At 58.0% G+C, this 134,060-nt stretch overlaps 1 protein-coding gene and 1 long non-coding RNA gene across 15 annotated transcripts; one reads left to right on the top strand and one right to left on the bottom strand.

Moving 5' to 3' along the window:
• Window positions 1-19,651: 19,651 nt before the first annotated feature.
• On the bottom strand, window positions 19,652-100,543 carry IKZF1 (IKAROS family zinc finger 1). Of its 14 annotated transcripts, XM_036247628.1 has the most exons (10): window positions 96,143-96,245; window positions 86,983-87,036; window positions 80,762-80,899; window positions 79,402-79,521; window positions 48,073-48,132; window positions 42,638-42,898; window positions 37,406-37,573; window positions 33,419-33,544; window positions 28,821-28,955; window positions 19,652-20,370 (listed from the first exon to the last, which is right to left on the bottom strand). In XM_036247628.1, the coding sequence occupies exons 2-10, from the start codon at window positions 87,020-87,022 to the stop codon at window positions 19,667-19,669; spliced, it is 1,752 nt and encodes a 583-aa protein (XP_036103521.1). In that variant the 5' UTR covers window positions 87,023-87,036; window positions 96,143-96,245; the 3' UTR covers window positions 19,652-19,666. The 14 variants fall into 14 exon arrangements, with proteins under 14 accessions (XP_036103521.1, XP_036103525.1, XP_036103524.1 ...); XM_036247632.1 differs by lacking the exons at window positions 80,762-80,899; window positions 96,143-96,245 and adding an exon at window positions 100,524-100,543; XM_036247631.1 differs by lacking the exons at window positions 80,762-80,899; window positions 96,143-96,245 and adding an exon at window positions 99,667-99,710.
• Window positions 100,544-102,133: 1,590 nt separating this feature from the next.
• LOC118620362 lies at window positions 102,134-104,454 on the top strand. The gene is made up of 3 exons (XR_004957396.1): window positions 102,134-102,492; window positions 102,703-102,777; window positions 104,351-104,454. It is a non-coding gene; the product is annotated as an uncharacterized LOC118620362 (long non-coding RNA).
• The last annotated feature ends 29,606 nt before the right edge of the window (window positions 104,455-134,060 follow it).

The raw sequence follows: 134,060 nt of genomic DNA, 5'->3' as shown, positions 1-134,060 counted from the left end.
CCGGCCAGGGCAGTCTTAACACCTACCTTTCATGCCTGTCACCTTTGGGCAGGGAGCCAGGAGCGTCACGGTGTAAAATTAAACACTAGACATTAAAACACCAGGGAGAAGGTGATCATATTGCTAGTTCACAGTCAGGATTTGGAGAGACGACCATTGCCACGCCCTGGTGGGGCATGTGGTAGGTCCAGCCTTCCTGGAAGGCAGTTCGAGCCTATCTACCAGAAATGTTCCACTTCTGGATGTCAGTATTAGATACATTTACTGAGACATTTAGTAGTGAGAAAACACATAATCTAGCTGTCTGTGATGGGAGAAGTGTTCAGTCTGTTCACAGGCCTTGAGGAACGGTTTAAAAAGGCACGTGCGTGAGGGACGTACACCAATGGGGAGAGCCCAGGCCTGCTCAGTGACAGGGCTGGCGGCACAGTAGCCAGGTCGGGTGGGAGGAGAGGCCCCTGGGCCCCCGGCCGCAGCCTCGCTGCCCGCGCAGCCGGAGGTGGGAGCCTGGGAGCTCGCACCTCTGACCTGACACACAGTATCGGCGTTTTGACTGTTTACGGCACTGATGCACTCTTCGTAATTTAAAAAAAAAATTTTATTAAAAAATCAATTTTTTATTTTCTAGAGAGAAACATCAACGTGAGAGTGAAACACTGATCGGCTGCCTCCTGCACGCTCCTTACCAGGGATTGAGCCTGCATCCTGCATGTGCCCTGACCAGGAATTGAACCAGGACCTCTCGGCCCATGATACTCTCAATCCGCTGAGCCACACCAGCCGGGCATCCTTTTGTAATTTTTAAGGACTCGGTGTCATCCCATGGACTGAGAGGGCCTGTTTGATTCCTGGTCAGGGCACACGCCAGGGTTGTGGGCTTGATCTCCACTGGGGGGCATGCAGGAGGCAGCCAATCGACGTTCTCATCAATATTTCTGTCTCAAAAAATGTGTAAAGAGTATATGAAAAAGAAAACATACATTGTGTATGGAAATGGGGCTGAAAAGACGATCAAACAGTAAGTAAATATATATATTTTTTAAATCCTCACCCGAGGACATTTTTCCATTTTTGTTCAGATAGAGCGGGAGGGAGGGAGAGAGAGAGAGAAACATCGATGTGAAAGGGACACATCGAGTGGCTGCCACCCACACGACCCAACCAGGGCCGGGGACAAACTGCAACCGAGGTACGTGCCCTTAGCGGGAACCAAACCCGGGTCTCTCTGGACCACAGGCCGATGCTCTAACCGCTGAGCCAAACCAGGCAGGGCCAGTAAGTAAATCTTTAAAAAATGAAGTAAACCTCTAAAAATCAGAATCCTTGGCAAATAGTCATTCATCCAACTCCGAATAGAGCAAAACTGTCAAGATTACTTTTAAAAGTAGCTGAGAGGCGCATTCAGGTTTCATCTTATTAGGAAACTGGCCAAAAACCCACTTGACACCTTGCGTGAGGGTCCCCGTGACTCCAGACGGGGTGAATCCCACTTCCCGGGGGACGGGACGTTGAACTCACATCTGAGAGAAACAGCCCGACCTCACGCACGCTGCTGACCCAGGGGCACGCCACACCCGAATGCGTGACGAGCTTCGGGAAACAATTTCACAAAATACAGAAAATTGCTGTAAAATGAGGGCACGATCGCAATGTAAGGGAAATGGTGCAGACAAATCTATTTCAGTGGATATGCTTAGTAGATGCAAAATAAATATGTCAGTATTTCATTATTTACTCCTTTCAACCAGTCTAAATTAGAGCGGAAAATGCACACGGTATCCACTCTGCAACTGTACACACAGAAATGAAAAAAAAAATTGCTTTTCACGAGCCTCTTGAGTACTTTGGAGAAACAATCCTGCTGTGATCACGCTCAGACTCGCTGACAGTTCCACCAGGACCCACTGCGCACCTGCTGTGGTCCACGCTCCCCCAGCCGTCCAGCTGCTCACCACCCAGGAGTCCACAGGTGCTCGTTCAATTAAGTGACTCTGTTGATTGATCATAAGGGTCAGTATTCTCATTTAACAGCACATAGGCTAGTGAGGTGGGCCGAGAGAGAGGCCCTGGCATCACTGCTGACCACGGGCGATGGGCGAGGAGCCCCCCACTGCCCATAGGCTGGACACCCAGCTCCAGCAGCTCGGGTCCTTGAGCAACCGTATTAAGTAATGAGCTGGGCTGCCTTCGCTGCAGCCGACGGACGCAAGAGGTAGATTACCAAGGGGAACTGGAGGTAAACTTTGATTACTTAAGACGCTTCTAAAATTCTGCCCAAGTTGAGGAATCAAGTCACAAATACCCATTCTAAGAAATGGGGAATTCACTATAGCATTTCCTTTATCGCATTAGATGTGTTAGTTTATTTAAAACAATATAGGCTTTATAATGTTCTAGAGAAAATATGACATTTTTTTTAAAAAAGCAAGGAAACCACCTTGGCCGGTTTGGCTCAGTGGTTAGAGTGTCGCCCTGAGGACCAAAGAGTCACTGGTTTGATTCTGGTCAAGGGTGTGTCCCTTGGTTGCGTTTCGGATCCCGGTTCTGGTTGGGGTTGTTCGGGGCACAACCAGTTGATGTGTCTCTCTCACATCGATGTTTCTCCCTCCCTCCCTCCCTCCCTCTCTCCCTCCCTCTCTCCCTCCCTCCCTCTCTATCTGAAGATAAATGAAAAAAAATGTCCTCAGGTGAGGATAAAAAAAAAGCAAGGAAACCAATTCCCTCTAACTTAATAAGTCATATCATCAACTTAAATGAGCTCCTCTGAGATTAGTTGAAACGAGGAAGTACCTTAAAGAGACGGAGCTGAAGTCGTGTGAGAAAAACCCACACGTACCAACGTAACTAACTGTACAAGTATGTACAGGCTCAGGGTCCAGAAATACACTGAGTCGGCTCTTCCTGGTATAAATTGCAGGCTGGGTAAAAGGTTTACAGTTGTGAATACACAAAACAGTTTATTCTTGTATTATTTCCTACTAATTATTGAATTACTTTCCATACCAACAGTGGTAAACCTACTTTGGCCCCTCTCCCGTGCCCCTGATAAAGATTCTAGGTGCTGGAATTCAGAGTCTTTGTGGCCCTGTGTCTTCTTAATGCTCACTGTGTGTGTTGTTGTTAATTTTTTTTTTTCTTTATTGATTTTAGAGAGGGAGAGAGAGAAATATTGATGAGAGAGAACATCGATTGGCCGCCTCCTGCATGCCCCCCCTGGGGATGGGCCCACAACCTGGGCATGTGCCCTGACCGGGAATCAAACCGGTGACCTCTTGGTGCAGGGTTGACACTCAGCCACTGAGCCACACAGGTCAGGGAATGCTCACTGTGTTTTATTTTCCATAAGGATAATGTTTCCTAAAGATCACAAGGAGTGAATGACAGACATGTATTTAGAAATATCAGGGTTAGGCTCATAAAACATGTTCCTTCCACTCTTCCTCTACCCTTCCCTCCTGTCTTGGTCTCTGTATTTTTCTGTATATTATTTGGGGCTCTGAGTAGTATTTACAGAAAGAAGGTGCTTTTCATGTCTTACAATTAAGAGATTGATCGTCAGGAAACGTGTCTCGGGGAGAAGCAGAGGGTGCGACTAGATATCCTTTGAGCAGAACCTCAGAAGGATGAAAAGTTCGGGGTACTCACACAGGAGGCCCCTCGATGAAACGAGGCCTCAGCCACGCGCGGGCTAGAGGAGGTGGCCCGAAACCCTGTGGGAAGACTCGTCCCGCGGCGTGAACCCGGGAAACCCACAGGAGGCCCGCGGAGTGTTTGGCTGAAACAGACCAGCGGGGACAAGTGAGGAGAATGAAAAGAAAGGCATTTGTCAGACCCCCGCCCCCGCCCCCGCCCCCAATCCTTCTGGCAGGAAGCAGGTTGAGAGAACCGCTCACCTGCAGAGCCTTTCAGGAACAAGAAAGGGTGGCACCTCGGGGGCAGAACCCAACGTTCAAAGGGCAAAGCCACCAGCCCAGGGGTCATCTTCGGCCGTGAAAGTCCAGATTCCCGGCATGTGCCTGTCAGAGCCGCCCTGGACCCGAGGCTCCCACGTGCCACCGGTGAGCCCCCTTCTGAGCGACTGCGGCCACCAGCCTGAGCCTGGCCTGCCCTGCATGTGGGCTGTGATGGGCCAGGTGCTCGCCCTTCTCGTCCGCTCGTCCGCAGGTCAAGAGGAGCCGGGCCCCCGCAACTGTGTTAATGAGCCTCCAGGGCCGTACCGGACCTGGACTCCACTTCGACGAGAGGGTTTGGGACTTCGAGTCGATGCTCGAATGGGGTGAGACATTTGGAGAGGTGACTGTATCTTACAGGGGTCAGGGTGGAACCCCTGGGGGAAAAGGGTGGACAGACTCTAGCATGGTCCCCAGCGTCCTGACTTCTGCTCTTGGGTTCCTGTCATCTGCTCGCCTCAAGTGTGACCCTGACGAATACGGCCGAAGTGGCAGCGCATCTTGTCCACGTTAGTGCATAGCTCGCTCGTCACCCGCCTTCCACCCGCTCGCTCTGACGGGAGCCAGGCGTCAAGGACACGGGAGGCCTCTGCCGACGGCAAGGAACGGGGTTCCCGCCCAGCTGCCAGCGAGGACGTGAACTCTGACAATCGCATAAAAGCTTGAGAGTGACTCGTCCCCCATTTGAGCCTTCAGGTAAGACCTCAGCCCCAGTAAACACCCTGACTGCATCTTGGGGGGCACCTGGAGCCAGAACCCAGAGACGCTGTACCGGGATCCTGACCCACAGAAACCGTGAGCTAACACGTTTCCTGTTTGAAGCTGCCAAGTTTGGGGAGAAATGGAATCGAGCAATAGATAACTAAAATGACATTTCTCACACACTGGAATGTGTTGCCCCAAACGCAAACCTGCTGTTCTGGGCGGCCTCCCGCCGCAGGCGCGTGTTCGGCCGAGAGGACTGCAGTGGGGTGCTCGGCTCCGCGGCCAGCGCCTCCCGCAGGGCCGGTACTCCGTTCCAGACTCCGGGTCCCACGCCTCAGAAACACGCCAGCTCGCCCACAGCTCCTATTTCATTTAAAAATATTCTCTGTTTAAACATTTCAGGCCCTGAGAGCGTGCAGACATTGGGATGGAGATCTTGGCCCCCTGCCCAGTTCCCCCACGACGACACTGCCCGCAGACACAAGGCGTCATCACCTGCTTCGAACAGAAAAACAGATCCGTGTGACAGACTCGTTATGGTTCCGGAAGGACTATGCGGAAAGCCTCCCCCAAACGTGTCTGAAGCCACGTGTGCCATCTGGGGGGCTGGGCTCACAGCTGGGGTCTCGGGGCTTCTCTGGAAGCACAGGGAGACGAGTGTGCACCTGACCTCCTTTGTCCCAACAGTGCGACAGCCCCCAGGCCCAGCTATGTCTTCAAGGTTTCTCTCTATGAAGCCCCCCCCCATGTAAAACTTCTCACCTCAAATAAAAGCGCGTGCTTCTTCTCCCCGTCTACTGTCAGTTCATTTCCCGGACCCAACCAACTGCACATGGAGGGTGGAGGAAGCCCGGCCGGTGTGGCTCAGTGGGTGAGCGTCGACCCTGCACCTAGAGGTCGCCGGTTCGATTCCCAGTCAGGGCACATGCCCAGGTTGTGGGCTTGATCCCCAGTGGGGGCGTGCAGGAGGCGGCCAATCGATGTTCTCTCTCATCGATGTTTCTCTCTGTCCTTCTCCATTCCTCTCTCTATAAAAATCAATAAAGAAAAAGAATAAATAAAAGAGGGTGGAGGGAAATATTTCCTCGCCTGTCCAGAAACCAGACGACACCTGGAGGCCAAGAGGGAAGGTCCGGGGGAGGGCTGGTGAGCTCCTTGGACGCCTTGCTAGGGCGAGAAGCTCAGCAGAGGTCAGGGTGGGACCCTCGGGACCTGCAATAGGGGCCCTTGTCAAGGTTAGAGAAGTCGGTGGGGTGGGGAGGCCCCTACTCTTGTTGTTAGTGAAGTGTATGCAAGAATTGGTCTTGGGGCCAAACTAGCTGAATGACGAATCTTAAGGGTATTTGAAAGTCAAAACCTCAGCAAGTAACACTGAGAAAACCTGGTTGCAAGCCTGTTCCACCCTTAACCGCTACGTCATGACCGGTGCGTTTCCCCCGCCCAGGGTCAGCCTGTCCCTGGGTCAGTGGGGCACCGAGCACTGCCCAGGTGTCAGAAATGGCTCTCCCTGGAGCGAGGTGTCCTGGGAAGGGGCGTCCTGCGCAGGCCGGTCCCTGCCGGCCTCCCTCCCGCCACTAGGTGGAGAACTTCCCCCGGCTCCCGAAGGCCCCAGGGCTGTCCTCTGTCGGGTTTTCACACCACTTAAAAGTTCCAGCTGGGATGTTAGGAAACGTTCAGTTACTTTGCTACAAAGCTCCCATGTTCAGTTCCTTCACGTATGTCTACTTCGTGTTCATCACTTAAACACATAAGAACATTTAAGCTTGACTGACTAGATTTTCAAAGCGCCCTGGCTGGACTCCTGCCGGGAGATGTCCGGTGCCGTGGGCTGTGCCTTCCTGGTCAGCTGGACACTACGCCACTGTGGGGGTGCGCGGGGAGGCAGGGCCCGCTCCCTGACAGCCGTGCGCGCTGGGAACTTCTGTTACGCCCGAGAGCCCCCGGGCCACAGCAGGAACTACCTGGAGGACAGTTCCAAGTACTTGGTTCCCGTGAGCCGCCTCTGGGCTTCCTACGTCCACAGAGGCGGCGGCCCGGCGTGTGGCCCAGGAGACCTCACTGCCACCCGGCACACGTGGACCTGGGGTCAGGGCGCCGCCCGGCTTCTCTGTGTGCCCCTGGGTGTGCCCACTCGGTGTCCTCGGCCCTGTGTTTGCGCCAAGGGCACGCGGGAGCCTGGACATCCGGCCGCTGCTGCCGGCTGCCGTGGCCACAGGCCGCGCGGGGAGGTCTCCTGTCCTCCAGTGGAGGCTTCCAGAGACAGCTGCGTCCCACCCGGCCCTGGGGGCCTGGGGAGACCACAGGCTCCGCTGAGGGAAGAACTGGGTAACGTGAGCCGGCCTTTGTCTCCCATGGGACACGCAAGGCCAGGGACGCGGACAGGGACACGGGGCGCCGGGCGAGGGCAGGGTCCCGAAATGCAAACATCCCCGGGAGCCCGGATCCTCACAGGCTGAGAATGTGTGGAAACAGCAGCCTCGCAGGGAACATTTCTCTAACTGCAGAGGAAATTGGGCAAGCGGATGATTTAGGAGAAGCAGAAGCAAGGGGCCGGCGATGGGCCGTTTTTCCCCTTTTTCTCCCGGGAGGAGGATGATCCCGCACGAACCCGCCGGCGGGCACAGCACGTTCTTCCTTATTTGCCGGCCTCCACTCCAGCTCCTGCCCTCAGGGTTTCTGCGCTGCAGGCCGCTCCCGGGAGGGGACTGGCGGTCACCTCTCGGGCCCAGGGAACTGAGTGCACCCTGGCCTTGGGGGGAAGCAGTCCCCAGCCTGCCGGGGAGAACAGGGCCTCTGGCCAATGCCCCTCCCCTGCGTCTCAGGGAAGGACCTGGCCCGCGGGAACTGGAAGTTGCCTCATTAGCATTATTTGAATATTGAAGGCAGCTCTCAGGATTCAGTCCCCAGGGCGGGCTCTGTGGGGAACAAGAGGGGGTTCATGCTTTCCTGGGGGGTTCACGTTGGAGGGGCACCGCCTTGCTCTGGGTGCCGTGCTGGCACCTCGGGGGCTGGGAGCGGACAGGCACGGGGTGTCGCCAGCACACAGCAGCTGCCATGCCCGAGGATGAGAAGGTGGCCCGTCTCCGCCGTCCAGTACGCGGCCGCCGAGCGGGGACGGGTCCGGGCAGAGGGGCGGCGTCTTCTGTTTTACTTCATTTGAATGCATCAGTGTCAACAGCCTCCCTCGTGTGGCTGCTGAATAAAACGGGGTTGTGCTGAGAGACCCTCTCTTCGGGGAGCAAGTCTGAACAGGCCGGGCGTCTCCCTGTCACAGGTGTGGGCGAGAAGGCTTCCGTGAGACCCTCGTGCCTGCCTGTGCTCAGCTCTCCTGGGTGGGCACGGCCGCTGTGCACGCGATCCGGCCGCGTCATCCGGAGTCTGAGCTGCCCCGGCCCCGAGGTGTGGTGACAGGTGGGGCCCCGCCAGCTGGGGGACCCCAGGCGAGGTCTGACTCGCTGACATTTGCACCATCTGTAAGCTGTGTGGATAAGGACGCTGTGGCCCGGGGTTGCTGTCCACGGGCCTCTTGGTTCTGTGTCTGAAGCGTGGAAAAACCCGTTGGGAGATCATGTGCCCGCGTCCTCTGGGGGAAGGCGGACCTCAGCTCCGCAGGGCAGAGCCAACTCCTGGTGCAGCAGGTGCGCGTCCAGGGCGAGGAGCCGGGCCCTGAGACACGCTCCCTTCTCCGCCACTTTTGGGAGTGAGTCTGGGGTTACAGTGTTGCAGCTCCCTGCCCCCCCGAGACCAGGGCAGAATGAAATCCCCCCTCACCAAGTCTGGTCCACAGTAGCTCTCCGTATACGAAATATTCAGATCAACAGAAAAACGGGAGGTGTTAGAATGCGAAGCGAGGGATGGCGATGATGTCGCAAATGGTCCCTGAACACCCACTGTGTGCTGTCGAGTGCTACGCCCCATGGGGTGCGTGTCGGGATGTGGGGAGGCCCTGCGGTCGGCTGCGGCTTCATGAATGTGCTTTGTGACACAGGAGGGTCACCGAGCGGAGACTTCACTTTATCCCGAGCCTGGGCATCGGTTTTGTGTGAAGCAGGGTCTGTCGGCGAAACTCTTTCTGAACCCACTTGCCCAAGAGGGTGAACCTGACACGCCGTGTCTCTCCTTTGACACCTCGGCCGAGACTTTGAGCATAATCGCCACATAGTGCCGAGGTCAGTGCACTGGGCCTGTTTGGGGTGCTATGTCCCCAGGTTTCGGATTTTCCTCCTGACTCCTCAGCACACCTCTTCACCCGTCATCAAAACCCAGGCACACAGCTTAGAAGGGGACTTTCCGATTTCTTTATCATGTCCCCCCAAACTATTCTGGGCACCTCCAGTTCCCAACATGCAATGCTGGAAGCAGGTCGCCACCACCCGCGCGAGTCGGAGGGCTCTCCCCAGGGCGCCAGACGCCAGTCCAAACCAGCGCGTCCCTGTCGGTAGGAAGACCACCTGGGCAGCCAGGCACAGGGAAGTGCTCGGAAAACAAAGGTGATTTATTAGCTTAAGTGGCATCTTTCCTTTCGCATGAAAAACAGCATTCTCGATATTAAGTTTTTCGCGTGTTGCTTTTGTTTGGTGGTACGTGGTGCTGTCCTGGGTCTGTCGGAGACACTGGGAAGTCCCCCGTCCTACCCGAGCCCCAGGCTGGCCGGTGCACAGCACCAACTGTTCTGTCCCTTCTCCCAACATTTCCCAGCAGCGTCTCCCACCGAGGAACCAGGAACATGTCTGGGACGGCATGTGCCCCCCTTTCCACGTGTGAACGCAGACACTCGGGACCAGGTGTGCCCTGACTGCCCGGCCCGAACTTCGTCCTACGTGGCACCGTTGCCTGGAGGCTGGGCTGGGGAGGGCGACAGGCCTGTGGGCTCTGCCATCGTGAGGACGAGACTCACCCCCAGCCTTAGCTCTGAACCCACCCGGCTGCGAGCCCGCCGGCAGCCACACCCCTGCCCCCCACAGCCCCCCTCGCTTGGAAAGGTGAACCCTGGAGCCCCGAACAGAGCTCATGGAGGGCCCTTCTGTGGCAAAGCCACTAACTGGGTCCCTTGGGGCCCCTAACATCCAAGTTTCACACTGAGCCTGGCCCAAAGGGGTGAGGGGGCGAGAGAGGCACAGAGTCCCTGGCACCCGGGGGCACCCAGAGCAGGGACAGGCTGGCGGTTCCGCCCACAGAGGTGCTGGGGTTGGTGCCAGCGGGGGGAGCTGATTAACGCACCCTGGCTGCTCCCTGGCCTTTCCCGTGTGGGTGCGAATGTCCCAGGTGGCAGGGGTGTGGCTTCCGCACTGGCCCGTTCTCCTTGTTGCACAGTGTCTAGGCCTTTAGGAAATGTAGCCCAGGAGTGACACTCTTTGACCTTGAAAAGGTCGCTGTGCTTCCCTGGCCTCAGTTTCACTGCCTGAAATCCATGTTCACACCCGTCTCCGCCCTTCCTCCAAAGGGCCCGAGCTGTCACCTCCGAGCCTGGCCGCTCCAGGACAGGACAGGGCTCTTTTCCCTGAATCCCTGCTGAACAGGGCCCTGGAGGGCCCTTCCGGCTCCACAGACACCCCCCCCCCCCGGTCCTGCCCAGTGGGCCCGGCCCTCCAAGGGCCCTGGAGCCAACTCGGTGGTGTGGCCGAGCTCAGCGTGGTGTCCCCGCCCGGGTCTCTGCACCTGTCCTCACGCTGGCCCTTGGCCTGCGGCGTCCTTGCCACCTCTCCTCAGCAGACAAGTCCTGTCTTCAGCTCAGTGGAGTCCTGGCCGCCGCCTGCCTGACCTGCCTCGTCCGGTCCGGAGGTCATGAAGGAGGGTGTCGCAGCTCCGGCTGTGACCCTGGGTCCCTGGCTCCTCCTCGCGGGCCTGCCGGGCTCACCGAACGCGGCTCCGTGCCCTGTGATCAGGCGCACAAGTGAGGACGGCGTGTCTCCTTGGAGAGCTGACTCCTTGGTCACCACGTGATGCCCTCTGTGCCCCCGATAAGGTCCCTGGCTCTGAACTCGGCGCCCGGAGACCCCTCCCCTGCCTTCCCGTGAGGGTACCCGCCGAGGCCACCGCCCCTGGCGTTTACTCCGTGTGCATTGGGCACTGAGTGGCTGCGTGGAGATCACACACAGTGGTCCGTCTGTGGAGCCGCCGGCCCATGTGTCCACCGTGCGTCTGGGCCATTGCTGTGGGAGGGGAGGGGTGCCCTGCATTCACGCGCCCACGCTGCTCCCGCCTGCTTGTCGCCCTGCTTCGTCCGTCCCTCCGTCCTTCCTCCCTCCCTCCCTCCCCCTCTTCCTCTCCCTCCCCCACCCCTCCCCACCCCTCCCCGCCTCTCCCCCACCCCTCCCCCACCCTCCCCCACCCCTCCCCTGCCCCCCTGCTTTAACAGTGCTCCCAGGGACAGGCTCCTTCCTGTCCCTTCCCTGTCTGCCTCAGTCTCTGGAGGTTCGGGTGATGCCCGGGGCCCAGGGGAACCTGGCTGGCAGCCTTTGCCCCCTCACAGCCCCTTTGCTCCAGGTCAGCAGCCTCCCCTGGGACGTGTCTCCGGACGGGACCCCTGAGCGGCCGAGAGGGTGCTGGGAGCCGGGGCCGAGGCCTGTGCCCGCTGCCTCTGCCTCTCCCCGGGGACACGTGTAAAGATGGGGTGGCCTTCAGGAGGAAGAGCCGTGGCTGGGGTCCAGGTCAGCATCCAGAGCAAGACAGACCTCGGGGGTCAGGCAGCTGGGGTGCAGGGTCACCTCGCCCGCCCACACCGTTGCGGCTGCAGGGCCCTGACCCGTGCCCGCTGGGAGGCGGAGCTGTTGGATGACGGGCGAGACTGCCCCCCACCCTGAGGGAGGGGTGGGCTCCCACCTCAGGAGGCCCAGGGAGACACGTTCCGGGCTCCGGCCCGGGGCATCCCAGCACCGGCCCACTGTGTGTGGCCGAGGAAGCAGGCTCAGCTGGAAGGCTCCCTTGGCCTTGGGGTCAGGACTGGACGGGCCGGACGCCACGCTGGAGTCTGTGGCCTCTGACCCCAACCCAGGTTCCCTGACCTCTCAGAGTCGCAGTGATGGGCTGGACACCCTGGGGCTCGTGGACAGGCTGATTTCATGTGTGCATCAGTGGATGTCCACAGACCACTATTTCCCCTCGGCGTGGCGAAACCACGTTCTAAAAGGAATCGGGAGGGTGACAGGGTGGGTCTGGGTGTGGGCTAGGGGCCCAGGCGGGTTCTGGGAAGGGCGGTGCCCCCAGGGAGGAGGACCTGAAACCACAGGCCCTTCCCGCTGCGGGCCCGCCCGCCCTCGGCACAGGAAGCCGGAGGGACGGTGGCCGGGAGGAGCCGTCCCAGGTGCAGGTGGCAGGCTGAGATGTCGCAGGAGGGGCACGGCCTCGCGGGCACCGCGGGCAGGCCTCCGGACAGCCTGGGCCCGCGAGCCAGCCCAGTGGCGTGGCTGGCGAGGGGCCACTGCCCAGCGACCACGTGTGCTGGGAATGAGCGGGGCGGGGACATGTCACAGCTGAGTCAGGACGGGAGACGCAGGACATCCCGGGACAGTTCCCACGCTCGCCGTCGAGGCGGCTCACAGGCATGGGAAAGGGGAAGTGAGACTGCTCGCAGCCTGGGATCCCTGCAGTGCACTCAGGGGGCAGCTCGGTACCAGATTATCCTGATTATGCAAATCTCCTCCCTGAGCGGGGCTCCCAGCCGTGCGTGCGGGCTGGGCTGGTGCATCTGCATCTGCTTCCCCTCCCGAGCCATCTGCTCCCAGGAGGAGGCCCGGGGGGCTGGTCCCCAGAACTGGGGGGGTGAGTGGCCGTTCCCCCAGGTGTCCACTGCCCCAGATGAGGGCAGCGCGGGGGGCGGAGCTCAGGGATGCTCCTGTCCTGGCCTCGCCCAGCAGTGAAACCCCAAGGGGACTTCACAGTGAGGTTTTACCTTCCTCTCTAGGAAATCGCGACCCAGAGGCTGGCATTTCTGAAGTAGCAGGTCCCAGCTGAGGTCGGGGCCCCTGGTGCAGCGAGTTCCCCATTTCTTCCCTCAAGTTCTCCCTGGGGCCCAGCCTGGCTCCACCCACCGTTGCTTCTGGCCCCCGCTGGCCCCTCCTGGATTCCCTCCCCATGGTCAGATAGTGGCTTCTCCTCAGCCCCTCCCTGTTCTCCGCCTTTCGCTTTTGGGGCCTGTTTACACCTCTCCTGCAGAGGAAGGTGTGGGGGGGGGCTGGTGCCCTCAGGCTCCTGTGTCCAGAGACGCTCCCCTCTCCTCTGCGGCCACCCACCCCTCTGTCCTCACACACCTGCCTGTACCCATCCCAACCTTCCTGCCCCGGGCCCCTCATCCTGCTGCCTCAATGAAACAACACAGAGCCCCCTCTTCAGACTCTGCTCACCCCCTTTTCTTATTAATGACCCAGGCAGGACCTGCGGCTCGGGCCAAGGCTTCAGGGGCCCTTCAGGGGCACGGATGGGTCTCACCACCTGGCACACGATCAGGCGGCAGGTCAGCGGTCCTGCGCGGCCACGGTAGCCCACACCAGAGACGGGGCTTTGGACCCGCAGAGATGTATTTCTCATGGTTCTGGAGACTGCACCTCCAGTACCGGGGTTCAGTGAGGAGTCTTGGGGCGCACATGTCTCCCCGTGCCCTCACTTGGTGGGTGGGACTAGGCAGCTCCCTGGGGTCTTTTTTACAAGGAATACCCACGAATCCCATCTGGGGGCTCCCCCTTCAAGACCTCATCCGTCCCAAACGCACCCCCCGAAGCCTCACCTGGGCAGTCAGATGTCCACGTGTGGATCTGGGGACACGCACACGCACACGCTGGCACACGCACACGCACACCCTGGCACACGCACACGCAACTCTGGCACACGCACACCCTGGCACACGCACACGCTGGCACACGCACACGCACACCCTGGCACACGCACACGCACACCCTGGCACACGCACACGCACACCCTGGCAAGCCCTTCTGTGTTTCTGCTGCTGTTCTGATGCAGAGGTGATGGGGCGAAGCAGAAACCCCCCCCCCCCGTGGAGATCCCACTAGGAGGTCCCACCTCTCTGCTCCCCCCTGGCCCAGGTGGGAGCCTGATCTCCTGCAGGACCCCTCTCTGCGCCCGCACGCCCCTCCGAGGCCCTGCCCTGTCTCTGCTCCTGTCCCGTTAGTCACGACCCCTCGGGCTCCGGCACCATGGGCTGGCTCTCGCCCTCCTGGGTCTGCTGCCTGCGGGGGTCTGGTCCCCTCGCCCTGTCTGGAAAGGGCTCAGCCTTCCCGGGGTCCCTGGGCCGAGGTGCGGCCACATCACAGCGAGGGTCCGCAAGGCCGCTGTCCCCCAGCCGGGGTCCAGGGGCACAGCCGAGCTCTGATTTCCGCTGATGCTCCTGTCTGCACCTGACTTGTTTTAAACCCAGAGGGCATGAGAGACACACGGTTAAAGTCTCCTCCTCCCCCCAAAAGGGGAGGGGTGCTGCAGAAGAGGGCAGGGCTGCGACTGTTTTGAGAGGGAACAGGACTGGGGTCAGCTGAGCCTGAACGGGGGGAGCTGGTCCTACACCTGGCGTTTGGGCTCCTCCGTGCAGCCTCCAGGCCAGTTCTCTGGAAAGTGCGTTTTAAACCCGCCCAGGCGATTCTGAGCTAGGCGAGAACCGGGGTCACGTGCATAACTGAAAACCCGGGGGTTTGGGGAGGCTGCAGTGGGTGGGGCGCTCAAGGCAGCCTCCCCCGGGAACTGGGGCTTTGGCTGGAAGGGGGCGCAGGCCGATGGGAGGGTGAGACCGGAGCCCAACTGTTGCTCTGAGAGCCCAGGAGATCTCTCCGCCCTCGGTCCTGAGGGCCGGGCCACGTGGGGACGGAGCACAGATGCTGCGTGAGCCTCCGATGCCCGAGGCCCCTGCCCTCAGGGGTGCCCGCCTGTGGTGCCCTGGGTTCTGGGGCAGAGGGCAGAGGGGTTCCTGCCCTGGCGGCCTGAGAACTTCCTGAGTCTCGGACCAGCTGCTCAGTCTTGAGTGTCCTGTCCGAGCCTTGCTCTGTGCTTGGAGGTCAGAGGTCACGCCCCAAAGCTAGGCTTCGGAAGGAGGCTGTTCCGTGGGAACCCACCTGCTCTCAGTGAGATGCCACAGCTCCCCCAGGAGCCACCAGCCTCCGGGCCGCTTCACTCAGGCGGAAAGTGTGACCCAGCCATCGACACGGGACCTTCAGCTGCCCCAGTTTCACACGGACACTGATATGGCACGATTTCCCAATGTGCAGTCACCATGCGTGCTGGTGAGAGCCCTGGGCAGCGGTTCTGGGGAACGGAACCCACGCAGGACACCTCCAGGCCGCCCCTCTGGGGACACGGGGGGTGGCGTGGCCAGGGGCTCAGGTTCTGCTCTTGGTGTGCTGGGCACAGGGCCGGGACACAGCTTCCCTGGGCTTCTCGCCCTGCTGCACCCCACCGGGTGGACCTGCCTGCCCCCTGCCCCCCCAGGTGTGCACGGGCTCTGCTCTGGTCCTCACGTCACCGCGTGAATGAGGCGCCCCTCCCGCCTGCCTCCCCAGGTGTGCACGGGCTCTGCTCTGGTCCTCATGTCACCGCGTGAATGGGGCGCTCCTCCCCCCTACCCCCCCCAGGTGTGCACGGGCTCTGCTCTGGTCCTCACGTCACCGCGTGAATGGGGCGCTCCTCCCCCCTACCCCCCCAGGTGTGCACGGGCTCTGCTCTGGTCCTCACGTCACCGCGTGAATGGGGCGCTCCTCCCCCCTACCCCCCCAGGTGTGCACGGGCTCTGCTCTGGTCCTCACGTCACCGCGTGAATGGGGCGCCCCTCCCGCCTGCCTCCCCAGGTGTGCACGGGCTCTGCTCTGGTCCTCACGTCACCGCGTGAATGGGGCGCCCCTCCCCCCTGCCCCCCCAGGTGTGCACGGGCTCTGCTCTGGTCCTCACGGCACCGTGTGAATGGGGCGCCCCTCCCCCCTGCCTCCCCAGGGCGGCCCCCCGTCTGGGAGCATTGACAGGCTGACATGCAGACCGTTTGCTGAGGACCAGAGGAAGGTGAAGACACCTGCTTTCCAGCATTGAAACGCTGTGCTAAGAATGTAGCCATTCTTGCCAGGCCGGTGTGGCTCACTGGTTGAGTGTTGACCCTGCACCAAGAGGTCGTGGGTTCGATTCCCGGTCAGGGCACACGCCCGGGTTGTAGGCCTGATCCCCAGAAGGGGGCATGCAGGAGGCAGGCCCATCGATGTTCTCACTCATCGATGTCTCCATCTCTCTCTCCCTCTCCCTTCCTCTCTCTTTAAAATTCAATAAAGAAAAAAATTAAAAAAAAAAAAAAGGAATGTTAACCATTCTTAGGACAATGTAAAATAAAAGGCAGAGGCCCCGCCAGGTGGTTCTGTAGGTTGGAGCATCCTACCATACACCAAAAGGTTGTGGGTTTGATCCCCAATCGGGGTCCGTTCAGGAGGCAACCAATCGTGTCTCTCTGTCTCCTCTCTCTCAAGTCGATGCACACACCCTCGGCAGCAGATTAAATAAAACGCAGTGGAAACCAGGAAATGACGTCTACCATCCTCCTGCCGGCTCTTGGAATCGGGTTTGACACCCGGGCCAGGAGCCGCCTCCCAGGCTCCCGGGTGAGCTCCCCGACGCTCAGCGTGAGCTGAGGCTGGGGTGACGGGTTCCAGCAGCCCCGGTACGTGCCATCCCCGCCACGCACGTGTGTTAGCTTCACGGGGACTCGAGTGACACGGGGGTCCCTGGTCCTCACTCTCCCTGTCAAACCTCACCCTCTCGAGTCCCTCTTCCCCTTAGTGGGCGCTCGGGCTGTTCCAGGGGTGTGCGGAGCCTCCGTGCACCCCCCCGACCACGGGCCGAGACGAGGTGGCTCTGTGACGGTGGAGCCGATCTGTGAACGGGCTGTCATCTCTGTGACGTGCTGTCAGGGAAGGAACTGGAGGAGGCCCGACGTCCCCCAACGCCCTGCCCTGGCCAAGGGCCGTCCCACCAGCCTCTTCGGGAACCGACGCAGTATAGTCTGCGGGCTCCTGCCCGTTTCGGGTCCTTTGGGTCGAACGTACCGTCTAGTCTTGCCCGCCTGCCCCCTTCACTGGACCTGAACCCACAACACGCCGTTTCTCCAGGAGGGATGGAGGACTCGCACCCACCGCATGTTTGCTGTCATGCACTTCTGTGGAAGAGCAGAGACAGGCCCCCTGCACTGCCCTGCCCTGCCCCAAGTGTGGGCGAGGACGCTGCGGCGTGGACACTGCCTGAGTCCCCGCCTTCGGCACCCCGGCGGAGTGCCTGCCGCTCCCGCAGTCTGCAGAGCAGGTGTCTTTCTGGCTGCCCTCTGCCCACACCCGCCTCCGACGCCCACCTGGAGGCCCCCGGCCAGCGGAGCAGACAGCAGGTGCTCGTGGGCCGGAAACGTCCCCTTTGACCCCGAGGCTGGCCTGCCTGGGCGGCGGCGGCAGGGTCTCCCCCCAGACCAGGTGCACTTCACAGGGGGGCAAACAGCACTCTTGTATTTATTTGTTCTATGACTACAGAAGAAGCATCTCAGAAAGTGTAGAAAAGGGTGCGCCATTCTTTCCAGAAATAAGTTAACATCGTCCTTAGGTCAGATTGAAATACAAGTGATCTTCCGGTTTACGGTCCTGTGACGTATCTGCAGAAGGACAGCTGATGGTGTCTGGCCGAGTCAGACAACACACGTGGGATCCTGACCACTGCCTACACCGCCTCCTGAAAGTCTGAGTTAGTACCGGGAACAGTACTGCATGTGGGTACCTGGGTAGAGGTGTTCACAGTGAGCTCCTGTTGGGACCCTGCCCATGTTAAATCAGCCTGTGTTTGGTTCATTTTGGAGTAAAAACACACGCCCTGGTTGGTGTGGCTTGGTGGCTAGAGTGTCGGCCTCTAGATCAAAGCATCTCAGGTTCAGTTGTGGTCAAGGGCACGGACCTGAGTTGCAGGTTTGATCCCCGGTCGGGGTCGTGCAGGAGGCAGCCAATCGATGTGCCTCTCTCACGTCGATGCCTCTCTCTCCCTCTCTCCCCCTCACTTCGACTCTATCTAAAAATCAATGGAAAGGTACTCTCGGGTGAGGACTGACAAAGTAAAACACACACTGAGGTGACGGAGAAGAGACACGTGGACTTCCAGCAGACTGGTCCCTGCGTTTCTGCTGGCACGGGGACAGGAAGGAGCGAGGATGACGTTTGCTTGCGGCTCGTCCACACAAACCCTTTCCATCTCCCGGCTGTTCCGGCAACCCCACAAGACTGTCAGAGTTGCTCGTCCTCAAAACGAAACAAGGGGGGAAAAAAAGCGGAAAACAACGTAACAAAACAGACTCACACCTCCAGCTCAGGCAGCTCTGTCTGAATGAACATTCTGAGATTCCAGGACGTGGCTGAGTCCACGCGGGACGTGGAACACACTCGTGTCAGGAGTGATTAGTGCCGGGGCAGCTCTTTGGTGATAAAGCAACGACAGCGCCAGTCTCAGGGGCTCTCAGGCGGGGGCTGGCCCGTGCCCTAAGGTACGAACAACAGCAGGGACCTGGCTGGGGGCAGGTGCCCGGGGAGACTCAGGAAGGTCGTAATCGCCAGGTCGACCTGCCGCCGGCAGGCCTCCTTCCCCGGTGTTTGTTTTAAGCACAGTGAGAGTATGAACCCAGGCACATGTCAGGACACGGGGGTCCTCAGCACACACACCGTCGGGCCACAGGGCAACCACAGAACAAAAGGGCGCAGGGCATGCAAAGTCCTTGCACGGGAGACCACGCTAACAGTTGTTCATACAGAGTACAGCCACCTGTCAGACAATGTAATTACCTGTGGACACATTTAGATACAATGTCTCAAAGAAAAATGGTGCTGCACTAGGACCCTGACGACGTGTGCACAGTCCCACGCGCTGTGAAGGCAGTGGGCGGGAGCAAAGAGCAGTTGCTATGTACAGTTCCGGGTTCGGCCTCATTGGAAGTCCCTGTGGGTTGGACGGGGAAACACAGGGCAGGTGGGACGGGCCAGTCTCTCCCCGGGATTGTCCGTTGGGGGAGGTGTGTCTTGCTCTGTACCTGGCGACAGCCCAGCCCTCTGTCCCTCTGCTCCACGCACCACCTGCACGGTCTCAGTGAGGACACTCGTGTTTATTCCAAAGCGCCACACCGTTCTGTATGCAAGGAACCCCTAGCTCAGGAGCCCTATCTTTGTGGGCTCCGTCCTTTGAACCCAGCTCAGATGCACAGGAGAGGGGATGTTTCTGCAGGTGGATAATTCGTTTATAAAATTTACAATAGCTCCAGAGGGACACAAATCAGGCTCCGGGCTGCTGACCAGGACATTCCTCCGGGGCCGTTCTCTTTGGAAGGCTTCCCAGACCTCCGGTGGGTTTAGAATTCATCGAGAGTTCTCTACCAGGGGTGCCCCACCCCAGGGCACACTGGGCAATGGAGCGAGGGATTTGTTGCTGACTGTGAGGACGGGGTAGTGACCAGGGAGGCTGCTACGTCTCCTGCAGTGCACCCCAGGGCACACTGGGCAATGGAGCGAGGGATTTGTTGCTGACTGTGAGGACGGGGTAGTGACCAGGGAGGCTGCTACGTCTCCTGCAGTGCACGGGAGAACCCACAGCCGAGGTCCTGCTGGGGCGGGGCCTCTCCTCCTGGGCTCCCCTGGCAGAACCCACTTCGAGAACCGAATTCACTGTCTCTGGGGTCTGGGAAAGCACACCTGGTGTGCACGTGCTGAGCTCGCACGGGGCCAGCTCAGTCCTTCCCAGGTTCGGGCCTGTCGTCACAAAATGGCACATCGTGAGGAGGGGGCCTCGCGATGAGGTGGTCTCCAGTCCCCCAGCGTGGCAGGGCCTCCGGGTCACCCTGCGTCTGACAACACAACTCTGGCTTTCAAAACGAAATTAAATTCCTAAGCAACTTAAGAAACAAAAACCAAACAACAGAACAGGAGACCCCCTGGTGGGGGAAGCACAGGGTGGCCGCCCAGTCCATGCTGCCGGTGCCGGGCGGGAGCCCGGGCGTCGTCCACCGACCCTGCGGCGGGGGCTTAGCTCATGTGGAACCGGTGCTCCCCCCGCGTGATGTGGGACGAGAACTCGTACCTGTCCTGGCTGTGGTAGCCGCACATGTTGCACTCGAAAGGGTCGCGGAAGCCGTGGCAGCCCATGTGGATGGTGTACATGACGTGGTCAAGGAAGAGCACCCGGCAGTGTTCACACTTGTACACCTTCAAGGGCTCCCCGCTCGTGCCGATCACCCGGAAGGCGTCCTGGGAGCTGTCGGAGGCGGCCCGCAGGACGTCGTAGGCCGGGTGCTCCTCCTTGATGGACAGGCCGTTGCGGGCGTGGGCGCTGATGTGGTTGGTCAGGTAGATGAGGCCGCCCCGCTGCTCCTCGGTGTTGCTCTCCGTGTCCGTGGAGTCTTGGCAGCTGTTGCTCGGGGACGCCTCCCGCTCGGACGACAAGGACTTGGCCTTGGACAGCAGCAGCAGATTCTCCACGGCGCTGTCCTGGGCGGAGTGGTTGGACCTCCCGGGGCCCTCCCCGTGGCCCTTGTGCAGCGGGTACAGCGGGCTGATGACCGGGACCCCCTCGGAGCTGCCCGGGGGCGTCTGCACCAGCGGGCGCAGGGACTCGGCCCCCAGGTAGCTGATGGCGTTGTTGATGGCCTGGTCCATCACGTGGGTCTGCATCATCTCGCTCTCCTTCTCGTAGCTGCTGTCGTAGGGCAGGTCCGATGGGCACCTGTCCCCTGTGGGAGGCAGGTGACAATCAGCGAGGCCGGTACCTCCGTGCAGGTAACCGCTGGGATCTCCACCCCGGGGGCGCCCAACCTCGGGGTGTCTGCAAACGGGGGACGTTGGCACAGCCCTGCGGTCACGCAGCACAGCGGTCGGCCCAGAGCGGGCCTTTCAAGCAATCCCGGTGGACAAATGCGTCAACGACTCAGAGAGACAAAGATGATCCCTGTCCCTTTAAAAGCACGGATTTCAATGGACTGCACCGAGGGCTGTGTCCTTTCATAATTTCGATTAGAATTAAGCACGATGACAGTTCAGCCTAACACTGAAAGGGCGTATGTTCAATACGGTGTTCTGGTGGACCGTACATTTAAAATTCATCACACATTTGTTTCATAAAAATATGCAATTATGTGACTACTCCCAATACTGTGCAATGTGTCTATTTAAAAGAATATTATGTAATGTGTTTTAAATTCGGAGCTTCAGTGTTCTGGAAGACCATTCTATCCAAACGGATGAGGGCGGTGTAACCTGTGGGGCAGAACGGTGGCATTCCCGTCGACCGCCACGGCTGAGGGCCCCGACAGGGTCCCCCCCCCCGAAACCCCACTGCTTCTGCCTCATCAGCAGCCCCGAGACCATGTGCCGCAGAGAGGTGTGTGGGAAGCCGGCCACAAGTCCAGCCCCCAGGGAGAAGGTGTGTCATTGACCCGTTCTTTCAAAAAAATGACTGAGATGCCCAGGAAGCTACTGCCGGGGCCCGGCCAGTGGGTACCCCTGCCCATGGGCACCCTCTGCCTGAGCTCACGGTCTGAGGAAGCTCGATCCCCAGGAAGCTGAGATCTGAGCCTAGCTTTGCCTTCTGGGGATTCGCTTTGGAGTGACCATCTTCATAAAGAAACAAAACACGTGTCTTTGAAGACAGACCTCCCCCATATCTGGGCTGCAAGTTCAGTGTGAAACCTCAGATGCCTCACACAGCCGCGGGCCAGGCTGCCCGTTGGCAGGGCTGTGGACGTGTTCGCACTGTGCTCCTCACTCTGTTCTTTCCTCCTGTCAACACACCTTCACTGAGCTTCTACCACGGACCGGGCGGGGCCGAGAGGGGGGCGAGAACGGTCCCCCTCAGCAGCACAGAGCACACAGGACTCCGACTTCAACCCTTGATGTCACCGCGCCCTCTGGGGAAGGCTCTCAGGGACAGCCACCCAGGACCCAGACGGAGGATGGGTCAGCCAGGCCTGGGGCTTTGGAGGCTCGGGAGATGGTGGGGCCAGAGCCCTGGGCACAGGGTGAGTGGGGCCAGCGCTGGACCGATGGGCAGGGCTAGACCCAGCGGAGGCGTTGTCCACGGGACCACTGAAGTCACCAAAGGCTCTGGAGACAGGAAGCCCTTCTCGGGGTGCCAGGGGAGGGCCGGGTGGGGGAGGGGTGAAGGAAAGGGAATGACTTCTCAGCTCCCCCAAGAGTCTGGGGTACCGCTGAGGGTGGCTGGTGGGGTGGTGGCAGAGGACGACCCCCACACCTCTCACCAAGGTCTGCCCAACCTCAGCAACAGGAGGCTAAACCATGCCATAAAGCACCCCCCCAGTTTATAGGCTTATCAACAATTCTTGTTTTAAATCTGTGACCACTGATCATGGCCCAGGAATGTGCCCCATCCCCCCCACAAAGCGTCCTTAGGGCTCATTTCTCACGTTGTCATGGATATTTCGCACATCCCGGCTTGGCTGCCATTCATTTCAACCTACCAGTGGTCAGAGCAGCACACGCCCTGGTCACGTGCCACGTGATCCTCAGATCACAGACAGAAAGCAGGCCGGTGGCCAGCGACACCGTCGCGCCGGCCAGAAGGGAGTGTCGATAGGAGAAGGGCTGGAGAGCGCAGAGGGCTGCTTCTCTCCGTCAGAGGTCGGGGGGGGGGGCTGGACAGCACAACAGAAGCCACTTTCTTCCCCCTCTTCTGTTCTGTGCTGCGATGCTGAAGGTCTTATCACACTAACCCCAAAGCAGAATTCGGCCCTTCCGGCTTGCACCCCCGTCGGCCCTACCCCCAGGCCAGAGAATGGCTTTGTCGACAAGTCTTGTAGACAGAAAAGTGCTCAGAGCCCCACCCAAAGGATGCTTTCCTGCCTAATTACCTGGGTCCTCCCCAGAGTCACGGCTCTGTGGTTTCCCGAGCAACCACTGAACTCTGTTGCTCAGCTTGGTAGCAACAACAAATGGGTGTGTGGGGGGAAACACACACAGTTCAGATGGCTGTGGCCGAGTGAGGCAGCCACAGGACTTCTCTTCCCCAATATTCCATTAAGTGATAAAAATAAAAACCCACGCAATTCAGTTTGGCAACCGGCTGAACACAGGCACATATTCTCATGAAACACCGATTTGAAAACGTCAAGGGCCAGGGAGAGGAGAGGCACGGCAAGGCGTGGCTACGCTCTCTCTTCCAAAAGCTGCAGGACCGAATCACAGCGTCCTCGGCATTTCCCCAACACTCCCGTTTGGAAGCACATTCGTGCAACAGGTGTTTTTTCCTCCCACTTCTGATAAAAAACAGTTGACATCTCGGCCAGCGAGAAGCAGGTGATGCTGGCCGAGCGAGCCCGAGGTTGGAGTGAAGTCCCCGGTGCCCTGCACCGACGGGCTCACAGCCGAAGGGCAGCATCTCCCCTGGGGGAGGGGAGCACTCCCAACCGGGTTCAGTGATGAGTTTGGGGCATTTCACCCAGTCTCAGCACGAGGGGGAGCGAGCCCGTCTCCCCGAACTCCTCCACCCCTGCCTTGGCATTCTTTCAAGAGTTAGAAAAGTCGATAGCTCTCACAGGAAAAAAAAAAAAAAGAAGTCTCAGATACGGTGGGAAGGATGTCAAAACATCACTCAGACGTTATCAGCCCGAGCAGAACCAGCGAGATGAAAAGCCACGTCTTGGTACTGAGAACATATTTTCCGCAGCGCACAGGGAGAGAGGAAATAGCACCGACCACGGAGCCATCCTGGGAGAAGCGCTGAGTTCGGAGAACAGAGGAAATGGCTCATGGTCGCTTTCTGACGTGGACGCGACGAAAGAACACGCTGCCAGAAAGCACGCGGACCTGCAGGCCGACACGGGCAAGGGAGACTGCGGCTCACAGGGGACAACGTGTCCGGCAGCGTCCCTGCGGGTCTCACACACGGAGGGGACGCAGGAAGCACTGAGCACGAACACTGACTGCAGAATCTCTGGCCAAGCGGAAAAACACCAGAGGGTGACAGCAAACGCATGAAAAGAAAGAAACAAAAGTGAAATGCTAACGGGTATGGAAGACAATGCAACACAGGACAACTGGTATCCCCGAGGACGAACCCCAGTGGATGCAACATGATAGAGAATTTCCCAGAAATAAAGAAAGAAAAGGGGGTGAGTCCCTATAAGAAAGTGGCAGGGCATTTTTATCCAGAATGCAGAACACAAAATCGCACCCTGGGGAGGGTATTTAACTCGAAGGCTAAAAAAAAACAACTCTTTGGGCATTTAGTGGGAGAGTGAAAATCTCGCCACCATCGTCCAGGCGAGATCTGGGGGCTCTCAGGGGCACACGGGGTGGCCTGGCACCACCACTCGGCCGAGCGGGTCTCCAGGCCGAAGGGCAAGGGCAGCTGCCCTCAGACACAAACCACTGTGGACAGAGAACGCCCACGACCTTCGCGTGAAAAGCCGCGTGACTCTGAAGCCCAGTCAGTGACGAGATCACGGAAATAAACAGAAAGTGACACCAGACGCCAGTACAATCGTGACTGGCAACTGTAACGGAAATATTCTAAAAATTTAAGAATTGAAGTAGCCATAAAAAGCGCAGAGTCTGAGCCTTTCTCTGTTTAGATACAGAGCTGCTGGGCCGGTGTGGCTCAGTGGCTGAGCGTCGACCCACACACCAGGAGGTCACCGGTTCTATTCCCCGGTCAGGGCACGAGCCCAGGTGCCGGCCTGATCCCCAGTGGGGGGCGTGTAGGAGGCGGCCAGTCGATGTTCTCTCTCATCGATGTTTCTCTCTCCCTATAAATCAACAAATATATATATATTTTTATCCTCACCCGAGGACGTTTTTCCATTTTTTACTCAGATAGAGCGGGAAGGAGAGAGAGGAAGAGAGAGAAACATCGATGTGAAAGGGACACATCGAGTGGCCGCCACCCACATGACCCAACCAGGGCCGGGGACAAACTGCAGCCAAGGTACATGCCCTTAGCGGGAACCGAACCCGGGTCTCTGTGGACCGCAGGCTGACGTTCTAACCGCTGAGCCAAACGGGCCAGGGCAACAACTATTTTTAAAAAAAGTAAACTTCTTAGAGAAGTTTACTAAGATGACTGTAGCGGGCAGCGGGAGCATTGGTCACTGTCGTTTTCCTTTTACGTCCCTTGTCCGTGTTCTGACATGGCTCAGTGGTCCCTCCGACCTGTCTGCTGGTCTCAGAGAATGAGGTCCGTGGTCACATACAATGTGGGGAACGCTGCCAGCGAAATAAACACTTGTTTACGCTCACCTCGAAGGTCACCTTAACATTTTTCATCACAAGTCACACACAAATGAAGTACATGCTGTTCTGAGCAACATCCGACCTGGAAAGAGGGTGTCAGCTCAGGTCTCTAAGGTGCCTTCCAGGGTGCAGAGCGGGAAGCATCAGGCCCATTTCACAGACGGGGACACTGAGTCCAGCCAGGTGCTCAAGGCCACCAGCCAGTCTCTCGGATGCCAACCCGGAGTGCTCCCAACTGCCCCCTACTGGGCCCGCGTGCATGTCGTAGCTCATTCCTGCACACTCTGAGTGCACGGAAGGATGGACTCGGATCAGGAAGCTACGGGGACCTTGGAGACCATCTCCTTTTGATTTTAGAGAACGTGTGACAACTGAGGGTGGTGACTGAGCGCCCGGCACACGGAAAGCCCTGTGTTAGAAATTAACTTCCAATCGCCAGCCCCCTGGGGCAAGACGAGCCAGGCACACAGCTGCCCGAGGCCCTTCTTTCTGGTGGTCACTGCTGGACGGACTGGAGAGTGCACAGCTTCCATGGACCCCAGATCAAAGTTCTTTTTTTAAAAAAAATTTGATTTGAGAGAGAATAAGGGACAGAGAGAGAGACAGACAGACAGACAGACATTGATGTGAGAGAGAAACATTGATCGGTTGCCTCCTGAACGCACCCTGACTGGGGATAGAACCCGAAACCTGGGCATGTGCCCTGCCTGGACATCGAACCCTCAACCTTTTGGTGTACGGGACAATGCTCCAACCAACTGAGCCACCCGCCAGGGCTCAAGGCTCTTTGTGGGTTCACCCCGTGGCTGCAGCAGGCTCATTGGGCTAGAAGTCTCCAAAACCTCAAACAGGCCCATGTTCACCCACAAAGCCCCTTGGCAGTGACCTGGAGGAGGGACTGTCTCCAGCTTCCCAAGGTCAGTGACTGTTAACAATCTCCCTGTCACCCAGCCACTGTCCCTGCTGCACGAGGAGTGAGCCCTGCATCCCCTCGCCGCCCGGGGAGACTCGACGCCCCACCAGCAGCCTCCTTGGGCTCAGAACGTCACCCCGCTCTGCTCAGGAAGTGCAAGGGCTCCCGCCTCACAGCCTGAAGGCTCACACGGGTGGGTGGCTCCCTGCTGTGTCCCCAGCCAGTGCTTTGAAAGTGCCTCTAACTTCCTTCCTCCCCAACCCTCCACCTGCGACACCGTCTATTCAAAGCGGATTGCAATGAAGCCCAGGACCTTGGCCTCTGCCTGGGGCTCCCTGTTCTGTCGTCCTGTGGGCAGCCTCTGGAGCCCAGCCCCATGGGCCGCTAGCCCCCGTCAGACCCTTCCGCTCGGCCCACACCTTTCCCGGGCTCCCGGGGGCTTCCTCGCCCACAAGTCCTTGGAGACTGAGAACAGAACTCGCGTTTTCCCAGAGCCCGGCTCGGTCACTTCTACCGGGGACACACTGCACCGGAGTCACCACGACTCAGTTTGTCACCGAGGCCCTGTGATGACCCCCGCGTGCCCCTCTCCAGCCTCCCTCCCCACCCCCTCGCAGCACCCCCCACCCCGCCCCTCAGCTCTGCACACTGCAGTCTCCACTCGCCAGGGGCCACCCCAGCCACAAAGTGCCCACGTTCTGTTCTGCCTGTGGGGTCAGGGAAGTTTCTCACCGTGGCCTCCATCTCGCGGGCAGGGCTCCCTGGGACCTCACTTTACTGCTTCTCTGCAGGACCTGAGTGACCCAGGTCATGCCTGCCCCTCCGCGGTCCCTCGTGCCCTGCCCCGCCCCCACCCCAGCATCACCACTTCTGGTTTTCATCTGTCTGCTCGAATCCCTTCCCTTCCTCCACTGTGGGCACTGGGCTCAGCCCTGCTCTGCCATGAAGGTCACTGTCAGCTTCAGAGGCTGGTACTGGTCCCCTCCCAGACATGACCTTGCTCCAGGGTCCCCTCCCAGAATGACCTTGCTCCAGGGTCCCCTCCCAGACATGACCTTGCTCCAGGGTCCCCTCCCAGAATGACCTTGCTCCAGGGTCTCCTCCCAGACATGACCTTGCTCCAGGGTCTCCTCCCAGACATGACCTTGCTCCAGGGTCCCCTCCCAGACATGACCCTCCCCCAGGACCCTCCCCCAGGATCCTCCTCCCTGGAGGTGACCCTCCCCCAGGACCCTCCTCCCTGGAGGTGACCCTCCCCCAGGACCCTCCTCCCAGGAGGTGACCCTCCCCCAGGACCCTCCTACCTGGAGGTGACCCTCCTCCCAGGAGGTGACCCTCCCCCAGGACCCTCCTCCCAGGAGGTGACCCTCCCCCAGGACCCTCCTCCCTGGAGGTGACCCTCCCCCAGGATCCTCCTCCCAGGAGGTGACCCTCCCCCAGGACCCTCCTCCCTGGAGGTGACCCTCCCCCAGGACCCTCCTCCCTGGAGGTGACCCTCCCCCAGGACCCTCCTCCCTGGAGGTGACCCTCCCCCAGGACCCTCCTCCCAGGAGGTGACCCTCCCCCAGGACCCTCCTCCCTGGAGGTGACCCTCCCCCAGGACCCTCCTCCCTGGAGGTGACCCTCCCCCAGGACCCTCCTCCCAGGAGGTGACCCTCCCCCAGGACCCTCCTCCCTGGAGGTGACCCTCCCCCAGGACCCTCCTCCCAGGAGGTGACCCTCCCCCAGGACCCTCCTCCCAGGAGGTGACCCTCTCCCAGGACCCTCCTACCTGGAGGTGACCCTCCTCCCAGGAGGTGACCCTCCCCCAGGATCCTCCTCCCTGGAGGTGACCCTCCCCCAGGACCCTCCTCCCAGGAGGTGACCCTCCCCCAGGACCCTCCTCCCTGGAGGTGACCCTCCCCCAGGACCCTCCTCCCTGGAGGTGACCCTCCCCCAGGGCCCTCCTCCCTGGAGGTGACCCTCCCCCAGGGCCCTCCTACCTGGAGGTGACCCTCCCCCAGGACCCTCCTCCCAGGAGGTGACCCTCCCCCAGGACCCTCCTCCCAGGAGGTGACCCTCCCCCAGGACCCTCCTACCTGGAGGTGACCCTCCCCCAGGGCCCTCCTACCTGGAGGTGACCCTCCCCCAGGGCCCTCCTCCCTGGAGGTGACCCTCCCCCAGGACCCTCCTTTCTGGATTTGACCCTCCCCCAGGACCCTCCTACCTGGAGGTGACCCACCCCCAGGGCCCTCATACCTGGAGGTGACCCTCCCCCAGGGTCCTGTGTCTATATTGTCCCGGTGATAATGGTGGGCCTTAATATTGATAGCTGCTCAATGTTCTCAAATGGCTGTTACTTTATGTCCATAAAACCCCGTGAGACACACAGAGACACCACAGCTGGGAGAGGTTGAACCGTGTCACCACGGTGACAGTGCTCATGTCCCCGGCCGGGTGCATCTGCCCCCACACCCGCCCCTCCTCCTTCCTGCCCTCAGCGTCAGCCTGGGGACGGCCACTGGGCCCCCGTCTGCCCTCCACCGTGGACAGGCTCCGGCAGGAGAAGCGCCTCCTCTGCATTCATCCCTCACGGCACCCACACAGGCAGAGTCACCTGTGAACCTAACGCTCGTGTCCGTGTTCCTCTCTGCTGGGCTCTCCTGGGCCAGGTGCTGGGCCCTTCCACCCACTAAGGCTTCAGAGCAGCCCACGTGCCGGGCAGTGTGAGCGGCGTGTGAACAGTGACCACGTCTAGCTCGGGCAGGAGGTGTCCGGGCGATGCCGTGACCCGTGCACACTGACCCGCCCCCCGCCCCCCGCGAGGGCCTCGACCCACAGCATCGCCTCACACACACGGGGTGGGGGGACACCTGCCCTGTTTACATGGCCCCCAACACGTTTCCCAGGTTCTGGAGAAGCGTGACGCTTGTCCACTTCTGCTTTCTGAAAAACGAGACTTTTTTCCTTCTCCTCCCTCCGCTGAGCACAGTCTAAAACACCCACACAGTCATGTTTAAGAGACAGCAAACGTTGAACTCTTACCAACAAATTTCTGAGGCATAGAGCTCTTACGTTTGGCGACGTTACTCGCTAGCCTGTCCAGCACCAAGGCTCTCTCGGTTCCCGCCTTGCACAGGTCTTCAGCCATGTCGCTGTGATTGGTCTCTTCTTTAATGACTACGGGCAAACACAGGAGAGAGGCGGTTTAGAAATACCCGCGCGGAGCTGACCCAGCTGCACCCAGCGCTGCGCTGACGTGTTGGCTCAACACCCAGAAGAGCCAGGCCCTGGGCAGAGGTGACGTCTGATCTTCCCGCAACCCTGCCAGGCAGACAGGTACCCAGTGCCACCTGCTAACGACAGCTGCCCACTGCACGCCACCCCCCAAGACCCTGAGGCCGACCAGTGGACTGTGCTTCATTGCGTCTCTTTGACCAGTCCTCTTAACTTTTCTAACACTGCCCGGTCCACTGACTCGGTCAGTCCTGACGCCAGGCTTCTGCGAGCCGGACTGTCAGAGCCGGACGTAGCTCAGGGTCCGACGCCCTCCCGGGCACGGTGAACCAAGAGGCAGAGGAAGCGGTCGAGATGCCACCTGAAATCCTGGCGGCTCGGGGAGACAGCCGGAGCTCCTGGGCCCCAAACAGGCAGCAAACAAGACCACGCGAGGCTGCAGGCAGTCGGGGACCCTCAGGGAGCTGCCGGTGGAGAGAGTCCTTCCAGCCCACTGTGTCCCTCCTATGCCGTCCCTTTCTTTCCAGGGAAGACACTTTGTGTCCCGCACACTCTCATCCACGGTCGTGTTCACAGCTGGGCTTTGGAAACATCCCTTCCGTGTCCCCGCGGTTCTCCTCCCGTGCGCGAAGCTCATAAAGCAAGCTGACCGCCCTCCAACAGACAGTCCATCCCCAGCACGGTTTCCGCAGGGTCCCTTCCAGCCCCGCTGCAGTCATCGCGGGGTCTCTGCAAAGCGTACCCTCTCTGTTGCGACCCGTCTGCCTCCAGGGACCCCGTCCGGCACCTACATCTCCCCACAGTGCTACACAGCCCTCTCCTTCCAGCTCCCTCACTGGTCCTCTCCGGGTGTGCTTTCCAATATGTGTTTCCAGATTCCCGTCAGCTTTCCAAACCCGCCTGGTGTTAAACCGCATGTGGACTGGGGAGACGCCACGTGTGGCCGCCAGCCCTCCGCCCGGCCCGCCTGCCACGTGGTCGTTCCCGCTGCGGCGGCCCGGCAGCCCTTCTTCCTCCCTCCCTCGCAGGTTCCCTGCTCGGGTTACTTCTTTCTTTAATTTTTTTTTTTTTTTTTTATCCTCACCTGAGGACATTTTTCCTTTTTTTTTTTTTTTTTTGTACAGACAGAGTGGGATGGAGAGAGAGGAAGAGAGAGAGAGGGAAACATCGACGTGAAGGGACACATCGAGTGGCTGCCACCCGCACGACCAACCAGGGCCGGGGACAAACTGCAACCGAGGTACGTGCCCTTAGCGGGAACCGAACCCGGGTCTCTCTGGACCGCAGGCTGACGCTCTAACCGCTGAGCCAAACCAGCCAGGGCTCGGGTTACTTCTGATCATTTTATGTCTTCATAAAATAACTCCACTTTGAAAAAACATGCTTCACGTTGCTCGATTCCCCTGGTATGTGTCATTTTGAACATCTGAAATGTGTGTTTCTTATTAAATGGACACATGTGGCACCCTGGCTTCTACGAGGGATTGCACATGACACCCATCAAGTTCAGTGTCACTGGCCGCACGCTGACCCGTGGCGCTAACAGGCTTCCCGAGAGCAGGGCATGGTGGCCGCAAGCAGGGCTTCCTCCCCGCGTCCTCACGGTGAGGGACAGGTCAGCCCCCGCTCCTGGGTCATGGGCCACTCTGTCCTGCGTGTGTTTCCCGCTGAGGGCTCGTGACGCAATCTGTGCACCTGAGCCTCAAGCCAACGAAGTGTGCACCGCACACACACTAGGAAATTACTCCAGATGCCCGAGATGTTTGTACTCAAAGATACTATGTTCCTAAAACTTACTCTGTTCCACATCCCATAAGCCAGCCTCTGTTTGCACCGAATCTAGAAGCAAGGCCCCAGCTAAGGGGGGCGCAGAGGGGAGAGCCTGCTTGGGCGCCCAGCTGAGCGCGGGTGGGGCTGGTCTCGGGGCGTGGGCAGGGCAGAAGAGGCGAGAAGGAGGGAGGGCACCCCCAACAGTGTGAGCGCCCCAGTTACACACGAACACTTCAGGGCTGAGCGGATTCTCGCCACAGGGTGGTCCATCCCTTGCTGACATCCCAGCTCACTGAGGTCGGCGACGGTAGGGAACTATGTGTCCGGTGGCATGTCCAAGTACGTGTGCGACACGCGTGTGCACTCAAGTGTGCGACACGCGTGTGCACTCCACGCGCTCAGGCCTGTTTCTCCTCTCCCAGCTCTTCCTATGCGGGTGGCCGGGCAGCACGGTTCACCCCCATTAAGAGATGAGCTCAGGGTCACATTGCAAAGAGGATTCGGGACTAGAGGCTGAGCCCAGGTTCTGGTGGCAGGGACGCGGCGGGTCCCCAGAGGGAGGTCTCGGGGAGCTGCACCCTCAGTCACAGCTCCTTTCTCGGGGGAGGACAGCAGACAACGTGCACGGGCCTGTTCCCTGTCCTCCCCAGTCTGTGTGCAGAGTTTTAAAGGGGAATATCCTATCACTGTCCTTAATAGGGCTTGGCACGGTGGATGATAAGTCCTTGGTAAATATTTGTCAAGTAGATAAATGGCTATTTCAACATTAATCAGCGGCACTTGGGCCTGAGATCCATTAATTTAGTTTTGTACAGATAAACGCAGGATCTGAGTGTTTACATTTTATTTAAAGGGCCACATCCCTTCCTCTCCGACCTCGAGGTCTGGCCCTCAGCGAGTAACTGATAGATCACTACTGTGGTTATTGTTTTTAAAATCTAGTCTCTTTCTTCCACCGACCGCCAACGCCTCTCCATTCTGGAAGTACACCCTGGACCCTGAAGGAAAGCCAGCGATCACCTCATGAATGTGCCATCACGCAGCGAGAGGAGTCAGGTCCGAAAGAGCGGCGGTCGGCCGGGTGGCGGCGCTGGTGCGCCCCGCCCTGGAGGAGCTGCCTCTCCACACCCAGGTGCCTTTCAGGCTCCCTGACCACCTTCCCACCTGGCCTGAGTGTCCCCGCACACACGGGCCACTGGACGCCGAGGGTGGTTCCCATCCCGAGTCCTACGTTCGCTTTGCCGCGATGGAAACAAGAGACCGTCATCGACTACAATTCAGCATTTTGAAAAGACTCTGTCCCCTGGCGGACTCCTTCCCCATGTCGGAAAGAGGGCCGAGGCTTCCGGAACTCTCAGCTGAACTCTCCCCCGTCCGGGACGGTGTGCCCGGGGGCGGTGTGTCCAGGGGCGGTGTGTGCCCGGGGGCGGTGTGTCCGGGGGCGGTGTGTCCAGGGGCGGTGTGTGCCCGGGGGCGGTGTGTGTGTGTGGGGGCGGTGTGCCCGGGGGCCGTGTGCCCGGGGGCGGTGTGACCAGGGGCAGTGTGTGTGTGTGGGGGGCGGTGTGCCCGGGGGCGGTGTGTCCAGGGGCGGTGTGTGTGTGGGGGGGCGGTGTGCCCGGGGGCCGTGTGCCCGGGGGCGGTGTGACCAGGGGCAGTGTGTGTGTGGGGGGCGGTGTGCCCGGGGGCGGTGTGTCCAGGGGCGGTGTGTCTGGGGGTGGTGTGCCCGGGGGCGGTGTGTCGGGGGGGGGGGCGGTGTGTGCCCGGGGGCGGTGTGTCCGGGGGTCGTGTGCCCAGGGGCCCTGCTACATCAGTGGTGCTCAGGGAGAGGGTACGTTCTGTGGGTCTAGTCCTAAGTTCCTCCCGTCTTAACCAGGCAGGGGTGCCTGCCACAACACTGGATCCCCGCGCAAACCCCGCCTCGGACTCGCCTCCCCCAGCTGTCCCTTTCGTGACCGAAGGCTGTGGTCAAGTGAGCTCTGAGAGGCGATGGGGTGTGGTGTGAGGCATGGCACTCAGGAGGCAGGGACCGCGCCCTCCGGGGACCTCCCGGACCTCTGGGGACTGCGCCCACTGGGGACCTCCCAGGACCAGACCTCCCTAGACCACGCCGCACTGGGGACCTCCCGGACCTCCAGGGACCGCACCCGCCGGGGACCTCCCAGGACCTCGCCCCCTGGGGACCTCCCAGGACTGGACCTCCCTAGACCACGCCTCGCTGGGGACCTCCTGGACCTCCGGGGACCGCGCCCACCGGGGACCTCAGGGCCCAATCCAGCTCGCTCTCTCTCATACCAGTGACCAAACACGGCCTGGAGGGTCTTGGGGGACACATTCCATGAAAAAAAAATTTCCACAAAACTTCAAATTCTACCTTGTTAACTAAGTGCAAAGAAGTAATCAATACTCCAGGTTACAAAAATTACCCCCCCAAAAAACCAACCCCAAAATATCAAGGGTCACCAGTATCTTAGAAATGTCCCCAGCTATCAGGTGGGCGGGGAGTCCTGCTACGTTAGTCCTGTTCAGAAGGTCAGGCTCCCCGTGCAGGGAGGAGGAGGTGCCCCCGAGCAGCTGCGGCGTCAGTGGCCCAAGGCTGGGTGGGCGGGTGGCCGCGGCGGGGCGGGCCTGGCGCTTACCTGGGTACAGCGTGCTTGGGAGGCCCATGGTCTGCAGGTAGTTGTGACAACGCTCTTTATGTTCCTCTAAAGAGCTGCGCTGCTTATAGCTTCGGCCACAATATCCACACTTGTGAGGCTTACCAACTGCAGAAAACAGAACGGGGTTTGAGACCCCCATTAAACGCCGCTGAGGGTGAGGGGCATGCGCGTAACACAGTCACACCAGAACGTCGTCGAAAGACGCCGCTCTCGAGAGCGTGCGCACCCAGGCTGGCCAGAACCGCTACCTTTCACAATGCTCAGGCTGAGGGGTGTCCCTGCTTGCCCAAGGGCCCCGGGGAGTCCCGTCCATCTTAATCCGTCCACGCTAGTGACCACCGAATCTCTCCTGCCTGAAACGCTGACGTTGGCCTTTAACTGGAAGGACCTCCGGGGGTCACAGTGCGGGCAGGTCACCTGGGCAGAGGGCGGGAGGACGTGTTGGCTGAGTACATACAGGTCCACCTCCTCAGGTAGACTCCTGTCCCGTCCACGCCGGGGCTGGGGCAGGACATGTTTCTAGGTCCTAAGACAAAGTCCATTCCAGTCTGAACGGGATAATTCGAGGTCGCTGAGAAACCTTACAGATGAGGATTTGTAATGAAACGGGCATTTCTTTTCCAAAACGCACTTTTTCGCTCGAACAGAGAAGCGGTGACCTTCTCCCGCAGAGCCGCCGGCCGGCGTGGTTTCGAGACTGCCCCGGACAACAGGACGTGCTCCTCAGGGGGCAGCTCTCCACCTGTGGGCTCAGTGTGGCGGCCGCCGGCCACCTGTGGGCTGGAGTGTCGGGACCTGTGTCAGTGAGGGCGGAGTTTTCCTTTGGGACAACAGGACGTGCTCCTCAGGGGGCAGCTCTCCACCTGTGGGCTCAGTGTGGCGGCCGCCGGCCACCTGTGGGCTGGAGTGTCGGGACCTGTGTCAGTGAGGGCGGAGTTTTCCTTTGGGTTAACTTGAATGGATTGAAATTTAAACGCCCCTGGCTGGTGGCCAGGTCTGTGCAACAAGTTCAGCTCTTCATGACTTTTACTGAGCAGCATGAAGGATATGAAACCAGGCTTCACATCACGTCCATGTTTCCAGACTTCAATACACAGCGTTGCAGGAGACGCAACGGACAGAGCATCTTCCGTCCTTATGTGAAGGACATACGTCTCCCTTCTAAGACCAGCATCATCGTCTTCCTTCGCGTAACATGAGATTTCACACACTTGAAAGTATTCTATACAAATCAATACCCTCCAAATAGGGATGGGTGGTAAGACGGTTTACCCACAGCTTGTGTTGGTGAAATCTCTTCCTTGGGTGGACAGAAGCGATGGTTTAAGGAGACTAAGACCATAACACAAAATCTGAACTCTGGCCCACTTAACAGCGGAAGAAAAGTCTTCACTGATCGTGCCGTAGCCCTAACCTCAGGGAAAGAACACTGGAATGCACGATGTTGCCGGAAACTGCACGCTTTATCGAGCGCTTTATTGAGTACTGCCTGCAGAAACTCACAGAATTCAGATAACCTCTCCATGGCCTTTCCCGAAACAGCTATCCCTCGAGCAAGTTCTTGCACAGATGGCACGGCGTCTGAGTATCTGTTTTTCTGAGTGTGTGACTGGTTTTGACGCTGGGACCGACCAAGTGCCTTCACTGCAGCCCCAGAATTGAAGGGCGCCCTGAAGCACGGCTCCTGCTCTTCAGGAAGGTCTGTCTGCCGGCCAGGAGCAGGCGAGAAGGGAGGGCCCTCCCCAGGCTGCAGGCCGGCCTCGCCCCTCCTGTGGGGGCCGCACCGGGGACCGGGGGTCTCTGGAACCTCAGGCCGCGTTGGTTGTTGGGGAAGCCGGAGGGGCCTGGGTTTCTGGCAGGATGCACGGCCGTTTCCCGAAGAGAAACGTAGCCCCATCTGAGTCTGCCGACGGGCGGGCGTGTTCGCGTCGTCCCAGTGACGTCGCTTTGCGGAACCGGAGTCATTTCTCCCGAGTGGCTGTCAGGGCCCCCGCCGGTGTCAGACTCCCTGGCAGGCCGGGGTCGAGGACGGTGTTCTCACGACAGGATCATCAACGCGCTCACGGGTGGACCCACAACAGGAGCAAACTGTCCGGAGCTGACCGCTCCAGAGACCTAGGGCAGGACCCGGCGCGCCTCGGGGACACCGCAGCCCCGCAGCCAGAGTGCTCTGAACACTGACGTCCGGACTTCGCAGCAGGAGGGGAAGAGAGCTAAGCTTGCAGGACCCGTGAACACGCAGAGGTTCTCTTGCAGATCGGCGTCATCGGGGTGAGGACGGGCCGAGGACAAGGCCCCCGGGGACGCTGTGCTTCACCCCAGCCCCGTGCCTGATTCCGTTCACCCCTGTTGGTGTCTGCCTGGCACCTCCTAAACGATGTCTGCCAGGTGTCTTTGCCCTCCATCACCCGGCGGGCACTGTGCCCAGGCCGCCCAATCCCCACATCTGAAGCCTGCACAGACCCTGCCTGTCCCTCTATTCCCCGAAACCCTCCCCTCCATGTGGACCACACAGGCCTCTCACTATTCACACGGGGACACGTTTTTAAATGCTCACTGTCATCACAGTCCTACTCTGGGGGTCCCTGTCCCCCCTGCTGCCTGTAGCAACACCCTCCCCAGCCTTCAGCACCTGCCCCATCCCGGAGGGGGGTGGCCTCGGTCTCCATGTCACCCCACTGACCTGCCTGCGCCACAGGGAAGAGAGATGCCCAGCTTTGTACGGCTCCTTTCTCACCCCATCGTCACAGGTTCACGACTGAGTGTTGGGGGAGCCTCCGGGAAGGAGGTCAGGATGGGAGGGGCGGAAGGGCTGAGCCCTTGGGCTCCAGGACCCCGTCCCCTTGTCCCTGGGTGAAACTCCGCAGGTTGCCCTCGCAGGAGGAGAACGTGTCTCCCACGTCTGCGGACACGCGCCCCTTTCGGGTCATTTACGGGACTGCACCCCGGTGGCCTTCAGAAACCCGCCATCCAGCCTGGACTCCAGCCCTCTTCTGCTGGGGTCCCTCCTGAGCCCCCGCACCGGAGGCTGACCGTCCCCTCACCTGCTCTCACCCCACCTCGGACCCGCCTGTCTCCTCCACTGCAGGAGGGGCCCTGGGGTGCTCAGTACGTGCCTGACAAAGAAACGGCCACAGCCAGAGGCCTCTGAAGCCGACACTAGCGACACCCTCACGTTTGGGAAGGAGAAGGCCTGAGCTCCTTCCCAGTGCCTGCTGGGAGGGGTCCTGAGGCAGGGGACAGGGTGGTTTGGATGCAGAGCCCCCGCAGGGCTCGGCACACCGTGCAGGCTCCACAGTGCCCTCCGACCGGTCAGGTGACCAGGCCACTGGGCCCTCAGGAGGCAGCGGGTCTGAACCCAAGTCCTGCTTCCCGGGGACTTGGAGCATCTGGCTCACTGTGACTTGGGGGGTCCTCTGACTGTCTGGGGTGACTCTGCCCAAATCTGGCAGCTGGACTCTGAACTGAAGTCGGCTCCTGCTGTGAGGGCCATACTCGGGCCCTGCGGGCGCGGGCGGCACCCACTCGGGACGGCCGCCCTGAGGCCGCACGTCACCTCTGCGCCGGTGGCGCTGACCCCTCTGCGGGACGGGACGGGGCGCCGCTCCCCGGGCAGGTGGAGGCGTGTGCTCCGGAGCTCTGGGCGGTGGCAGGTGCCCAGGGAATGCAGCTGGGCACCCTTCACGAAGACCCACTCGCCTGACCAAGGGGCCAGGGGCCTCCTTTGAGATTCTCTACCTACAGTGGGACTCTGGGCGTGAGTCCCCTCCCCCACCTCCTCGGCCTCCTAGGACATCACAGGACGGCAGGGACCCCGAGGCCACCACAGTGACCCGGGTGGCCGGTGTCCGACAGAGGGCTGCCCCCGGGACCAGACTGCCCATCAGGCAGGGCTCCCTCGCCCACACGCCACACCACGCCGGTGGCCTCCTGGTCCCTGAGCCCCAGCCCGCCCCCAGGACCTACCGGAGTGCGTCCGCAGGTGGCCCGTGAGGGCGTCCCTCCGGCGGCAAGCGTAGTTGCAGAGATGGCACTTGAAGGGCTTCTCCCCGGAGTGCAACTTGATGTGCCGGAGCAGGTTGCCCTTCTGCGTGAAGGAGGCCCCGCACTGGTTGCACTGGAAGGGCCGCTCTCCTGGGGGGAGACAGGGCGTGGTGAGCGGGGCCCAGCCCGGGGCGCAAGGGGCACCCCGTCGGAAAGTTGGTTCCCACGGGGCGGTGACTCCCGCCGGCTGCAGGTTTGATAGAACACGAGGCTTTCAGACGAGACCTGGCAGCTCCTTAACGCTTCACCGGCTGGGTCAATTTGATCTGAAAATCTAATTTTTTTCCCTAAATCAGAACGGCACATCACAATGCAAATTCAAACTCATTTGAATAAAGTGACGGCGACGGTCCGCGATGAAGGGGCACTCTTCCTGATCGGTGGTTTTGGAATAAACCAATATCCAATTTTGTGTGTTGTGGCATTTGGTGGGGTTTTTAATGTGGCTTTTTTCAAAGGGTCTTTAAGATATGTCACTGAAGCAGCAAAATAAAAGGGAAACTCATTAAAAATGCATTTCAGGATCACAAGTTCATTTCAGCGTTACATTCTTATATTTAAATGAAAGGCAGTTCATTATAACAGTTATAATAACTTCTTTTCATTTACATCTCCCGGTATTTCCCTTTCAATTTCTTCTCCATTACCTGTCCGTCCCTGCGCAGGCAGACCAGGAAGGAGACAGACGGAGGGAGCGAGGGAGACACAGGAGAAAGACCCAAGAACACGAGAAGGGACGAGGTGGAGGGAACCCCCACGTGGTCCCAAAGTCCCGCATCTGCCTGGGTCCCGGCGGCCCCTCGGACCGCACTGTCTGGCTTCCAGAGTCCCCCACCGTCCCCAGGCCCCTAGGCTGTGACGGGTGCATGTCCACCGGGCATGAGTGACGTCCCCACTACAGATGTTCTGAAGCCATTTGGTTGTTACTAGGACTTCTCTCCAGGGTGGTGCTGGGGCGTGGTGGCCAGCGACCAGCTGACTTCTATTCTGGACCCCACGGGGCGGACACGGAAGTCTGTGGCAACCAGGCCGCGGAGCGGTCACGGGCCACCGTGGCACCTGACTCACGTTCGAGGGAGACGTGGGTCGTGTCAGGTGGACACGGCAGCCCCTCAACATGACCGCTCCCTTCCCCTCAGAACTGCTGTGTGTGACCCCCGCACCTGGGCCGGGCTCCGGGAACAATGCTTTCTCGGGAAACGGGACAGGTGAACATGCAGCCTAATGCTCCCAACGGATCCGCGTGACTCGGGGAGCAAGACGCCCCGGATCCAAAGTGGTGACCGTCAGCCTCTCTGGCCCCGGGAAAGCCTACACCGGCTCAGACAGCCGAGGCCGGGTCCCGTCTCGCGAGCACCCCGGCCCCTGCTCGTGATGCAGGACGGGGCAGCGGCTCACGGTGGTGCTCAGCGCAGGCAGGGGGACCCTGATCCTAAGCGGGGTGCATTCGGATTTGCCCAGATCTGTCTGGACCGGACCCGGCCGAGCAGAGGAAGGGTCTGTGCCGAGCGGGCGGCAGGGGAGGATCCACTGGCTGAACCCGAGCCTGAGTTACGAGCCCAGGAGGGGCGCACAGGGCTGGTGGCCAGGCGGCCGCGTGGAGGCCCAGCAGAGAGGCCATTTCACTGCCCGTCACAAACTCCGCTCGCACACGTGTGGGGATGTGCGTGTTTCATGCCAAGGAGGGGACTGGTCCCTGTGTGTGAGGACACCCCAGCCCTCTGCCTGGGGGGACCCTCGGACTGGGGGTTCTGGACAGTGTGGGAGGCCTCATGCCAAGAAAATGCTCATGACAGGGAAGAGGGACATCACGGTGACACGTGTGTGTGGATGATCCAAAGCTAGAGCACCCCCACACCGCGTGAAGTGCCCAGCTGACCGGGTGCTGGGGCTCCTGAGGGCGGAAGGGCTGGAGACACGCCCAGGTGGGACCCTGCAGGTGAGCCGGTGTCTCAGTGGGGACAAAGGACAGACCTTTAAAGCCCGGTCCCTCGGGACTGTCAACGAGAGAGTCCCGGGGTGACAGCAGGTGTGGGACTAAGGCGGGTTCCCGTCACGATGCCAGCGGGCAAGGGGCTGGGGCTGGCGTCCGGCAGCAGGGCACGGGGTCTGGGAGCTTCCCACTGGCCAGTGCGCCCCTCGCCACCGCGTGGAGGGCTGGCTTCACTGCGGGAAAGTCAGGGTGACGAGGGCTTTCCTGTCCTGAACCCAACATTTAGTTTTAAATCCCCGTGACTCTCTGTAAGGACGTTTCCCCTGTTAATCACCACATCGGGCACAAGAGAACGTCTTCGCGAGGCCAGCTTCACGAAGTGTCTGCGGGTGTATTGGCAGGAGGCGAATTTAAAGACACACCTGAGCTGCGGGGGCTGAGCCGGCCTGGCCACCTCACAGTGCGAACACAGTGGACGGTTCGGGCCCGTTTTTTACGCTTTACTGTGTCGTTTGGAAGAGTGTTGCTGAGCATTTGCCTGGCCGGGTTTCCCCTGGACTGAGTCTCCCCCGGACCCTGAGAAGCTGGCAGGGGGACACGGGTCTTATACTTTCCCTTGAAAAATGGACCTGAGCCCCGGTCGGGGGCTGGGCATGATCCCCTGCGGCGAGAGGCTGCAGGTTCGATTCCCGTCAGGGCACAAGCCCAGGCTGCAGGCTCCATCCCCGGTCAGGGGCGCGCAGGGGGCAGCTGATGGGTGTTTGGCTCTTACATTGATTCTCTCTCTACAAGTCAATTAAAAAGTCTTAAAAAAAAATGCTGGTGACGCTTGACATGGTCTCTCCCTGATCATTCCCACCCTTCTCTGAAAAAAAAAAAAAAAAAAAAAAAAAGCTGCCAAACTGGGGAAGGGGAGTGTAGGTCTCCAGAAACTGTCTAGATGGGGCACCAAGGTGGTGGCCCCGGAGAGAGCCTGTGAGAGCAGCCGTCTACCAGAGCCACCGGCCCTGGTCCCTGGCTCGCTCGGGCGGGGCGGGGCGGGGCAGGGCCTGGCTTCTCGGGGACAGTAGCTGGTTTGGTTGTCCCCAGGCTCCCAGAGGAAGGGCCCTCCGAAATGTCCCTTTTACGGTCCACCCTCAACAGACACTCAGGGTTGTGCCCAGCACCTGGGCGTCCTCTTGGGCTGGACCAGACCTGCATTTTCACAGGCCCCGGCGTGACCTGCGGTCTAGGCTGGGGAAGCGTGTCTCTCCAGAGGTGCAAAAGCAGAGAACTCGGGGGGGGGGGGTTGTGCTCAGCAAAGCCTGCGTCTTCCAGCACATTCCACCCCGATCCCAGGACATGGAGCCTTCCTAGCACGTCTGGGGAGTCACACTTACAAATGTCATTCCACGTCGACCTGCGACCCTCTACATTAATGCAAGTGGAAACGCATTATGGAGACAGCCCACGAGTTCCTTGCTTTTTTGTTCGTTTGTTTTTAAGGCCAGGTGGGGAGCATAACACCGCTGCAGTTCCTGGTTCCTTGTTCTGTGCGCGAAGGGCTCAGAGGGGGAGGCGCCCGGCCCTCAGCCGCTGCCTGTGTCTGCACTCGGGGGTCCTTCGAGGGATGCAACGTTCTCCTGGCCAGGGCGGGAGCCCTTACACCTGGGCGGTTCAGTGCGCCAGGAGCTGACGTCTACAGCAGGTGTCTGTCCAGGAGAACCTGCCCTGGACAGCCAGGCTGCCCGTGACCCAGCGGGAAGGGGCTCCGTCTGGGAGGGCCGCCCCTGCGCTGGGACGTGCTCTCCGAGTGTCTGCCCCGGGGCCGCCACCTCTGCCTCCACTTGCACCTCGTCAGAGCCGCTCACACCCGGTGCGACAGGTCTGTGTCGCGATGATTTCAGTAGCAAGGGGCCCACCGGGAAAGGCCGAGTTTGCAAAATAGATGTTTGCTCCAACTTTAGAACACAGCTGTTTGCAGAACATGAATGCTTACTGAAAAATAAATACGTTCCCAGATGGACTGCAAATGGAAGTCACCACTTCGGAAACTGCCCTGATTCGAATATAAAAATGACCACGCCACCCACAGGGGCCTTTCCCGATGACCCCCGCTGTCCAGCTCGGGAACTCTCTGCGCCCCGGCGTCCCCCGGGCTTCCCACTGTCGGCTGCACTCACGAGGCTCGCTGCCGGGCACCGTGGCAACTCTGCTGTGTTGACTGTCTCTCCTGGGTGGGTCTGTCCCGCCCGCGGCCCGTGGCGGCGGCCCTGGCGTGATGGTGGCCCCCGTCACAGCCGCTGGGCCGCACGACTCGGGTGTCTGTGTTCTGTGCTCACTCAGTGACCACTACGGCTGGTGGAAGGATAGTTTTGCCCACCTTTATGGCAGGAAAACAAGGTTTCTGTTCCGTTAACAGACACGGGAGGTGCAGGCATAGGTAAGACCCACCCCATCGGTGCCGCCTGGCGAAAGCTCTCCGGTGCCATTAGTGACCACCGGGCAGCTCGGGGGGAAAACAGGTGGCTGGTCAACCCCAGGGCCTACTCCTGGGCACAGGGAGGGGGCAGAACTGAGATCCCTTCCCATCCCCCCATGTGACAAAGTTGGGGGAGCGCGGGCACGGCCGTGGGCCCCTGCACTGTCCTCTTCCCTACTCTTTTGGACACGGAACACTACACTCTCCTCTCCGGCCAAAGCCTCCTGCAGACGGGGGTCGGCTGTTCCGTTCTTGACCAGTTTTGAGGTTAAAAACTACTGACAGTCAGTCTAGTCCCAAGTGTCACCGGTGGGAGGAGGGTCTCCGTCTGAAACCTGCCCTGACCGGCTCGGAGAGTGTGTCGCTCCTGTCCCATCCCTGGCTAAAGTTCCCGGGAACCCGCCCTTCGAACTTGAATTTAAAACGTGCGCCTTTGCCTCCGACTTCTCGGGACCCCCTGGGGCGTGGCGCTCGGTGTGCTCATCTCTGTGTGGCTTTGCCGGCTGCCTAGGGCGGACCAGCGGGCATGCGCCGCCCTCCGTGGGCACCTGCGGTGGAGGCTGTCACCTTTCTGCAGTGCGTCCGTGTCTGGGTGGAACGGGCCTCTGGCACGCCGCCCGGGAGAAGGACCCGCACCCCGCACGACCCGGAGCCTCGGCGGCTGCGCCTGCCTTCCTGACCCCCTGGGCAAGCAGCTCGGACCCGCCGGCTGCACCCCGGCTCTCCAGGCCCCTCGGGGAGGAGCTCCGCCAAGCCTTACCAGTGTGGCTTCTCTTGTGGACCATGAGCACATTGGGGCCGATACAGACGATCCCACAGACATCACACTTTAGTTTGCCGTTAGGAAGTCGGATGCCTCCAGCGCCTGACAGGGCTCCGCCGCCTGGGCCACCGTGGGAGCCCTTCACGTTCTCGCCCGAGGCCCCGAGCACGCGCAAGTCCTGGGCACATGCTTCCCCATTCACCTCACAGGCACGCCCATTCTCTTCATCACTCTGAGCCTCTACTTTTACATTACCGGCTGAAAGACACAATACAGGGGCCGCTCAGTGTCATCGCAGAAAACAAAGCAAGCAACACAGCAGGGGGCTGAGGGCTCCCCACACGGGGTCGTGGCGGTGTGGGGCCCACCTGCCCGCCCCCTCCGCAGGTCCAGGGGCGGTGTCTGCGGATGCGTGGACGAGGCATTGCTGACCTCGAGCTTCACAGTGGGGCCCTCGCTCTAAGGCCACCAGATCCGCAGTGACCGCCTCGTGGCACCTCTGGAGTCACCGGAGGCCCCATCCTGCACCCCCTCCTCCAGGTGGGCCCCTCGCACCAGAAGGTGAGCAGTGAGCATGTCACCAGTGCCCCGGGGGTGGTGACCCCGTCTGGCCACATCCCTTGGTGGTGGTCCCCGAGCCCGAGAAACCTCGGTCCCTCACAAGGCTGCCGGTCGTGTTTGCTGAGTCAATAGACGTTGGGACACACTCACAAACCCTGCGGGTTTCTGACCACGGACTCCTGAAAGATTTCTGTCAGTAGCTGATCCCCCTCCCTCCCTTCTCCTGCATCACGGGGTGCACACCCTGGCGTGCACTCAAGTCGGACGCCGCTGTTGTAAACCACCAACGCCGTTCACGACACCTCAAGGCTGTTTGATTCAACGCGTCCCTCTGCCTCGGACGCCCGGAGCCCAGAGGGACACCAGCGCTCCTGCGAGGGACTGGGCTCCGTCTTCGCAAGCGCTGAGGGCTGAGGGGAGCCAGGGGCCTTCTCTGTGCCTCGGTTTCCGCATCTGTGAGCAATGGCGGCACCGGCCCAGCAGGGGCGCTGTGGCACTCTGACGGCTGAGTGGACGAGAGATCCGCTCCGCAGGGGGCCGGGCGGGTGGACGCGTGTCCCCCACAGAGCCAACACGTCCAGGGGCCCCGCCGCGCCTCAGGACTGTGAGGGCCTCACCCTGCCAGGCTCACACGTTGGCTCGCACGGTGGCACCTGACCCGCCCGGCCCCCTGTGGGTGCTACCACCCTATCTCACAGGTGGAGAAGCTCAGGCGCAGGGAGAGGTGACCCACTGGCAGCCCTGGAGGGGCCGCGGTGAGCTGGCCCATCGCCCCCTGACTGCCATCCTGCCTCGGCTTCCCCACGAGTTCTTTGGCTGGAACGGGATCCACAGTGAGAGGGTCACATAGACTTTGAGACCCCAGAAGCGAGGGGGTCGCTCTTCCCATTAGATCCGGCCTTACGCCATCTCTGTAGGTGGGCGCCGCTGGAGAGGCTCCTACGGGATTGCAGGGACCAGCCCTCAGAATGACCCAGTGACCCCCAACCTCCTGCTGAGCTCACGCAGCGGCCAGACCCGGGACCAAGTCCGACCAGCTCAGCGAACAAAGAGGCACAGCTGCTGTGTGACCCGTGTCCCTGGAACCCTGTCCTCAGGTGCATGGGGTCTACCTTTCCAGGTGGCAGTAAATTCATTCCCTAGACCCACTGCCCCCCACGTCTGCCCTGGGAATATGACCTGAAGCTCCAAGACCCTGGACTAAACCTGGAGTCATTTCCAATCATCACTTGCAGTTTTCACAGTGAGACGGGGCCTCCGGAGCCCAAGGGAGACCACAAGTGTGGGTGCTGAGACCCCAGCTGCAGCAGGCCCAGGGCACCTGGGGCTGGAAGACGGAGGCCCAGGGAGGGACAGTGGGGGGCCGTCCGGCCCACGTTCCTTCGCTGGTCCCTGCATTCGGAGGCCCCTTCAAACACCTGCTCTCGCTTTCGCAAAGGTCAGCTGGTGGCTGGTAGCACCTGCCAGAGACGCTCACTTGTCCTGGGCCATGTGGAGAGACAGGCATTTCTGCAACCCCGTGGTGGGCTCCGCGGCGTGTGTTGTTGGTGACTGTGGGGTGCAGAAGAGCAGGGGGTGATGCTTGGGTCTCTGCGCCAGGTGCACAGCCTCTGGTGGGCCGCTGCTTTGGAGCAGGTGACACCGTGAGGACAGCGTGAGGGGAAGCGGGCGTGGGCGTCACCTGCGCACCACAGAGGTCACCAGGCAGGAGACCGGTGGCCCATGAAGGAGGGACCTTCTCATGATCGGCCATGGACACTTAGCCTGAGGACTGGAACAGAAGCAGAGACGACAGGAGGCTTCACGGCGTGAGAGCTCACACACTGGGCCACGGCGGTGGCCAGGAACGGTCTCAGTAGGTCTGTTCAGAACGAGAAGAGACCCAGCCCGGGGACGAACTCGGGATCCTGTCCTGTCCCAGGTCTGTGGAAAGCCCGGACCTCTGACCAAGACCAGGATGGATGGGGGCTCCGCGGAGCCAACACCACACGCGGTTCGAACCCAGAGTCAGAAGGCAGAGGCAGGGGCGAGAGCTGGGAGCTCGCTCGCAGTCTGGGGGCAAATCCCAGGCCTCCCAAGGCCAGAGGTCGGTGAGGACTAAGGGACGGGAGGAGGGCTGCTGGGACCGGGCGCTGGTCGGTGAGAACGGCGTGGGCCCGCCGTCGGCCACGGGGCGTGTCCCGTCTGCATGCACACGAATCTCCCCAACATAGGGGGGGCGGGCATCTCTGCGAACACGTGTGGGCTGCAGCTGGCCACCCTGACCCGGGCGATTTCCGCCCCGAGGAGGGCGTCAGTGAAAACTGTCTCTCAGTGGCTGGGACCAGAATACCGGCAGCAAGCTTATCATTTCGCAAATGAGAGAAATCAGGGCATGAAACTGCCTACAGTGGCGGACACAGACCGATGTCTAACAGACACAGGGTCCCGTAAGTGACACTACACACTTAACACACAAGCTCAGGATGCTGGTGTGTTGGCCTCACTGATGTAACTGGGGGAGGCTTGGGGGCTTTACTGATGGCCAGCTCGGCTGGCATGTGACCCGGGGAAGAGAAAATCCAAGACACAGTTCTGGGGTCCCGCTCTGAGAGGGGGCGGGCCTGGGTCCCGCTCTGAGAGGGGGCGGGCCTGGGTCCCGCTCTGAGAGGGGGCGATCCTGGGTCCCGCTCTGAGAGGGGGCGGCCTGGGTCCCCCTCTGACAGGGGCGGGCCTGGGTCCCGCTCTGAGAGGGGGCGGGCCTGGGTCCCCCTCTGACAGGGGCGGGCCTGGGTCCCCCTCTGACGGGCGGGCCTGGGTCCCCCTCTGACAGGGGCGGGCCTGGGTCCCCCTCTGACAGGGGCGGGCCTGGGTCCCGCTCTGAGAGGGGGCGGCCTGGGTCCCGATCTGAGAGGGGGCGGCCTGGGTCCCGCTCTGAGAGGGGGCGGCCTGGGTCCCCCTCTGACAGGGGCGGGCCTGGGTCCCGCTCTGAGAGGGGACTGCCCTGGGTCCTGCTTTGAGAAAGGTTTATGAAAATGTTTAATCATTTTAAAGGTTAATAAAACTACTCATAACTTACACCATTTTAAATGTAGTTTTTTGTTTCTTTTCCTGTTCACAGTGCATGATTAGGAATATTTCAACCCTTACTTCATGTTTTAAGCTTTCAGATGAAATGCAGTCAGGGAGACAGACAAGAGGAAGTGTGTGAAAGGGAACAGTCACCCTCCCTCAGGTACCCGGGGACACAACTCGCACAGAGAAGGTACAGGGGATCGGACAGGTTATGTTTTTAATTAAGAGGGAAAAAAAGGTGAGGACAGTTCTCCACCACAACCACTGGGTGGCGATGTTGGCCCAGAACAGTTTGGTTGCTGTTTGGGTGGGGACATCATCCAAGTTAACAGCCACTGTGCCAAGGGGGTATTTACAATTCAGGTACATGGGGAAGGGATTGAAAGAGAGAGAGAGAGAGAGAGAGAGAGAGAGAGAGAGAGAAATACTAATATCTGTGAGTCCACCTGTTTCAGTATATAGCCAGGCAGCGCATAAAACTTACACCATCGATCTTATCAAAGCTCCAGGGTCATAGATACTACCTCTATGAGGACATTTCTTATGCAGAGATCTGCTTCAGCACCGTGACGTGCGGGAGGACACACATCCTCAGGGTGAATGGAACATGCCTGAGGTTGGACTGTCTCACCCCAAAGTGCACCTGACCTCTCAGCATTTCAACACTGCGACTGTGCATCCCCAAGTCCACCTTAGTTCTCTGTCCCAGTACCACAATGTCTCAGAGAATCATATTAGCACACGCACACATGTATACACATACATGAACATTTACACATGTACATGCACATACACCCCACAGAAATACACATCAAGCCAGTGTTTACAAGTTGAATGCAAGGAGCATCTGTGAGAGAAAGATCTCTGCACCCTTGTGACCTGGAGAGGCGGCCAGTGCTGGTGGAGAGAGACGGGGGTCTGACTCAGACTGGCACTGATAAGCCCTTTAGGGACCAAGCCGTCTCAGATCACCAGGAGGCCAGCATCTAGCTCCGCCGTCCCAGGCAGCTCCGAGGTCAGAGCCCGCAGGACAGCGTGCCCGGACGTGCAGCTCACTGTTCCCAGGGCTGACATGTCAGAGGACGGAGCAATCCAGGCTCTGAAGGTGTAAGTCCTGAGGGGACAGCCGAGCTGTCACTCTGAACAGCCAGGGTCTGTGCCTTTTTGCAAAGCACCCTCCATGCCCCAAAATGCACCTCCAAGGATGTTGCTCAAATACGATTCTCAACGCTCATTCCCCTCGATGCCTAAAAGTGAAAGACGAAATGAGCGCCTGCTCTGGGCTCTACAGCTCAGATCAGGAGTGGCCGAGGGCAGCCCGGACGCAGGGTGCTGCTCGGCCTGTGGCCCCAACTCCTCTCGGTTCTGAAATGAGCATGCCAGAGCCACAGATGCCCAGCCCGTGTCTTCCTCCTGTCCCACCAAGTTGGAAAGATGACCTTGAGAACAGGGTGGGTTCTCTAGTGGTGACAGGAAGCCTGGCCGTTTCATCATCTACTCAGTAAACAGGAGACAGCCCCATGTTCATAACGAGACCGTTAACGGCACTGCAGGTTCTGTTCACCCCCATTCGCACCCCACCACAGAGGGGCGCACCGCACGACAGTTTTCGGCATCCAGATGCCACCTGTCCTTACTGCACACGCAGTGTGGCTGACGGGATGTCTAATGAACAGAATGGTCAACATTTAATTTATCTCGTTTGGTCAAGCATGGAGAAAGGTGATCAAAACACACACTCACGATATTCACACTATGGAAACGGAGTATGAAATGAGCAAACACTTCCACTTTTGAGAAGCAAAACATATACTTACGAGAGAAAGAATTGGGAATTAGTGCATGAAAACCCCCATAGCCATCAGCCCCATACGAAGCTGCAACAGAAAAGCAGAGAGAGCGGGTTGTGATACCGGTCCAGAGAGGCAGGAAGAGTTTAAAAGAAAGCAGCACGTTAAAACAAAGAAAGGAGTCTTGTTCGAAACCACTGCTGAGCTCCAAGTGAGCTGCTGCCAACCCTCAGAGGGCGGAAGGGAGCAGAGTGGCCGGCGTCCCCAGGGGTCCGAGCGCCTGGCATGATGTGCACAGGCGTGTGGAGGGACGCCGTGTGTGATGTCTCCGGCTCCACCTTCTGCCCTTCCGAACAATGAGCGGCCGGGACTGTGCGCGCAGGCACCGTGGCCCAGCCCTGCCCGAGCCCCGCACCCACAGAAGCAGTGCGTCTGCTCCTCTTGGGCGGAGGGCACAGTGAGTTTCTTTGTTCAGCTTTTTCTCGGAAAGTGTTCACAGAAAAGTAGAAAATGTTCATGCAACACACGGAGGAGGGAAAAATGAGTGTTTTCCCTACTTCAAAATGAGCTACCAAGTTTCTGTGGGTATTTCTTATCATGAATGTGATCAGACCTTCAAGTTCTGGTCCCGTTTTATAGGTGAGAGCTTCCCAGGGTGAGCCTGTGTCTTAAGACTTAGTAGCTACCACCCATGCACACACACACACATACCCTCCTACAGAACACATACATGCACCCCACACACATGCACACACACATGCACCCCACATATGCACCCACACACATACCCCCACATACACCCCCCACATGCACACATATACACCCCCATATGCACACACACACACATCCCCATATGCACATACACATACACCCCCTACATGCACGCACACATACACATGCACACACACATACACCCCCACATGCACACACACATGCACCCCTCACGCATGCACACACACACATGCACCCCCACATGCACACATATGCATCCCACACACATGCACCCCCAAACACATGCATTCCCCACACATGCTGGGGTTGCAGGCTCGATCCCCAGTAGGGGGCGTGCAGAAGGTGGCTGATCATGTTTCATTCTCACATCAATGTTTCTCTCTCTCCCTCTCCCTTCCACTCTCTAAAATCAATTAAAAAAACCTTTAAACTGGCCAGCAGAGGGGCTCAGGGGAGCGAACTGATACAATGTATCTAAAACTTCCCACTATGAGAGACCGCAGACTGGAGGTGCTCAGGCAGTTCAAGTGTACGCTGTGAAATACGCTATTTTGTCAGAAAGCGTCCATGCCGCCCATGACCATTCAACATAAATTATGTCAAATACTTGCTGGACACGTAATGTCAACCATTTACAAGATAATTGGTTCTTTGTGTAGAATAATTCCAACTAACTTTGAAATTTTTGTCTTTAATATTTGATTCCCTAAAATTACAAAAAGTCTGAAAAACAAACATAGCTGTGGCCCTGAGGCTACCTGCTGCCCCTCGGGGGCGGGGCCTGGGGCCACCTGCTGCCCCTCGGGGGCGGGGCCTGGGGCTACCTGCTGCCCCTTGGGGGCGGGGCCTGGGCCACCTGCTGCCCCCTCAGGGGCGGGGCCTGGGGCTACCTGCTGCCCCTCGGGGGCAGGGCCTGGGGCCACCTGCTGCCCTTCAGGGTGGGGCCTGGGCCACCTGCTGCCCCTCGGGGGCGGGGCCTGGGAACTCACACACTTACCAACCCCAGAGTTCCAGAATGAAGAGCAGGTCAGGCCTCACGGACGGGTCACTGTCACAGCAGAAAGCGTGACAATGTGTCCTGTCCTGTCCTGTCCGACTCGCCTGTCTTCTGTCAGCACAGCCCCGGGAAGTCTGCACGGGGAGCTTGGCAAATGCCAGGCACATGCAGCCCTTTCCATAAACTGCCGTCATCCCCACAGGGTCCTGGGAGGCGGGACCATCGCCGCCCACCAGGCAGGAGGCCGGGCTGCAAGGCAGTTCTGGGACGTGTCCCCTGGGGGCTAGCTCGCAAACATGCCAGTCTGAGGGCCATCGAATCACCACGTTAGGACATTCCACACACGCATCCTCCCCGCAGGGGGGCCTTGGGAAGCTGCTTTCTCTCTCACCACGCTGGGAAGTCTGTAAGTTACAGGCTGCAGCACACGCGTGTGCATGTACACACACATACTCACACACATAGGGGAGTCGGGGTGCGTTTACCAGCAGTCCTCCAGGCGACCTCACGGGGTCCCAGGTGCTGGCACCGGGGGAGCAAGGAAGTGACAGGTCCATATCATCAATAGACCCCCCCCCCCCAATTGTAGGCCATTGTTTTATACAAGGTGCAGACAGTGGAAGACAAGATCTCACGTTCTAAATGTCATGAACTACATTCCTCTAATCAAGAGTAGACTGTTTCCCTGGGAGGAATTTCTGTTCCCAAACTGTCACTGACATGTTCAATGTCACGGGCGATGCTGCTGGTGCCTCAGCCCCCGAATCCGGTCAGACTGCCCGAAGGGCCCGGCCACCGCCCACTCCGAGGGTCTGCGTGGCCGTGCCCAGACGTCAGCGGCCACCCCGGAGATGTGGAAACAGCCTCAGGTTTCAGGGCAGAGACGGACGCTGGTGGTTTTTTGGCAGCAAACACATTTAGGTCTGTGTTTGAGAGAATTCAGCAAGATGCTGGCGTTTGGTTTTTACACATTTTCGTTAAGTCACATCAGCCCCCGGGGCACGGTCTGTCCGCCTGTCTCTGACTGACTTGTGTGAGCGTGGTGGGCCGTGACCTTGGTGATGCGTTTTACTGTCATCTGTCACCACGCTGGAGCAAGGGTCCCCGAGGCACAGGAGAGGACCAGGGACCCCACATGGAACTGGACACCGAGGCTCCAGTCAGAGAACTATTGTGTCCTGAACAGGTGTCCCATCCAGGTCCCCCTGAAATTCTCCCACACTGGACATTTCTGCAGTAGTTACTTGTTCTTAAATCACCCCATACGTGAGGGCTTGGGGTTCATCAGGAAGGGAAGGTGACCGGCATACCCGGACGGCTCACGCCGGGAGGTACCGTCCGCCTGGTCCCAGAAGAAGCTGAAATACAGGCGAAGTCAGGATCGGAAGCGCAGACAGAGCCCGGGGTGCCCCCGTGAATGCCACACCTAACGGGGTCACTGTTCAGCTGCCCCTCCACGACACACCCGGCTGCCCGCTGCCTCCCCGCACGAGCAGGGCCCGGGTCTGCCGCTCACGGTGCCTTCGTCAGCCCGGAGCCTGCCAGCCCAGCCCGCTGCCTGCGCCGACGGCACACGGAACATGTACAGAAGGCGGGAGCAGCCAGCCAGGGCCTCCTGGCCGGGCACGCACCTGGCCTCAGTCCCACCGAGCTGTCCTCCATTCACGTCACAAACGAGCACCCCAAAGGCACACGAGGGTCCTTCTGCAGACCCAGCCCCCCTCCCATCTCACACGTGCCAATGGCCCTCTCTTCTGGGCCCCGTGTCCCAACGCTCATGGTCTCTACTCCGCGCCTGCTCCACGCCCGATTCCTCTCATGTCTGGGGAGACGTCTCTCACTGTCCCCCAGTCACGTGGCACCCCAGGATGTCCGTGAGGCCGCCACCTCACCAGCGAGGCTTCTCAGCCTGCCTCTGCCCTGTCCAACCCCTGGCATGGGGCAGCGGGTGGCGCTCTGGGCCCTCGCTGTCAGGTCCCCCTTCCGACGGACGGTGCCCACTGTCCTGGATGATCGCCCTCAACCCTGCCTTCATGGGGCCCACTGTGCCCCACAGTTTCCACGGCTGCACTGCCGGTAATCAAAGGGTGGACCCTAGGAAGCAGGCAGGCAGACCCGCCCCCACGTCACCTCACTGGAAACACCTGCAGCCTGTGCCCACGGAGCCCCCGCCGGCGCCCTCCACCTGCGGCAGCGCAGGGCGCCCTCCCCGCGCAGGCCTGCGCTCCCTCCGGCCCCCCCGCCCTGCAGCGCCCGCTCTCAGGGCAGCTGTGGGCCTTGCTGTCCCCCTTCCAAGGTCCTTGGGGAGCGGCCCTGCTGGACTCGCTGAGCCGTGCGCCCACTCCAGGTCCAGTGAAGAGGCGCCGGGCCCTGCTCCCTTCACTGGCGAGGAGACGCGGGGCACTCAGCACAGGAGCCCCGGCTCGCAAGCCCCTCAGCCCACCCTGAAGACGGCCCGCGCCTGGCCACGGGCAGGACTCGTGTGTGCTGAATGACAAGGTGCAGCGCAGGTGGCCGAAAGCACCCGCAGGCCGGCCGCCCTGCTGCAGGGCCTGGAGGACAGCTGGGGCCAGGACACCACCATGCTTCCAGCAGGAAACCACCGGTGCCGTCGGGCCGCTGGCTGTCACACGTGAGGACAGGCCGCCCGAATCCCCTGGGGGGCTCCCCTCCCTCCGGGAGTCACCCTATGGGGCCCGAGGCTTGGACAACATTGTCGCTTCAAGAGATACGGGACAGAGGTGGCCACAGTGGACGGCATGTGTCACACCTGCGTCCGCGCACAGACCTGAATGACAGCTTGGCGCGCGGTTCGGGAAGGACCGATCGCCGTCTCCCCGCCTGGCACCACTGGGACCTGTCCCGTCTCCTGTGCAGGTTTTCCTCATGGAATATTCATGGCCCCACTGAACTATGCACGACAGCAAAGCCCCGGCGGACGGGGAGCCCTGGGTCAGCAGGGCTCCCCAAGGACATGGACCGTGGTGACGGCTCGGGCAGGGGTCACCGTACGCCGAGGGCACGCTGCTCACCACTTCCCACCCGCCCTGGGGACACAGGCCACCAGGCTTGGGGTGGAACGAACAACAGGTCGAGTAAGTTGAGGGATAGTTCCTGAATTTATGTCCTTGCTTTTCCACGGTTTTGAAGAAAAATTACTTTTCTTTGCAAAAAACAGTGTCTGCCTCGGCTAAAGAGCGCAAGAATGAGCGCAGACGGCTGCAGAGGCCACGCGCCGACTGTGCCTCCACCCTCCGCGCAGGGGAAATGGGGCAACAATGGCAGAAACAGAGGGGTGCGTTCAAGCTTTTAAGAGAGAGAAGGTCAGGGACCTTCCGGGCAGTAAGTCAGGGCAGGAGACGGCCGGACGAGGCGCGGGGTCTGTCATGAGCCAGGGAGGCTGGGGGTGCGCGCCTGGGTGTACGTGACAGTGGACTTTTATTTTTCTATCCAAGCCCCAGCCCGCTAGGGACATGTATACGGATCGCGGAGGTGAGGGAGCACGGCCGGCCCCCAGAGGGTCGCTGCGCCACCTGCCGCGCAGGCCCTGCGGACTGAGTGCCCTCCTGTGCCGCCACCGTGCCCGCCCGCAGCACTGCGGGGAGGGAGAGGGTCCCCGAAGGCCTGTGGGGCCGGCATGCTCACCCCGCCCGGGTGTCGGCGGCCGGGTCCCTGAGCAGGTGCGTGTCTCTGCGGCCCGACTGCGCACATGCTCAGATGTGTCCGCACCGAAGCGGTACAGTGCGCTGGAGCCGGTGGAGAAGGGAGCCTGGCTGAGGGAACACTGAGGACAAAGGAGACCTGAACTGGCCCCACCTTCCCAGGTGGCTGTGGGCTGTGCCCAAGGAGCACAGGCTGCTCCTGGGGAAGGTGGAGGGGCCTGAGCGGGACACCAGCCTGCGTCCTTCCTGCGGACGCCCCCGCCCCAGCCCTCTCCAGGCTGGCACACGCCTGGCCTTGGCCTGCTGACCCCGTGCCTGGCGCTGTGTCAAGCCCCAGAGATTCCAGGAGCCCGGGCCCTGCTTCAGGGAGGCCAGAGATAAAGTAATCTCCCCCGGGACACAGAGGGTGGGCCCGCTGTCCCTCCCTTCCAGAGGCTCGAGGGGCGTCCCTGCCGGAATTCCAAGCACACGGTGACTCAGCAAAGGAAGAGAAACAGTTCAGGTCACTGTCCCCGTCCCTGGACTCGCAGAGGCAGCCTCTGTCCTCAGACGGGCTCTGAGCCTCAAGGGTGGTCACGGAGTCATCGGCGGGGGCCCTGGGCAGTCAGCAGGTGGCCGGGACTCCACGGCATGTGGAGACGGAGCCTTGACTCCTGCCTTTCCCATTTTGTCCCCTCCTCCCAAAAAGCATGATTCTCGGGCAGTGGGGGTCAGGGGCAGGAAGGAGCAGAGCACACAAGACCCCTCGGTGCGTCTGTAACCGGCAGCCGCAGAGGGCAGACGGGGCTGAGGCTGGGAGCGTGCCCGTGCACTAGGGCACACGTGTGTGCATGCGTGTGCACAGTACAGACTCGAAGGCTGGGAGCTGGTCGCTCACACAGCACTGCAGACAGGCAGACACAGTCCCCAGGCTCTGAGCCTCACCGACGCTGCCATCACCCTGAGCACATCTGTGCCAGCCCAGCCTGCAGGTGGATGCCCAGGACCCAGGGCCAGCCCCCGGGCCGACCGGTCACCCTCAAGCCCAGCCCTTTCCTGACGGGATCCCTGGAATCTCCAGGGATCCTGGGGGATTCCACACCTTGTGATGAGGTTCACCCGTGGTGGGTGGAAGAAACGGGGTCCCCTCATCTTGCTCTTCAGCTGAAGGACACTCAGGGCTTCCCCGTCCCTCTCCCCCTCTCCGGTCTCATCATCGCCTCACTTTTTGCAAGAGGCTGGACCGAGGCGGAGCACACGCCGGGCGCCCCCTGGAGGCGCCAGCCTGTCACTCTGAGCACTGGCTCTCGCGCAGGGCTCCGACCACCATGGACCGTGCAGGTGGACGTCAGGAGGGAAAGTTTCTCCACGGGCCTCGGAGACACTCTGTCCCTCCCCGAGACCCTCCTCAGCTGCAATACCAGGAGAGCCTGGCCTCTCCCCCCCCAGAGCCGCGGGAGGAGGCAGCCCGGCGGGAAAGAGGGGCAGCTGTGCCTGGCGGGTGCAGGGGGCCGAGGGGAGGCTGCGAGGGCGGCCCTGCTCTGGGGTCTCAGGGTGGCCTCTGGGCTAGGGGTCAGGTTGGCGATGGCTGGAGGAGAGGAGACACAGAGAAGGTGACCCTGACGCCCCCAGACAGAAAGAGGGAAGCTGGAGCCAGCAGTGGTCTGGAAAGGGCCTCCTGAGACCTGGCTCCCCAAACAGGACACGCGCCCCACCTCCTCCCATCTGGAGCAGCCGCTGATGGAAACTCAGTCTCTGGGGGAACCGCCCCTCCGCCAGCCCCGGCCAGCCCGAAGCCCAGCTTCTGCGTCACCCACCTGTCGGCCAGCCCGAAGTCCAGCAGGCAGGCCCGGCAATGGCGACGTGGAAACCCGGTGTCCTATTGTGACTGCGTGTCCACATCCTGGCCCAGAAGGGGAGCCCGGCGAACAGTGGGATCCAGGGGTGGGGGAAAGAGGGAGCCGCCCCAGCCCCAAAACGCAGAATTGTGGAGACGTGGCGGGAAGGGAAGCAGGCGCAAGGAACTGCATGAGGAGGCTCAGACACACTCAGACACTCACACTCAGACACACTCACACTCAGGCACACTCACAGACACTCAGACACACACTCAGACACACTCACAGTAACACTCAGACACACTCACAGACACTCAGACACACTCACTGACACACACACTCAGACACACTCACTCAGACACACTCACACACTAACACTCAGACACACTCACAGACACTCAGACACACTCACACTCAGACACACTCACAGACACACACACTCACACACAGACACGCTCACAAACACTCACAGACACTCAGACACACTCACACTCAGATACACACTCAGATACACTCAGACACACTCACTGACACTCAGGCACACTCACAGACATTCAGACACACACACTCAGAAACACTCACCGACACTCAGGCACACTCACAGACACTCAGACACACAGACACTCAGACACACTCACTGACACTCAGGCACACTCACAGACACTCAGACACACTCACACTCAGACACACTGACATTCAGGCACACTCACACTGACACACACTCACAGACACGCTCACACTCACACACACAGACACTCAGACACGCTCAGGCACACTCACACAGACACTCAGACACACTCCCTCAGCCTTTCTTGCACCTGAACCCAACTCCTGAAGGGGCCTGATGGCCGAGCTCTTAGGTGCAGGAGCATGGGGACAAGTCTGCTTTGCCACCAGGCTGGCTGGGGGTGGGGAGTGTGGTCCCAGTGTCCCCGGCATGTCTGCCCGCCACAGTACCAGGGCCAGAAACTCTAAGAACTCTAGGAGGCTATTCTGTTAGTGTTCTCCCACGTTTGAAAGGCCAGACTAGAAACATGGTGACATTTCCTTGCATCATCACGAAAACTTTAACTTTAGGGCTGAGCCCAGAACGTGGCCAGTGGATCAGAAAGCGTCCGCGTCCATTCATCAGCCCTCCTCTGAGACGGGCGGGGCGGGAGAGCCTGCTGCACCTGGGGACAGTGAGGGCGAAGGGGTTCCTCCGTCCGTCCCCTACAGGCTCTGCTGGCGGAGATAAGAGCAGAGCCCGAGCACAGGCATTCCCAGGGGAGCAGTTGGGAGGCCTCAGAACGCCCTTATCTGGGATTCCCACAGGCTGCGGCAGAGGGCCCGGCCAGGAGGGCCTTCCCGCCACAGCCTCCCAGGTCTCCCGGGCCAGGCGGAAGGCCCTCCCCAGCGCCGGCTTAAAGTCAACGCTCCATTCTTCCTCCCTTCTTTTCCAGGGGACACACTGGCTACCCCAGGAAAGCTACGAGTATCTCCGGAAACCTCCCGCTGAGCGGTCTCCTCATGAAATTCTTGCAAGAATTCTTTGCAAGCTGACATGTTCCAATTTGCTCAGGGACGGGGTTGTGGGCCTGAGGACTGTCCTGTGTGTCCGCCCATCTGTCCTGCTGTCCGGCCTTCCAGACAGTGGCTGGAAGGTGCCCTGACCGCCCCTTGTATCGTTAGCCCTTTGCCACCTGCCCACCGATAGCACAGGCCCCGGAGGAGTCCAAGCTCAGTGCCCGTGAGTGAGTTTCTCTCTGGGGAAAGGAAGCCCCGGCAGGCTCCGCACGGCCCTGCGGGCCCAGGAGGGGGTCAGCTTTCCCTAGACGGACGCCTGGTGCCCAGGCTGCGTGGGAGGGAGACCCATCTTCCTCCAAGACCCCGCCCCGCCCTCCTCCGTGCCGGTGACCCCACCCACAAGCTTCCTGGGGCCCCCTTCCCTCTGACTGCATCAGTCATGTCCCCGCCCCCCAGGCGGTCTGGACACTGCAGTGCAGCAGTCCGAGCTCGCCACGTAAAACCACGAGGGGTACGTGACGTTTCTCCCGAGACAACTTCAGGTGATTCACCAGCTTCCTCGGAGCATCTGGCGCCAAGTCTCTGTGCTGCTGGGGGCGTCACACCCACCCTGTGGCCACAGGCCTGTAGCTGGGGGCACCAGCTTGCTACCTTCAAATCCGCCCCGATACTAGACCAGGAGCAGCAATGCTGGGGGCAGGGGTGGGAGGCCTGTAACGCCAAACCTCTGAGTGTTTTTCCCCTTTGGTTTCGGCAAGTTGGTTGCTCATCTCTGAATCGTGTCATTTTCTGCTGGTGGTTGTGTGTGTGTCTGAAAACACCACGTGGCAGCAGAGACTCCACCTTGGGCACCATGTGCCCTGCTGCCTGCCTCTCACCCCCTCGGGGGGTGTAGCCCAGCGCCCTGCCCCCGCCCCAATACTCATGTCTTTCTGTCCTCTGCCCCGGTGGGGAGGCCGCGGGAGGGGCCGTGCTCATCCTCGTCACCCGCACTGAGGCAGCCTTGGCTGGGGGGCACCATGCATGCCCCTCCAGCCGCCCCTCAGAGCGCTCAGAGGTGAGAGGGGAGCCCGGTTCCACCTGTGCCTGCCGCTCCTGCCCCCAGAGTTACCCTTTAGATAAAACGAACTGTCTGTTCACAGGGCCCCCTGGGCTGCTGCACAGGAACCTGGGCGGGGTCACTGACCTCTTCCAGGTGAGGGCACCTGGGTTACTATCAACTCAGGGGTGGGTGCTGGAGAGGGGTGGTTCTGTCCGCTCTGAGGTTTTCTAAATTAAATATACGGGGGCGACACTGGTTAATGAGATCATACAGGTTTCAAGTGCACAATCTCATGATCCAGCTCCTGTACACTGCACTGTGTGCCTGTCACCCAAAGTCAAATCTTCTTCTGTCACCACACATTTGACCCTCTTACCCGAAAGGCAACCAACTAAACGGGAGAAGATATTTGCAAACAACAGCTCTGACAAGGTGTTAAACATCAGAATCTATTAAAGAACTCGTACGACTCAACACCAAACAAACAATCCCATTAGAAAATGGGCAGATGGCCTGGACAGGTACCTCTCCCGAGAAGACATACACATGGCCATCTTTCACAGTCCGTCGCGCCATCGGGTGCCTTCAGAGAGCCCCCAAACTCGTGGTTGGAAATGAGACGAGGAGGAGGCCACCAACACCGCAGAAGTGAGCCCCAAGTTCAAAGGCAAGGAACGTGGCAAGGCCAGCAGACGTCCGCCGCGTGGGCAGCCAGACAGCCGGCCCGTCGGGGCGGTGCGGCCGTGGTCACAGCGACGGAAAAGGTCACCCCTTTGCCTCATTCGGAGTTGCTGAGCGTGAACACACAGCCCTGGGAGGCTACAGTCTTGCCCGCGTCTCCCGCTGGTCTCATCGCATGAACACTGCACAGACGCAGTCACGTCCCCCCCGCGGACACTGGCGGCACTAGGTCAAGGATGGGAAAGAAACTGACACTGGCCTCCAAGGCAACCGGGTGAAAGAGAAGGGGAAAAGCCTTTGAGCTCAGACGCACACACTCAGCCACGGGCGAGCCCTGTGCCCCCTGGGAGCTCCTGCCCGGCTCACACACAGCCGTGAGTTCCTTCTTACCTTAGCACCCAGCACACTCGAAGTTGCAAAGTGGAAAGGAGAGAGAGACGCAAAACACTGTCCCAGGGACGAGAGGGCTCAGTCAGGGTCACCCGGGGACAGTGGGACACCCCCCGTGTGCAGTGTGACTTTCTGAAGGGAAGTTCAGAGCCCGTCTGGTCAGGAGAACGCATGTGGACGAACTGGCTACATAGTTGCAATCGGTACACAATGGAAAAGCAGGAAAAGCAAGAGACGGAGCCCGGCTGGTTGGAGGCTGAGACAAGTTTGCGATGGAAGGATGGATGAGGCGGGGAATGGATACGGACGCGGCCTCCCTGCTCACGGGCTCCGCCGGGTGCCGAGTGGCTGCCCACTGGCGGCCCCTCTTAACTAGAGTTAAGAAACAAAGGTGAAGGTATCTTCAAGCTAATCTTGCAAGACTCCCAGGGGGTCTGGTAGGTTCTGGATCCTTATCTAGAAGGGGCCCAGATGCTACGGGGCTCACTGGGTGATTTCGCACGTAAGTGGGTCAATGAGAATACCCCTCACACGTCCATCCCTGCACAGGCGCAGATTTGACCGCAGCGACCCGCAGGGCGCACGGATCTCGGTCGGTCTCGAGTTTGCTGTCAGCTGCTTCCCGGGCCCTCTGCTGGGAACCAGCTTTGGGGGAAACGCAGAGACAGATTAAAAACAGGAAATGGGTGAATTCAGTGCCCCTTCTGGGAAATGATGAGATGAAATGTTTCAACCCGAAGGTGCAAACCGTGCGAAGCCCAATGTATCAGGGTCCCTAAGACACACGGCTTCTCTCACAACCGTGGAGTTTTTACAACGAAAGCAAGCCCGGTACTAGAATGGTTAAACCCACCGCCCTCCCCACCGTAAGACTGCGAGGCCCGGATGCTGGGGGAGGTTCCCACTACTCGACAGTAAGAGGAGCAAGTACCCCGTGGGCACTGAGACCTCGCCCAGAACCCACGGGGGTTGTCACTGGCGGATTTGTTCGGAGATGCTACACAGAGTGAACTACACAACCAGAACCTCAGTGTGAAAACACCAGCCCCGCACACCACTCGGCGCAGCTTGTGCTTGTGAAACCTGGGTTCCCACCATGTGTGCAAACCAGCGAGTGTGCAAACCGGAAGCGCACACTGTTCCCTGCTCCCTGCTGCTCAGTGGCCCGGGCGGGGCCCGGTGGCCCACGGCTAAGGCCAGCGCTGACCCAGCAGGGACAGAGCAGCACCGGCCCCTCGGCCGGCCTGGAAGTCCTTCTCACACACTCATACGAGCGGGCGTGCAAATCACACCGGAGATCTGCCTTTAGGAGCAACCGGTGCACATGAGGGGGGACAGAGCACGGACAACGATGGGGAACCTCAGAGCGCCCGTGTGTTCACATCTCAGCGACACGCGTGTGCCGGCTCAGGAGGCGGTGGCATCGGCTTCCGCTGGTGTGACACGCCGTCACCCACCCTGCCCCGCAAACCCAGCCCGAGGAGCGTCTGTCCGTCTGCAGTCCCCTGCCAACAGGTCTCTCGCCATCGGGGCCCGAAGCTGCCGGTGGCTTCAGAAACTTTACCTCTGTCACCTGTCCTGGTCACTCTCGTCCCACAAGGGCCTGAAAAATCTGCGCCACGACCACCAACGGAGGCACCACGGTGAGCAGGAGGGAGGCTGGCACTGCCCGCGTGAGGACCGGCCCCGGCACAGACGCCAGCCGTCTGCACAGGGGCCACCAGCACACAGCTGCTCGGGAGGGGACAGCGGTTCTGAGCCTGGGGGCCGCTCATGGTGCGCCAAGCCCGGGCCTGCTGAGGGCCACCCCACGCACGGCTCTGCCCAGACAGCTCAGCTACTGCAGGGTCACCTCTGTCCTTTCTCACCCGGGCTCTCGGACTGTCATACCGGATGGACCCATAGCTGACACAAGCTTTCTCCTGTCCAGAACACTGACTCAGACCGCATGGAGCCCACTGCCCCAGACTTACTTTCCACAGGTCCTACAAGACCATTTAAAGTACAGGAGTGATTGCCCAGCCGGTGTGGCTGTGGCTGAGCATCGACCCTGCACCAAGAGGTCACTGGTTCGATTCCCAGCCAGGGCACCTGCCCAGGTTGTGGGCCTGATCCCCAGTGAGGGGTGTGCAGGAGGTGGCCCATTGCCGTTCTCTCTCATCCATGTTTCTATCTCTCCCTCTTCCTTCCTCTCTCTCTAAAATCAATAAAGAAAAAATAAAATAAAATACAGGAGTTGCACCCTACTTCTGACAAGGTATGAATCAGGGTGCGACACCCACACGACCTCTTGATAAAAAGTCAACAGAACAAATGGCTCCGTCTGGGGGTCCCCTCCTGCCCACGCGCGGCTGCCTGGGGCCGTGTTTCCGGGAGACCTTCTCTGAGGTTGGACAGGGTCTTCCCGTCGGGCCCACGCGGAAACCAGGTCACCACGTGCTCCCTTGGCCAGGACTCCACCCTCCCACCTGACCCTTCTGCCGTCAATCTCTTCAAGTCCCGCCCGTTTGAGGGGGCGGAACCTACGTCGGGTCTTCGGAACAGCCCAGTTTCCTCGGCCCTGATGCGCTCCTTGCCTCCGTGTGGGTCCCGGCCCCTGGGGGAGCCCGCACCACACTCCCCTCCCTCCACAGGTGCCGCAGGAGCCGCAGGCCGGAGGCCAGACTGCACTGCTCCAGGGAGCCCCTTCCTACCAGCTCCCAAGGCCACCGAGAAGCCGCTGCCCGTCTTCCCAGCGCCACTCAGCTCATGCTCGCGGTTGGCATGGGAACAGATCATAACACAGGCCTCAGCTAAAACACGGGGACAGCGTAGAGTCCCACGGACTAAAGATTTAGAATCGGAAAAGTTGGGTTCACACTGGTTTTGTGATGGGAAGATCAGTTCATTCATCTCAATAATTTTTTTTCTCGTTACTGACTTGAGAGAGAGAGGAAGGGAGAGGGAGGGAGACAGAAGCATCGATGAGAGAGAACACCGACTGGCCGCCTTCCGGATGCCCCCGCTGGGGTTCGGGCCCACAACCCGGGCATGTGCCCTGACCGGGCATTGAACCGGCGACCTCTTGGCGCAGGGCTGACGCTCACCCACTGAGCCATCCCGGCCGGGTTTGACTCATTAATTTCACGACCACTGACGGAGCCAAGAAGGAGCCTGGTTACTCTGAGTGCTGACGGCCTGACCAGGCGGCATGACCGTGGGGAAGGGCCCGGAGCGTCCTCCCACGAGGACGACATCAGACACGCCGACTGGCCAGGACCAGCGCTGCTGCCCCACCGGCCGAGCGTAACTGCTCCCGAGCAGGGTCCCGCATCCTCCGCGCAAGGCCCGGAGCGCGCAGCGTGTCAGATGGCTGGGTGCCCGCCCCGCACCAAGTCACAACCCTCACTGAGCCCGGGGCGTGCCCACCACCTCCAGCTCTGCTGTTCGCTTTTTCCCACGTCAACCTTCAGAAACGCTGCCTGTCCGTCACGACGCCTGGCTGGCGGCCCCTCTGTTCGTCCCTGACGGAACACGGGGCCGGGCCTGCGTGTCCCGTGGCAGAGCCTCTGCGGGTACTACGGTCACGTCCGCAGTTTCGAAGCCGCCATGCTGGTTCTGACCTCGGCGCCATCGTGAGGAGGAAGCGACGCGTCACAGAGGGGTCTCGCCTCGAAGGCTCCGCCCGGTGCGGCTGCAGCGGTGTCTCCGTACGACGCCCTCTCCTTCCCCGTGCGTGAGGACTGTGCCAACAGCCACCACGAGGGCAGGAGATCCCGGTCAGCCCGCGTCATCTCCTGGCAGGACTCACGCGCCCTTCCCACGGCCTCTGGAAAGTCACGCGCGTCCCTGTCCCTCGGCTGCGGCAGCGATGGAGCCTCTCACGGACCCTGAAAGTGAACTTCTTTCCTCATTTGTGAGCCAACAATTTGGGAAGTGCAGCCCACTGATGGGAAATCACAGAGGCGTCTCTCTGGAATGGGGATCCCCTGGGAAACGCCCGGACGCATCCCAGAGAAACCTTGTGATTTTCTGTGTTCTTCCGAAATAAAGGAAGAACAGGCCGCCTCCTTCGGTTAAGGGCGAGGCCGCTCCCTGGGCACCAGGCTCCCGTTTCTGTGGGTCTGGGGAGCCGTCCTGGTCCCCACGCCCGGGAAAGCGGGAATGGAAATTCAACACTGTCCAGCCAGCATGGTGACCGCGCACCACCCCACGGACAGCCAGCCCCAGGCCCCCGCTCACCGCGCCCTCCGGGCACCGCCTGCCCCCAGCCGTGACCTTGTGACACCCCACCGGGCGTCTGCAGGGAGCCCTGGGCTCCCGGACTCAGGGGAGACACTCGACTCAGTCAGACTGCGTCCCGGCTGCCTGAGACTCGGTCCCCCCGGAAGCAGCGCATTCGGGGGGACCAGCTCTCTGCTTCGGCCCCGAAGCGCGGCGTGAGTTGTGCTCACTCCAAGGAACTTGCGAACCGGTTCGGCCCTGACCTGGGCCGGCCGCTGCGGACTCCCGAGCCGCCTGCTTCACGGCTGCCAGGCCCGAGGGCGGGCGCCCGAGTGGAGTCCTCCGCAGTCACTTCGTGATCGGAACGTTTAGAAGAAGAGAAGGCTCCATGTTCAGCGCACACCTTGCGAAGTTGCCGTGGAAATGGCGCCCCCGCGGCAGACGTCGTCCCCATCACCTGGCCTGAAACACGTCTGAACCGGCCCCAGGGGGACAGCCTGGCTGCCGGACCCTGCTCCGCGCCGACGGCAGGACCGGGCACCACATGAGAGAGACACATCTCCACGCGGCCGCAGAAGCTCCGCCTGCCTTCTCCGCAGACCGTGGCCGCAGACCCGAGGACCGCGTGAGGAGTCAGGGTGGCTCCGGCCCCGCGGCTCCCTGCCCTTCAGAACTAGAATCGTGGGTTAAGTTCAAAAGCACATAAAATGCCTTCCATGTCCACACTTTCTAAGACGACCGAGGTGGCCCAGGTGGGGTCCACCAGTCCCCGAGGCCAGGAGGAGCCGGGACAGAGGCGGGCTCACCGGAGGCTGTGGCTGGGCTTTCGCGTCCTTTGCCCTCCCTGCCGATGCCAGGGACACCCTTGGTGCTTTGGGAGGGACTGGCTCCCTGGGCAGAGCCCAGGTGGAGCGAGAACAGAGCAGAAGCCAGCGAAGTCAGGCTCACGTTCCCGCGCCGTCTTCAGGGGGACAAGGAACACCAGCAGGAGAAGGGGCTGTCGGGGGACCTGGTGCAGCTGCGCCCCGGGATGTGGGGGCTCTCACACCCGAGAGAAGGCACTGATGCAGCTCACCGCAGGGCCAGCTCCGGATGGAAGCCTGCTCTGCAATCACCCGTGTCCCTCACAGCCCAGCACAGGCTGTCCCACGAGGGCCCCGGACAGGCTGGCCCCTCGCCTGCCAAGACGGAGGCTGCGGGCTCGCGAGGGCTCAGGCGTCTGGAGGGTGTCGTGGGAGCAGGGGGGACGCACAGGGTCAGCGCCGAGCAAGCGAGCCCTGCGCTCTGTGGCCGGTGGCGGGGAGGAAGCGTCAGCACCGGAAGCTTTCAGACATTCACCCCTTCACCAGGGGACGGCCCCACCCTCGTCCGTGCGCTTACGACTCCAGTGCGTCAAGTTCATTTCAACGCAAACCAACCAGCCGATGCTCAAACCCAGGCAGAACGGCAGTGGGAAGGTAGCTTATTCTACATTTTATTTCTGTTGTCTCCCCTTTCCCATTTCTATCTCTGCTCAGCTCTCCGCCCAGAAGGTAAAGTCTCTGAGCCTCTGAATGTCATCGTCCTTGGTCACCAGGTGCTGGGGGCCCAGGACAAAGCAGGCCCTTCCCGACCACTCGTCCTCGCTCGTGACCCTCCGAATCGGCCGTGCCCCTCGCGGGGCCGTCTCCGCAGCTCATTTGCTCCCGAAGGACCCGGTTCCGCCCGCTGACCCCCAGGACCTCCGGGCCAGTGGCCTGGAGACAAGCATTTGACTCCATGTCAATAAACACCCGATTTCTCTTCAGTTTTTGAGGCTGAACAGGGTAAACGCATTGGTGGCGGATGCCTGTGAACATTCTCATAAGAAGGCGGCTCCACGTCGGGCACACTCGTGATTTCTGAGCTCCCGGTTACTGGTCCCCTGCGGGCTGAGAGAAGGCTGAGGGGTGACCTTGTCCCCCTGCGGGCTGGGAGAAGGCTGAGGGGTGACTTTGTCCCCCTGCGGGCTGGGAGAAGGCTGAGGGGTGACCTTGTCCCCCTGCGGGCTGGGAGAAGGCTGAGGGGTGACCTTGTCCCCCTGCGGGCTGGGAGAAGGCTGAGGGGTGACCTTGTCCCCTGCGGGCTGGGAGAAGGCTGAGGGTGACCTTGTCCCCCTGCGGGCTGGGAGAAGGCTGAGGGGTGACCTTGTCCCCTGCGGGCTGGGAGAAGGCTGAGGGGTGACCTTGTCCCCCTGCGGGCTGGGAGAAGGCTGAGGGGTGACCTTGTCCCCTGCGGGCTGGGAGAAGGCTGAGGGGTGACCTTGTCCCCCTGTGGGCTGGGAGAAGGCTGAGGGGTGACCTTGTCCCCTGCGGGCTGGGAGAAGGCTGAGGGGTGACCTTGTCCCCCTGTGGGCTGGGAGAAGGCTGAGGGGTGACCTTGTCCCCTGTGGGCTGGGAGAAGGCTGAGGGGTGACCTTGTCCCCTGCGGGCTGGGAGAAGGCTGAGGGGTGACCTTGTCCCCCTGCGGGCTGGGAGAAGGCTGAGGGGTGACCTTGTCCCCCTGCGGGCTGGGAGAAGGCTGAGGGGTGACCTTGTCCCCCTGCGGGCTGGGAGAAGGCTGAGGGGTGACCTTGTCCCCCTGCGGGCTGGGAGAAGGCTGAGGGGTGACCTTGTCCCCTGCGGGCTGGGAGAAGGCTGAGGGGTGACCTTGTCCCCCTGCGGGCTGGGAGAAGGCTGAGGGGTGACCTTGTCCCCCTGCGGGCTGGGAGAAGGCTGAGGGGTGACCTTGTCCCCCTGCGGGCTGGGAGAAGGCTGAGGGGTGACCTTCAGAGACTCCAGACTGCGGAGCCGATTCCAGTCATACAGCCGAGTGCAAAGTTCCCCTTGTCTTTCCCTTCCCTCGTTTCCCTTGTCTTCCCGCCTACATTTGACCTAAATGTTGAGGTGACACCATTCTTTCCTCCTCAGCGGGGTCAGGGTTGCTCCCTGGCCCTCGGTTCGGGTTATTCCTATCTGATGGTAGACGGCTGTTTCGTGACTTCCAGCTCCCTCCGGGGAAGACCTCTTGGCATCGCCAGTGTCGTGAAGACGGCAAAGCGCAGGGGCCCCTGCCAGGCTGTCGCCATCTGGCTGTACGGAGGGCGTAAGACACCTGGGCAGCCCCCGCAGCTGGCGTCCGGACGCTACCGTGCGCCTCCGAGGGTCCCCTTCTGTGCCCACAGGGCGGGAGCGCACCAGGTGTGCCCAGGTGGACCTAGGCAAACAGCCTGGGACCCCAGAACACCTCCCCTGGGTCACACAGGACGTCAAGGTAAGATGCGAACGGAGGGCAATGAGGAGAAAGCAAGAGCTTACGGATGCGGCCGGACGACCTGACCGGGGTGGACGGGACAGAAATGCACCCACGTGGGGAGCACATGGCAAGATGCTCATCATTCCCGACGCCTGAGGCTCTCTGTGCTACAACAGCTCTGCCTGGGGGGGAGGGGGCCGCATGAGCTCTGTGGGGGGGACGGCAGACCCCGAAGGCAGGGAGGCCAGAGCGGGGACGTCAGCCCAGGGCCACTCCAGCCTCTGAACAGGCTGGACTCCTGTCCCGGAGGTCTTTCTTTAGGGCGAACTTATAAGTCACCCCAGAAAACAATCCTCACTACTTGCAATGAAAACATCTCTGAACAAAATGAGCATTTCGCAGGTGAACGCAATCATGTGTTCCAAGGTCTGAGTTCCGAGTGGATTTCTGACTATTTCTGAAAGGAAACGAAACTTCGTGTCCAGTGTTCTGGACTAAGCAGCTGAGGCTCTGCAGGGATGAGCGGGACCAGCCTGCAGGAGAGAGGGAGGGAGGGAGGGAGGGAGGGAGGGAGGGACGGAGAGAGGGAGGGATGGAGGGAGGGAGGGAGGGACCGGGAGGGAGGGAGGGAGGGACGAGGAAGAGGGAGGGAGGGAGGGAGGGAGGGAGGGAGTGACCGGGAGGGAGGGAGGGAGGGACAGAGAGAGGGAGGGATGGGGAGGAGAGATGGAGGGAGGGAGGGAAGATGGGAGGGAGGGAGAGGAGGGAGGGAGGGACGAAGAGAAGGGAGGGAGGGAGGGACGGAGGGAGGAGGGGATGCACGTGCACCCCTGGGCCAATCCTGTGCAGGTGCTCAGAGGGTGCGCAGGAAGCCCCGCTGCTGCAGCATCACAGCCACGCCCCAGGGGCCCGCGTCCCTGTGCCTATGGCAGCACCTTGTCCGGTTCCATCTTTGTGCACAGAAGTAGTTCTCACCCACAGCTCCTGCCCCAGCTCATCCCTGTCCGACTCTAAGAAGCAGTGAAAGGCAAGAGCCAGTGACCTTCAGATGTGTGGGACCCGGGCGCTTTCCATCCTGGCCCCGTCCTCCTACTTCGGGTCGCCTGTCGCTCGGGGGGCAGCACCTAGGGGGTGGGCCGCCTTTCCTCCGAGCCTTCAGACGCTTTATTCCTGAGCCGGGACTAGGCTCCGTGAAACTGTGTACGAAACCCATTTTTAAAGAGAAGAAGGAAGAAACACCGGCAGCGAAAGAAAAGAGGAAGGAAAGAAGGGAGGGAGGGAGGGAGGAGAGAGGGAGACAGGAAGGTGCACAGCCGGAACCACAGGCTGCCCCTCAGGAATCAAGCCTGGCCGCCCTGTAGCACCCGCTGCCTCCTGAAACGCAGGGCCCAGACGGCCCCAGGGTCGGCGCCGGGCGGCCTCGCCCAGGACCACTCAGGCTGGCCCAGGGCTGTGGGGGGCAAACCCAGGCTCTGCCCCTCTGGCTGCTTCCCTCTCCCCCTGAGCAGTGAAAAGGGCTGTGTCCCTGGCCTGCTCACGGCCTCAGCAGCTCCCAGCGCCTTCAGGAGGGTCCGGAAGCCTCGTTCTGCACGTTTGCAAACAATGCACCATGTGCCGGAGCCGTGGTGTGAGGCTGGGTCCTCTCGGTGCTGGGCCCCTGCGTGTCCGGCTTGACGGGCTTTACGTCTGCAAAGCCGCTGCCTTCTTTCAAGCACTCAGCGGGGTCTCGAGTGTGACCCGGGAGTGCGTACGCACGGGGCGGACACTGAGACCAAACACCGTGTCTTCTGTGTTAAGTGCAGCTACGGAGCTTTGGAAACCGGCCTGTTTCACACGTTGATGTTTTGTTCATGCTCACTACCTCGCACGTGATCAAATGCCTGCAAGGCCTCGGCTCAGGCAGAGCTCCTGGAGACAGATGCAAATGATGCGCGGATGGGGCCGGACGGCAATTTTCTCTAAACAGATGTGGCCCCCAAATGGGAGAAGTCAAGCAAGTGTTCGCATTCCTTTGTGATGACAAGCGAGAAAAGGACCTCCAGACGAAGCTGACTGGAAGACGACCTCGGGGACTTGACAAATGACCAGTTCTGGGCTCCACTTCAGCGAGGGCTCCTCTAAACAGGCTCCCAGAGCACACGGAGACACCTCCGACGGCCCTGGGTGTCTTCCGAGCCAGTTCGATGGGGGTGCGCCGCGAGCAAAACACTCCCCAGTGTCCAGGACTCAGTCCGAAAACAGACTCAACCAGTCCCTGATGGCTGCTCTCGAGGGCACGTTGAAATGACGTAAGTAAAATATATTAAAATGAATCCTACCTGCACCATTTTTCTTTTTTCATGTGGCTACTTGAGAAATACCTGTGTGGTCTCATTATATTTTCATGGCACTGAGCTGCCGAGAACATTTGGCTTCTGTATTTCCCCAAAATGCCCCGGAAATGCTGGTTATTGTTCATCCATGAAGCCTGTGTCCCAAACAGGGACTGTTCAGGGCCATGTCTGCCTAGGACTGGCTGGCCAGACCCCGGCCCTCACACTGGGAGCATGTGCGTGTGTGCATGTGTGTGTGTATGCAAATGGGTGTGCCCCTGTGTGTGTGTGTGCCCATGTAGGTAAATGTGTGCCATATGCGTGCATGTGTACCCGTGTACATGGGTGTGAGCTCGCGTATATGCATATGTGCACACGCACAGAGCTGGCTGTCTTCTAGGTGAGTTTCAGGAGACTCCCCTCAGTAACAGAAAACTGCTACGGAAACAGGAAAAGCAAAGCATTGAACACACAAACCCTCACAGAAATGTTGACACCCTCAGCCACAAAGTCAAATTTAAAAGCCGGTCCTGAGACCGCACACGAGTAACAGCAGCCCTACCTCAGAACCATGAGAGAGAGCAGTGTTCAGGGTGACAGAATCTCTCTGCTTCCTTCTCGGGATCAAACCCCCCGAAACCCGTGTCCCCACTGCGCACGGACGTCACCCGACTGCCGCCGGGACTCGCCAGCCGGCGCCGCCCAGATCACAGCTCCCTGCCACCCCTCGAGGTGATGATGGGGACAGAGGCCGGCGCCGTGCTCGGTGGGCGCGGGCAGAACCGTATTGTTATTGCTGGCATGTTCCACCGGAGAGTGCAGAGAGATTGCGAAAGCAGCAGAATTCTGCCGGATGGTAATAATAATAATAATAAAAACAATCACAGGTGCCTGTAGGGCTCTCATAAAAGTCCTCTTCTCATTTGAGTGGGTTTCCGCGGTAATGTGACCGTCCTTCATCCTGAAGAGAAGGGTGGCCTTTGCCAGGTGTGCTGTGACTGCGACCAGGACCGGGGTTGAGGCTCCATCCCGGCCTGGCAGGGAAGGACACGGGATGGTCACGGCTTGTCAGGAATCGTGTTGGTGACGTCAGTGGAAACTGGCAGCTTGCGGCCACGCCCCCGGGGAGGAAGTGCCCTCCTGGCGGGCAGCGTGGCAAAGACACACCCAAGACGTGCCACCCACATGCCCCTGCAGCTGAGCTCAGTCCCGAAAGTAGGGCAGAAACGGCAGTTCAGTTGCTCCAGTTGCTGCCAGGGCCAGGTGCCTCAGGCAGGGCACGGAGAGCCCCCTCCTTCAGGAGTCACCAGCTCTGGACAGGCCCCTCGCCACCTGTGTGCTGCCGAGTCCCCACTGAGAACAGGTTCTGATGAAGTCCCCGTTCAGGTCAAAGCTTTAAAGGCTATCATGAGCTACTGGCTTCCGGGGAAAACGACTGTAACTTAGTAACACAGCAGTGGAATACAGACAAGCCTTGCATTTGAAAGTTCTTCAAACCAGAGGAACAGCAACAGGAGCAACACTGTAACAGAACCCTTCTGTAATCACTCTCCCAGCCAAAAAATCCCAAACGCTAAAGAAGTCTTCTATTTATAAATAGAGCCTGTGGGCCTTACATTTCCAGTTTGTGACATCAACAGCCAAGAGTTATTTGTTATCAATTCTTTTTTTTTTTTTTTTTTTTTTTATTATTTTTATCCTCACTCGAGGATATTTTTCCATTTTTTGTACAGATAGAGTGGGAGGGAGAGAGAGGAAGGGAGAGAGAGTGAGAAACATCGACGTGAAGGGACACATCGAGTGGCTGCCACCCGCACGACCAACCAGGGCCGGGGACAAACTGCAACCGAAGTACGTGCCCTTAGCGGGAACCGAACCCGGTCTCTCCGGACTGCAGGCTGACGCTCTAACCGCTGAGCCAAACTGGCCAGGGCTGTTATCAATTCTTGTGGGACAACCTACATTTACCCTTTACTTCCCACAGGTTCCCCAACAGGCTCCCTCTCCCAAACCCCCACCCCTGCAGTGATTCCTGCCCCACAGTAGCTGTCCACACACTGACACTAGGTTTGCCAGGGCTGTGCAGGTAAACCAGCTCTCAGAAAGCAAAACCAAAGGCCTCCTTTGTGGCACTTGCCAATTACTGTGGTGTAAATTCTTCCAACCACGGTTGCTTTGAGCTGCCAAGAGGGGAACCAGAGCCCCGAGTTTTTCTGGATCCCCAGCCCGCCCTGGCTCCAGCATGCCACCAAATTGGACACACTTTCTCAGCTCCCTCCAGGCTCCTGTTACCCCGAATCCTAACAGGCAAAGGGTTCACAGCTGGGCCAGAGCTGCGGCGATGTGTGAGCTGCAGTTCCTGCTGAGCTTATCTGGAGGGTGCAGGGCTGGCCTCCAGCATGGAGGCTGGGCTTGGGGAGCCTGTGGTCGAGTTCCTGGGGGCCTGGCTCCCCAGGGCCGTGTTTCTACCTAATGGAACTGGTTCTGTGGAAACTGCAGAGGCCTGGTTTGGCTCTGTTCTGCCCCAGTCTTTCTGCTTTTGCATAAAAGGAGGGGAAGCTTTTTTTTTTTTTTTTTTTTTCTGGGTTATATTTACACTTCCCAAATCAGAAAATGTCCTAACCAGATCGGACAGGTGGCAACTGGCAACCACAGCTTAAACATTTTTTTTTTCCATTTCTTTCTGAAACCCCGTGTAGAAGGAAAGTTAACGAAATGTCGGTTGGTTGTTGTGCACATCTACAGCGAACTCTTCTTTCAACACAGATGGAGCAGACAAGAAAGAAAACTGGGACCACTCTGCTCCCTCTGCCCACCCCGTGGGTGACAATCTGCATTTCCCTCCGCAAACTCGTTAGGTGCAAGGGGATGCAGAACGTAAAGCATCAGAATGAGAGAAAGATAAAATGAACACGACTTTCTGTTGGTAAAAATAAACAGTTTTTCAGTTGACACCTTCGGAGGCAGGAAGTCAAAACTGGAAGTCTGGTTAGAAACGCCAGGATTCGAGTTCTGACCAACTTTTTCTGTAAATTGTTTTTTTTAAATTCATATATTAGGTTTTGGAACACACTGTCTATAGTAAAAAGAACCTTAAACAATCAGCTACAAATTGCTCCCTTAATTGCAAACTCTTGTGAGTGAGACTCGCTGACCAGTGAGGGACAAAGGGGTCGAGGTTAAATGTGGGGGGGCTCAATCAGGTTCTCCCGTGGGAAATATGTGGGCCATCTGGGGGTTCATGATGACCAGGGTGAAGTGTGACATGGGTGGCTAAATATCCCACCAGGGGAGGAATAGTCTCTACCCCAAATACCACCTGTGCCCATTGAGAAACACGGAGCTAAAATAATCTGCGTGGTGAACCTTAAATCCTCCCCCCACCTGAAGTTTCCTCACTGTCCTGTAGTTCTACACCCGAGGAAGGAAGGAACCACCACTGTGTTCAGTATCCATTCACTCATTCATTCATTCACACATTCACTCACTCATTCATTCATTCACACATTCACTCACTCATTCATTCATTCACACATTCACTCACTCATTCATTCATTCACACATTCACTCACTCATTCGTTCATGCATTCACTCACTCATTCATTCATTCACGCATTCACTCACTCATTCATTCATGCATTCACTCACTCACTCATTCATTCACACATTCACTCACTCATTCATTCATTCACACATTCACTCACTCATTCATTCATGCATTCACTCACTCACTCATTCATTCACACATTCACTCACTCATTCATTCATTCACACATTCACTCACTCATTCATTCATTCACACATTCACTCACTCATTCGTTCATGCATTCACTCACTCATTCATTCATTCACACATTCACTCACTCATTCACGCATTCACTCACTCATTCATTCATTCACACATTCACTCACTCATTCATTCATTCACACATTCACTCACTCATTCATTCATTCACACATTCACTCACTCATTCATTCATTCACACATTCACTCACTCATTCATTCATTCACACATTCACTCACTCATTCATTCATGCATTCACTCACTCACTCATTCATTCACACATTCACTCACTCATTCGTTCATGCATTCACTCACTCATTCATTCATTCACGCATTCACTCACTCATTCATTCATGCATTCACTCACTCACTCATTCATTCACACATTCACTCACTCATTCATTCATTCACACATTCACTCACTCATTCATTCATGCATTCACTCACTCACTCATTCATTCACACATTCACTCACTCATTCATTCATTCACACATTCACTCACTCATTCATTCATTCACACATTCACTCACTCATTCATTCATTCACACATTCACTCACTCATTCATTCATGCATTCACTCACTCACTCATTCATTCACACATTCACTCACTCATTCATTCATTCACACATTCACTCACTCATTCGTTCATGCATTCACTCACTCATTCATTCATTCACGCATTCACTCACTCATTCATTCATTCACACATTCACTCACTCATTCATTCATTCACACATTCACTCACTCATTCATTCATGCATTCACTCACTCACTCATTCATTCACACATTCACTCACTCATTCATTCATTCACACATTCACTCACTCATTCGTTCATGCATTCACTCACTCACTCATTCATTCACGCATTTACTCACTCGTTCATTCATTCACTCACTCATTCATTCACACATTCACTCACTCATTCATTCATTCACACATTCACTCACTCATTCATTCACACATTCACTCACTCATTCGTTCACGCACTCACTCACCATCCACACACTCATTCACCATTCACTCATTCACTCACTAACTTTACTAATTCATTCTCTCCTTCACTCGCTCATTCACTCACTCATTCGCTGACTACTTCCCTCACTCACTCACTGATTCCGCTCACACGTTTCAGACACCTCTGGATGTAGGGACAGCAGTGAGCAAGTCCGGGAGGAGCCTTCCCAGGCAAGTGGTGACAGGTGCTGCTATGAGAAAGACCACAGGGTGAGGAGCAAGGGGGACACTGCTATTTCGGCCATGGGGTCAAGGACCACCTCTCTCTGGGGACTTCTCAGCGGAGACTGGAAGCAGGGAGGGAGAGGGTCATGATATAGCAGGGGACAGGGTCCAGGCTAGCACACAGCTCCTGGATGGCGGGTCCTGCCTCCCCGGACTCCAGCTGGGCTGTTCTATTTTAGTCTGTTCTCTCCACAGCTGCCCCCTCTTGGCCTCCACCCACACTGTTCTGCTCTTACAAAGACAAGCTGGACGCTCCCCCGGCTAGCCTCCAGCTGCCTCTCCCTCCCCGACTGGACGCTCCAGAGCCCAGCGCTGCCTTCCGAGACCCTCTCCAGCATTTCCTGGGCTGGCTTTGCCCCATCAACCTGCTCCCGGGAAGGTCCCTCAACTGGAGGACCCTCTCCAGCACCGCCTGCCTTCCCTTCTCCCAGTGGCTCCCCCCCGCATTTCTTTCTCGACATTTTCCTCAAATGAGACAACTCATTCTCCACCTCCCCGTGGCTTTCTCTTCTGGAACATTCCACGCGCTCCACCAGGCCCCTGGGCACACCACCCTGATGTAATTAGTGCTGGACGCGCCCTGACACTCGGGGAGGGTCGTGGCCTCGAGTGGCCCGCAGGGGCCGTGCAGGGAGGGGACACAGGCCCACTGCTTACTTTTACCAGGAAGTGAGAAGCCTGTGACATCACAGCCTGTTTTCTAAAGCTGAAGGTTCACAGGGGAGCAACCTAATTTCCTTGAACGCTGTGTCTCGTGTTTTTGGACATTCAGGAAAAGCAGAGTCTGCAACTGGAGTCACCTGGCCGCGTCACGCGGCCTCTGCCGCCTTCACCAGGCACAGCCAAGGACCGCGCGGTGCAGGATGCAAACCAGAGACGCGTTAAGTTGCGCCCGCCAACCCCCTGGCGGTCCTTCGGCCAGGAAGAGGAATGGGCGGGCGCGGAGGGGAGCAGCGGCCAACGATGAGCTTGCAGTTGCTTCTCAAAGGAAAACAAGCAAACGGACAGGGCCGTCCGAGCTCCAGCAGCGCCCGGAGCACCATCTGCACGTGCCCAGCTGGGCTGCAGCCCGGCTCAGATGCTGCGAGATAACGCTCTCCCGAGCTCCCTGAGCCCATCGGTTCGGAGGTGATGCACCGCACAGATAAAAGCAACTTCCTCCAACTGCGGATGAGATAAGCAAGCACAGCATCCGTATTCTGATGCCGCTGCCCCAGCTCCCAGCAGACCAAAGCCCAGTAGCTTCTCCTTCCATCGCCAAAACCCGCCCTCACCCGTCCCAGGCCGTGGGGGACCCGGCCCCGCCTGCACCCTCAGGAAGGTCTTTGCCTCCTGCCAGAAACCTTACACGAAGGTGACGTCTGACACACCGAGAGCCAATCACACACACAGGAGCCCCTTACGATTCCCGCTCAGTCCTCAAGCTCAGGCTGGGCGGAGGGTTTTCTACGTGTAGGGATGGAGCCACGAAGACGCTGTTTTCCACACTTAATCATTTTTCTGGATCCCACGGTGGGGAAAGCCAAGTTTTTCCTACTTTTTTTCCCCCTGCCTTTGCCAGGGTGAATCCAACCTTGGTCAAACTACTCAGGGGAAGGACCCCAGGTGGGCGGATTCAGCCTGGACACGGGCCCCTCTCCGAGCGGCGGGTTGTGGGACGGGTGCGGCCCTGGTGTGAGCTGCTGAGGACCAACCTGGGGAGGAGGGCTCCTGAGCCCACAGAGGCAGAGGCCACGCATCCTGTTTACAGACACCTCGTCGCTCTGCTTACGCGCGTGCACCCCCACACTGGCCTCCGCGTGACGCTGACCACTGCACCAGCTCGCAATTACCTGCACAGGTAACCACTCCCTTCGGTGAGCCTCGGCCAAGCCCTCCTGGGTCTCAGGTGCTGCCTGTGCGCGGTGCCCCTCCCAGGCCAGTCCGCGGCGTCCCTGGCTCCTGCGGGGTGTCCCTTCCTGTGGACTCCAGGAGCTCAGTGCGTCTGCTTTCTCAGGGTGGCCAGCCCGGTGTCCTGCTGCTGACCCTCCTTATCTCCGCCGTGCCCCTCGCCTCTGCACCAGCCCTCGCGCTCGGCACCCTCAGGGGGCCCGGCCCCTCCAGGCGGGGTGTCACCGCAGCATCCGGGAGCGCCCTGGTCCTGGCTCAGTCGTAGGACTTGGGACCCACACAGCAGAGGGCGGGCAGGTGGGAACGGGCAGGTGCCGCACAGAAGGAAGAAACGCCAGGATCCCGGGATGAAGGGAGAACGTCCCTGAGTCTCCACCTGTTCACACAAACGGTCCTCTGTCCTTTATACACCAATCCTGACGTCACCCCTACACGGACCGCCTTCGAGAGCCCCAGGGGTACAGTGCTCCCACGAACCTCGAGCCGCCCCCTCTCGGCTCCACCGTGCCCAGCTGGCTGAGTGGGTGCCAGGACTCCACCAAGCACGCCCTGCATGACCTGTCCATGCACGACCACCTCCGAGGGGCGGCTCTCATCCCTCTGAGACCCTTCAGATGAACGAGCCTCCCCTCCCACCAGGCAGTGGGAAGGCCCGAGTCCCTCGCTGAGACTTCTGTGTCCAGTGCAGACCCCGGCATCCTGGTGCCTCCGTCAGACCCGGACGGCACGGAGCCAGCAGGCTGCAGCCCGGTCTCACCTCTTTTTCTCTGACACCCTGTGGGTCTGTTGGTCTTAATCCAGGCGACCGCATTTCCATAGCCCGACAGGTGTCCCCCCACCGCCGGCTGAAGCAAAGGGGTGAGAAACCGCCTCTGTGGGAGCCCGGCCGTCCCACCCACGTGTCAGAACAGTGGCGGTTCCGGCAGGTTACGCGGTCTCTAGCTCAGAACTTCCCAAAGAGCTCGCGTCTGTTTCTCGAACGGACACCCCAGTGGTCCAGTCCAGCCGAGACCCCTTCCACTGCCGGCCCCTCACTGTGTCCCCTGACTTTTCCGCAGAAACAGCGGGTGCCCGACTTCCCCTTGCGTCTGGTGGCGGCCAGCGCCCCGCCGCCCCGTCTTGCTTTATTCTAGGTCATTCCCTGCTCTTCGTGGCTCTGTTCTCAGAGTGCTGGTTCTAGGGATCATTTTGTCAGGACGAACGCGTCCCCTCCCATCCAGGGCACCCCCACACCGCCTGCGCTCCTTCTCTCGTCAGTGAAGGGGTTCCTTCACCCTTCCTTCCCCCCTTCCGCCCGCGATGGGTTTTGCGAGAGCTGCGACCGTTCCTGCCCTGTCCTGTCCGCTCCGTGTCTGTCCCTGTCGTCAGCTCAGCTCACAGGCTGTTCTCACTGAACCCTGAGCCACCCTGCAGGAGGTGTCTGCTGCTTCACAACGAGGAGACCGAGGCGCGGGGCGGGGCCGGAGAGGGCTGGGGCGGGGCCCTTCAGTCCCAGGTGCCTGTCCTCCGCTCTGCCAGGCCCCCCGGGCACTGCGGGTGTCCCACGGGCTGGGCTGCTCCCCCTGCCTGACCCCCGGGCACTGCGCTCACCAGCTCCCCCCTTTCATGCTGGTTCTGGGCTCTTGGCACACTCCGGCACGAAATGACCTCCACGCCCAAGGCCGACTCCCAGCCAGACCTGGCAAGGACGGTGCCTCACAGAGTTGCTGGCAAGTGCTGACCTGCTGGCCAGGCCCTGGCTCTCGGACTCTGTCCCGGAACCGGCCCCTTCGCTCGTGGCCCAGTGCGCCTGTGCGTGGCTTCCCAGCCGTGACCCACGCCGCTGGCCTCCAGCCCCCACGGGGCTCTCACTCACGACTGTGCCAGCGCCCACGCCCAAGCTCGGCACAGACCCCGCAGGGTTTTCGGGTGTTTTCAATACCGAACTCTCAAGTTCACGTTTTCTGCCCTGCATCGGGAAAGGAGGAGGAGAATGGAGATCACGTCAGGCGGGGCCGGGGTGCCTGGGAGGGGACCACAGGCGACCACCAGCCCCGTGTTGCGGCCACACCCACACTGGCACCAGGAGCTCACCCGCCTGCAGCGCAGCCTGGGCCGGTCGGCACCCACCGGGGCTGGGGCCTCACCAGGGACATAGCTCCTACCGCGCCACGTTCCTGAGGGCGCACATCCAGAGGGGGCGCAGGCCTTCGGACGGGCTGGCCACCTGTGCCCAGCTGCCCTCCAGCCCCGAGTCAGCCTGGCTTTCAGCTCTCCTGGGGCTGCGACTCTCGACTCCCAGGCTGCAGGGGTTCGGGGACAGTCCCCGTTTCTCCGTAATGGCCCCAAAGCCCGGCTCTGCTGTCTGAGCCCGAGGTTCATCTCACTGGTTAGTGGCGACGTATCCAACACCTTTTCTCGGGCCCTTGTCCCCAAGCCCGTCCCGTGCCCCGGCGAAGTTACGAGATGTTTGTTGACATGAAAAGTGTGGGAAGCAGGACCGTCCCACGGATCGCCAAGGACCGAACCGATGTGGCGAAGCCGGGCTACTCTCAGGCCACGCGTGTACCTCAGGGTCACAGGTGTGCACCCTCGTTGGCTCATGTTTATTGAAATTTGACTGTTTGACGTATTATATGTGTTTTGTTGCAACGCCATGGATGAGGAGGCAGCATCACTCGGAATGAACAGAAGGCGATCCTAGAACAGATGCATCCATCATACCAAGGCGTGACTTCGGGGTCCCAGCTTCGGGACCCCTGAAACGACGAGTGCGGAGCCGAGGGCCCGGGTGCTGCCTCTTTCTCGCCGACAGTGGCCCTTCACTGAAGGGGGAACTACAAACACCCCTCTCGGCTCGTCCGCATCACGCCTTCAGTCCCTGTCCTGTCTGTTCACACATTTAACTAAATAAAAACAGGACGATGGTGCTTAGAGTCTGCCCGGTTTCCGAGACACACGAGGACACGCACCACAGGTTTCTAGCTCGTACGTCACGACCTCCCACAGGACGGGCGCTGGGCTGCTTTTGTGACCCGGACGCCACCTCCCGGGCTGCAGGGCCCACGCGCTGACCCACCTGTGGGTCCTTCTGCCTCCCTGCTACCTGGGGACCCTTCGTGACGTTCTTCCGTGCAAATGGCCCTCAACATCACGGTGTTTTCCCTTTAAGCAGGGAAAGCAAGGGTGTGCCAAGATCTGCGGATTCACTGGCTCATGGGAACACAGCATGATGGAGAAAGGCCTGTCTCTGAGCCAGACCGTGAGTCTGACTCTGAGTTTGCTGTTGGAGCTCGCTCACGTCACAGGACTACTGCGTCCGTGTCCTTACAATGAAGAGGGGGCACATGCCAGTCCCCGGGGAGAGACGGGGGCCCCGCCCCGATGGGAAAGGCCTGGACAGGTGCATGAATGTTGGCCAGCGGAGACCACCTAGATTCCTTTTCATCATTAAAAATTCCCATTTATCGCATTTTCTCACAGAGAGGAGAGGGACAAGGTGAAGTGGCCAGACTCGCCCCTTCTAACCCCAGGTTCGCCAAGTGTGCAGCCTCCCTCCCTACGATGCTCAGGAGCGGGTATTCTCGTGGTGCCCGGGGGCAGAGGCAGAGCTGCAGGGGTGCCCCCACGGCGGGTGCTCCCCAACTCTGCACGCTGTGGGTCTCTGGCGTGCTGACCTGTGCGGGCCTGTGCTCCCCCAGACCCCAGGGCCCACCTGACCTTTCTTCTCTCCTGCCTCAGCCTGACGGCAGACGGGACATAGCAGACGAGTCCTGTCACCTCGTCGCTGTCTTTGGAAGGACAGAGAGACAAAGGGGTCACAGGAGGAGACCGAGTGACGTCCCGCCAGGGGTGGGCAACTCACCCCCTCCTCGGTCACTCTTGGAGTTCTGCTGCCCGCCGGATGTGGTGGAGAGGTCTTCGGGGACGGGCATGGGCTCGTCGCCCTCATCTGGAGTGTCACTGACTGGAGGGCTTTCCTTCCCTGAGGAGAAAGGCAGGAGCGTGAGTTTTGGGGGTGCGGTCCCTGCTGGGGCAGCGGTCACCGGGGACAACCTGCAGGGAAGGCCAGGGTACTGGGACCTCACCCTGGCTTCAGAGGTGGTGGCGGCGGCAAAGCACATATGTCACATGTTAGAGAGGATCACTTACAGTTCTGGGGAGTGTGTGTGTGCACGTGTATGCGTGTGCATGTGTGTGCACATATCTGCACCTGTGTGCACACACCCACGTTTATGTACCGTAGGTAACACGGGGCGATGCACATTCTTCATCAGAATAAACTGTCTTTCCCAGACACTGTCGTGAACACTTCTCCACGCCGGTGGCCACGCTGCCACATTCAGTGTAATGCCCGTGTCACGGCCATGCCCGGAGCGACAGGCAGCCGCATGTCCAAGCTCTTCACACACGAGCCGACTGTCCTCCTGCAGGGTGTCCTGATTTACCCTCCTCCACCTGGTGTCACCACAGCCCACACGACTTTGACCTGGGGTCACGGGACCGGGCCCCTGTCAGAGCGGCAGGTGCTGGCATGCGCCCTGGTCCGGATGGCTCGCGGGTACCAGCCTGAAGCCCGGGGGCAGGGCCCGGGAAGAGGGGCAGGGAGAGCGCAGGCCGAGGGTCCGCCTGGCGGGCACGGATCCTCACCTTGGAAACGTGAACATAAAGGGGAACACACGAAGCAGTTTGCCCAAGGCAAGGGCCTCTCACGGTGCCCCTGCCGGCCCCGCCTGACCGGGAACGAAGTCCAGCCCCAGGCCCCAGCCGTGGGGACTCACGCCCTCTCAGCCCCTGACCCTGGGAGGCCACGGCGTGTAGGAAATGCTCCTTCCCTTGGAATGGGAACCCCGTCTCTTCTAGCCTTCAGGACCCAACTTCACCCGAGCGAGGAGACCTAAACACCTGCCAGGATCCGCGGGTGAGGCCCCAGGCTGGTGCAAAGCGCCCTTCAGGGAGCAGCCCGGGGGGCACTGCGTCCCACAGGAGGCGAAGAGGAGGACAGAGCGGGCTGGCCTGCGGCGGGCTGGCTCTGGGCTCTCGGGCGGGAGGGCCGCGGATGTGCCCGAGGGCCCGGGGAGGGCAGCGTGGAGGTGCCGTGTTTGGGTGACGCCTCCCAGCACTGCAAGACCAGAGCGAGCGCCCACCCGTGGGGCACGCCCCTCCCTAGAATCACTTAGAACTGCCCAGGCACCGAGGCAGAGCTCTGGGGAACAGCCCTGCACCTTCTGGGACTCGGACATCAGCATGGAACACCCCAGCTTCGCTGTCCTCCCCACGCCGGGCATATTTTGAGAAAGAGCATTCTGTGCGTCCTCGGAGGGCCAAGCCCGGATGAGTAAAGGTGGGCATGATCACAGGACCTTCCGGGAGAAACATGAGGCCAGAGGCACGGGTTACAAGTGCTCGGGCCCTGCAGTCGTGTAGGACAGCATGAACGTGTCCACTGCCCCAGACAGAAGAGCTGGGAAGTAACGACAGCTGAGTGTCTCTGTTGCTCCTGCCTCATTTCACAGTGGGGGAGACTCGGGATACGAGAATGCAGGCCGGACACCAGCCAGCGGACAGCTTTCTCCTACAACCGCCCAGAGGGCTGGTTTCAGGGAGGGGTTCGGACAAGTCTCTCTCACTCTCTCAAACCCTGGGTGAGAATAATCTTACCCAGAACCTCAGTAGATAAAGCCAGTCTTCTCCGTACAGCGGGGACGCCACAGGGCGGGCAGGCTGGACGACCAGAGACCCAGGCCACCTGCTTTCGTAAAGACCCCCACGGTGCCCCACCGGCCTGGCTGAGACCCTGGTCCAACCAACTGACCGATGGGCAGAGGTGTGTCTTTGTCATGAGCAGCTGTCGGTTTCAGGACCTGGGAGCGGAGGCTGAGAAACTACCTTTACGACCCTGTTTTCTCGCCCAATCTCCTCCCCCCACCCCCACCCCCCGATAACTTGGGAGCTCCCTGACATCTGGGACCCTGCAGATCCAGGGCGGGAGCTGGGACGGGGGGCACAAAGAACCAGGACTTATCCAGTGAAGGCAAGTCGACTCTCTGCCCAGTCCACGCTGACATATGTCCAAATAGCTCAGGATGACTTTTTAAAAAAAGAACGGATCTGTTTATAAGGAAACAAGACAAACTTCAACGTATCGAGGACGTCTGGCTGCAGGGGACTGACCGATGGCCCCCGGTCTGCGAAGTGGCTGCAGAGCCGGGCCCTCGGACCTGGGGTACCCTCCCTGCTGGAGGTGTCCACGCTGGACACGTACTCCCTCGTGGGACCCTTCGTGAGAGGGAAAAATATCTTTGTGTGTGGATTTTAAGCAGATTTGCCCAGTTAACCCTTTGGAATACAAAACCACAGAAAGATGATGAAAGTTACAAAGATGAAGTTATTAAATCAAGTCAACCCCTCCCAAATATTAACACACTGTGACTAGAAGTCAGCTGACCTGGGATCTAGTTCCAGTTTGACCAATTCTGAGACTGATGGGAACACGAACTAAGTCACCTCTTTAAGATTCTTCCAAGAGTAAAATGAGGCCAAAAAAACACACATGACTTTGGCTTAGCTGACAGGAGTGAGGGATAAAATAATAATAATGTGTATGAATGCTAACATGCTGAGTGTACAAGATTATTTGTAAACTGTAACCATAGAAACATAAGGCATGTGTAGCTCCGAGCACCCACCTCTCCCCTAAGAGTATGCACAACCACACACATATGCACACACATGTGCATACACACAGATGCATACATTCATGCACATATGCAGTGCATGTGATACACGCAGATGCACTCACAAATACATGCACACACATGGATGTACATGCACACAGGCGCACACATGTATGCACATGCATGTGCGCACACATGCACGTGCATGCTCACACATGTACACACAGCACACAATGCACATGCACACACGTGGGTGTATATGCACACAGGTGTATGCAGGTGCACACATGAATGTACATGTGTGTGCACATACAAACATGCATGCTCTCACACATGCATGCGTATGCTCACACATGCACACATACATGCACACACACTGTGGACAGCAAGAAAGCAAGTGCTGAAGTGGAATAATTTAGGTGGGGCAGTATCATTTCACTTATTTAGAAAAATGAAGAAAACTTATCAACTCATATTTAATTTACCTACTGCCATGTTTCAAACAAAGCATCACCTCTGAGAAGTGTTCTGGGGCAAATTAAATGAGAAAATTGTATAATTAGCTCACAGCAGCAGCAAACAATTTCTCAAGTAGACTGTGCTTCACCCAGCCCAGCTCTGTGACTCCCGGTCGCCCAAACGCGTGAGTGTTTAGTCCGTGCAATCACGCAGCTGAACGTCATTCCAGGGTAAGTGAAAACTCGGGACGTGGACTCTCAGCTCCCAGGACAGCAGAGGAGCCTCGGCCAGGGTGTGTCTGCTCCCTGGGGGTCTCCGGTCAGTTCCCGGGATCCAGCCTCAGCTCCCTGCACCCAGATGCTGCCGCCGGTAACCTCGTCACTGGTTCTCGAAGAGGCGACATGAGAACAATGTCTGCGCAGGGTTTGTAAACTGAGAGCATGAAATCGACGTGACTGACTACAACTGACATTCCTGTGGGCACGCGGACACGTTTCCCGAGGCGGATTCTGTGTGTCCACAGAGCCCGCTTCTTGTTTCCCTGTCCCAGCAGACATGGCAAAGACCACAGGGACACATCCAGTAGAGTTTCAGGGTCACAGGAGCCGGAGGGAGCTCAGCGAACTGGCTCAAGCCCCGTATATTGGAGACAACAGTAGTGTCCCGGGAGGCGAGGGGCACGGTCTCAGGCCACACTGGGGCAGAGATGGGCGGCTCCCACAGGTCTGTCAGTTCCCACATCCCCGCCCCCCCGACCCTTCCCTTAGAAACCCAAAGTGAACAACGCACACACATGAACCTCTTTGGAAAGACTGCAGAAGGAGAGAGACCCCGTGCTGAGAGCGTGAATGAGATGTTCCCTAAGGGACCGGGGACATGCTTCAGGTAGGACTGTCCTCCAACAGCGGGGTGCAAGGCGCCGTGTGCTGGGTGCTGCCGTCCACACCACACTGCACACCGTCCGGATAACCCGGGAAAGGCAGAGTCGGCGGTTCAAAAGCTGCCAGGTAGCAAGTCTTTCTCTGTTTTTCAAGTGAGTATTTCACATCTGTTAGGTGGACCCCTACGAAACTGCTGATATTAAAACATTGCCTTCCCGTCCGCCTGCGGTCCTGAGAGACCCGGGTTCGGTTCCCGCTAAGGGCGCGTACCTCGGTTGCAGTTTGTCCCCGGCCCTGGTCGGTTGTGCGGGTGGCAGCCACTCGATGTGTCCCTTTCACGTCCATGTTTCTCTCTCTCTCTCTTCCTCTCTCTCCCTCCCACTCTACCTGAACAAAAAATGGGAAAATGTCCTCGGGTGAGGATAAAAAAACAAACAAACAAACAAAAAAAAACATTGCCTTCCCTGGGAAAGTGGGCACTTCTTAGGCATAACTCAGAAAAAGTCTATTTTTTTCTTTCCTGTGGACAGAGCGTGACGTTGAATAAAGTGATGGGGAAACAGGACGGTTCTGTAACACATTCCCCAGATTTCCAGTCAGGAACAGGTCCTCCGGTTTGGCTAGATGTATTCCGTGGTTCCCTAACTGTCACGTCCCTCAACTTCAGAAACAAAAGAGAAGTGACGTCCTTTGGTGTAATCAGGAAGCAGAAAAGACCTTTCAGATCTTGGGTGAAAACGCCGACTCTAAATGCTCAGGTCACTATGGAGAAGGCTCCAGGCTTACCACCAACCAACATGTCACTAGTGTTTCAGAAGAACCCTGTCCTCTGCTGACAAACCTCCCATCGTTCTACGGAGAGCTGACCTTTTGGGGTAGTCTTGTGTCATGAAGCCCCTCCCCCCGAGACCCGCCCCTTAAACAGCCAGAGCCCAGGACTGATGTGTTGCCATTTCTGTCACCGAGATCAGAATGTTCCTCGGACAAAACATGTGGAGCCGCCCAGGCCGGGCCTTCAGCTGGGCCCGGGCACCTGCGGTCACAAGGGGTCCCCTCTTCAGATCCGTCATGCGAACCCGGGCGAGAGCAGGGGCGGAGTGCAGAGGGGCCGATCAGCGGGCGAGTCTCTCTTCGCTCGGAATTCTAACGTCCTGTGTCTGACATGCTCACCACCCCAGCCACAGGGCAAGGCTGACGTGGGGGACCCCTTCCCGGGGAAGGGCCTCACAGCCCCACCTCTGCAGGAACCAGACCCCTGCCGGCCGCGTGGGAGGCTTTGGAGGCCCAGGTTCTGTCTGCACGGACATGGTTCTGGTTGTTGTTGTCACAATTCCGCTTCCAAAGCACATGCTTGCGGGAAATACATTCCAGTAACGTGTTTCTGCGTTTCTTCCACAACCACCCCTTCCTTCTGTCGCCAGTTCACCAAGAGGAAGCCCGGAATGGGAAGTATCCATGAGAATTATTCTAAGTGTGCGTGCGTGCGAGTATGTGTGTGTGAGTGTGTGTGTGTGCGCGTGTGTTGTGTGTGTGAGTGCATGTGTTTGAGTGTGTGTGTGTGTTGTGTCTGTGAGTGTGCGTGTATGTGTGTGTTGTGAGTGTGTGTGTGTTTGTGTGAGTGTGTGTGAGTGTGTGAGTGCACATGAGTATGTGAGCACGAGCGAGTTTGTGAGAGTGTGTGTGTGCATGTGTTTGAGTGCGTGTGTGGGTGAGTGTTGTGAGTGTCTGTGAGTGTGCGTGTGAGTATGTGTGTGAGTGTGTGTGTTGTGAGTGTGTGTTTGTGTGAGTGTGTGTGTGTTGTGAGTGTGTGCGAGTGCACACGAGTATGTGTACACGAGTGAGTGTGTGAGAATGTGTGTGTGCATGTGTGTTTGAGTGCGTGTGTGTGTGTTGAGTGTGAATGTGCGTGTGTGTGAGTGTGTTTGTGAGTGTGAGTGTGTGAGTGTGTGTGAGAGTGGGGGGGCATGTTTTCACGTGACGGAACAGGACCCCAGATTGCTCTCCTTCACGTCCGCATGTACCTGCCCTCCTTCCACGGTAGCCTGTTCCCCTCCTTGCTGAGAGCTGCGTGAACAAGGACGCGATGGACCATGGTTTTCGAATGTGAGCACCAGCGTCACTGTGACACGAGCTTAAACACTCTGTGCGCCGTGAGCGTGTCTCTCGGGGAAACGCCAGCACCCACTTCTGTTTGCAGGGAGAGGACCAAACTCGCTGGCAGTGTCCCCCCCGCTGTGCCTCCAGTGCCTGAATGCCCGGCGGAACGCGAGCTTCGGGCTTGTTCGCTGCAGCCGGACAGCCGAGGTCCAGGCTGGGCACACGACAGCAGCAGCGGCAGAGAGGAGGGAGAGGCCGTCGGTGACAAGCGGTGGGTCTGTCTCCAGTGGGCAGAACGTGAGTCTCCTCCCCTGCCCGCCTCAGAGGAGCCGCACACCCCGGTCCTGCCCGCCTCAGGGGAGCCGCACACCCCGGTCCTGCCCGCCTCAGGGGAGCCGCACACCCCGGTCCTGCCCGCCTCAGGGGAGCCGCACACCCCGGTCCTGCCTGCCTCAGGGGAGCCGCACACCCCGGTCCTGCCCGCCTCAGGGGAGCCGCACACCTCGATCCTGCTGTCCATCCTGAGACCGAGAGGCCGAATCCAACGAGAACTGGAAACCAGTAGGGGCTGGCCGGCTGGGCCCAGGGCACAGTTCAGGCCATTCTCCCAGAGAGGCCCCCTGGGGTCGACCAGGAGCCCGTACGGCTCCAGAACATAAAATACTGAAAACCCCTGGAGGCTGATTTTGCTGCTGGACACCTGCCCCCCGACCCAGGTACAGCACAGACAGAAGGTGGTTTCCTCACCTATGAACTTGGGAGCGGGGCAGGCCACCCAGTGGGCCTCTGTGACCCACTCACAGGCCTCGCCTCCTCCCACCTGCTGCTCCAGGGGCCGGGTCCCTGCCGTGAGAGGCTGCACCCAACACGGCTTGAAATAAGCCAATGGGGTGACGGGGAGCAAGGCTGCCTCCACGCTTAGCAGGTACTCTGAAGTGTGCCCCAAACTTCTCGGGAAACTTTCTCCTTCTCGGGCTCCTCCCTCCTTCCCTTCCTTTTCCTCACTTTTAAACAAGGTCCTTGGCATGTGTTTGGGTCGAGAGAAGATCAGTCAGTCGCCACCCCCCATGAGTACCCACATATGTTGAATCCTTCCCAGTTGCTCTCAGATTTAATAGGACAATGAACGGTCACTTGGAGAATTCCGGCTCAGGCTCCCCAGTTGGGATGGCCTCGAAGAGTGGACGTGAGACACCGACACGCATTCCATCTTGGTTTCTTGTCCCTTGTGCACAGAAGCCCCCGCTGTCGCCCTGGGAGCATCCCCGTGACCTCTGGCCCCCAGGGGAGCGGGCCTCACGGAACCCGAGCAGCATCCCTCAAGGGTCTCACCTGAAACTTGGGACATGTCTTGACCCTCATCACCGTCCATTGTCCTCGGGTTATCTGGGGAAGAGAGGAAGGGATTTCAGTTTAGAGCCAAGTACCAGCGAGACAGGCGCGCGCTGAGCGAGGTTTTCTGCCAAGAACAATGCGTTTCTCTCCGCGCTCACTTTGCCGGAGCATCAGGCGGGTGCAGGCCTTGATCCTTTAAAAAACAGCATTACAAAGATTTATAAAAATATCATTACCAGCACAGGAGGACCAAATTTGTTATTTATTGTTAATTTCCTCCTGCATAATAACCCAAAATGCAAACCGACTGCAACAAAATTAAGCAGAAAATTAAATGGCCCTGGGTCATTGTAGGCACAGAATTCATTCTCCTGGCTGATCCATAGTTATGTTCTTTCTAATTTACTGAGCATGCATCGATGAACCTTGAGTCAGCTTGGTGACACGCGCACAATCAGCAATCAAAAAAACGAAGCAATTTGCCGAAGAATGTCTCATTTACCCAGGCAGGCTGCATATCTGAGCGGCGCGCACCCTCCGTCCATCAATAATGAATACACCTCGAGCCTGGCAGATGGGCCGCGCAGGCGCTTCCGCCTTTGTCCCCGCGCTTGGGGCCTGGCCGGGGACTCCGCCGCGCTCTCGCGAGGGAGAAGTGAAGCCGCCACAGCAGCCACGCGCGGCCTGGACAGGCCCGAACCTTCCTGTTTTGCTGACAGGTGGCTGGCTCCTCAGACTCGTTTTAAAAGAGAAAACCAACCGGGAAGAGCTTCCCGTGGGTGGCGACCGTGAACGTTTCACAGGCCGCCCGGCCGGGGGCCACCAGGGCAGGTCAGGTCCGTGGGCGGAGGGCTGGGTGTGCTGTGGTCAGCACGCGGGGTCCTGGCCGGCGCCTGGGAGGGCTCGGGTGGCCCCGGTCGACGACAGCCAGAGGTGATCTCAACAACCCTGCCCACGGCTGGGCCACCTTCAGAGGAGAGCCCTCGCCAACCAGCAAACGGGTCTGTTTGCTGACTCTCAATCAGGTCACCGTCCCCTGGGGGCCACCTCTGTCTCTGGTTCAATGTGTGGTGGGTCTGAGCTGTGTCCTGTCTACAGCGGAGACCTGGACACGGGTGGAGGGCTCAGGGGCCCCACCCTCTCCATTGAGGGTGACAACTGTGCAGGCAGACGCCACGCATGTAGTCATGGAGCATGTGGCACACACAGGCCCCATTCCAGAGACATCCATCATAGGCACGCGGTCAGGAACGCGTGTGGCGCTCACCTACTTCTGAAAGCCCCCAAGGAGTCTGAGGTGGCCTGAGTTTCCAAGGCTGCCGTGTGGCTTGGGCCCAGCAGGGGACCACAGGAAAGGCTGCATGGTCCACCAGCCCTGCTGCCCGGGACCGAGGGCCCAGCAGCCCAGAGGCGAACGGGACACCAGCGCCCGGGTTCCCAGACCACTGTGCCCAGTCCAGCAAAGAAGCAACAAGCGATGACTCAAAACTTGTAGAACAACGATGAAGAAACAAGGACGACTCGGGGAGACGCTGCCTGGTGACTGGGGCGCAGGTCTCGGACACGCAGCCAGCGTCCGCCGGCCCGGCTCTGGAAGGTGCTGGACTGGCGGGGAGACCCTCGCAGACCCCAGCCGGAGGCAGCACAGCCTCTGCCGCGCAGTCTGGACGCTCGCACCGGCCGTCTCCCTCCGGGGGGACACGATGCTCACCACGTGTTTCTAGAGGGGCCAAGCCCACAATCCCGCCAGCCAGGTCCACCCATTGTCCGCGGTGCGCACACAGCTGTGCAGACAGATGGCTGAGCACGTCCCAGACACGCTGCTGCAAGCTGCCTCCCGTTGAACACTGCGCCGCCACTGGTTTGCGAACCTCACCCGCACCGTCCCCTTGACGGCGACGCGCTGTCCGTGTAGGGAGCCGTCACTCCGCTCCCCACTGTCTACACAAGTTATGCCCAATTAAAAGGAAAAAGTGTGTCTTAAGGCCGGACAAAGCGTCTGCCAGCGTGCCTCTGGGGACCCTCCGGGGTGCTGTCGGGGGCAGGACCCACCAGCACCGACTTCAGCACCACAGTCCCTGCACGTCCGTCCGTCCGGGCGGCTGGAGGTGAGGACACGTCACAAAAGAGCAAACTGATGCTCTGCCCGCGGCCGATGCCCAGAGCAGGCTCTGCTGGCGGGAGCTCAGTCCTCTCAGCGGTGTTCCTGTGCCCAGGGCGGGTGGGGGAGGGCGCCTTCCGGAGCAGCCCTGCCTCGGCCGCTGTCCTCACAGGGGGCGCAGACGCGTTCAGAGCCGCCGCTCAGCCCGAGGGCTGGATCTCTGTGGACAGCCCGGTTCCATGTCACTAAGTATCCCCGCCCGCCGCCCCCAGCACATGGACTCCTTGGGTCTGAGCCTCACAGATACGCTCATCCTCACTCCCAGCCCCGCTGGACATCACGCTGCTCCGCGGGGCGCCCTGGGCCCCTGCTGGGCTGTCCCCACTCTCTGACGCCCCGAGTAATGAGGAACAGGGCGCAGCCTTCCAGCCTGCTCCAGACCCTGCGACTCTCGTGGCTGGGCCAGCCTGATGTCACAGGGGCGACTTGACAAGTTCCCTCACGCTTCCCCAAACCCCGAATTTGCATCTCTTGGGATTAAAAAAAAATTTTTAAAGTGGCTTTTCTGTAACAGCGACTTTGCTTTTAGGCAAAGACTGGAGGACTAGTCCAAGAGGGGACTGTCTGAGGAAGAGGACACCATCCGTCCAAGACTGGGCGGCCCTGGGTGCCCAGCAGGGCGGTGAAGCCCCAGCTGCCCCCAGCTGCCCCCCAGCTGCTCCCAGATCCAGCACCCCGCTCCGAGCCCCCTGAGCCCTTCCCCACGCAGAGCAGGACCCCGTGTCGTGGGGACACCAGAACGCAGGCTCCTCAGGCTCACGAGGAGTTCACACTCAGAAAGAGGGGTGTTGACCCCGGAAGCGAATGAGCGGCTTCTTTTCGCGAACCTTCACCTGACGAACACCGAGACCAGCAGGTCCGTGAAGGGAGATGCCAGGAGTCATCACTTCACAGGACCACGCCGAGATTCTGTCCTCTGCACGGAAAACTCAGGACACGCAGAGGCACCGTGAGGGACTCGCCTGTGCACGTGCCCGAGTCTGAGCCTCGCACACGGGATGCAGAGTCAGTGACGCCCCGCGAGACGGAGGCCGTCCACGGGGGACACAGCTCGCTGTCACAGGCACCCCCGCTCCAAATCCTGCGGGCTCACCGGTCTGGAAGTCTGTCTGTCCCTCCCTCCCTCTGTCTCCATCTCGGCATCTCTCGGGCCCTTCTGGGGAAGCAGGAGCCAGCGGCGCTCGCCTGGTCAGCTCGGTGGAGGTGGCGTTTTGATGACTTTGGAGAACAGGATGTGGAGGATAAAGCAGAAGACCCGGACGGCAGGGGCCGGCAGCCCACAGCCCGCTGGTCCCCCCCGCGGCCACACCGGGGACCGGGGACCTTCCCAGGAGCTTCCCTTGGGGACAATGAGACATTTTGGAAACACCCTCCTGGCCTTGCCTGTCTCTCTTCCTTCCACAGCCAAGAGGGCCTGGAACCTGCTGTCCCCGGGGAGGCGGCCGAGCACCCTGGGCCGGGCACCCTGCCTGAAGGGCACCCTCACGGCTGCCTGCAAGTGACCCAAGGCCGAGAGCCCAGGAGCCACGAGGCCACGGGCAGGGGAAGGGGTCGTCCTCGGACCCTCCTGGAGTCCTCAGTGTGCCCTCTCTTCTCTGGGATGAGCACCCCTCATCCCAAGATTTGCTCTGAAAAGGTGAGTCTGGGTTTATGAAGTCAGAGGTAAAGGTCGCCTGTCAAAACCACAATTCGATTCCTCTTCGAGCCGCCCAAACGCACACCTGCAGCGCGGCACACACGGCGGCGACGGCCCAGGGCCACCGCAGCCGCCGCCACTGCCGACCCCGCTCTGCAGGTCCCAGCGGCCGCCTGCCCCTTCCTTACCCCCCAGAACAACACGCGCACGAGCATGACGCGCAGCGTAGCTCTGGACGGACGAGCGCTGAGAGCAAACCGCCACCGTCTCAGCACGAGGAAAAAGTGGTCTTTGTGACTCTGTGCTGTGATAGAGGTTGGCTAGATTGGTTGTGGCGATCATTTCGCAATATATAAAAGTATATAAATATCAACTCGGTACGTTGCACGTCTGAAACTAATGTAATGCTGTGTCAAATACATCTCAATAAGACAGACAGAAAAGACATGCATCCAGACGTGCAGACAGGACGTGCAGACAGACATCCAGACGTGCAGACAGACATCTAGACGTGCAGACAGACATCCAGACATAGACATGCTTCCCCTCCCTGAGCCCGTCTAGGTAATCGTCTGCCCAGTAATATTTCATTACATTTTGGGGGTACATTATATATGCCAGAAAAGCTTGGTGAAGGAAAGCTATTGGTATGGGGTAGCTTTATTTAAACAGCCTCCTGTGAGCCCGGCATCTCACAGGGATGCTACTGAGGTCCCGGCCAGGGAACATCGTCCTCCCTGTCCAGTTTTATTTGGGCATCTGGCATGGGGCCCGGAGGAGGTCCAGTATTCAATACCCATGTGCCAAATGTGTATATTTAATCTCAAACCATATTATCATTATTATACATAACCCATATTATTATTTGCATTTTATAGATAAGAAAACCAAGGCTAAGAAAGAAGGAGCCAGCCAAAGGGCACACATCTTGTAGACAATAGAGCTGAGTTTGGAACCCATGACCACGCCATGGTGACACCTTTTCACCCTACTGTTCCTGCCGGTCAGAACTTCAAAGTCCAGCGTCGCTAATCCTACGTTTCAAATATGTTACCTGCACCTCGGCAGAAAACAAGCATGTTCTTTGGAATACTCTGCTAGTCACCCCAATCCCCCCCAAACTTCTGCACTGTTTTTACATTCTGCTTGTCAGGTCCTCTGTGCACCGCTGACTTGTCCTCCCTGACAAGTGGTGTCGCTCTACGGTTACATGGGTGACTTCCTGAGGCACAGTGACGCTTGTTTGGAAGGGGGCGGGCTTGGGGGGGGGGGGCCACCAGAACCCTAGCCTATAATCTATTTCAAACGCCTTAGGTCACAGCCCTCTGTAAGAAAAGCCATTATTCCAGCGCAGAGAACGTCCTTCCATTTTCCGACGAGCAGGTTTTATTTCTGCCAATCTCTCATATCACTGTGCATCACACTGTCCCTTGGAAAAGGCGACGTGCCAAGAGAAAGGACAGGCAATCTGTGGGCCTTTGTGTCGCGTCCGGGGGACCTTATAGGTTTTCCCGACACCCTGACAAAAAGGCCGGGGCGCACAGAGGAACTTCTGCGCCCTGATTTCATTTCGGAATCTTTTCATGTTGCAAAAATTAGCTGCCAATCCGCACGTGTGCGTGATGACTCCGCAGAGGACTGCCGACGCAGTTCGTAATGAAAAGCAAGATCCACGCAGGACGGCAGGGAATTCAATTCGGCTTTTCCCGCCACCCCCCCCTCTCCCCCGTTTAACTGGCCACAGAAAACGCCTCGGTGGTTTGTTCTGCCGTGAACCTGCCTTCTGAGGGCGAGTTAGCTCAGACGGGCGACTCGGCGCTCACAGTGTCTTCCTGAGACAGGAACTCGGGTGTGGACGAGAAGGGTTGGAGGGAACCAGGACCCCTCTGCGGAACGCAGTAGGGCCACGCGGTGGGAAACAGTCTCAGCAAGAGGCGGTTCCCACAGGGGCCAAGGGACCGCGGGGATATTTCACGGCATGGAGCCTCCTCACTCGAAGGAAAAGAGATGGGCGATGTTGCAGGAGGGTTTTCAAAAGCTGGAGGAGCTGGGTGGAGACGCACTGCTGTCAGGACCGGGGCCGAGCTGCGTGCCACTGGCCAGGGCCGTCCTGGCCTCACTCCTGAGTCTGCCCTGCGCCGGGTGTGCCCTCCTGCCCCGGGTGTGCCCTCCCGTGGCGGGCAGGGGCTTCCTGGGAGCACCTTGCATCCCTGGCTCCCGGAGCAGGTCCTGTGGATGCAGCTGCCACACTCCCCACGACACCGGCCGGCCAGGCCTTTTCCTGACTCCTCCGACCTCCCAGTAGGCACCTCCTCCTCAGCAGCTTCCTCAAATACAAATGGCTTTTTACACTTCATCACTTAAAAAAAAAATCTAAATTTAGACTCATTTTCTTCTACCCTCTTCCCGATTTCAGAAGCCCCTCAGGCATGGCCAGCCACAGCAACAAAACGAGACCTGCATCTTAAAACACCTTAAACTGTCCCGAGAAGGACTCTCGCAGCGAAGCCCGAAGTGCCGCTGCCCCCTCCCTGCTATGAAGTGCACGGGCAGCGGGGCCCAGCAACCTGCGTCCCTATTATTTTCAAAGCCGCCCCCCCCTTTAGAAGCAGATAAATGCAAAGCCTCGGTGTGTAACTGGTTTCTACTAGGAGGCGGTCACACGGAGGCGGGTTCCTCCCTGCGCCCTCCTGGCGGTGACGTTATCTCGGCCCACCAGTAGATTCCTCCCCGCGGACATGTTCACACTCCCAGTGAAGACTGCAGATAGAGGAAACCTACTTGCTCACCCACAACATCCCCCAAGATGCACCTGGGAGCCGCGGGCCCGGCACGACCATGTGCCTCTGCCGGAGACGCGTTTGCAGAAGTTTCTTTGGTGAAAGCTGGTTTATTTCCACCCAAGGAAGTAAAATTATGCAAATGCGCATGGATTTGTCCAGTTGTTTACAAATCCACAGATGTGTGCATTACCATCTCCGGGAAGCTATTGTCATTTCCCCATTGAGGACACTGTCTTAGGAGCTGCACTTTTTTTTTTTTTTCTCTCCCATTTTGTTAAGTCTCTACTGTCCAGCGGGTGGTGAGACCAGACTTGCGAATCTGGAGACAAACACAGAGACACCATGCTCCAGAGCTGGCACACGCCGGGTTAGGTGCTGCCCAGACCCCTTGGCTCCTGCTGCGCACGGTGCGGAGGCTGCCTGGCCGCCTCTCGGGGCGATGTCGTTGCCGCTCCCAGAGGAGGGGATGCACCTTCGATGACTCCCTGGCACATGCTTTCCGGGCTGATGCAAAGTCCTACTCCGAGAATGTGCACCCGGGCTCCGTTCCCTCACAACACCCCCGATTACTAACTACAATCCATCAAACTGAGGCAACTTTTCATAAAAGTTAATGAAGAAATGACCCATGGTCCATTTTAAATTATATTTGCAGTAGGCAGAATGGAGGTCCAAAAGTTCAGTTCCTTAAATCCCGTTTAATCTTTTAGCAGGGTGAGTACTCTGGCCACCACCTCATTCACCCCAACTTCAAGTGGTTTAGTTGCAGTCAGACTGCTCTGTGTCTGAGAAGGCAGAGGGATGAATCAATATATTTCAACTGATACAGTGTAGCATCAATTGATACCTGATCAATTATTTGGCAATGAGAATTGCTATGGGCAAGAAACCAAATAATTACAGAAAAGAATACCACTGAGTGTTCTGATTGGCTCTTTAGTTGGGTGAAATTGGCAAGAAAAGTTCCCAGGTTCCATTTTATTCCGTGGAAAGGATCTTGGCACTGTCCCAAAGCATCAGTGCTGACCCAACCCTGAGGAACAGGGAACGAGGCCCATCGGAACCCCATCCCCAGGGGGTTCCAGGCCCCACCAAGATGCCCCGGAGCTGGTCTGTAACGCACAACCTTTAGCCCACAGTGTCCCCATGCAAACCCAGGGGGTGGGGTAGCATCAGCAGAACCTCAGAGGAGCTACAACTTCCTCATTCGCGGGCTACAAATACCGGCCTGTCTTTATTTATAACCTGCCAGAGGAGCGTCCTTCGAGCCGAAGACAGGACAGCTGGCTAAGGACGGCGGCCAGATTTCCCTGCACCCTGAGATACGTTTAAATAACTTCTTTTTAATCTTTTAAGGTTTAGTTTTTAGCAGACCATTTTTTAATTTTCTACTTTTTTTTTTTACCAAAGGCCTGTCTGCTCTAAATTAATCTGAAAGTTCTTTAGATTCAGGGAAACATATACAACCCCAGGCAGATGCAGGAGAGCACACTCAGCAAAGCACTAGAAATAGCCAAACCATGTCTACATGGTAATGAGCTGCTGCATGTCTGACCACCTGAGCTCCTCAGCGGTATGATTTTAACGGAACGAAGGGGGCCATTCGGTTGATCAACACGTTGACACCGTGGTGGTGCTGGCTCTCTCTGCCTATCACTTCAATTTTCTGCCCCCCACAAAACTCAGCACAGAGCAGGGAAAAGGTCACTTTTTCAGCCTGAAAGTGGGGCTCAAAGCAGGGGCCCCCGGCTCTGTGGTTCCATGAGAGGCTGTGGGGCACATTTCAGAGGGCCTCCAAGTAGGCTTAGGAGAGATCGATCCCTCCTTTCCATTTCTCCCAAAGACTCTCCATTAAACAATTTCCCCCGAGTTCTAGGGAGGGGGTCATACGTGCTATTTTATTTCCTCCAAGATTACCAGTGAAAATCTGATTTAACCACAAAAGCGTACCCCAAATTGGTGACAACATTCAGTGTGGGTTGCTCTTTTAGAGGGCTGTTAATTTCCAAACAGTTTCAAACCAACAGAAAATGCGTGAGAGGGGATCTCAGAAATGAAGCCTAAAAATCCATTTCAATATGGAAAAGGCTACTTAAAAATACTTTCTGCCGTTTTTACTTGTTTTAATGGTCTCTGCAAAACCCCACGTGTGAAAGAAAGGGGGTGGGGTTGGGGGGAGCAAAGGAGAGGACCAAGGGGGGAGGCTGGGTGTCCTGCACTGCCACCCCACCCCCCGACGTTCTGCGCCCAGTCTGTCCATTCGAGCTGACTTTGGGCGCGAACATGGCAGGAAGCGTCAGATTTCCTCCGGCAGAGGCTGTGGCGCACCAAGCGAGGAGCCGTGAAGAGGCACCTTCCCACTAACTGGGGCCCATTTTAAGCCCTTCATTAAGTGGTGGCCCCACACCGGGAGCTATCAGGAGGTGCCACGTGGGGCCGCCTGAAAGCAGAGAGCCCCGGGTCCCCGTGACGCCCCCCAGCTCCCCTTCACCCCACGGCAGGCGCTGGGTGCGGGGGCACAGGCTGGCCACCCGTCCAGGGAGCCCAGCAAACAGAAACCCCCCGGGGGGCACTCACCAGTGGGCCCGTGCCTCCCACACACGTCCCGACGTGGACGCCTGGGGTCCTTGGACTTCGGAGTCCCCTCGCCTCAGCCACCTGGGAGGGACTCTGCTGCCCCGCCGGTGGCCTCCTCCTGCCGCCTTCACACTCCTCTGGGGCGGGGAGGAAGGTGGAACCATTTGCCAAATATGCAAAAAAGGAGGGAAGACAGTTTTCTGCCAGGAAAACAGGGGCAGGAAGGGAGCCCGAGCTTCCTGCCTCGACCAGAGCGGGTTCAGAGATTATTCGGTCGTCTGATTCAACAGGTTGTGGTGGGACACGGGGCTCTCGGAGCCAATGGGAATCGCGGGTTCCCCACAGGCAGAAATGGCCACTGAGCAGGAGCATGGGGCCAGGCCTTTGGCGGGAAGAAAAGTGGCCCCCACGCCGGGGACTCTGGGTTTTCACCGGAGTTTCACAGCTGACCAGCAGGTGGTCACTGAAGGCACCCGTGGCAGCCACCATCGATCACAGTCAAAGGCGGGAAGGAGAAGAAGGCACTGACCCCGCGAGGCTGCTCCCCCAGACCAGGCCCTCGGGGACAGAGACAGGGAGGGGCAGGCACACGCCGCAGGGCCGGCCAGCCCACCTCTCCACCTAAAAATATCTGCAGGGCTTCTTCCGTTTGCTGCTTCCCTTCACTCTCAATGTTTCATAATATCTCAGATACATCAGAATGCCACCAGACGTTTACAAACGACACCCAGCATCGGCTACGAAAGCCGCATCAGGCAGGGCCAGGCGCCCCGGCCAAGGCCCAGCCAGCTGCGCCGGCTGCGGGAGCCCAGCCGCTCCTGGCTGCCCCTCGGCCGAGTGGCGGCGTGCGTGGCGCTAAAGCCAGCCTCCCACAAGCACTTGCCTGTTTGGGGCACAACAGAACACAGCGTCTGTCTGGATGTAGCAGGGCCAGGGTCCTGTTCTTGCAAGGGTGGGTGACCTGTCACTTTTCCGGCTCCTGTTTTCTCCCAGGAGACAGAACAGTGCCCGTGCCTCTGTGAATGCAAACGCAGGGGCAGGGGACAGGCAGCTGCGGCAGGAAGCAGGAGCCACAACCCCCAAAGCCTGTCAGCCAGAGACACAGCGAGGCCGGCCGACAGAGGGTCTGCTCCCCGTGAGCTGAGCCCACGGCCGGGAGCCTGCCTCGGATCTGGCTGCCCGAGCAGCGCTGGTCTCACTGCACAGCCGAGGGGAGAGCCGAACACGCCCCTAACGGAGCCCCCGCGCCCCAGTCTGGGCTGGCCGCGCTCGCGGGAGGGGCACGCAGTACCAGGCAGACCCCAAGGTCTCAGCTTGCTGTTGCCTACACTGACTGCAACAACGGTAAAAATCCACCCTGTTCTAGCAAAAGGTAGAGAACAAACAAGAATCAAACAGAAGAGGCTGCGTCACTCAAATCAGGTCATGAGCTGCTCACACACTTTCCCACCCTGCCCCCACGCCACTCTCTGCGTGTGTGTGTGTGTGTCCTGCACCCATCAGTGCACATGTAACCTTGAAGCAGACACACAATGCGTGTGCGTGGGGGCGGTTCACGGCGTGCGGTAGACAGTATATACGTGGTGTTCTCACCACTTTCCAAAGTGTGTCATTCCTGTTGACAAGATGCTGCTGCCATGGCCAACCGAGAAACACACAAACCCTAGTCAGGTGGGGAGAAGTCCCCCAAGCAGAGAACCAGGTCCTCAGACTCAGCCTCAGGCCCGGGAGGAAGCCACGACGGCCCCCCGCGCCCGTGGGCTCCAGACTTCCGGCCAGGAGAGTCGCCATAATCTTCACTTTTCAACCGGGGAAGTGCTGGGAGGGCAGCCTCCATTTACCTCCTCGGTCACTGAGGGCCAGCCTCGCCGCCAGCGGCCAGCTATGCCACGCACACTTCGCTCAGGGGCCTCGTGGGCTCACCCGAGCAGCGGCTCTGAGGGCCTTGGTGCTCCTGGCCTGGCAGGATCGGCCAACACGGAGCACTGGAATCCGAACGGCGATGCGTTACACTGACAGGCTGGTGGAGTTTCTCTGACTCCCGCCTCCCACAGTCACACAAAACCAAAAGGGGAGAAAGCGCGACCATTTCACTCAACAAAGTGTTTTAGGCGTCAGCTCTGGTGGACTTTTAAACCGGGAAGCACATTTTGTTTTTCATGTAAAAAGAGGGATAAACATGTATGTTACTGGGAAGTTTTGAAATCACATATATTATTTCAAACCAGAAGGGCACAGGCCTTTAAAATGTGGCATCATGATTTCTAACACACAGAAAGGCACACAAGTGATTTTTCTAACATGTTCTGCATATGCTATGATGTAAGCAGATGATGCTCCTGTCATGGATTCTTGTCACTGTTTAAATTTTAAGCCACAAACCAAATAATATGATCTGTCACTGAAACAATTTCGATACATTTAATATAAATAATATTTAAATTGTTACATTCAAAATCCCGTGTAAAGGAGGAGTCCCATTAACCTCATCAAACAAATATCTCGAAACAAAGAAATAAATTAAAGAGGCTTCAACCATTTCCTGCAGGGTTCTCTCTCCTCTCAATTCATTACCCAAAGTGAACCGATCCTTACAATCATTGAAATGTCCATCGATCGACGTTTAAGTGTCATGCCTGTGAAATATTTTCAGCTTTCATAATTTCTTTCCCTTTGAACCGAAGTTGTTTTGACTGGTAGGAAGATATTTTTTCCACAGCAGTTTGTCTCTCAAAGTTCAAAATAAGGTCCCTCAGAGCTGACATACTCCGAGGGGGGCCAGGTGGGGAACTGAGTGCACAGCCTGGCCAGGCACCTGAGCTCCCTCTGGCCGGCGGCACCCCGAGAGAGGACAGTGCAGGTACCCGAAAACTCTACCTAGCAGAAGCCACGAGATCCTGACATTGGTCACTCTCTAGATGCTATGCTCTGAGCCTCCAAATTAGAAAAACAAACCCAAAAAATTCTCACCTTCCCGAGATTCCTTAGGAAACACCAAGGATCCCTGACACTTTTTTTTTTTAAACACATTTCAAATGTCTTCACAAGTAACCTGATGCCTGCCTCCAGGCGTTTGCTAACCCGAGAGCCAAAATCCCCGTCAGCACAGTACTGCTAACTTTTCAAACCGGGATAATTCTATTTTGCAGAATGCAAGTTCAGACTCTGTCTAATTTATTGTACAATAAGAGCAAAATCTCTCACCCCCCCCCCCAAATAAGGGGGAAAGGCCTTCGTGAGTGACTTCAGAGAGGCTGACCTCCCGATCTCCCTGTGTATGTATCAATTTAGAGGTGACTGGGGGTAGACAGTCCTCCTGGTGCCGGTGGGCGGCTCGGAGCGGTCCGCTGCGGGCCAGGCCTGCACCTGCGCTCCCCCGACCCGGGAAAGGAGAGGCACACCCACCCAAACCAGGGGTTAGGAATCTTACTGCCTTGTCTTTTCTTTCCTCGTTTCTCTCTCTCTCTCTCAAATCCACCAGCTACGCCCGGTTTTTCTTTCGCAATTCAATTGAAAACACTCACGTGGATTTGCGCGTCGCACTTTGGGGCCCAAGACTGATCCTCCGGCTGGAAGAGGAACCTCGGAGCCCGGACTCCGACCACCCCGCCAGCCTCGCCAGGGTCGGCCGCCCTGGCGCGGCCAAGCGTCCCGCCGGTTCCGCCGAGCTCCGCGGCGCCCAGGGGCTGTGGCGCAGTCCCGTCCGCAGCGGCCGTGCAGGCACTTGTTAGAGTGCCCGGCGAACTTGGCCGCCTCGCTCTTCCCGGCTTTCTTTCACAATGACTTCCTGGACTTGCTCACTCGCATTGTTCCCCATTTCTCCGCCACACTCCCCACCCCCCGCCGGCCCCGACCCGGCTTTCGCGCTGCCGGCGGGCTGCTGCCCCGCGCGCACAGCGCCGCCCACGGGCCGCGCACCTGGCCCTCCGCGCCGCGCCCTCGCGGGCCAGCGCCTCGCCACCTGCGGCCGCAGCCCCGCAAACTTCGGGGCTGCGTGCACGCCTGTCCCGGCTCCGCCGGCCACGGAGCCGCCGGCCCGCCCCGCGCGCACGCCCTGACCCTCGCCCAGATCGGCGCTCGGGAACACTGAGCGGGACGCGCGCCGGGTACGGAGCGGGACTCGGAGCGGGACTCGGAGCGGGACACGGAGCAGGACATCGATCCGGACGCGGAGTGAGACATGGCTCCGGGCGCGGAGCGGGCTCGGAGCGGGCTCGGAGCGCAGCACAGAGCCAAGCGCACCGCCCCCGCGGCACCGCCGGTCCCCGCTCGCGCGGCACCGTCCCGACCGCAACTCCGGGGCCGCGCGCACAAACTTTGTCGCGGCGCGGGGCTGGCCCCAGCCCCCCAGGGCCCCGGGCGGAGGCGGCGTGGGCCGTACCTGCTAGCGCCGCCGCCGGCTGCAGCCCGCTCGCATGTCTCGCCCGCCTCGCCCGGCGCGCCTCCGCCACCCCCGCGCGCAGCACGCCCCGGCCCGCCCCTCGCCGCCGCGCTTCCTCGTTCCAGCGCCGCATCGCCCCGCAGCCCGCAGCCCCGCGCGGCAGGCGGTGGCCGGCGCTCTGTGCCCGGACCGGCGGCGGGATCGCCCGCGGCGCGGCTGGACCTGCGCTTAACCCTTGGGCGCCCGGCGCGGGCGACACGTTCCGGGGCGCGGGAGGAGGGGACGCAAGCCTTCGGGTCCCGCCAACCCGAGTCTGGGGCCGCTGGGCTCTACCCGCATCCTCGCCCGGCTCAGGGGACTAGAAGGATTTGGGACACCAGGAACACTTTCCCCAGGGTCTGGGGACGTCCCCTACCCGCCTGGCTCCACTTCCCTGGGACTGGGGTTCTGGCTGCGACCCCAATTTCTGAGTGCCCACCCGAGGGGGAGGGAAAAGCTGATCCTCCGCCAGAGCGGGAGAGTGCGGTTCGTTCCCGGACAACCAGTGGAATACCTCTGGGCGCTCTTCCCGCCCACCTGCTCCCAGAAGTCAGGATCGCGCCTTCCATCTTGGCCCGTGTGCACACGCAGGTGTGCAAGGGCCTCAGCGAGGAGGCGACAGCGAAGGCGACCGGCTGGTGGTTCTGTGCACCTCGGACTCCCCCGCCCTGGCCCTAGAGCAGGGGTGCGCTCTGAGGGGCACCTCCGCACTCTCCTCGCTCAGTCTGAGGATCCCGGCCCCACCGGCAGGAGCTCAATTTGAGCAGGACAGGAACAATCCTGAATTCAGCCACATGATCAGGAGGCCCCTCAGGCGCCAAGGGAGGGACTGGGGGTCCTTTGGGATGTGCTGGGCAAGTCAGTGGGCCTGGGACGGCAGCCTGAGCGCCTGTGAGCAGGAGAGACCTGGGCCCCTGGGTAGCTCCCGCCGCCAGGCAGAATGACTTCCAGGGGGAGAGAGAAGCAGGCCACTGCCCGCCCGCAGGAGGACGGGTGCGCAGGCCTCCCAGGTGGAGAGAACAGTGGCACAGGCAGGTGACAAAGATGTCCCTTCAGAGCAGAGGTCAGGGAAGGCTGTGCCTGGATGAGGAGGCTGCAGGTGGTAGGGCCCAGGAGCCCCACTGACCACTGCCTGGTGCACCTCGAAGTCTCTTCCATCTTCCTTGACCGCGCACAGCATCACCCACAGCTACTCCCCCTGAAAGACACTCCCTGGGCCCAGCTGAGCCAATTAGCTCTCTGCTCAAAGCCCAGAGGGGGCAGGGCTCATAAGGTGTTGGGGACTTTCATTCCCAGGCCTCCGCTCTCCTGCATGACCTTGGGCAACTTGTTGAAGGTCCCTGAGCCCGTTGTCCTTACCTGCAAACAAATGAATGCTGCTTCATCCTAAAGAGTTCTTGTCAGGGTGGAATGAGGCAATGAGCATAAGGTATGAGGCCCACAGCGGGGTGGACGCCTTTGCTTTCTGGGGGCCCACAGCACCCTTCGCCCTGGTGTCTCTAAACCACGCATGGGCCCAGGAGCGGGACTTGATGACAGACTGGGTCATCCAGCCAAGCAAACCCCCCGAGGCAGAAGAGCTTAGCCGAGAGTCTGGGCTGTGTGATCTCCTGAGGTCCTGAACCCTGCTGAGCCTCAGTTTCCACATCCATAAATGGCAGCACTGCTATCAGCAGCCTCACGGGATGGTCTGTGGATCGCGTGGGCCACACACGGGCTCTTGCTGTGGGCCCAGCAGAGGCAGACTCTGTGGGCGGTACCTGTTGTCCATGCCTGACTCGCTGAGGACTCGTGTCTGGCTGAGCCGGGCAGCCAGCTGAGAAGCATGGGTCCCGGTCCCCCCACTCCAAACAGGTGGAGCAGAAGGAGCCCAGCTGCGACCTGGGGTTTGTGGGCAGACACGTGCCCCAGAGAGGACCCACAATGGAAGGTAACAGAAAAGGCACATTGGAGGGCAACCAATGGGGGGAAATGGAGACATATGTGATACTTTAAAAAGTGATAGGTCTAAAGTCACTTTGTTCCTTGCGAATATGTATGTATGATCTATTGCTATTTTCATACTGTTAAGGAGTTTGATAAGTATAGTTTAGTTTATTGACCCAATAATCGCTAAATTACCAATTTCCCTTCTTTTGAGATGACATGACCAGAAGAATAAAGAGCACCTGTAGCAGTCATCCTCGTTCTAGAGTGTGGGACTAACGCAGAACTCGTGAGTGTCGCCCGAGGAGGGCGTGGGGAGAGACCCAGGACCGGGTGAAATTTCCGCAGCGAGTCCTCTGCTCCTTGAGTTTCTTTCCCGAGGTTTCCCAGTTCCCAGCGTCTTCTGCTTTCAGAAGCGGACAGCCCCCGGCCGGAGCTCGCTGGCCCCTTTTCCTTGGGTCTGGCTCCAAGCACCAACCACGGGCTCCCACCTGCTCTGGAAGTAAACAATCAGGGCGCAGAGCTGGGGTGCCTGGGAGCTCTCCCCTCACCCCCGTTTCCATTTCCTCTCCGGGGCCTCGATGGCTCCTGGCTTTGTCCCCCCCCCCCCCCGAATGCCAAGGTTCTGCCCACCACGCCCGTCTCTGCTTCTTGATTCTGAATCAAGGATGTGCTGCAGCGGCCACCTCCCCCCCCCCCATGGTTCTGTCACCTGCTTCTCTTCGGTACTTGTGAGAGGAATACACTTAGGTTCTCAGAACACTGACTTGTTATCAGACCTGCCTGGTTAGAGGAGACGGAGAAACAAATGGGCCCGATGCAGGGCCTTGGGTGAGGGCGGGTTGCTGATGGGAAGTTCCTGGACGTGTTGGGGGCCAGGAGAGGAAGAGCAGAATCCGATCTGACTTGGACAGACCCTAGCGGAGAAGGGCGGGAACGAGCCCTCATTATGACCCTGAAGCGTTAGTTTCAGGTGTTCTTCACGTCCTTCTTGGGAAGATGGCATCTGGAGGAAAGAGGGTGAGGAGGGGGCAGAGGGTCACAAATGTCCGCAGATTCACAGTTGGGACTAATCTTGGCCTGGTGGCCAACATAGAGACCCCGACAGTGCAGGGGTCAGGGGCACTGACCCCCTCACAGGTGGAAACCTGCATATAACTTTGGATTCCCCAAAACGTAAGTCCTAGTAGCCTACTGTTGGCCAGGAGCCTTACCGATCACCTCGTGGTGAATTAACGCATATCTTATGTTACAAGTATTGCATACTGTATTCTTACAATAACGTAAGCCAGAGAAGAGAAACCGTTACAAAGAAAATAATACGGAATAGGAAACACATTGACAGTCCTGGCCACGTGTATCGGTACTATAAATCCATGTCATTTGTTTGTAAGATGAAAAAGTCGGCCTGTGCCGTTTAGACCCGTGTTCCTCAGCGGCTGAGATCGTCGCTTGATCTGGGAAGGATGGGCCCTGAGGGGTGGGTGCTAAGTCCCACAGTTCCAAGAACGTTTATCCGGGGCGTTCAAGTCTGCAAAACCTGCCCCAGGCATTGCGTTGGAACCTGAGGTTGTCTGCAGGTCGATGCTCAGGAGACCACAGTGGCCTTGTTTGCCCTGGGTCACTGGCTGCTCCTTCTCAGACCCTCCTGAGATGCTGGGCCTCCCAGACGAGGCCCAGGACAGAGTTTGCCATGTCATCAGTGTCTGATACCTGCAGCTCAGGCCTCCCTCGGAAGTCAAGGTGCATCTCACTGCCCCCTCAACACCTTTACCTGGGGGTTTCACTGGCATCTCATGGTTACTGTGTCCCCAAACCCCTGGAACTTGCTTCATGGTGGCTTCTTTCCTTCCTTCCAACAGCAGCTGGGAACCGCTGTGGCCCAGACCCTGGGAGGCCTTCTTGATGCCCGTCTTTCTCTTACCATCCAGTCTATGGACCTCCTGATGGCTCGGCCTCCAACAGGTACCCATAACTCAGCCTCCTGCGGTCTCTGTTGCAACCACACTGGTCCAGACAAAGGTCCCCTTTTGTCTGATCTTCCATCCCTGGCCAGCACGTGGGGGCCCGAGGAAAAGTAAGTGGGATCATGCATGTTGCAGGAGGGTGGTCCAGCGCACCCCAGTAAGAGCCCAAATCCCAGGAGGACAGATGACGGAAGCTCATTTCTTCATTCCTCACTTGTCTCCCTCACGACTCCTGTCCAGCTACTGTCCCCTTGCTCACAGGTGTCCAGCCAGTTTGCTTGGCCTCACTGGTCCTCAAGCACCTGGGACAGCTCACTGTACACTGTCCCCTGCTCCAAGCCTGCTCAGCTGACATCTGGGCTTGAGACTGTCCCTGCCCCCTCTGTGCAAAGCCCAGCAGCCTCCCCCCCCCCCCCCCAGCATCCCTCACTCCCTCTGCCTTCGGTTTTCCGGCAATACCTGTGGTCTCCGAACGCGCCGTATATTAACGTCACTTTGTTTACTTCCTATGAAGATGGAGATTCTTTTCTTGTCTGTTTGGTTCCATCGGTGCCTGAAACCTGACACTCCACAGACATTTCCATGTATCGAGCCCACTTTTGGAGGGTTTTATCTGACTTTTCTGACTCAGGCAAAACGATCCCGGTTCGGTACAACGACAAGGTCTCCCAGCATGCACAGGAACGGTGCGTCCCAAGCCCTCGGCCCGAAGAGCTGCCTTCCTCTCTGTCTGCCCGTCCGTCTGGCCCGGTGAGATCATGCATGTCGCGGTGTTCCCTCCACCTGTTCACTGCTCTCAGCACGGAGGACTTCCGTCCGGAATGTTCCGCATTTCACCCCTCCAGAGCTGCAGAGAAGGCTGCAGTCTCGTCCACCCTGCCCTTCTCCGTGCAGTATTGTCATTGTCCAGCCAGTCCCCAGGAAGGAAGCAAAGAATCATTTTTAAAATGCAGCACTTCAGAATCAGAATGGACTTTCTGTAGTCCTGGTTGCATGGGGGCAGTTGGCCCAAATGAACTGGTATCTCTTTATTTCTGCAGGGCTAGAAACAGATTACGCTTTAGTGAGGTCTGGGGTTCGTGTTTCTCTAAATTGGTGAGTTAGAAATTATTTAAAGGTACAACGTCTTCTGTAGCTACTCACAGCCCCGTGGCTATGTCTTCTTTTACTATTTACTCACAGTATTCGTCTTCCTCGGAGACAGGTTTTCCTACCGGAGACAAAGAGCTCATTTTCTGTGCATCTCAGGAGATGGCACCTTTATTTCCACCTCAGAGCGCAAGTACACAATTTACTTTAGCTTGAACAGTGTTGTGCAATTAACTCGAAGAGTTGAGTTCTCATAATATCCCTTTCTTTCTGTGATTATGTCTCGCGAACATTGTCTGCCGCCCGCCGTTTCCAGCGCGCGGTGGTGAGTGCCCCTGCGTTTTGGGAGGAGGGGTAATGTCACGATTTACAGGTGAGAACAAAGGAGAACAGGCAGGATGCAGGTCCCGTTCTCCGGAGCGCGTCGAGATAGGCTGGCAAGGCTGTTGACTCCAGGTGGGCACACATTCCACAGCCATCAAGGGGTGACAAGCCAGGTGCCCACCCGAGGGGAGAGCCCGGGGCTTGGCGCCATGGGCTGAGCTGTGGAGTGCACACGTTTAGATTTGAGAGGGCGTTTCATCAGCACTGCGTGTAGCTCACCAGGACCTGCTCCGGTGTAATGACTTCGTTACTGGATTATCATCTGCGAGGCAGAAGTCAGTTCCACCTGCTCCTTCGGCCTGAGAGGGGCCCTCTGCGCACCTCCCGGGGCAGCTCTTGGCCCCGAGGACGCCAAGGCCATTAAGCCCGTAAGACAGAGCGAGCACCTGGTGATTGATGCCCTGGGAGCCGGACTCCTGGACCTGCGGGGCTCTTAGCACGAAGCCAAGCGGTCGATAGTCAGACACTCAGCACTGGCGGCCGAACCGGGCAGGGCTTCAGCACTCAGCCCGAGTCCGCTGGCCCGGCTCCCCAGCACCTGCCTCTTGGACATTCCCGAGACCCGCGGGCTTCGGCGAGAGTCCGGGCACCCCGGGCGCGCCCGCTCCGGGCTCTGTGATTTATGCGCGCCTGGCTTTCGACTTCATCAGCATAAAGCGCTCATCGGCTCATCCACCTCCTCCCCCTCAGGAAGTTGGACCACGTTACGGTGCTTTTCTTGTCGGATGAGGAAACGGAGGGAAAGGAGGCTCCTCGCGTGGACAGGCGAAACAAAGGGAAAGAAAGCTGCTTCTTGACGACCCGAGAGTTTAGTGTGACATCTGATCTTCTAACAGGTGGCACCGAGTGTTTGATTACTCAGCTGAAATGGCATTCTATAGAGACCGTCACCCCAGCGGGGGACAATGCCACTCCACCGGGGGATTCTATTTTACTCTACGAATATATATATATATATATATATATATATATATATATAAAAATAAAAAGTTAGCTAAGGTAAGGCTTGGCATGCCGATGGATATAGACAGGCCAACAGGACCCGTTCCTTGCTCTGATTGCTCTTGACTGGGTTGGGTGGAGGCATACCCGTGGTCACCACCTCGTGGCCTTGGGGTGACCACGGACGATGCCTGTGGAAGACCACGAAGCCGGGCTCCTTTCCTTCTCCGGGACAGGTTTGCACGGGAACCGTTCCCCAGTATCACGAAGGTGGGAGCCTCCCACAGTGGAGCTCACAGCGAGGCCTGTCAGCCCGCCGGCCCCCCCACGGCGGGAGACTTCTGGGGTTTTCCCAGCGGTGCATTAAGCAGCGTGGTGAGAAGCACCGCGCGGCGCGTTGAGAGACTTCACGTCTTCCATTAACCGGTTCCGAGACAGAGGACCAGTGTCTTCATCCCCCTTGTAATCGGAGCACTTTACATAGACTTCAACCCAGTTGCTAAATTGCTTGAATTCGTTAAATGTACAAAGGGGGCTCCTCCCCGTTGAGGGGGTGAAAGTAGATGTTTGATTAAGCAGATAGCTGGAGGAGCGATCTCCTCCCATCTGGGTACGTGAAGGGGGACGTTTGAAACTCAGCGCTCGGTTCATACCTTCCAGAAGGGGAGGGAAGAGGGTGTTTAACAAGGTTAACAATGACAGAAAGAGGAATTGACACCACAAAAGAAAAATAATTATTCTAGCGCTCTGTGACAGTTCGAAGACAGATGTCATTGGCTAAGTGAGACTCTGGTAGGCATGGGGGTAATATACACCTTATATGCATACGGGTTAGTGACAGCAGACTGTCAGATTGGGGAGCGTACGGTTGTCAAATATGAGACACAGCTGCACAAAACCTGGAGAACGACTTACTATTTATTTCTTCCCTTAAAGACCCAACCCTGTCGCCATTTCAAAGACAAAAGACCATGTCGTGTCAGGACCGAGGCAGGTCAGGGGTGGGGTGGGATCAAAGTTGGAATGAGGCCTCCTGAGGGGACCTGGACCAACAGTCTATTCTCTTCTGAGGTATATTCTTCACCTTAATCATACACACACTGTTCTCTTTGGTTTCGGTTCACCCAACAGGCCCTCGACTAATTCCATCTCCCTGAGGTCCACAATGAAGGACTCCAGACTTGAATCGATGAGACCCCAGATTGAGCAACTTCTATTCGAAGTCCCTTGGAAGTCGCTGGATGATGGAGGTCCACCCGACCCAGGCGATTTTAGGCCCCACCATAATGAGCTGTCCCAGAGGGCATTGCTGGCCCTCCGAGCTTCAGTAGAGGTTGGGTAGATGGAGAGAGCCAGTAGGCAGAGACGGTTTGGGTTGGTTTGATTGGTAGAGAGGGTTGCTAGTGAGAGTCAGGAGACCTGGTCTTGGTCACGCTTCTCTCTCTAATCTTGGGCAAGTCGTTTGGTTGACCCTCCTAAGCATGGGTTTCTTCCCCTCCTAGAATAGAATGGTAGACAAGATGATTCTGTGATGTCCCCCATTGATCCTCCATGACGTGACTTTGGCTTTGTCAAAGCTTGTATTTCTGTGGCTGGTGTGGGACTGGAGAGCAGCCTTGGAGAAAGCCCTGTTGTCTCCACGTCCACCCTACCTCGATCTTTCAGAGCCGTGTCACCCCAGAAGGCCTCACGCACGGAGGCCTAGCTCTGCCCAAGCAGCTGGAACTCACTGTACTCTCAAGGGTGGACAAACACGCCCACTGATGCCATCAGGGATAACCGATCGTGACTGAACCCCTATGACCAGACCTGGAGGGTCTGACTTCCACACCAGTGAGGTAAGGCGAAGACCTTGAGCCTTCTCCTGACCTGAAGTATAAATGAAACAGATGCCCGCTGGAGGTCAAGCGCCACCTGGCTTTGGTCTGGGTAGTGCCCTCCTGGAGAAGTCTTATGCTTGGCCGGTGGCAGGATTTTCCTTGGAAAGTCCACCTGAGTAAGAGACAAGAGACACCTGGTGAAGACCAGGACTCTTGGGAATGGCTGCCTACTGCATAAGAAGGGAGATTCAAGGACGATGAGTTAATGTAGGACAAAAATAAGTGTATTGATCTGGGGGAAACCCTGGCCACGGCTGTGAGCTGGGCTCTTGTGGTAAGTGGGAAATGCTTTGGGGAAAACCCATAACTTCCCCAAAAGCCTATGTAAATGCCTACAACGTGGAAAATTCACAGGAAAACCTTGAGATCTCAGCACACACTCACTTAATTAGAAATACTGAGCTGAGAGAGTGGAAGTAAGAAGCGTAGCTGCCCTTGGGCTCACAGGCCTCCCTCGTCCAACGCTTAATGAAGGGCAGGTGATGGATGTGCAGAAAACACCTGCGTGAAGCCAAACGTTCTTTGTAGGAAAAGAGCATCAGATAAGAATTGCAGATCTGTAGGCAAATCTTAGGCAAAGTCAATGACATTCTCTCTTGTTTTATAGGCGAAACAGGCCGATCGAAATGACCTGCTGGGGTGTATTTTGAAACGGGTGTCTCTTATCCGAAAGGGGTTTGCATGGGGGGTAGATTCTGTTGGTATTAAAGGTGGGTGCGTTGGGGAATCGGCCTATGGCGTTGTGCCGGAATATTCTGACTAGTTATGGGAAGATGAGCTCAGCTTTTACTCCAGCAAGACGACCACAGGAATGAAGACAGAGGCTGAGAGAGGGATCCCAGGTGGTGATGTCGTCAGTATGACGCGGGGTGGTAGCCACATGGGAATTCATTATGTGATAGTCTCTGTGTCTGTATATATTTGAACAAGTTTATTCTTTTTTTTTTTTTTTTTTTTTTTTTTAAGAAAGGAAAATAAGACAAGACCATTATTTATATACAAGTGATATTTGGAGATACTATTTGCAATGAATATGAAAGAGGGTTGCATTTGCTCATATACAAAAAGCTCTTACACATTAATAAAAAAATAAGAAGAAATAACTCAATAAACAGTGGGAAAAGGACTTCATTACACAATTTAAAAAAGAAATACAAAAGGCCACAGAATGCAAAAAATATATATCTACATCTATCTATCTATCTATCTATCTATCTATCTATCTATCTATCATCCACTTAGAAGGAGTTAAAAACCGAAAACTAAAATAAATGGCCAGATAAGCATTTTTATTGATCGCACCTCACAGATTGTACCCAAAGGGGTGGAGACCTCGGAGCTCGGTGACTTCCGGGCTAGTTTAGAGTACAGCTTAGCACCCATGTCAACATGAATCAAAACGTAAAACGTGTAACATTTACTTTGTAACTTCGAGGACTGCATGCTCACAAAAGTAAGTGTGTGCGTAATGTTGGTCATTAGAATGAGGCTTTAAGGAAAAATTGAAAAGAAGCTAAGTGTTCGTTACAGAGTAAAGTTGTGTTTGCGATGGCCAAATCACAGAGCGTTTCGGTGCAGCAGAGCTAGGTAACGCGTCTGTGTTCCGAGGTCTGAGGTTCTCCAGTTTGCCCAGTGAGTGAAAACCAAGCGGCAGGATCCTGGTGACCGTTCCTCACACGTCGGAAGGCTAGTCCCTAAACTGTTCCCACTACCTGCGCGGGAGAGGTTCTTTTGTTTCCATCCTCACCCGAGGGTGTTTTTCCATTGATTTTTCCAGATAGAGTGGGAAGGAGAGAGAGAGGAAAAGAGAGAGACATGGATGTGACAGAGACCCATGGACTGGTTGCCTCCCGCACAAACCCGACCCGGGTCGGGGACTGAACCGCAACCGAGGTACATGTGCCCTTGACCGGAATCGAACCTGTGACTCTTTGGTCCGGGGACCAATGCTCCAACCGCTGAGCCAGACTGGCCAGGGTGAAGAGTTTCTTCCATACTTTCTTCTTGATAATTTTCTATACCCATTGACTGGACTAAATGATCCCGTATCGGTCATACTTCATATTGTTCATAAAGCTATATTCGCTTAAATCTGTAGCTGAGCTAGCTCGCTTGGCTGGCTTCGAGAATTTAAAAAGTGTCAGTAAGAGGCTGAGTTGGGTCAACAGTACGTCGGAAACTATCACGTGATACTTGATTACCTCACAAGGGGAAAGAAACCACGTAATAAGCAAGGACTGTTCAGAAATGAATTTGGATCTAAGCGACTAAAGAGCCCAGGAGTGCTGGGGCGCTACCTCGGCAGCTGATCGTGAACTGCCCCGGGGAAATGGAAGACCGAGTGTGGGGCCCCTGGTGCGCAGAACGCAGGTCGACCCGTTCGGAAGACACACAGTCTCCGACAGCGCTCGGGAATGTGCCGCACACCTGGCGCGGGATCCAGCACGCACTTGGGGGGCCACGTGGAGGAGAAAAGCTGTCATGTGGAGCCGCCCTAACAGATCAGCTCTCCCCCGAAACACGAGACGAAGGTGGGGCGCAGGAGGCCCCCTGCTGCCACAGAGCAGAGGCAGGAAGCACGGGACGGCCGTCGTGTCACAGGGTGGAAATGCTAGTGTCCCGGACGAAAGGGCTGGAGGAACAGATTTGGTTATTCTCACGAAGCAGGTATGACTGCGTCTTCCGAGGGTGGTAGAAGCACGCGCAACGTGAAATGCACATCACGGCCGGTTCGCGGTGCGCAGCTCCCTGGCATCAAGCACGCTCGTCCACAAAGTTGTGTGACCGTCACCACAGTCCCTCCCCAGACGTTTCCATCGCCCCCGCGGAAACCCGACCGGGGCCCTTCGCGTCTGGACTCTCGCTCAGCACGTGTGGGAACGTCGCGTTCGTCCACACGTCAGGACCTCGAGCCTGTTTTCAGCTGAGCAACGCTCCCCGTCTGGGTGCCTGGGTCGTCCCCCCACCTGCCTGCTGCGTCACCCTTCGGCTAATGTGAATGGAGCAGCTCTAACAAGCATCTGTGTGCCCGTCTTGGCGTGAACGCCTGCTTTGAATTATCGAGGGTATATGCTAGGGGCACAACTGCTGAGTCCCGTGGTCATTCTGCTTGTTTTATTGAGGGCCTGCGAGACAGCTGTCCACAGTGATCACCGTCTGAGATTCACCAGCAACGTGTGAGCTCCGTGACCCTCCCCGACGCACGTGGCTGTCTTTTCTTTTGTATTGCAGCTATTCTGGTGGTGATGGCTCGCTGTGCTTTTATTAATTTATATTTATTTTTACCCTCACCTGAGGACTTTTTCCTCCATTTTTGTTCAGAGAGAGTGGGAGGGAGAGAGAGAGAGAAACATGGATGTGAGAGGGACACATTGAGTGGCTGCCTCCCGCACGACCCCATCCAAGACTGGGGACGAATTGCAACCGAGGTTCGTGCCCTTGACCGGGATCGAACCCTCGACGCATTGGTCCGCAGGCCGACGCTCTAACCGCTGAGCTACCCTGGCCAGGGCTCTTTGTGGTTTTAATTTTCACTTCCCTGAGCACTAATAATGTTGAGCATCTTTTTCAAATGTTGTTGTTGGTTGTGTGTCTTCTTCGGAGAAGAGTCTATTTAAGTCCTGTGCTCATTTTTTACTTGGGTTGTGTGTCGTTTTGTGGTTGAGTTGTAAGTACTCTTTATATGTTCTGGGTATACTACATGTTACCTGTTCTGGTCTTCACAATCCTGTCACATGCACGATTTGCAAATATTTGGGCCCATGACGAGCGGTCTTTTCACTCTCTGGGTCGTGTTCCTGAAGCACAGAAGTTTCTAATTTTGATCAAGTCCAGTTTATCTATTTTCTCCTTTGTTGGTTGTTTTTGGTGTCAGATCTCAATGCCATTTTTGTTGTATTTTGAGGTATTGAAGTTTATCCCTAAGAGGAAAAACACTGGTGTGTTTTATGATCCATGATTATTTATTTAAATACATTCTCTTTCCCACACATCATTTTCTATGGCGATACCTGTTTCTATCTTTGGCTGTTGTTTTAAAAATTCATGCTTTTCATCTAGTTAGTGAAAATTGAACGTTAGTGTAAAATTAAGAAGTTGGGAACTTTTCATGGGAACTTGGAAAGTTGTTTTATTTGGGAAATAAAAAGTTGGAAAATTTTTAATTTTTGTTATTTAAATGAAACAGTTTGATTCGTTTTTGTTAATAAAGTGTGACCTAAAACCCAAGGTTTCCACACAGACGACGAGAGAGTTGCTCGGACGGGAACAGAAGTAACGAAAGGACTCCTGAAGGTGACAGTGACCTTGCCGAGTGCAGGTGGACGAAGGGAGCTGCCGGACCCCGACTTCTTCATTGAGGGAAGGGCGTGAAGTCAGGGTCCACCTGACTGAGCGTTTCGGGTGGTTCTAAAGATTACAACATGGTTCACGACAGCAGGCTGCAGGCTCCACGAACAGTTTGTGTTCCGCTTTATACAATGGGGGCGTGATTTTAGTTTTGGAGACAATTGTTCCGAAATAAAAACGAACAAGGAGGCCCTGCGATGATTCTGTGGACTGAAACCCTCCGAGGATTCTCCGTCGACCCCTCATCATCCCTGGAACAGAGGGCCCGGAGTACAGACGCCTCACCGAAGAAGAGGCGCAGGTGGGAAATGAAGCCACGAAAAGACTGAACATCGTATGTCCTGAGGGAAACGGAAACGACGTCACCGTGAGAGGCCACCAAGCACCCAGGGGGTGACGGATGTCCAGAGCACCGACAGCCCGAGCAGGGGAGGACACGGCGCCCAGGAGCGCCGGCCGCTGGGCGGAGACCACGGGCAGCCGCAGGAGGACAGTCCGGCAGTTTCTACGGAACCAAACACACTCTCTCCGTACGACCCAGCAGTCACACGCCTCGGTTTTTACCCAGAGGAGTCACAGACGGATGTCCGCACAGAAACCTGGGCACAGAAGCTTAGAGCAGTTCTATTCGTAATGAGCAAAACTCGGAGGCCACCAAGATGTCCTTCGGTGGGTGACGGATGCGTGAACGGTGGCTCGTCCAGACAACAGAACGTTGTCCAGCACTAAAGAAACAACGGTTCTGTGGGCCGTAAAAGGACGTGGATGTCCTACTCTGGGTGAGGAAAGCCGGTCCCAGAAGGCAGACGTCCACAAGAGGGGCAGAGGGTCCCCCAAAGCAACACGGGCCCTGGAACGGTCAGCCCTGGGTCGAGCGTGCCGGCGCTCGGTGAAGTGGGAGAGCAGCCCTCCGTGCCGGGGCTCCGCTCAGCCAGAAGATCGCCCGCCCCAGGGGGGCAGCAGCGTCCCTGCCCCGTGCCCCTGTGCCCGTCTCTTCCTATTGAACTCTCCCCCCTTCCGCCCCCTCCCCCCTCAGTTCCTTCCTTCCTTCCAACCTTCAAGTTCTAAGTGTTTTTCTCCAGGCACCATCTATTCATCCACCTCTGTCGACTGCCTGTTGCCCCAGGCCGGGCCCGGGGCTGGGCTCCCAGCCTTCACTGTGGTATGAGAACTGTGGATGAGCTTTCTCCCCAGAACCCCGAAGGTCAGTGAGGAAGGCACTCATGACATCAGATGGTAACAGGAGAACAGGACATCAACAGATTGAAAGCCCCAAGCAAGCCAGGGGCTCTTTTAACAATGAATGCTTGTGTCCCCCCAAATTCACATGTGACTCCTCACCCCCGTGTGATGGCGTTAAGAGGCAGGGTCTAGGGGAGGTGCTTGAGCCACGAGGGTGGAGCCCTCGTCTATGGGATTAGTGCCCTTATAAAAAGACCCCACAGAGTTCCCTCGTCTCTTCCACCATGTGAGGCCACCATGTGAACTGTGACCGGGAGGCAGGTTGTCATCCAACCGTGCTGGCCCCCCGATCTCAGACACCCAGCCTCCAAAACCGTGGGACAGAAATGCCAGTCATTTCCTAGCCGCCGGTGTGCGGTATTCTGCGCTAGCACGCTGGAGGGACGAAGACGATTCATTGGCTGAACTGAGATATTATTGAAATCTGAACGCAATTATGGTCTGACGTTGTCATCTCTCTTCCATGGAATAATGCACGTTTTAATTTCTCCCTGGCAAACCCAGACAATGCAGAGAGCTCGGGCTCTGCGACTTTCTCGCAGGTGGCGGACGGGGCCGGTGGACTCACGGCCCTGCACACGGCTTCTGGTGCTGGGCAGCGCACACTGGACACGGGCTCGGCGCCGGGGTGAGCCCGAGCCAAGGGCCCTGCCACCACTGGCTGATGACCCAAGCCTCGGTCCAGTAACGCAATGGCCCGCCCGCCGACAGAGGGCCTACACTGAGCACACCAGAGAGGCTCAAGCCCACCACTGTCTCCGCACCCACGAAAGGGTGGTCCTAACAGAAGGAAAGGGAGAGGGCAGTGCGCACAGCGTCCCTGCCAAAGCCCGAGCTGCCCTATCCTGTGGGCAGTGAGGACTTCAGTCCACGGAAGGTACTGGCTCATCTCTATTGTGGGAGCTCGGACCCCAGCCAGGTGCGCAGGAATCATCATTTCAACCGCAAGCCCCTTCCCTCTGAGCCCCCTTTATTGGACTCGGGTTTCTACCCCGAACGGGCCAGGTCGATTCGTCACGTGTGGTGTCGCCTGCTGGTTGGCACCCAGGAAAGTCTGCGGAGCCGACTCGCAACGGGGCAGCCTTGCACGGCTGTGTCCCGGCCTCCACGGGGAAGCGCATGTTTGCAGAGTTTTAGGAATGAAAGATGAGATGAAACACTAAGACCTGCTGGCGATAAGGAGGACCGAGGTTCCTGGTTGGTCAGGGGGACGGTCCTGACCTTAGTTCTAACCTCTGATGAGGCCTGGGGCACCCTCTGCCCTTGGGTACCACCTCTCACTCCTTTTTAGGAAACAAACAACAAAAAAAAATAAACCAAAGTGAAAAGGGACTTTTTACTTAAGGCGACATGAGCAGGTCTTGGTTACTCGCAGCCTGAAGAGCGTGGTTTATTGTCCTGCGATGGTTTCTTCGGTCATTCTCTCCACCGCGGACCTTGGGCAGTTGAATTTCATCCTCAAATCCCCTACACGTTAGAGTCCGACGGTGAAAGGCCTCTCTCCGGCCACCACTTGGCGCCAGACCCTCGCAGAGAACAGGACCATCGGGAGACGAGGAGGAACTGGGTGTGAGCCGGCGGGATGGCCCCGAGGGATGTGAACGCAAGTGACCGACAGAGAAGCCAGCTGCCTGGGCAGGCGGGAATGTCCCCAGGTTGGAGATTTCCAGACACGAGACAGCCTGTTGCTGCTGGGATAGCTGGAAGCGTCCGAATGACTCAGTGACTTCACTTCTTCCTCTTCCCCACCTCGAGGCTGCCCTCTGGGCTCCGGGCCGTCTTCGGGCTGAGGGGAGGGCCTGCCCGGACACCTTGCCCGGCCGCCCTTGGGCCCACTGTGTCCATGACAGTGTTTGCACGTGGACCTGCGACCACGGCTCGCTCAGCCCCGCCGGTGCCGGGTGCCCGCTCCAGAGCGGCGGCCGGAGCGGGCGGGAGGCGATGATTCACAGACAGACAGCGAAACCAAATAGGAAGCTGGGAAAGTGAACACGTCCAGCCATTTCCCTGCCCTTCGCTGGTCTCTGCGCTCCTGGCTTGGACTCACCCCCAGAGGCTATTTTTACCCTGGTCCTGACCCAGCGAAACCCTGAGGTTCTGCAAATTTCACCCGACTCAGATCCCATTTGTGTTTTCTCTGTAATCTCCAGTTTCTGGGAAAGAGTGGCCACCAGAAGGGACAGCTCGGCTCCCACTCCTTTCTCTCCAACCACGTGTGTCGCCGCGGCCGCCTCGGGAGCTGTGTGCAGGCTCCACGGGCCCACGGGGGAAGGGAGGTCACCCACGGAGGAGCCAGGGGAGGACCAAGCCCCATCTCTTCCCCAGAGGGCCAGGGAGCGGAGCGCACCCCGCTTCCTCTGCAGTCCAAGGCCCCGACCTTGGGTTCAGGAGCTGGGTCAGAGGCAAGTGAAAAGTCAGTCTTCCCACCCTGTGGCTCAGTGGTCAGAGCGTCAGCCCGTGGATGGGAGGGTCTCAGGTTCGATTCCTGGTCAAGGGCATGTGCCTGGGTTGCAGGTTCGATCCCCGGCCGCAGTCAGGGTCCTGTGGGAGGCAACCAATCAATGTGTTTCTCTCACGTTGATGTTTCTCTCTCTCTCTCTCCCTCCCTTCCTTCCACTCTCTCTTTAAAAAAAAGAGAAGAAAAAAAGAAGTGAGTCTTCTCATTGGGAAGTACACATTGGTCCAAGTTTGCAAAATAGTCCCAGGATGTAAATTACAGCACAGGGAATACAGTCAGTAATATTGTAATAACCACACGTGGGGCCGGGCGGGTACTAGAACTATTGGGGGAAACCCTCTGTAAGTAGATGATTGTCTAACCACGAGGCTGCACCCCTAAAACTAACACTGAACAATGTTAAATGTCAACTATGATCAAAGGAAAAGGTGCGCCCTCTCCTGTGGTTTCCAAAAGTCGCCTGGACACCAGCTCTGAGCGGCGCTCCGGGCTGCGTCCTCAGGAGGGGCAGCAGGTCCCAAAGCGTGGAGGAAAGGGGTCTTCCACGGGCTTTCCCACGCTCAGCACGCGGTGAGGAGAGCCAGGCACCCCGTCTGAGCAGGGGGGGCAGCTGTGGCCCCGCCACGCGGACTTCACTGGGCGGGGATTGTCCTGATCCTGGAACCCACCAGCAGAGGGTTTATAGATGCACCTGATGGAAGGGGGAAGGACTGTTCTCAGGTAAACAAGGCTCTGGGATCCACTTCACAAGTATGGTGTCTGTGGGCTCTCTCCCCCTCCCCTCCCCCTCCTCCCCCTCCTCCTCCCCCCTCCTCCTCCTCCCCTCTCCTCCCCCTCCCTCTCCCTGTCCCCTCTCCCTCTCTCTCCCTTTCTTCCCTTCTCCCTGTCCCTCTCTCTTCCCCTCCCCCTCCCCCTCCCCCACCCTCCCCTCCCCTCCCCCTCCCCTCCTCCTCTCCCCTCCCCCTTCTCCCCTCTCCTCCCCCTCCCTCTCCCCTCCCTCTCTCCCTCTCTCTCTCCCTCTCTCTCTCTCTCTCTCCCTTTCTTTTTCTTCTCCTTCTTCTTGTTGTCTTCTTCTTCTTCTCCTTCTCCTCCTCTTCCTCCTCCTCCTCCCCCTGCCCCGGAATCTTGTATCAAAGCAGAGCCAGGGAGCCCTTGTCTGAACTGAGAGTAAAACCTGAAGCCTAAAGTCTATTTCTGGTTCTGCCAACTGACTCCTGGGTGACCTCAGCCACTTCCTCTCTCAGAGCCTCAAAGTTCCCTCTCCGAAAATGACTTCAGAACATTCTTGCCACTAGATAGAGCCCCCAAACCTAGAAGATGCCGATGGACACAGCTTCTGATGGTTCCCTTCTGGGCCCCGGCGGATTGGACTCACCCACCCACAGCAGGCAAGGCACAGGGAGAAGATCCTTGGTCATTTCCATCCTGGCAAAGACTGAAGCCACTGCCTCCTGCCACTGTGGGTGACTCTTCCGTGTTCCCTCCGAGGCGGGGGATGGTAGAGCTCAGGATGGCTGAGGGCAACTCTGGAAATGGACTTCAGCTTCAGGCAAAATACTGCCCAGGTGACCTCTGAGGCCTTGGCCCTTCTTTGTTGGGCTGCGGCTGCAACGAGAGCATGTTCGTCAGAAGGAAGAAGGCTGGGGTTGAGGCACTGCCAGCATTGCCTGGGTCCAGGTAAAAATCATTAATTCACCTGAGGTATTAAGTGCACATATTAAAACTTCTATGGTGACCACTAAGAAAACAGGAATGGCGTCCAAGCTACTAGTAATGAAAAAAGCAAACAAACACTGAATTCAGAAGGAGACAAGAAAAAAAGTAAAAGATAAAAAAGCAGAGCAAACAGGAAAAGCAAGGTGATTGAATTAAATCTGAACATATCGTTACTTAAAATACATTTCAAAAGGCTAAATTCTGTTGTTGAGATGGAATTGGATTTTGAGGGTGGATTTTATTTATTTAAAAAGTTTTTTCTGTATTGATTTTTTTAGAGAGAGGAAGGGAGAGGGAGAGAGAGATAGAAACATTGATGAGAGAGAACATCAGTTGGCCGCCTCCTGCAGGCCCCGCTGGGGATTGGGCCCATAACCTGGGCATGTGCCCTGACTGGGAATCTAACCGGCGACCTCTTGGTGCATGAGTCGATGCTCAACCACTGAGCCACACCGGCTGGGCTTGAGGGTGGATTTTAAAAATCAAGCTATATGCCTTTTACAATAAATATATAACAGAAGATTTCAGAAGAATCGAAAACAAATCTGTGGGAAAGTGTACAGTCATCAAAGAGAGACCAAACACACAAACAAATAGGTGCAGTTTTATTCCTATCAAACAAAAGAGACTCTAATAAAGAGAATTATGAAGTTACTACATCACTGGGAAAAAAATATGACAATTCTAAACCTGTAAAGTAAGAAAGAGACTCATAATAGAGAAACAAAACCACACGCACACTAGAAGGAAAGATAAATGCATCCACTGTCATAGTCTTCAAGAGAGATGTATACCATGTTCATGGACTGAATGAAGCAGTATTGAAAAGATGTTGCTCCTCCTGACTGAATGAGGGATTCAGTCTAATCTCCTCAAAACCTCTTCTCCGGTCTCCCATCCAAGAACTAACCAGGCCCGACCCTGCTTAGCTTCCGAGATCAGACGAGATCGGGCGTGTTCAGGGTGGTATGGCCGTAGACTCAAAACCTCTTCTTACTAAACAATCCACCAGGAAGATTCTAACATGCACATGGAAGAACTCCTGGGGGTCAGAGTAGCTAAAGGAATCCTGAACCCATATACGGGGCCATGTACCTCATCTGCTGCCACGAAATATCGTGAATAACAGGGCAGCCGGGATGGCCCGGTGTTGGTGTGGGAATGGACAAATCAATCAATGGCAGAGCCCGGAAACAGACGTGGACATGTGTGAAAACTTAACTAACGGAGCTAGAAGTGCAAATAATGCAGAAGGAAAGATTTTTGGTGTCGTATCGGGAGAAGAATGTGTCATCCACATAAGAAAAAAAAAATGTGAACATGAGTCCCTTCCCCAATTCAGTTCCACCAAATTGTGAGGCATTAACATTTTTTCAGAAGAAAATATAGCCAAGTCTCTTCATGATGTCAAAGTAAGGAACATTTTAACACAAAAACACATTTTAAAAAGGAAAAGCTTACAGACTTCCATAAAAAGAGTAAAAAGACCAACTCCAAAGTGAACGAAGCTTTCACACGTACATATAATAGTCATTTTCAGAAAATATAAAGAACGTATATAGCTCATTTTCAGAAAATACAAAGAACCCCTACAAATCAGATTTTAAAAATTGAGAATAAAGCAATAGCAAAATGACAGAAGGCTTGGATAGGCAATTCTAAAAGAGAACATAAATGATTTAGGAACAGATGAAAAATGTTCAACTCATTAGTAATTAGGTAAATGCAAATTAAAACCCTATCATCATATCGCCAGATTGGAAGAAATTAAAATAGTCAAGACTATAAAGAATAGTAGCACCATGTGTAAGAACAAAAACTGTAAGAAACCAGAAGTCCCTTGGGCAAGTGGTCTCTCAAACCAGTGACGTGCTCACTGTGAGACACTCGGCAGGTGAAACGAGCTAACCCTGCCTCACACATCAGCGTGGACGAACACCAACAACTAAGTTGTGAGTGGAAAGAGCAAGTCATTGAAGAGGATAAATATCCACAGACAGAAAAATCAAATAACATGCTACGTCTACATGTTGGGAAATAAGAATACACTTTTTAGCCCTGGCCGGTTTAGCTCAGCAGTTAGAGCGTCAGCCTGCGGTCCAGAGAGACCCGGGTTCGGTTCCCGCTAAGGGCACGTATCTCGGTTGTAGTTTGTCCCCGGCCCTGGTTGGGTGGTGCAGGTGGCAACCACTCAAAGTGTCCCTTTCACATCGATGTTTCTCTCTCTCTCCCTCCCACTCTATCTGACCAAAAAATGGAAAAATGTCCTAGGGTGAGGATAAAAAAAAAAGAATACATTTTCTAGAGGGCATAGGGAAATGAATTGAAAATCTAGTAGCATTTTACAGATTGGGACCGGGGACCCTCAGGACCTCAAAGTCATGACGATTGTTGTTTTTCCCAAAGTGCGTTCGTGGCTGTTGGATCACTACTCTTTATACTTTATGCACATTTATCATATTGTATCTACTTGATACTTAAACATCGAAAATGTTGTGAACAGTTTTCCAACTTCAAGCATACTTCATTCTTTTAAGAAATTCTTAATATTCCATGGATACCATGTTTTTGACGCGATCATTACCCTATGGATGTAATTTTAAGAATAGTGCTTCCCAGCCCTGGCCGGTTTGGCTCAGTGGTTGGAGCGTCGACCTGCGGTCCAGAGAGACCCGGGTTTGGTTCCCACTAAGGGCACGTACCTCGGTTGCGTTTTGTCCCCGGTCCTGGTGGGGTGATGCGGGTAGCAACCACTCTATGTGTCCCTTTCATGTCGATGTTTCTCTCTCTCTCTCTTCCTCTCTCTCCGTCCCACTCTCTCTGAACAAAAAATGGAAAAAGTGTTCCCAGGGTGAGGATAAAAAAAAAATAGAATGGTGCTTCCCAATTTTGGCTTTCCTTGTGTAATAAAATCTGAAACGGGATCTTCACAATTGGTAATTTTCTTTTAATTTTAGGCACGGAAGAACCTTTGTTTAACAACATGCGCACGCTTCCTAACTCCTCCATGAGGGAGGTTGGGGGCCAAGGACATTCGAGAGAGGGAAGAGAAGGCAGATTGGGGGGGCAGAGGGAGTGAGTCACCCTAAGGGGCTGGATGACCCTGGCCGCGAGGCTGAACCTGGCCTATTCCAAGACCCCGAGGAAGTTCTGTCCGTCTCTGACTCCACAGTCACGGGCCGGGCCCTTCATGTCACTGAAACTTCTCCCCGTGTGCAACCCAGACACGGGCCTTGAACGTCATTCTGCAGCCAGTGTGGACGGCGGCCCGGGCCGAGCCGACCCTGGGCTGTGCCGGCCCTCCCGCCTCCACGGCGCTTCACGAACATCCGCTGTGCGTTTCATTTGTTGACCAGCTAAAAGAGAAAGAAGCATTTATTCAGTCGAGAACTGCTAATACACGAGTTCCTTTATCCGAGATAACTCCGTTATTTTTTAATAGGTTATTAAAAAGATGTCCCCAGGTGCCATTTAAATAAAGATGTTACTGTGTGTAATGGGTCACAGAAACCAAGAGTACAATGTCCACGTAATTTAATAACAGTTAGGGGAAGATTTCCATTAGCCACGCCTGGCACGGGAGCAAACCCGTGCGGAGCACCCCCGTGCTCCCTGGCCAGGAGACCTCTCAGTTCCCAATTTCCAGCGGACGCATTTCCGGCCGGTGCGCTGAGCGGCTCCGAGCGAGAGGATGGATGGGCCGGAGCCTTGGCCGCTGCGCTGCCGTGGAAACCTGATTGCTCCAGCAGAGTCATCACGGATTCCGGGCTAATGTTCTGGAAAGAGCGAATGTGCTGTTACTGCCAGCTCCCTGCGCCGGGCCTCTGCTGTGGACACACCAGCTCCTCCTGCCGCGGGCGCCGTAGGAAGGAGATGAACTCAACTAAGAATTACTTATTAGAGAAGGAATATATAGCTTTTGCCAATAAATGAGATCAATCAGCTCGGCCATAAAGGAGGGGTCAAGGGGTGCCGTCCGAGGGGCGGGGCTCGCAGGGGTGGCCCCTGGTGGGCAGGGTCCAGGGCCTTCCTCTCCTGCACCACAGCCCTCGGCTCATCCGTGGCCGGCGGGAGGGGCTCTCGGGAAGCAGAGGTTCCCGTCCTGCCTCCCCCTGCTTCTGGGCCCCACGCTGGCTGCTTCCCCACCCGGGACAAAGCACCGCGGCCGAGAGCACGGAGTCCACAGTGAAGCCACCGGATTCCAATCCTGGCTCTTGCTCTGATGTGCTGGGCGTCCCTGGGCACTTAGCCGCCGTGTGTCTACATCTGTGGAATGGGGGTGGCACCAGGACCTCTGCAGTGGTCGAAGAGGGGACTAAACGAGTGCGTATTTGGGAAGCACTTAGACGCCCGCCCGCTGCCCAGCCCGCGGGTCAGTGCGGCTGTGCCCACTGAACAGGCCGCGGGGGTGGGGTTGGGGGGGGGTGCCCGGCCCGTGGCGAGGGCTTCATCCCACACTCCGTCTGTGAGGGTGTCGCGTGGCCCTTTTAGCACAGCCTTTGGAGACACACGTGTACACTTTTCCTGCGTGACGGAGAGCCTGTTTCAGGAAGCCCCTCTCGTGACACGGGGGCCCTCCAGGGTACCGCTGTTCGGGCTCCGTCCCCCTCCTTTGCTTATCGAGTCAGTTTGATCGCCATTATGTTGTGAGCTGTCCAGGACGGGTCCCCAGAAACAGCCGGGGTCCTTATCCCCTCAGTTCTGGAGACTGCAGAGGCTGCCATCGGGGGTCCTGGGGGGCCTGGTGGGAAGGCCCAGCTGTTGGGCAGGGTCTGTGGCTGCAGGGGACCCGGGCTGGGCTGCTGAGGGTGTGGCCGGAGGGTGATGGTTGGCCCTGTCTCCCCCTTCCTCCTGCCCCATCCCTGAGCTACATGGGGGTGCTCAGGGGCTCAGCAGAGGGTGCATCTAATGCCCCCGGGCGCCGGCCCAGGGGTTAGAGCTGGGCCAGCACCATGAAGCGGTACAGTTCACCGCAGTCACCAGCACTTCAGCCGAGCACTGACTGTTTTGCTTCACTTTTGCGCAGAGTGGAAATCCTGCGTGGAAGCCGGTAAGAAGGTGCACAGACCCGGTGGTGCTCAGGCGAGATCTGCAAAGAACACTGCTGCCCGGGCCCCCGACTTTTGTTGACACAACAGAGAAGCCTACATGCCTGGAAGTGACTGTCCCAGAGGCCCGGCGGCGTCCCACGCGGAGCGAATTCTGGCCGAGGCGTGCCCAGCGGGACAGCCGCACAGGACAGGGGCTGCAGGCCTTGGGGCGTGTGTGTAAAAGAATCGGCGGGGAGTGTCTGATTTTAGTCCGCACCCCTTTCTCAGGGAACTGGAGGAGGTCCTGGCTGGGTGCAACCCAGGGCACGTTTGGGTCCTGTCTGTGGTTGGCATCTCGGGTCATCACGCCCCTCGGGGGTGCCCGGAGGACTGCCCCCGGACCTGTCTCATCGCCAGGCGGCCCCCTGGTGTAGAACACAGAGACCTAACTGGGAAGGACTCGCATCTCTCCATGTGCAAGTGGTTGGCACCCGCATCTTAAGTACAATCACCCGCTCCGGTGTTTATGTCTCCCGGGTGCCGAATCTAAGGAGAGACTCCTTTCCCACTTCTTTCGTCTGGAATGTTCCGGCAGCTTTCTCGTTACGTGGGCACGAGACCTCTCCCCACTTGAGGATGAACTGTCTGCGGACACAGAGACTCCCCTGGACTCAGCATGAGGGGAAGACGTTTCCCACAGAGAATGTGGCTCGCTCTCCCACGGGGACAGTCCAGTCGGTGAGCGCCGCCCCCCACTTGCAGCTGCAGAGTTCGGGGTTCGCTGCTGACGGTCTGCGCATCACGGGCTACCTGGGACCACGGAATGAGTGAAGTGAGCATCTGAGCAGCACAGAGTCCGACCCCACGCGCGTGATTCTGAACGTGGATGAGGATTTCTCCTGACCAGAATAACCCACCTACAAGCCCTGCTTCTAAAATAACCCAGGGTTGCCCTGGCCGGTTTGGCTCAGCGGTTAGAGCATCGGCCCACGGACCAGAGAGTCCCGGGTTCAGTTCCCGCTAAGGGCATGTACCTCAGTTGCAGTTTGTCCCCGGCCTGGTTGGGGTTGTGTGGGTGGCAGCCAGTGGATGTTTCTCTCTCTCTTTTCTTCCCTCTCTCCCTTCCTCTCTATCTGAAGATAAATGCAAAAATGTCCTGGGTGAGGATAAAAAAATAATAAAATAAAATAACCCAGGGTCTGCAGGTGCGGACCCTGGCTGGCCGGCCACACACACTCGCCCCCTCTGAGGAGGGGGTATGAGCACCTCATCCCACAGCTCGGTGGGTTGCAGGGAGCAGAGGCAGGAAGACGGACGCCCATGCCCACTTCACCCCAAGCTCAGTGTCAGCACGCGCACAGGAGGCCTGGCTCCTTACACATTCATTACTCTGCAGTGCACTTGGCCGCTCACAGGGAGGCCCCCCGCTGTCCAGAACAGGGAGCTCGCGCCATCTTACCAGAGCGCCCTGATCCCCTGACAGCCCCATTAAGTCAAAGAGTAAATTATTCATAGTGCTGACTAAAATCAAAACCCAAACGAGGCAAATGAAGTTAACCAGCATGTGCTGGAGAAACAGCAGGACTCACTGCAGCCAAGAAAAGCTTCTTCTTCCAAACACGTCTGAGAAGTTCTCGCTCAGTGCTGCGTTCTGGCATGATGAGGGGCTGGTTTATTTATGAAGAACGGGGCTGGGAATTGGAATACATTACACAGTGATTAGTAAACACGGACCGTGACAGCCAGGCAAGGTTCTGTAACGGCGTTTTCCAGGTCTTCCTACTCTTGTGAAAATAATAGAGAGAAGCTTTACCTGAAGGCTTTCGAGTTGGTCAGATAGAACGAGCAACTAGGCCAGTTTACCAAGGAGCCGAGACTGGGAGACCAATACCTCTGTCCAAGAGTAAGTGGCAGGTGTGGGAATTTTGTAGCAGCCCGTGGGCCTCTGAAAGTCCCCCAGCTCGAGGGAAGCCCAGCTCTCCACCTGCAGCAGGGGACCCGGTCATTCCTGGGAGGATGTGGAATGTGGCCGGGTTGCCATGAAGCCCCTCAGTGCTGCTCCAGGTGGAAGGTCTGCCTTGGGCTCATAGGTCAGTCTATAGCCTAGTTCAGATTCCCAGGAGGCTTTGGGTTGGAGGGCTCAGAGTTCGAGTGCAGAGTTTTGAAGTCTTCTCACTATTGAGAGCTCAGAATGTTCTTCTCGAGGAAACACTAATTATTACTGATTCTGTGTGTTGTGCCAGCAGGTGACCCAAGCTGGGCCAGTTGGGCCTCCCTGGGCATTTCTGGCGGCTGCTGGAGAAAGGTCATTCTGTGACTTGGGTGAGGCAGCTCTAAGGTGTCAGACCAGAGCTCCCATGTCCTCTTCAGCATGGAGAAGTGTCTACCACTGAAAAAAAATAAAATAAAACCAGGATCCTGGAGGTGAGGGAAAGGAACAGAGAGAGGGAGGCAGAGGGTGCTGCATGCCCAGGCCTCCCCCACCTTGTTTTTTTCCTTGCTCAGTGACAGCTTGTTCTTCACATCTGTGACTTTCTTTAGCATCCTTTTTTTTTTAATCCTCGCCCTAGGATATTTTTCCATTAATTTTGAGACAGAGTGGGAGGGAGAGAGAGAGAGAGAAACATCAACATGGGAAGGCACATTGACTGGCTGCCTCCTGCATGACCCCAATCAGGGCTGAGGATGAACTGCAATCAAGGTACACACCTCTGACCTGAATTGAACATGCAACTCATTGGTCTTCAGGCCTATGCTCTAACCACTGAGCGAAACCAGCCAGGGTTTCAGCATATTTTTGTAATCAGGACCAAAGTTCAGCTGACCACCACCCTAGAAACCAAGCTTGTGAGACAGATGGTGGTGGAAAAGGAAAGAGGTTTATTCAAGTGCCAGTCACCTGAGGAAATGGGGGACTCTGGTCACAAAGCCCAGCTCAACATCTTAATGCGGGTGGAGGTTTTTATAAGGAGGGAGAGGGAGAGCAGAACAAAGAGATTAAGGGGAGGGGGATGAAACGTTCTCTACGTGCAGGCCAGCACAGTCCATCCTGATAAGGATCTTGAAACTGGTCAAGTGATGGTCTGAGGTGCATCATCCTGGTCTTTGTCATCCTGGTTCTACATCATCCTGGTTCTATGGTTGAAGGTCAGCAAATCTCCCAGAACTGGGATGACGGAAAGTTGGAGTCTGTATCTTCTAAAGTTAGTTCTTAGGATTCTTATACAAACATGCTGTTTATCTACAAGCTGCATATTCGTCAGAGTCAGCATTTACAGAAACATTGTCAAAAGAATGGTGGGGTGGGTTACTATTTCCACTGTTACATTTTTACTAAGTTGTCTAGCATTGAGCATGATAATTCAAATTGAGTTTGTTTGTTTGTTTGTTTGTTTGTTTTTTAATGGAAACTGATAAAAGAAGAAAGAATACAATAAAAAATACACAAAAACAAAATAAATAAATAACTCTAAGGCATAACTCTCAGAAAAACTAATGATATAGACAAATCCTAGAAATAAATAGCAAAGTGATGTATGTATCAGAAAGTTTTCATATTTCTAAAAATTTGAGCCAATATAAAAAATTATGAAGAAAGCAAGCAAAAGATATGGAACATAAACACAGGAAATTTCTACCAAACAAGAACTTAATAAAAACAAAATGAAAAGGAAAACACACTGGGAAATATTTTCAGTAAATATGACAGAGCCCAGCTGGTGTGGCTCAGTGGTGGAGCATCACAATCCATGCACCAAGAGGTCACCAGTTCAATTCCTGGTCAGGGCACATTGCCCAGGCAATGGGCCTGATCCCCAGTGGGGGGCATGCAAGAGGTGGCCAATCAATGTTCTCTCTCATTGATGTTTCTATCTTTCTCTCCCCCCCCCTTCCTCTTTCTCTAAAATCAATAAGGAAAAATTATTTTAAAATAAATAACTATGACAGAGACTTGATATGGATTCTCATAAAATTAATATGTGTAATGTGCTTGAAAAGAAACAGAATGAACACTTAACCTCACAACTTAACAAAAATGCAACTTGAACAATAATTTAATACCTAATAAGTCAGTAAATTTTTAAAATAAACAAAACAACTGAAACATATCTAAACAATATAGGAAATGCATCAGCTCAAATGAAAAAAAATCAACAGCAGATGCTAGATCCAGTGGACCAGCAAGGAAATCAGTGATTCTCCATTTCTGTGATCTGCCTTCTACCATGTCAGCCTCAGCCTTGGACCCCAGAGGTGGCTCTCCCTCGAATAAGCTCCGCCCTCACACCCAAACTTCATGTTCTAAGTCATACTGTTTGGAGGAAGGATTCCTTTGAAGGAATCTTTGCCTTTGAATCTCTTGCGTAAGAGTACATTTCTCCTTCCATAGGACCCAGGAATATCTCTGGCTCTAATTGGATGGTGTCCTTGTCTCGTAACGGATTACTGTGGCCAGGTGGTGTGGTACACAGCTGGTCTCATCTGTTCAGGGCCCACACTCCTATGACTGACTGTGGAATGGATGCCACTCACATGTCAGCTCAGAGGAGGTTGCTAAAAGCAATGCAAACAGTCCATGAGACACGCTCAGTTCAGGACACCAGCACGTACCAGACAGAGAGGCATCATCCGACAGGACTTAGAGCCGAGTGGAGACCCAGGACACATTCAGAAGGCAGGGACAGGTGGGGAGGACCCTTGGGTGGACACAAGCCAGGCTGACTGTCCCTGCTTGGGCATGGGTTACCCCCAGGCCAGTGCTGCTCCTGCACGGTCTCGTCCAGCCCTCACCACCTCCCTGTGAAGTCTCTGCTCTTTCCTGTGCCTCGGGGGAGGAAACGAAGGCTGATCCTATCTGCCCGAGCAGTAGCACTGCTGCCCGCTCATGGCTCCCAGGCTCCGCAGCACAAGTGAGCCCTGGCGGTGCAGGCTCACGCCTCGAGGAGCAGCCCGCGCGCTGCCCTTCCAGTAGGTGGGAATTTCACTTCCTTGTTTCCAGGCGTAAATAAGCGCAGATGCAAAATCGCAGCCTTAATTTAGACACCAGGGTTCCGAACGCAGCTCTCGAACACCCCACAACAACAATCCCTCTTATCTCTGGGGAGGAGGAAGCGTGACCCCCAGTCACCAAAGTCCTTGGCTTTTGTGCAGAGCAAGTGGCAAGAGAGAGGGGGCGGGGGTCTGTCTCCTCTGTGTCCCGGGTTACCACTGGCTGCCTCCCGCTCCCGCTCACTGAGAAGAGCTCCAATCTCAAAGGCCAGGTGTTGGCAGGGGTGGGGGAGGGGGCTCTGAGAGTCCCTGCTGCAGCTGTAACCTGGGTCCCGGGTCCCTGGCTCACCCAGCATGTGTCTGCCAAGCGGGGCCCTGGCAAATAGAGACATGTTTTCCCTCTTCCATGTCGCTCTAACTTGTCCTCACATTTTTATTTGCTATCTGATGTCATGTCCCTTGGGCTGAAGATCCTCATGGGTAGTCACAGACCCTCGCGACCCCCGGGGCCAGGCCCATGACTGTGCGGCTGACCTTCCCACCCCCAAGCTCGGGTGGCAGGAGCAGCCGTTTCTGGTGGGACCGTGGGCAGGTGGCTCAGAGCCCATCCCAGGGAGAGGAAGCAGCTGGGACCGCGGCCTGCATGTGAGCCGAGGCCGGCCCCATGCTTCACCGACTCCTCTGACCAAACACACATAACATGACTAGCAATTCAAGACCGAGGGGCTGGGTGCCCGGGGTCTGGGCGGTCCTGCCTGGCTCAGTGGGCGGTGAGGCACAGGGCCGCCAGCAAGACGGAACACATGGCTCAGCTTCACAGAGCTCATCTCTGTGAGTCATGTGATCCTCAAGGAGCCTCTCTGAGCCTCAGTTTCCAGGCGGGCGGTGCAGTGAATCCCAGGGCCCGGCATGGAAGACGGTGGAGGCCAGACCCCCGAACACAGGGAGCCGCCTCCAGAGTGTTCACTGGCTGAGACATTGACTCCGAGCTGCAGGTGACCCAGGCGGGCGGCCGGTCAGGTGTTGGATTCAGGACAGCTGAGCATGGTCAGTGAGGGCCCCCCCGCCCTCAGTGGGCCTCAAGGAGGCCACGGTCGGGTTCACTCTGACCCGGGGGGCTGCCCTGACTTGGAGCATTGAGGCTTTGGCCCTGGGCCACCAGATGGCTGAGAACAGAGGCCCCCGTGCCCCCCACTACCACCCCTTTGGGGGGCCAGAGGTGGAGCAGGGACAGGTGTGCCCTCCAGGAACTCAGAGCGGGGCACAGCCAGGAAGCCAGAGGAGAGGCAGGAGGAGGGCAGGGCAGTAGGGGTCAGGCATGTGCGAATCGGGTCCTGGGCGGGGCAGGGGACAGGCGGTGGGGGGGAGAGGGTGCTCTGGGCAGAGAGGGCAGAGGCACAGAGGCGCGGAAGGGTCTGCCACGCTCAGCCCTGGCTCGGACGTGGACCCCTGTCCCCATCCACGAAGTGACATTATTCCACAGTGACAGGGGCAGTTAAAACACATCCTGACCGCTGAGAGCCCCGACAAGAAACAGGACCTTCTTCCCACACACCGAACAGGGAAGGTTGCTAGCACAGTGCAGAGGCGTGTCCACCACCACGGGGGCTGGAGGAGCCCTAGCCCTTGAGGAGCGGGGACTGGGAAGCCCAAACCGCGTGGTTCAGAGTGAACAGTGCCTTCTCCTCACTCCAGTTGAGAAATGTTCAGGAAGGCACCCATCAAGATTTCAAATGGTGTGCATGTCTAAAAGAATACACAAACGAGGGATGTCAACCCACAGGAGCCTGTGGTTTCTGCAGTTAGGGTGGGTGGCTTCCTGCAGCTGCAAGGCCTGCTGGGAGGAGGTGTGAGGGCCCCACCTCACAGGGGCCACTCCACCTCACCCCTCCCCGCTCCCCCTCACCGGCCACCACGCCTCCCCGGGTTCTGGCTGAGCGCCTGCCTGCTCCTACCACTCACCGTGGAGGGGAGCCTCCCATTACCAGAAGAGCAAAGAATGGACACGTCACACAAATCACCGAGGCCTCAGGAGTGAAAGCCAGGCCGACACCTGTCTCAGGCCAGCCGGAGGAAGGAGTGGAGAGGGTCATTTTATCTGGTGCCCGGAGACCATGATGCTAACGTTGCGTAGAGGCAGCCCGCTCCGTCCTGAGACGTCTGTCAGGCCCTCTGTAGCCCAGGCTCTGTGAGGGGATGGTTGTGGTTACCTGCTTCCGAGTTATTTTTAGGTCCCCAGCACACGCTTTAAGCAGGACACGCAGAGGCAGTGGGGCATGGCTGCTTGCGTGACCGGGGAGAGGCACTCTGCACCTGGCAGGGAGGCTGGGGACCGGCCCTCCGCACCGGGACAGTCAGGGCCACCCAGGCAGGAGCCCTGGTCCGCTCCGGCACCCCGAGAAACCAGGAGGAGAGGCGAACCTGCTCCTCCTCCAGAGGCCGGCTCTCCTGGGCTCCCTGCCAAAGCACTGGGAGGTCGCACGGGCGGGACCCTCGCCCCACTGTGGGAGACCAGGATGATGGGAACTCCTCAGTGCGGGTCTGGGTGACCACAGAGGGTGCACAGAGGAGATGGGGGTCCACGGGAGAGGGGTATGGGAGCCAGGGCACACAGTGCAGTGCCCCCCGCGCCCACCCACACACACAGAGCAGGGGCACTGGGCACGAGACCCCTGGGCCAGCAGGTGCAATACCTGTGTGCTGAGTGAGACCCACACCTGCCGGGCAGCATTCGCCAGGGAGCACTAAGACCGGGGCGACCGATCCTTCACGTTGACCCAACCCTTACCCGCTGTTAACCCAGCTCTCCCTCTCTGCCCCCAATCCTGTCTGACTTCAATTGGGCGGGATGACCACTCCCAGCAAAGAGTGTTGAAAGAAATAGCCAATTGTTAATCGGGGATGTTATTGATAACTGCGCACCTTATACAAACATCCCCTGTGGAGTTCAGGGCCAGGGAGGCTTCTTTGGTGGATAAGCGACCGCGTCCTTGGCTCCTTGCCTGCCTCTGGGGAGACCGCTCAGACGGAGCCCCGCTGTGTCCGCCCAGAGTTCTCGTCGGAGGTTTCTCCCCCCAAGGTGCACCGGCTCCGTGCCCTCTATCCCACGCTCAGCAGTGCCTGCTTGTCACCTGGCCGGCTGCTTGGACCTCCACCTAGGAGAATTCTCTCTGCGCACCCACCGTGACGCGTGGCGTGTGTTCGGACAGAAAAGGCCCGCGTCACGGAGAGGGTCGTGGGACCACCCTTCCCAAGGCTCATGGCTCCCAGACCTTCTGACTTTGGAAATTCCATAATGGCCTGAAAGAAAATCGTGTTTCCCTTGCAAGAAGGAGGCCTCGAGCCACAGATGAGTCACAGGCACCTCTGTCTCCTACTCTGCTTCTTCATCAAACCTAAAACTTCCTCTTTCCCCACCTCTCCTTCCTGGGGCCCCCGGTCCTGGAGGCTCACCCCTCTGAAAGCCCCAGACCCGCTCCCTACCCCCCTCAAGTCAGAGCCTGCCAGGGCTGCCTTCTCAGCCCCCCCTCCTCGTCCTCCTCCCCACACGACCCCAGCGCTGGCTGCTCAGACCTCTGTCCCCTCCCCAGCCTCTGGAGCAGAGCCCAGCCCCGCCCTCCGGACACTGGCCTTCTGGTCCCGGCCCTGACCCCTCTACCTTTGCCTCGTGCCCTCCCCCAGGCCGTCACACGCTGCTGCGTGGTCCACGCAGAGACGGTGTCCCTCAGAGGGCCTTCCCTGTCCACGCACCGCACACCTGTCCCCAGCCCCTCCACCTGTTCATCCTCCCCGGAGTCACTTCTCTGACTCATGTCCGACCCCACCAGGGGTGTCCCCACCTTTGGACACCCCGTGCCCTTGCCGGCCGCGAGCCCCGGACGGGCCCCTGCAGAGAACGCCGTGAGAACCAGGGCGCGGGTGGCGCGGGCTCCTCCAGGCCCTGCCTCTGGATTGTCCCCTCCTGCTTATCACATAGGAGAGTCTGACTAATTTTCCTAGAACGCCGAGTGCCCTTTTCACACCTTCCCAGTTCCCTATTCGGGGCACAGGGCAAGGTCCGAAGGGTGGACGGAGCTCCTGACGGCTTCGTCCATGTGGCACGAGGCGTCTGCGCTGCCCCCTCTGCCTCGCCCGTCCACGCCTCTGTCATCGCCTTCCCCGAGGGGGCCTTGCCCACACCACCCTCTCCCATCGCTGTTGCTTCCTCAGGGCGAGCCTCCTGCTGGAGGAGAAATGTCCCCGGGAGCCAACAGACGCGCAGTAAGATCCGTCTCCTTCTTTTTCCCTTGCGACGGAATGTCATTGACGTAGACGAAACGAGAACACGTTCGTCGGACGCGTGGCCACGCGCCGGCTTTCTTACCACCGCGCCTGTTTCCCGGCCCTTGCTGAGGATGCTGCAGTCGCAACCTGCCCCAGAGGCCTCCCGCCCGCACTCCGCCGAAGGGCAGCGGACGTGTCCTTTGTTTGTTTTCTCTTCCGCTCGCGCTCCAGAAGGTGCCTGATCAATGGGAAATGCGTTCATCGATTCATGGGGTATCCGTTGAGCACTTACGATGTGGGGGACGCGTAGGCAGGAAGGGTGGCGACCTGTCCTTGGGGCACCGATGTCCCTGCGGCTTTCATCCGCCGTCAAATCATCCTTAGACACGTGTTCTGTGCCGGTGTGCGGGGAGCTGTGCCAGGGTTGACGATGCCCTGGGAGCGCCCTCCGACGTGCTCCCTGCCTCACACGCGCACACACCGGGTTGTAAGAGGAACTTCCCCCAGCGGAGATCGGTTTCCGTGTGCGGGCATTGAGGAAGAGGAGACACGCGTGGGTGAAGAGGGTGGTACCTGACGGAGACGGGAAACCGATTCCTACTGAGCCTTCCGATTAAACGAGGGAGATCGGGTGCGTTATTCTGACATGTCCCGGGTCGGCAGCTCTCTGGACAGGTTTTGCGGGGGGGGGGGGGGGGCACTCCGTTTTATCTCAGTCTCTGCAGACCTCTCTCCACTCACTTCCTGTTTGTCCAGTTTGGGCGGCTCTGCAGCTGCCGAACGCGCCTGGGACCCGGGGATGGCTCGTGGGCTCCCGCGCCTCAGCGGGGAGAGGACAGGAGAACCCTCGTCTCCCCCTTCCATTCTGCTGTTTAAGCATTGCATTGAAGCCAGGAACACCCCCAAACTTGTTGGAAATGTTCTGAAGTTAATTAATGGATTGAAGGCTAAGTCGATCAGGACGGTTCTAGAGACCTCGTCGAGGCCTGGAGATCTCGTTCTCGGAGACAGCCCGATGGGCCCACCCTGTCCTGCGTGCCTACCCTCCACCTGCTCACCACCCTGAGGTGCACTCGGAACCCAGGCCCGGGGCAGAGTCCCTGACCCTTCAGTCCTTTGCCACATGGGTGCCAGTGCACGTGGCGAATTCCATAGCCAACTGCATTTTAGGCGCTGCCCTTACTAGGACAAGCGCCCCCGTTGGAACCTGATGGGCATTTTCAGTGCCTACTGTGCCAGGAACTGGCCATTGGTTCACGGATGCC

This window comes from Molossus molossus, unplaced genomic scaffold (assembly GCF_014108415.1).
Source record: "Molossus molossus isolate mMolMol1 unplaced genomic scaffold, mMolMol1.p scaffold_m16_p_7, whole genome shotgun sequence".
In the NCBI taxonomy this organism is placed as follows: Eukaryota; Metazoa; Chordata; class Mammalia; order Chiroptera; family Molossidae; genus Molossus; species Molossus molossus.
Note: the sequence above shows the minus strand (reverse complement) of the source record. Positions and strands in the feature narration are given on the sequence as shown.

Excerpts from the sequence above, each read along its gene's own strand:
- IKZF1 (XM_036247627.1), bottom strand. The coding sequence starts at position 81,378 with ATGACAAAGACACACCTCTGCCCATCGGTCAGTTGGTTGGACCAGGGT. Across the intron at positions 48,133-79,401 it reads CAAGAGTGACCGAGGAGGGG|CTTCGTATGGGGCTGATGGC; the intron begins GTGAGTTGCCCA and ends TTTCTGTTGCAG. Across the intron at positions 37,574-42,637 it reads CCACAAGAGAAGCCACACTG|GAGAGCGGCCCTTCCAGTGC; the intron begins GTAAGGCTTGGC and ends GTCTCCCCCCAG.